The sequence below is a fragment of the Hermetia illucens genome, chromosome 1 (assembly GCF_905115235.1).
Source record: "Hermetia illucens chromosome 1, iHerIll2.2.curated.20191125, whole genome shotgun sequence".
Classification (NCBI taxonomy): Eukaryota; Metazoa; Arthropoda; class Insecta; order Diptera; family Stratiomyidae; genus Hermetia; species Hermetia illucens.
In genome coordinates this window covers 105,115,939-105,224,113 of record NC_051849.1, presented here as the reverse complement: position 1 = coordinate 105,224,113, position 108,175 = coordinate 105,115,939, and the positions used below count along the sequence as shown (strand labels likewise).

General features: G+C 40.8%; 2 protein-coding genes across 6 annotated transcripts; one reads left to right on the top strand and one right to left on the bottom strand.

The window, feature by feature from the left end:
• The first annotated feature begins 45,129 nt into the window (after window positions 1–45,129).
• Window positions 45,130–67,787, top strand: LOC119647225 (constitutive coactivator of PPAR-gamma-like protein 1 homolog). Of its 5 annotated transcripts, XM_038048059.1 has the most exons (10): window positions 45,130–46,044; window positions 52,497–52,592; window positions 52,654–52,820; window positions 52,873–52,986; window positions 53,047–54,414; window positions 54,479–54,770; window positions 54,830–55,114; window positions 55,360–55,777; window positions 61,958–62,391; window positions 62,759–67,787. In XM_038048059.1, exons 1-9 carry the CDS (start codon window positions 45,936–45,938, stop codon window positions 62,379–62,381), a joined length of 3,273 nt encoding a protein of 1,090 aa, XP_037903987.1. In that variant the 5' UTR covers window positions 45,130–45,935; the 3' UTR covers window positions 62,382–62,391; window positions 62,759–67,787. The 5 variants fall into 5 exon arrangements, with proteins under 5 accessions (XP_037903987.1, XP_037903990.1, XP_037903989.1 ...); XM_038048062.1 differs by having other exon boundaries at window positions 54,848–55,114; window positions 61,958–67,787; XM_038048061.1 differs by having other exon boundaries at window positions 55,372–55,777; window positions 61,958–67,787.
• Window positions 67,788–75,242: 7,455 nt separating this feature from the next.
• Window positions 75,243–107,636, bottom strand: LOC119661220. The gene is made up of 3 exons (XM_038070445.1): window positions 106,114–107,636; window positions 78,055–78,138; window positions 75,243–78,000 (listed from the first exon to the last, which is right to left on the bottom strand). Exons 1-3 carry the CDS (start codon window positions 107,275–107,277, stop codon window positions 76,036–76,038), a joined length of 3,213 nt encoding a protein of 1,070 aa, XP_037926373.1. The 5' UTR covers window positions 107,278–107,636; the 3' UTR covers window positions 75,243–76,035.
• Between the last annotated feature and the right edge of the window lie 539 nt (window positions 107,637–108,175).

Below are 108,175 nucleotides of genomic sequence, written 5' to 3'. Positions count from 1 at the left end.
TCATCCTACACTTCCGTTAGCATTGCCGACATTTGGAACGATTGCACCTGTCAGCGCAACTGAAGTCGAGAAAGCAATAAAACGATTAAAATCGGCGATAATACAAGGCCTGACAAAATCGCATTTAAGCTATGGAAAGTGAAGAGCTGAGACTCAACACTGTGGCTTAGTGAATTCTTCAATCGGGTTATCGAGGAAGGTGGAACACCATCTGATTGGCAAGAAGATACCACATTTCCAATATGGAAAAAGAAAAATAGTCCAGCAGAATGTTTAAATTACCGCCCGAATCGGTTACTTTCCCATACCAACGCATTTTTACGTATCGGCAAAATTGTTGAAATAACCGTGAATCAAACCGGATTTGTCAAGAACTGCGCAACTACCGACGCAATACACGCTGCACGGTTGTTCATGCACACACCTAAAACACACAGTACATCTAAAATTTACCACAATGTCGTCCATCCTGTTGCTCTTTATAGTTCTGAGGATTAACCGACTATAAAAGACAATGAACGACGTCTTGCAGTAATGATGACGAAGATGTTGCATTGGACTAGTGGTGTGACATGCTGTGGTCATATCCCAAGTGAGGATATCCGAGATCGATATGGGGTTACACCGATCATGGGAAAATTGCAAGTGAGGCGTTTTCAATGGTATGCTCACGTAATACGCGCTAACGAGAATTCACTCACCAAGAGTGGTCCGAACATTTAAGTCGATGGTAAGCGACCAAAAGACGGACCCAAACAACGGTCGCTTGAAACGCAAAATGGGGATTTGAAATACTCGCGACTGTATGCAGTCAGACCTTTGATAGAACAAAGCAGCCCAACAGCTCACGATGAGCCGATCCCACTTCTGAGCGGGACAAAGACTAAAGAAAAAGAAGAATATTCCCTCCTGTCTGACAAAAACTCTCTTTCTAACAATAATTAATGATGCAGTTTTGTAGGCACCAACGCTACGTTATGATACGCTCTCATGGGATAATATTCTGTGCCCTACGCTACATTGCGCTATGCTTTTAGACTGGGGTCGACCTAAGATTCAAATTCCAATACATACCAACAACAAGGCTACATATGTAAGCCAAAGCGTGTTGAACGAATCCAAAAAGGCAAATTTTTAAAGACAATAAATAAAGATTGTCTGTATAAAAACTACAAATTTTTGCATGGAAATAGGTATTTCAGCCTGTTGAAAGCTAAATGGATATAATTAATGAAGTGCTCTAAAACACTTCAAGACCTTCACTCAATTGATTTGTCGCCCCAACGATTATTATTATTATTAAGTAGTGTTTTACTATTCAAAATATTTGCGTAGTTCATCCCCTAATAACGATAACATACATACATATTTGAAAGCCTCACTCAAACTTAGCTCATGCACACATCAAACAAATTTATATATGGAAGTATACAAATTCTGGGCAGGCATCATACCTTCTGGTTTTTACTGAACAAACAGAAACTTCGCTTGATTTATTGCTTCGAATCTTTCACTGGGAAACTCCTTGAATTTCTAACAAAACTTCAAGTGATTACGTGATAAAAAGCACCAGGGAACATGCTCTGATATGTATCCTAACAAATTATATTTCATTTTGAATACAATGTATACCGACCCTGCTCATACAATAACCCATTCTGCCAGAACCTGACGCCCTCGTAAATTTTCCATCCTCAGAACCCACCTCCGACGTAGTCCTTTTTCTCACACATGATGTGTAAATTTCCAATTGTGTTAGGTATTTGATACTGCGCCTAATTGCTTTATCCTCTCGATTCCTCAATATTCCGAAAGCGGTTTGGCCTGTAGTAAACAAAATGATTTAAATTTCTTGAATTTTGCCCAGTACCTTCCACGCATGAGAGACGAATCAATAGCCCAAACAAAGTGCTTGATAAAGTCCTTGGGTACTTTTTATTAACCCGTGAGGTGAGTTGTATGCTTACATACTTATTTACCACTAAGCTGCCAGGAAAGAGAACAGCCAGAATTCCCTGAGGACTTATTCACCAACAAACATCACTTTCACAGCACCACCCAATTGTGTAGACAGCATCCCAGCGAATATCTGAATAAGGTAGAACAGAAATTTACAAGCGTACACTCTTCCATTTTAAGGAGTCAGTGTTCCGCTAACGTGTTTTATGAAAGTACAGCGAAAATTGGCGGGTAGGTTGAGCGTCAGGCTCCTGATCTCGTTGTTCCCGGTTATAATTCCGATTCTATAGGATATGTTTGAACGCAAACACAATCGAACGTTATAAAATCGGTATCTCTACTACTCTATTGCACACGAAAGACTCTTTAAAGTTCATTTATCGCGGTAATGCATAGATTCGCAATATTCAATTTAAGACTTATGCAATTCGATGTCAACAATTATGATTCGGATTACACATGTAAGAGATATTAGGTTGGGGAAAAAGTAGTGTCGTATTTTGGTATTTTGCCAATAGATGGCGACACTTAAACGTGTGTTTTACTTATCGCATCGGGTCATACTATACGACGATTTGAAAACGACAATCTGGGCTACAGGTGTCTCTTTGACAGTTTTATGACCATACGTTTCATTCTCAAGTTATACCGCGTCAAAGATGGAGTCCACCAAGCAAGAAATTCGTCATATTTTACATTTTTACTACCTGAGAGGTAAAACTGCAATGTAGGCGGCGAAAAAAATTTGTGAAATTTATGGGTCTGATACTGTAACGATTCGCATAGCACAGCGTTGCTTCGATCGATTTCGTTCTGGTGTAGTGGATGTCGAAGATACACCCCGTACTGGTAGGCCAATCGTCGTCAAAACCGATAAAATCCTCGAAATCATCCAAGTAGACTGGCATGTGAGCATTCGCTCGATTGGCCAGGAACTGGGTATAGCCGTTTAGAACCATTTGCAGAAGATTGAATTGTAAAAAAACTGGATGTTTGGGTGCCATACAAGTTGACGCAAAAAGATCTCTTGGACCGAATCAACGCCTGCGATGCACTGCTGAAACGGAACGAATTCGACCCATTTTTGACGCGGATGGTGACTGATGATGAAAAATGGATCACGTACGACAACCTCAAACGAAAAAGATGGTGGTCGAAGCGCGGCGAGCCGGCTCAAAATATCGCCAAGCCCGGATTGACGGCCAGGAAGGTTTTGCTGTGTGTTTGATGGGATTGGAAGGGAATCATCCACTATGAGCTGCTCAACTATGGCCAGACCTCCTTTTTGGTCCTCTACTGTGAGCAACTCGACCATTTAAAGCAGGCGATTGACCAGAAGCGACCAGGATTGGTCAATAGGAATGGTGTTCTGTTCCACCAAGACAACGCTCGGCCTCACACATCTTTGATGATCCGCCAAAAGCTACAGGAGCTCGGATGGAATGTCCTACCGCACCCACCGTAGAATCCGGACCTGGCACCAAATGATTATCATCTCTCTCGATCCATGCAAAACGCTCTTGGCGCTACTAAGTTCGCTTCAAAAGAAGCTTGCGAAAACTGGCTGTCTGAGTTTTTTGCAAATAAGGAGGGGGGGGGGGGGGGGGGGGGGGTTTTACAAGAGGGGGATAATGGAATTGCCTTCTAAATGGCGAACAAAACGGCGCATATTTGACTTAAATCGGATAATTCCAAGTATGTTAAATAAAGCGTTAAAATTCGATCACAAATCCGACATTACTTTTTCCCCAACCCAATATATTGCTATCAACCGATCAATAACCTATTTTATAAAAAAGTACACTTTGTACGCAAACACAACTCCGGCGCGGAAAAATTCTTAGTCAATGTACAATACAATTAGCGAGTATGCATTACCTCGGTTTACTTAAATATTAACAAATTTTATTTTTATTTTAGACTGGTTTGTTTTTTTTAAAAGAAAGGGTGATCGAGTAGTGGGTAACTACATGACTAAAACAAAATGTCAAAATTTTCAATCTATACTCTGGTAGCAGCTCGAGTGGAGCTCCAATTTCCTTCGGTTACTCGAGTTCGTTTCGTGAAGGTACATCGGATTGTATCATAACTACCGTTATTATGAGGACGACTATACTCGTACATCCGATGATCAGGATGATGTAGCTCGATGTCCACCAAACTTCTTTGATGGTCGATAGAATGCTCTTGTTTAAGCGATTTCGCCGGATTTTCTCCAGCAGCCGCATCTTTGGAGCTAGCCCCATGAAACCCAGTCTGCTTGCGCATTTAACTTCTTCCGTCGTTACGTCACATGCTATGCAAATGGCCTGTTTGGACATCACGAGATTCTTTTCCGCCATTGCATCAGCATGTTACTTACCAAATGGTATATTTGGCCTCGACATGACTTTCTTCCGTATCAGCAATTCGCAGCGCAACAGCAGGTGTCGATTTGCCGCCAACAACCAAATTTATAATAATAAACAAGTGTTATTGTGTTGTGTACAAGAACACTTTCAAAGCAATGTGTAAACACGAAAGGGTCAAACATAGGTGACTTAAAGAATAGCATTACTTTTAATTTTGAGTAGTCAAAAAGCCTCTGAACAGAGCTAAAGTGTTCTAACCGAGAACACTTTATTTCTTGCGGTAACTTCTTTAACTCGCTTATGAAATTAATTAGTAAAAATTGTTAAAAAGAAAAAAATAGAATATTGTGCTTAGAAATAAAAGGTTTGTTGAAGTGGAGTCGCGAGTGTTTTCTTTAACTTAATCCAAGCCAAGCAAGTAAGTATTATTCCTAACCTTTTAGCCTTTTCTGTTTCAGTAGTGTTTGATTACCCCATCGTTCCGAAGTTAAGTTTCGGCAACCCGGAACGAGAGCAACCACGGTCCTCTAATTAAACATCCAGGAGCTAGTGCGCGAGCTTGGCCAACGCCCAAGCAGGGTAGTCCACTGGAAGAGGCCGTTTAGGAGAACGCTGAAACAGCTTCAACAATTTCCGATGAATCGAGCTCACAAGTAGCCTGATGAAGTAAATATGTGTCTTGCAGTAACAGCAACGAATGAATACGGAGTTCTCGATTCCCGTGTAAATAATATTTCTGCTGACGCGTAAGGAGAAAAGGAACATTTTAGAAAATGTCTTTGTTGTGTGACACCATTGTTCAGAAGAGTCCTTCCTCGTTGCAAACTCGGAACTGTAGGTCGGATTTCGTCTCGTAGTGATGACTTCGTATGCATCTGGGAGGATCTGCATCGCCTCTTCTGGGTAAAAGTATCTATATTCGGTATTACTCATTATCACGCGACGGATAGGTTTGACATTATCGAAAACTAATGTAGTGCTATTGTTATCAGGCGGTGAAATCACAACCTTTTCTACGAATGGTTGCTTATGCATTAATGGAATCATATAGTGAAGCACGAGTGCACCATTTGCAATTTCCTTTTCTACAGGACTGCTTCAAAAGATCTGCTGGGATTCATCAGTTATTGGAAGAGCTAGGATATTGATATGGAGTTCCGCTATTGGGGTTAGTTGATTTAATTCATTATACTTAGCAGAGATTTGGCAAGTGGACGCATAATCAAGAATTCGTTGGTTCACCATTAGTTCTTGCTGTTGTTCATTCTCAATATCTATTCGTTTATCTATTTGATCGTATTCCAATTTTGTAATATTAAGTGTTAGTGCTGCTATCCGCGTTGTTCTTTCCCTCAATTGCTCTGCTGCTCTTGTCAGATAGTAATCTTTGCAGCCAAGGTAGGTGACGACTCCTGACGATATCATTTCGGATGTGATCAAAACGTGTCACGCCACTAGTCCAACGCAACATCTTCGTCTTCATTACCGAAAGACGCCGTTCATTGTCTTTTATAGAAGGCCAACACTCAGAAACATAGAGAGGACAGTATGGTGGAGATTACGGCAAATTTTAGATTTCGTTCGTTGATACGTCGATCACAAAAAACACTAGTTGTGAAACGCCACTTCATCTAAGTTGCGTTAATGCGTGAAGCAATTTCATAATGCAGTTCTCCTTTGGCTGATAGCGTTGACCCGAGATATTTAAATCGTTCAGTTCTGGGCAGATCAATGCCGCTTACAGTGATTGTGACTGTTCCATGGAGATCGGTCGTTAAAAATTCACTTTTATTCAGATTCAATCTGAGACCGTGTTGCATGAGGCGATCATTCCATTTTTGGACAAGTTGTTCGAGATCATTTTTGCTATTAGATGCTGGACGTTGGATGTCCCGTGTGACGGTGTCCATAACCAGAACAAAGAGCAGTGGTGCGAGGGCGCTTCCTTGAGGTATACCAAGTGTAAAACAAAACGTTATTAAAATCGGTTTACTGTCTGTCTGTCTCTCTGTCCGTCACACGCATTTTTATCGGAGAACTGAAGCAGCCATTGACATCAAATTTGGTTGAGAGGTGGGAACTGTGAACCCTCGCGCATGCAGTGAGTTACATCCTTTTACCTCGAATTCAAGAGGAGGTCCCCATACATGTAAAAGGGCATACCTTCCATGACGATATCCCGTCAAATAAAGTCAATAATAGTATATTACTATAATTTTCAATAATGTGCTGCAGAACCCCCCCTAAGTTCGTCCTAGTACCAGCAGCAATGTAAGCTATAATATAAGGCTTAATTCTACTAAATTTGGTGGAAAGCGCAATATTACTAACAAAGTTATAATAGGTCAAAATTGTCGATTCTGTACAAATTCAAGACTTTGAATGTCAGTATCACATGAAACTGGATATTCTCACATAATATATGCGTATATTACGTGTTACGTACTAATGGGACAAAATCACACCCAAATGTCTTTATAAAAGAAATACGCAAAGCCTTTCATACCTGAAGCGTTAAGATTGCAGTTTCCCGACTTGTTTGTATCTGCGATCGAGTCTTCATCCGTCTCGAGTTTATATTCATGTGGGCGCCTCTTGCTTCAGAAGTTGATTCAGCTTTATTCCTCGAATCTACATCTGCCATTGGAGTTTCATCATTATTTATTGCTTCGAGTGATAATGTCTTTTTTTCTTCTAGCAACAATGGTACAAGTTGATGAACCGCTCTTCGGACGTTATCTCTTGAAGAAGTTTTTAAAGTTACTTGTCGCACCACCCTTTTGGCATCCGCTTACACTAGCCGTTTTCCATTCTAGCGGTGGAGAGTTGCTATCTTTGATTATAACCAAATCATCTACTTTGATGGGTTAACCGGGACGTTCTCATTTGTATCTAGTTTGTAAGTACTGCAAATAATCTGTTTGTAAAATTTTCCAAAATTTGTTTTAAACTCTTGTGTGTATAACCAGCGCTTGACGGCCGGAACATTTTCGTCGAGACCTTGTCCCATCGGAAGAGAAATGGCACTCCTTTGCAAAACAAAGTGAACAGGCGTAAGAATGTCGGTGTTATCTGCACAATTTGATATTGGATAAAATGGACGACTATTAAGAATCGCGTCCCAGCCGCAAACTGCAGTGTGGAACTTCTCGTAGTTTAAATTTGGAGTTGTCGGTAAACGTTTTAAGAACTGTTTTAGACTCTTCACATTTTTTTTAGCTGATGGAAGGTGGAAAGCTTTAAAAGCTACCGCAGGCTCCTGCCACACGGTTATGTAGGACCCTTACCCACAAAACCACCTCCTTCTCCTTCCACTCCCCGCGGAACTCCCATTTGGTATTACGTCGCGGGGCTGGATCAGAATTTATTCTGCGCTCAAGTTAATATTCGTGTTTCTCTCGCGTTCATTCTTTCGGATGACTTCTTCCTGCCTAAGCTTCTTTCCGATGGCTGCAATCACTTTTTCGACTTCGGTCCATATCCCCTTTGCTTTTACATTGAGTTCCATTATATTTTCGGGTGTAAAGTGCTCCCCGGTTATAGCTTCTAATGTAGCCTTTTGGGCTTCGAATCTGGGGCAATGAAAAAAGACGTGTTCTGCGGTCTCTGCAGTATTTGGGCCCTTTGGGCAATATGGCAAATCATCACGTCCAAATCGATACAGATATGCTCGATAGCCTCCGAGTCCGCTCAAAAATTGAGTTAGGTTGAAACCTACGTCGCCGTGGGGTCGCTCGATCCATTTCCGGATATCCCATATGATTTTGTGAGTCCAGCGGCCTTTTTCTGACTCGTCCCATTTCTCTTGCCATTCCGCGATGGTTTCATCAGCTCGTGTGAACTGTTGCCGACGGGCAGAAGATTCTCCGGTGAGATGCGTTCGATCGTAAAGTCCTTGTATTTCTTTCGCCAGAATTTCAATCGGGACCATTCCTGCTATCACACAAGCTGCTTCATTGGATATTGTTCTGTAAGCGCAACATATTCGGAGTACACTTATGTGATACGCAGCTAAAAACTTTCTCTTATTTGCTATATTTTTCAGTGCATCTGCCCATACTGGGGCTGCATAGAGTAGGATCGAACTGACCACCTTCGAAATAAGCAGTCGCCGGCTCGGCCTTGGGCCACCTATATTTGGTAGCATTCTCGCAACCAGCGCTCCGATGTTATATGTCTTGGTTGCTGCACCCTCCACATGCAATCTGAAATTTAACCTCTGGTCAATCATCACACAAAAGTACTTAAGTGCAGGCTTGGAATGAATTATTTGCGTTCCAACTTTGATCTTCATGGAAGTGCACTTTCTCCGCTTGGTAATAAGTACTATTTCCGTCTTATGCTCTGCGTGCTGTAGACCAGCATTCTCTAACCAGGATTTAATCTCAAAGACTGCTTCAGTTGCATAAAGATCGACTTCTTCGAGAAGGCGTGCAACAACCGTCACACCAATATCGTTCGCGCAACCAATGGAGGCCACACCAGTAGCAAGGTCTAGAGTTAGTACTCCCTTGTGGAACTCCACATATCGTTTAGTATGACTTCATTCCTTCATCTGATGCGCAGCACAGAATCCTATCGATTAGGAAGTCGGCAACGATACGCACCAGGTACTTCGCCACACCTAAGTTGATTAGGGACTCAAGTATCTTACTCCATCTAGCGGAACTGAAGGCATTCTTCACATCAAGTGTAATCACTGCACAACATTTGCCCCCGTCAAGTGCGGTCTTAGCTGTGTTAACTACTAGGACAAGTACATCCGTTGTAGACCACCTCTTTCGAAAAACGAACTGATTTTCGGAGAGACCACCATCCTTTTTGGCAATTCGAATTAATCTGTTATAGATTACCCGTTCGAATAGTTTGCCAGTATTGTTTAGAAGGCATATCGTATGTAGGACGAAACTTCACCCAACGGTTTGTTTGGCTTGGGGACTGCTTTATTTCCAACAATTTTATCCCCAGTTTCGAGGACCTCCTTCTCACTTACCATGGGAAATTCGTCGGTGTCTATCTCGACAGTGGGAAGGTTAGCGGTACTCACATTCTATGGGAAAAGATCCATTACTATTTCATTAAGCAGAGTAGGGCAAGAAATCGGTGGGGAGGGTTTGACTTTAACTTTTGATATTATTGTTTTATAGGCGCCACCCCCGGGGTTCGTGTCAGTTTCATTACACAGTCGCATAAAGTGTTCGCTTTTACTTTTTATGATGGCCACATGTAATTTCTTCCGAGCGTTTTTGTATTCTTCATGTAATTGCTCGTATCCAGATCGGTTTCTATTTCGTTGACTGCGCCTTCTGGCCTTGAGGCAGGCCTTGCGGCATTCTCCGATTTCAGAATTCCACCAAAAGTTCGGAACTCGCTTCTACAGCATACCTTGGCATGGATGCATTACATGCTCGTCGCAATTTTTCGCCAATCATTAAAGCTTTATTTTCTGCGCTTCCTTCAAGCGCTGTATTTTGCTGCAGAACTTCTTCGAAAATCTCCTCATCAAACTTATTAACTACCCACCTTTCAGCTCTCGTCCGAGATCATTCCATTCGTTTACCATGCCTGATTTCAAAAATGATGGCCTGGTGGTCGCTATGTGTATATTCTTCACTGACATACCACTGCAGATCCTTAGCTAAAACATCGCTAACAAAAGTGACATCTATCACGGACCCCATTACGGAAAATGTTCACGCATCCAGTGTTAGCAACTACAAGATTCCGACCAGAAAGAGCTTTGAGCAATATACGTCCTCTTGCGTTCGTTTCTCGGCTACCCCATTCTTCAGCCCATGCGTTGAAATCGCCAGCCACTATCTTAGGGCTATGGTTGTTTGCATCCATTGCTAGCTTCTCCACCAAAGAATGGAACTCCTCTCTCGTAAGTCTTGGATCCGCATTACAGGTGTAAATAGATATTCCGTTTATTTTTGCGCTAGTGAAGCCACTCTCGAGAATCTTCGTGGTTCCTTCTATGGCCCGATTTCCGCATGTCCATATCGCTGCTTTTCCGCTCTTATCTGAGACCCAAACTCCACTGTCTAGATTTTTATACCACTCGCAGATAATAGCAACGTCGATTTTGTTTTCAAATATCGTCTGGGAGAGCAGGTCCTGAGCCGCTTGGCAATGGTTCAGGTTTAGCTATAGGAACTTCATTTGCGCATAGCGTCGATCGCCTTCCTATACACCGGACATGTGCTGCTGCCTGTAATATAGGCGCTGTTGGTGTCGTTTATTTGCCTGCAGAACAGACTATTGGGATTTTCTTTGCAGACTTTTACAATGTGCCCTTTTTTCTCGCATTTACGACACAGGTCAGACCTATCGTAAACACAAGTACATTTGGTCGCCACGTGCCCTAATTCTAAACTGGCCGCTTCAAGTGTTAGACTTATGGACGCAGTTTGTGTTCCGCCATATGCCTTCCTTAGTCGTAGAATATCTCGCTCCTGGACCGACTGTATTCCCAGCTGGGATCGTAGGGCTTGACACTTAATAATCACACGATTTTGACTGAGCTTCATTTTTGCTGCCTCACCCAGTAACTATTTGGTGTTTTTCTGAAAGTCTTCTGACTTGTTTTCGCCTGGTTTAAATTTCAGCAATAGGTCGCCCTTCTGCGTTCGCCTTATTCGGTTTACACTTTCACCTAGCTCTATTAGCGAGGTGTCTGTTGACCTTGCGCAGAATATCAGCGTACGTTAGTCCACTTTTTTTGTTATTATTAGCACATCGGGCCAGCTTCTCTTCTGTAGCTTTTTTTCTTTTCCACCTTAGTCCAAGTGGAACCTTGATTGCAGCTACCGTCTTTCGCCGTGGGGTCTGGTAATCTTTCGCGAATTTGCCGTGGAGACGTTTTCTCCATTTTGCGTTTTTGCCTGCATTGTCTGTCTGTCCGCCTCTTTGTCACACCCGATTTATTCGGAAAGGGCTAGACCGATTGTCCCGAAAATTCATAAGAGTGTGTGATCTGCTGTTCCCTACATACAGCAAGTGGCCCCATTTTGTGTTAAGTTTAAGGGGGGCTCCCCATACATGTGAATAGAGAGTGAAAATTTTTTTTCATAAAATGTGGTCATGTGGAGTTTCAAACGAAAGGGCTCAGTTAGTACTTCTTAAAGCTGGTTCCATATTTGATATCGGATGTAACGAAGAGAAGTGGGGGCCCAAAATATGACCCCCAAAAAGTGTAAGCGTAAAGGTCTCGTCCTCAGAACCTATCCAACAGAAAAATCTGAAAAAAATCACAGTGGTGCATCTCGACGAAATCTAGACCTCAAAATACATCCGGTTCCGATATTTGCACAAATAAAGTTAATAATAGTATATTTCCACATTTTCTAAATTTACCTGACAACCCCCCTTATGTCCATCCCAGAAGTACATGGACATAGGTGTAACGAAGAACATAATGCACAATTTGGTCAAGTTTGATAATAATCCAACTATTATTAGCAAAATTATAGGGGGTGAAACTTTACCATTTTTTGTGAAATTCGTGCATTCTCAGCCTGTATGACGTCGTCATCACATATCAATTCATCAATTCCATAACGAAATGAGTTCTTATGAATGGGATCGCAAAGAATTATTTTGTTTTAGTTTTTTATTCATTTTGATATGAATATGAATTACTCCAACCAGACATGTGTGTATATAGGTATATAGTATATGCGTGCTAATGAAGTTTGCCGATAGTGTCTAATTCAGATAGATATATTTGTGTATTAAACAAGTCGTATTTAATGTGCGTACTATATATGTACATATGTATGCTTTTGTGCACGAAGTAAATCGGAAACATGGTTACGAGCTTATATACGTGCAAATAAATGTACAGCATTCGGAAATAGGCAGTTTGTTTGTTTAGGGTAAGTATAACATCTATGGCTGTAATATGTACGTATGTTTTGTAGTTTGGAAAAATATGAAGGGATAGGTTGGATTTGTAGCTATATACTGATAGAGCAAGTCGGAATACCGGAAGCTCGCGCTTCGGGTATAAAGGTTTTGTGTTCATCTTATATGAGAAACTTCAAGGCACATTTTTCTGTCCGTATATAGCTACAAATCCAACATAATCCTTCATATTTTTCCAAACTACGAGACATACGTACATATTACAGCCATAGATATCACGCTCAACCTAAACAAACAAACTGCCTATTACCGAATACTGTACACATATATACACGTATATAAATTGACTGTACCCATATTTCCGATTTACTTCTTATATCTATTTGAATTAGGCATTACCCGCAAAATTCATTAGCACCCATATACTATATCCCTACATACACACATGTCTGGCTGACAAATAACTAAAAAACTAAAACAAAATAATTCTCTGCGACCCAATTCATAAGAACTCATTCCTTTGTGGTATTGACGAATTGATATGTGATGATGACGTCAGGCAGGTTGTAGAGTGCACGAAATTCACAAAAAATTGTAAAGTTTCACCCCCTATAACTTTGTTAATAATAGTTGGATTTTCTTCAAACTTGACCAAACTGTGCATTATGTTCTTGATTACACACATGCCAAATTTTGTACTTCTGGGATGAACATAAGGGGGGTTGCCGGGTAAATTTCTAAAATGTGGAAATATACTATTATTAACTTTATTTGTGCAGATATCGGAACCGGATATATTTTGAGGCCTAGATTTCATAGAGATGCATCACTATGATTTTTTTCAGATTTTTCGGTTGGATAGGTTCTGAGAACGAGACCTGTTACACTTTTTGGGGGTCATATTTTGAACCCTCACTCCCCTATGTTTCATCTAATATCAAATATTGAACCAGTTTCGAAAAGTACTAATTGAGACCTTTCATTTGATATCCTACATGGCTACATTCTGTGAAAAAAAAATTTGCACCCTCCATTCACATGTATGGAGAGCCCCCCCTTAAACTTAACACAAGATGGCGCCACTTACTGCATGTAAAGGGATCACCAGATTACATACTCTCACCAATTTTCGTGACAATCGGTCTAGTCGTTTCCGAATAAATCGGGTGTGACAGACAGACAGACAGACAGACAGACGGACAGACAGACACCGTCTCGATTCTAATAAGGTTTTGTTTCACACAAAACCTTAAAAATGTGCGTTGAAGTTTCTTATATAAGATGAAGACAAAATATTTATACCCGAAGCACGAGCTTCCGGTATTCCGACTTGTTTATTATTGCATTGCGCTGCAATAAGCCAAGCTTCCTTCAAAACTTTTGATGCTCCTACTAAATTTGTGCCGTTGTCAAATATTAGGGTTGACTTCTGCGGGTTATAAACCAACTAAATGCAAGTAGGTAAGTATTGGCGCTGAGATCGCAACACAATTCGAGGTGAACCATTTTCGTTCCCATGCAGACAAAAATTACAATGTGAACTTTCGTAACTTTGGCGAACTTCAACGAGCTGGATTTAATCTGGAATGGACCAAATATGTAAATCAATTCCGACGTTGTCGAAAACACAAAAACGCAGCTACACCTTCACCTAGCAAATCGGCCATTATTGGTTGGAAGGGTTTCGCACGAAATCTCGGCAAGCGATACAATTTCTGATTAATTTTTTAACCAGTCGTGATAATGCAGGAACGTGAAATCTCTCCCTTTTAGCTGCGATTGTCGCCTCGTTTCCACAACGCTGGTATCTTTGATGTATATCCCTAATGATAAGATCGACTTAGTGAGATTTGCCAAGTGCTATCGGACATTTTTTGTCGTATGGTAAGTCCGAATTTATTAGTTTTCCTCCAATACGAAGAATGCCGATTTCTTCCTATAGAAAAGGACTTAAAGGGTCGGTTGCTAACTGGATTACTTCTAGGAATATTCTCTATTTCTTTAAAGTAGAGCTCTTTTTGTTGACATCTGATGACTGCTAGTTCTACTTGTTTAAATTCTCGAATGGACAATGGACCTCTAAGTTTATTTCTCCATTGCAATGGTATTAATCAATCTTCTAAATGCTAAAAATCGTTTTATAAAAGCGGCTGAATTTGAGTCATCTTCCGCTGCAGTTGCCCCGGCCGCATGAGAAATTTCTATTTCTAATGATTCCGATTTTTTGGCATATCTTCTTCACGAAGAAACGATGGTCCATTAAACAACAAGTGATAATCTAACAATGCTTCCGGCAACATTCCTCTGGATGCTCAGTCCGCAGGGTTATCTTCTAATCTAATGCGATGTAGATTTCCTGGTGCGAGAATTTTTCGAATTTTCATTACTCTTCGCTCCACCGATTTATTTTCGATGCCTTTTCGACCCCGAACACAGCGAAGTGCTATTTCTGGATCAGTGTATGCTGTGAAGGTTGCCGGAATATCTCCCATGCTTTTCTTTACCATTTCTTTAATCCATCGTTGACTTCCTCGTCCGTCATATCTGTAAGCCCAGAGGTCTTAGATTGCCATTCGTAATTTCATTACTATGGGAAGGATCCAACCGATGGGATCATATATCCCAGCGGTCAGGCTGGGATATATGATCATCAGGAACCTATTAGTTCTTGGGCTTGGGATAGAATGAGTACCGTACAAAAGGTCATCCATAAAAAAGCACTTTAAAATTATCCATTGCATTTTCGCATCTGGTACGTCGTCGTAAGGGTACTGCTGCAGTGTGCATACAGCTAGCCATTTAGCACAGCCCATTCCGTAAGTAACAGTTGTTAAATAATCCTCCTGTATTGGATCCTCGGGATCTAAGCGCCACAAAATGCCGAATTTAATTTGACCTTCATGTTGCAGTTGAATTTGACGAAACATTTTGGAAATATCACCTCCAAAAACATATTTGAACTGACGAATTCGGGTTATAATATTAATTATACGAGCTTGCAGTTTTGTGCTTGGGGGAATACAATCATTTCTGCTAACTAATTGCTTGTAGGGCTTGAGGCATTGAAGACGTTTTTGTGCGACCTGGGGCGAATTATCTCACAACCGTTTCCTGGATTGCTAGAACCGTCAGCTAATACTTCCTGGCCTGCTGGCCTGCCTCGGCAGCACCAAATTTGTTAAGTGATCCGAAATTCCAGGATTCAAGGACGTGTCATTCATTCGTTTGCGTAGTTGTTTCTATGGCACCAATCCGAGGCTGTTCATCCTGTATTTGCTCAGTTTTTGGATGAATGATGGGTTGTAAGCCTATCGGTCCGAATTCCCAACCTGGACGACCAGATCAATTGTTACTGTATTTGTGGAAGAGACGTCTGTATCAGACGCCTCCAATATACAGATGCAAACCTATAGTAAACAGTTGCTTCTTACCAGTGAGATTTTGTGAATGCCGTGAAATAATGTAGTAAGACTGCTCAGTGCAAGAACAACAGCATGTGTTGTTGAGATTGAAAAAGAATGGTAGCGGCTTTAATTTGTGTAGTATTACTACAACCTGAGACAGCAAAATCTTTCTCCAATTCGAACCTGCACAAATTTTAAATATTAAAACAAGTCGGGAAACCGGAAGCTAGACGCTCCAGGTATAAAAGGTTTTGTGTTCGCCTATGTGAAGAACGATGGGTGCAGGACAGTTAGGTGTGTCTATAGTTAACAATTCAATTACCCTCTATTTCTAAAAAAAATTTACACATATGAGGCTGACTATTTTCAATACAATGCTTCACAATTGAAATTCAATATTATGAGCAAATGTTGAGAAGTTAACCCACAACATATACAACCGGCAGCTAGACGCTTCGGGTACAAAACTTTTGTGTTCATCTTGTGTGAGAAACTTCCTTTTTACGTTTTCCCATTCGTATATAGCTTCAATTCAAAATATTCCTTGAGATATGACATTTCCAAACTCCAACCATTTGACAATGACATATGTATTCCCAAACTCTAACTCCGCCGTTTATATGAGTTTTTAGGAGCTTGTATTCTTTTCCAAGTTGAACCGATGTTTATTCCTTCACTTTAATGAAAACTTAATAATATCTAGACAATTCGTCCGGAATTTCAGGTAAAATTAACAAACCAGATACGTTTGAAATAGTTTTCTGGCATGTTTTTTGTATTTTACAAAGTTCTCGATTAAAACGGGTCGCGTCCGCTGTGATCCCGGACATCTGGAACTGTGCTTCCAAATGCACGAACCACAGTTCGGGGTTCCGCCGCCAAAACGGAGGGACGCGCACGGCGAGGGCGGTCACTTGCGGGTCCGATGGGCCTGCCGCTTCTCAGGTCATAGGGAAACATGTTTTATATAGTTTCCCTGTGTTAAAGATAAGAACCATGGGTCACAAGGAAATATGTGTTGTATATTTCCCTGTCGACTCATTAGTAAATAAGACGTAGTATTTAAGGAGGTGTAGAAACGGAAATCAGCAGTTCCTCGAGTACTACCAGAGCGTAAGCACTCTGGCCCTCGTGAATGAATAAAAAAAGTATAAAACAAATATCGTTTCATTTGTTAACCCATTTGTTAACCGTTATTTGTTAACTCACGCACGAGCGAAAAATAAAGCGACACCAACGACGCACCCCAAAGCAAAAAACTCGCTAAAAGAGCGGAGAGCAAGCGAAAAGATGCCGATGCAAACGCCTCGACGCCGTCTCTTGCGGCGATTTTGTTTTTATTCTTACTCCTTTTTTTAAAAACAACAAAATTTTAATAATATTGTAAATAATAATAACGCGGCGGTGTCTGTTTTGTTGATGGTTGTGGCGGCGGCTACGGCGTTCACGCTGGTCTTGACGGCGGGGGCTGCAGTGACGGCGGCGGCTTCGAACCCTGCGGCAATGACGCTGGTCTTGATGGCGGGGGCTGCAGTGACGGCGGCGAAAGTGGCTGCGGCAATGATGGTGTCTGGTGCTTCGGTGATGGCGTCTGGGGCTGCGGTGTCTGTGACGACAGCGGTGGCAGCTGCTGCGTCCGTAACAACAGACATGGCGGCGACGGCGACAGCGGGGCTGCCGTGACGACGGCGACGAGTCTATTTTAAAACGGCAGCGATAAAATGCACATCACACACTCAGGATTTGCATCACGGAATCTTGCTGGCACCACGAAAGGCTTCTCAAGATATCCTCAATTTTCCCGATTATTCTGTGGTACGGTGGGTGAGCTGGTGATTTGACTCCTGCGGCGATGTTCGCTCCGGGGTCACCAATTTAGGAGCTTGTATTCTTTTCCAAGTTGAACCGATGTTTATCCCTTCACTTTAATGAAAACTTAATAATATCTAGACAATTCGTCCGGAATTCCAGGTAAAATTAACAAACCAGATACGTTTGAAATAGTTTTCTGTCATGTTTTTTGTATTTTACAAAGTTCTCGTATTTAACAAAGTTCAATACACAATTTCAAAAAAGTACTCCTATTATAAATCCGGGATATTAGAAATTATACTGATTTCCGTCCGTAATTATTTTTTTACTCTACAAAACTCGTTCTTTTCACAATGACTGCCAACAACTGTCTTTTTAAGGTTTTGTGTGAAACAAAACCTTATTAGAATCGAGACGGTGTCTGTCTGTCCGTCTGTCTGTCTGTCTGTCTTTTTTTTTTTTTTTTTTTTTTTTTTTGAGGAGGTGGAAATCTTCAAAAGACACTGGTCTGGACACACCAGCGTGTGGGATTTTTACCCACTAAAACCACCCCCGACTTCCTCCCTGCCCCGCGGAACCACCATAAGGTATTACATCACGGGGCGGAGTCAGCTCACTCTAGCTTAATCCCATTTCTTCTATACGCGGCGCACATGACCGCGTTTTTCTCCTTTCCTCTGCCTTTCGCAATTTATCTTGAATTGATGCGATCATGGAGTTGACCGCATCCCAATTCTCTTGATGTGCTAGCATTTTCGGCACCAGATTTTCTGGTACCAGCACCTCTCTTAGAGTCTCCTCTAGGTTCCTCCTTTCTTCCACAAATCTCGGACAGTGGAAGAATACATGCTCTGGGTCCTCTGGGACTCCATCGCAATTTGGACAGTCGGGTGAGGTCTCCAATTTAAACCTGTGAAGGTATTGGAGATATCCTCCATGTCCCGTGAGAAACTGGGTGAGATTATAATTAACCTCACCGTGTCGTCTCTCCAACCACTCCTTGATGGCAGGAATGAGCCTGTGAGTCCACCGACCCTTTCCCGAGCGTTCCCACCGCTCTTGCCATCTATTTATGGATCTCTCCCTCTCAGCCTTCTTCGTCTGCAATAAGGGAGAGATTGGCTTCGCATGGTATATATTCGCCATCTCATCTGCTAAGATGTCAATGGGCATCATTCCAGAGATGACGAATGCTGCATCATCTGAGACAGTCCCGAAGGCAGAGCATACCCTCAGAGCTGTCCTCCTGTAGACTGCATTCAGTTTGCTAGTATTAACTGACATCCGCAACGCCTCGCTCCAAACTGGGGTCGCATAGAGCATGATTGAGGTCACCACCCTGGCTATAAGCAGCCTAGAGGTATGCCGTGGCCCTCCCACGTTCGGCATCATCCTGGCCAGGGCCATACTGGCAGTGGATGATTTATCACAAACATACTGTACGTGTTGCTTATAGCTGAGCTTCCTGTCTATCACCACCCCCAAGTATTTGATGGCCGGCTTGGAAGTGATGATATGATTCCCGACTCTAACACAGGCGTAATTTCTCTTCCGGCGCTTCGTGATGAGGACCGCTTCCGTTTTTTCCTCCGCAAGCGTCAGACCAGAGCTCTCCAACCAGCATTTGACAGCACCGATTGCCTCGCTTGAGTATAACTCAGCATCTTCGAGATGCTTTGCGACAACAACCAGTGCAATGTCGTCAGCGTAACCCACCACTGTGGCTTCCTCCGGAAGGGGAAGATTAAGTACATCGTTGTACATGATGTTCCACAGTAGTGGGCCCAATACGGAGCCCTGCGGGACACCCGCGGAAACGACGTACTCCTGCGGTCCGTCATCAGTGTCGTACCAGAGCCTCCTTTCAGTTAAATAACTATCGACAATTGCGGCGAGGTAGGCGGGAATACCAACCTTCGCTAGGGATTTCCGGATTAGATTCCAATTGGCCGAATTGAATGCATTTTTCACGTCCAGGGTTACTACCACGCAATATTTGCTGGTACTACCCTTTCCGTGGATTGCATCTTCGGCCAAGCCAGTAACCAATTTGATGGCATCAATGGTTGATCTGGCTTTACGGAATCCATACTGCCGATCTGAAAGGCCGCCTTGGCTCTTAACTACTGGGAGTAATCTATTATAGATTACCCGCTCTAACATTTTCCCCACCGTGTCCAAAAGACATATGGGTCGGTATGAGGATGGTTCACCTGGTGCTTTACCAGGCTTGGGCAGAAGCACCAACTTCTGCCGCTTCCATACCGCTGGAAATATTCCCTCGGACATGCACGCTTCGAACAACCCAGCAAACATGTCCGGCCTGGATTTGACGGCAAGCTTAAGGGCCTTATTCGGTATTCCGTCCAGACCCGGTGCTTTGTTGTCTCCTATTCTGCGGCAGATCTCCAGGAGCTCGTCTCTGGTGACTGGCGGGATTGCCGTCACATTCAGAGGTGGTTGGAATGTGTCGGTGTTCTCCTCTTGCTGGGAGAATAACCCCTGGATGATTTTCAACAAGAGGGCGGGGCACGTGATCTGCGGAGACGAACGGCCTCTAAATCGTCCCATCACGATTCCATAAGCTCTCCCCCACGGATTTACGTCCGCTTCTGAGCAGAGCTCCCTAAAGCATTTCCTCTTGCTTCGCTGGATGGCCAGCTTGAGGGTTTTGCGGGCTGCTTTGTAGGCGCACTCTTTCTGCCCTTGATCGACTCTACCTACCGCCCTCTGAGCCGCTCTTCTCGCTCGGTGGCAGGCCGATCGAAGGCCGGTCAGTTCATCATTCCACCAGTAGTTTGGTCTTCTACGGGGGAATGCGCACCTCCTAGGCATGGACGCGTCACATGCTTTGGCGATGCATTGAGCCAGATGGACAGCTCTTTCCGTAGAGGCGCCTGCTATATCAGGTTGATCCAAGCACACCTCTAAGAAGCTCTGCTCATCCAAAGATTTTGCAGACCAGCCTGAAATCTTTTTCGGTTTCGGGCATGATAGCTCTTTGCCCTGAGGTTCGATACATGTCTCAAAGAAAACTGCCTGGTGATCGCTGTGGGTGTAGCGTTCGCTGACGCACCAGGACATACCACGCGCCAGCGAAGGGCTGACAAAGGTCAGGTCTACAACCGAGCCTGATCCCCCTTTCTGGAAGGTGTTTACAGCACCTTCGTTAGCCAAAACTATGTCCATCTGCGCAAAAGCTTCTAATAAACTGCGCCCCCTAGCATTTGATTCCCTACTACCCCACTCTAGGGCCCAAGCATTGAAATCACCAGCAATCACCTTTGGACTTCGTCCCTTCGCGTCGAGAACAAGATTATCAAGCATTTGCTCGAATTCAGACAGTGTCAAACTTGGCGGGGCGTAGCAGCTGTATACATATACACCACTTATTTTCGCCCACACGAAGCCACTGCCTGCCTGACTTGCAGTACATTGTATGGCTTGTCGACCGCAAGCCCATATCGCCGCTCCACCAGTCGAATCTTTGACCCATATGCCACCGTGACGGTGTCTATACGGTTCGCTTATGATGGCGATTTCCATCTCAGATTCGAACGTGGTCTGCTCAAGTAAATCCTGAGCGACCCTGCAATGATTCAGGTTTATTTGAATAAACCTCATTTTCTCATTGCAGTGAGCGCCTTCCTAAATTCTGGACATTTACCACTCCCGGCAATATGCCGGTTATCCTGTCCCTCTTTTACTTCGCACAATAGGCACTTGGGGTCCCTATTGCACTCTCTGGCAATATGGCCTTTCTCCCCACACCTTCTGCATCGATCGGATCGATCAATGCTGCTGGTGCATGCCTTCGCGAAGTGTCCAAACATGAGGCATTTAAAGCACCTCTTCAGCGAAATCTGTTCCCTTAAACGGCAGACAACCCATCCAATCCGAACCCTTCCGGCAGCCAATAACATCTGTGCTGCCTCCGCTGGTACTCGTATTGTGGCGGTTTGAGTACCACCATAGGCTTTTCGTAAGCCCACAATAGACTCCTCGGTGAGTTCTTTCAACTTGAATTGCTCCTTCAGAGCAATACAAATTTCTTCTTTCGATGTTACTTCATCGAGATCCTTACATTGAAGGTAGATCTCATGTTTTTGGGCACGCACTGCGGCATTCTCCCCAAGTGAGTTTTTCACTTGAGTGCGAAAGTCATCAGTTTTGGCCACGCTGGATCTTTTCAGCTCGAACATGAGATCCCCTTTCTGGGTTCTTCGGATTCGGTTTACATTTCCGCTCAGATCTTTTAGGTCGGGATCCGCTTTGACCTTTTTGAGTATCTCCGCGTAGGACAGATTGCCCTTACTGGAGATAACAATTACATCTGGACGAGTTCGCACTTTTGCCTTTCGTTCCGCTTTTTTGTTGGTAACTTTAGTCCATCCATCGTTTTCGCTGGTCTTTGGCTTCGCAACGCTGGTCGAGTTTCCTAGATTCTCTGTACGGTTTCCTCCTTCTGACCTGTTGGTGTTGGTTTTCCGGATGTCCTGTCCGCCTTTTTTTCTCTTAGGCGCCTGCTGATTACTTAAAGGATCCCCCTCTTTTTCACGTACTCGCTTATTTCGCTGGGATTCGATGGTAGTACGGTTAGGCGTCACTTGGGTCGCTTGTGATACTGTTGGCACAGCGGGGTTCGGCGTGTTCTTATTATTCTTTTCCTCCATCTGTGATCTATTATAGAGAACTCTAATAGCCCTCACCATATTCTTTATGGCTTGGTGCACGTTGTGCTTGTCCTTGATAAACTCGGACAGCTCAACTATTTTTGCCCCAAGCTGGGTGAAGGGTAATTCCTCCGGATCGGGACTCTGCTCCCTATAAGTCCCGGCAGGGTTACTCCTTTTACATGGTCCTTCACTTTTGGCCTGTACTTTATCCTTCATCGTCTTTGGCGTTGGTGGAGATCTCAAAGTTGATGAGCTTCTTTTGAATGGATCTCTTCCTTGTTCCTGGAGCACCTCCTGCTGTCGAGCATCTTGAACATGTGCGGTGGGTGTTGTCACGGTTTTTGTTGTCCAAAAAGCTGCTTTTAGTTCATCTTTGTTTGGTCTTGTTATTGGTGTTCTCGGTAAAGTCGTACTTCGCTTGAATACTTCCTTCTCCAGATCCAAATCACTTGTAGCATTATATGCCAAGGTGGCCAAGTTGTCCACCACCGAGGCACTGCGGTCGAGGGATATCGACGACCGGGAGCCCGCTTGCTCACTCCCAAAAGCCGCCGGTACTGGGGTTCCGAGCCCCTGCACCGTAAGTTTCCTCCTTCTCTCGTCTTCCATGGTGGTTTTATGTTCTGGGTATCCTTCCCATAGCCATTTTGGTCCGCGCACCAGAAATGAGCAAACACTAGCCCATGCACAATCAAAAAAGAAAAGTGCATGAACACATATTTACACATCAATAGGTATGCCCCTATCCGCCAGCTGGGGTCGCGCCTGATGGGAGATCTGGCCACTCCTCACAGGTCTGTCTGTCTGTCTGTCTGTCTGTCTTTTTTTTTTTTTTTTTTTTTTTTTTTTTTGAGGAGGTGGAAATCTTCAAAAGACACTGGTCTGGACACACCAGCGTGTGGGATTTTTACCCACTAAAACCACCCCCGACTCCCTCCCTGCCCCGCGGAACCACCATAAGGTATTACATCACGGGGCGGAGTCAGCTCACTCTAGCTTAATCCCATTTCTTCTATACGCGGCGCACGTGACCGCGTTTTTCTCCTTTCCTCTGCCTTTCGCAATTTATCTTGAATTGATGCGATCATGGAGTTGACCGCATCCCAATTCTCTTGATGTGCTAGCATTTTCGGCACCAGATTTTCTGGTACCAGCACCTCTCCTAGAGTCTCCTCTAGGTTCCTCCTTTCTTCCACAAATCTCGGACAGTGGAAGAATACATGCTCTGGGTCCTCTGGGACTCCATCGCAATTTGGACAGTCGGGTGAGGTCTCCAATTTAAACCTGTGAAGGTATTGGAGATATCCTCCATGTCCCGTGAGAAACTGGGTGAGATTATAATTAACCTCACCGTGTCGTCTCTCCAACCACTCCTTGATGGCAGGAATGAGCCTGTGAGTCCACCGACCCTTTCCCGAGCGTTCCCACCGCTCTTGCCATCTATTTATGGATCTCTCCCTCTCAGCCTTCTTCGTCTGCAATAAGGGAGAGATTGGCTTCGCATGGTATATATTCGCCATCTCATCTGCCAAGATGTCAATGGGCATCATTCCAGAGATGACGAATGCTGCATCATCTGAGACAGTCCTGAAGGCAGAGCATACCCTCAGAGCTGTCCTCCTGTAGACTGCATTCAGTTTGCTAGTATTAACTGACATCCGCAACGCCTCGCTCCAAACTGGGGTCGCATAGAGCATGATTGAGGTCACCACCCTGGCTATAAGCAACCTAGAGGTATGCCGTGGCCCTCCCACGTTCGGCATCATCCTGGCCAGGGCCATACTTGCAGTGGATGATTTATCACAAACATACTGTACGTGTTGCTTATAGCTGAGCTTCCTGTCTATCACCACCCCCAAGTATTTGATGGCCGGCTTGGAAGTGATGATATGATTCCCGACTCTAACACAGGCGTAATTTCTCTTCCGGCGCTTCGTGATGAGGACCGCTTCCGTTTTTTCCTCCGCAAGCGTCAGACCAGAGCTCTCCAACCAGCATTTGACAGCACCGATTGCCTCGCTTGAGTATAACTCAGCATCTTCGAGATGCTTTGCGACAACAACCAGTGCAATGTCGTCAGCGTAACCCACCACTGTGGCTTCCTCCGGAAGGGGAAGATTAAGTACATCGTTGTACATGATGTTCCACAGTAGTGGGCCCAATACGGAGCCCTGCGGGACACCCGCGGAAACGACATACTCCTGCGGTCCGTCATCAGTGTCGTACCAGAGCCTCCTTTCAGTTAAATAACTATCGACAATTGCGGCGAGGTAGGCGGGAATACCAACCTTCGCTAGGGATTTCCGGATTAGATTCCAATTGGCCGAATTGAATGCATTTTTCACGTCCAGGGTTACTACCACGCAATATTTGCTGGTACTACCCTTTCCGTGGATTGCATCTTCGGCCAAGCCAGTAACCAATTTGATGGCATCAATGGTTGATCTGGCTTTACGGAATCCATACTGCCGATCTGAAAGGCCGCCTTGGCTCTCAACTACTGGGAGTAATCTATTATAGATTACCCGCTCTAACATTTTCCCCACCGTGTCCAAAAGACATATGGGTCGGTATGAGGATGGTTCACCTGGTGCTTTACCAGGCTTGGGCAGAAGCACCAACTTCTGCCGCTTCCATACCGCTGGAAATATTCCCTCGGACATGCACGCTTCGAACAACCCAGCAAACATGTCCGGCCTGGATTTGACGGCAAGCTTAAGGGCCTTATTCGGTATTCCGTCCAGACCCGGTGCTTTGTTGTCTCCTATTCTGCCGCAGATCTCCAGGAGCTCGTCTCTGGTGACTGGCGGGATTGCCGCCACATTCAGAGGTGGTTGGAATGTGTCGGTGTTCTCCTCTTGCTGGGGGAATAACCCCTGGATGATTTTCAACAAGAGGGCGGGGCACGTGATCTGCGGAGACGAACGGCCTCTAAATCGTCCCATCACGATTCCATAAGCTCTCCCCCACGGATTTACGTCCGCTTCTGAGCAGAGCTCCCTAAAGCATTTCCTCTTGCTTCGCTGGATGGCCAGCTTGAGGGTTTTGCGGGCTGCTTTGTAGGCGCACTCTTTCTGCCCTTGATCGACTCTACCTACCGCCCTCTGAGCCGCTCTTCTCGCTCGGTGGCAGGCCGATCGAAGGCCGGTCAGTTCATCATTCCACCAGTAGTTTGGTCTTCTACGGGGGAATGCGCACCTCCTAGGCATGGACGCGTCACATGCTTTGGCGATACATTGAGCCAGATGGACAGCTCTTTCCGTAGAGGCGCCTGCTATATCAGGTTGATCCAACCACACCTCTAAGAAGCTCTGCTCATCCAAAGATTTTGCAGACCAGCCTGAAATCTTTTTCGGTTTCGGGCATGATAGCTCTTTGCCCTGAGGTTCGATACATGTCTCAAAGAAAACTGCCTGGTGATCGCTGTGGGTGTAGCGTTCGCTGACGCACCAGGACATACCACGCGCCAGCGAAGGGCTGACAAAGGTCAGGTCTACAACCGAGCCTGATCCCCCTTTCTGGAAGGTGTTTACAGCACCTTCGTTAGCCAAAACTATGTCCATCTGCGCAAAAGCTTCTAATAAACTGCGCCCCCTAGCATTTGATTCCCTACTACCCCACTCTAGGGCCCAAGCATTGAAATCACCAGCAATCACCTTTGGACTTCGTCCCTTCGCGTCGAGAACAAGATTATCAAGCATTTGCTCGAATTCAGACAGTGTCAAACTTGGCGGGGCGTAGCAGCTGTATACATATACACCACTTATTTTCGCCCACACGAAGCCACTGCTTGCCTGACTTGCAGTACATTGTATGGCTTGTCGACCGCAAGCCCATATCGCCGCTCCACCAATCGAATCTTTGACCCATATGCCACCGTGACGGTGTCTGTCTGTCTGTCTGTCTGTCTGTCTGTCTGTCTGTCACACCCGATTTATTCGGAAACGGCTGGACCGATTGTCACGAAAATTGGTGAGAGTATGTAATCTGGTGATCCCTTTACATGCAGCAAGTGGCGCCATCTTGTGTTAAATTTAAGGGGGGGCTCCCCGTACATGTAAATGGAGGGCGCAAATTTTTTTTTCACAGAATGTAGCCATGTAGGGTATCAAATGAAAGGTCTCAATTAGTTCTTTTCGAATCTGGTTCAATATTTGATATTAGATGAAACATAGGGGAGTGAGGGTTCAAAATATGACCCCCAAAAAGTGTAACAGGTCTCGTTCTCAGAACCTATTCAACCGAAAAATCTCAAAAAAATCACAGTGGTGCATCTCTACGAAATCTAGGCCTCAAAATATATCCGGTTCCGATATCTACACAAATAAAGTTAATAATAGTATATTTCCACATTTTAGAAATTTACCCGGCACCCCCCCTTATGTTCATCCCAGAAGTACAAAATTTGGCATGCCTGTAACGAAGAATATAGTGCACAGTTTGGTCAAGCTTGAAGAAAATCCAACTATTATTAACAAAGTTATAGGGGGTGAAACTTTACAATTTTTCGTGAATTTCGTGCACTCTACAACCTGCATGACGTCATCATGACACATCAATTCGTCAGTACCACAACGAAATGAGTTCTTATGAATTGGGTCGCAGAGAATTATTTTGTTTTAGTTTTTTAGTTATTTGTCAGCCAGACATGTGTGTATGTAGGTATATAATATATGCGTGCTAATGAACTTTGCGGGTAGTGCCTAATTCAAATAGATATAAGAAGTAAATCGGAAATATAGGTACGATCAATTTATATACGTGCATATATGTGTACAGTATTCGGAAATAGGCAGTTTTTTTGTTTAGGCTGAGCATCCATAGATATTAGGCTGTAATATGTACGTATGTCTCGTAGTTTGGAAAAATATGAAGGATTATGTTGGATTTGTAGCTATATACGGACAGAAAAATGTGCGTTGAAGTTTCTTCCATAAGATGAACACAAAACCTTTATACCCGAAGCGCGAGCTTCCGGTATTCCGACTTGTTTTTACTTATTATTATTATTTTTTTCATCTGACGTTTCTCGTCACCTACTCTGTTCTTCACTCGAGGTCTGAACTGAGTGGAGCGCCGGTGACGTCATCTGTCCGCTGGTATTCGCGACATTCGAATGCCGCGAATCCTGCCGCGCCACAAGTTCACTTAATATGTTAATGACGTCATGCACATCTTAGAGTGCAATATTCACGCGGAATACACAATTTTAACCTTATAAACTTTGTTAATAATAGTTAAATTTTTGTCAAACTTTCCGAAATTATGCATTATATTATTACTTACAACCGTACCAAATTTGTATTCCTAGGATGAACTTGAGGGGGTTTTCGGATAAATTTTCTATAATATGGTAATCTACTATTATTAACTTTATTTTACCAGGTATAGAAATGTGATATATTGTGAGGCCTAAATTTCGTATGAATGCTCCATTGTGATTTTTTTCCAGATTTTTCGGCTGAATAGGTTCTGAGAACAAGATCTGTTACACCTTTTATTTCGTACCCCACACGACCATATTCTATGAAAAAAAAGGTACACCTGCCTTTTGCATGTATGGGGAGCCACCCTTAAACCCAATGCAAAATGATGTCACCCGTTGCATGTAAAGGGATTCGCTAACTACACGTTTTCAGCGAATATCGTGACAATTGATTTAGCTGTTTCCGAGTAAATGGGGTCTAGCAGACTGACCAACAGACAAACAGACAGATATTGAATCGATTCTAATAAGGTTTTGGTTCACACAAAACCGTAAAAAGGGCTGGGGAGAAGTAAATTCTTGATTAGTGGAATTTTAATATTTCATTGGAATATAAATAATTCTGATTAATTATGACGTCAGCATTTTGTTTGTACGGCTTAACATGCAGTAATTCGCGCGAAATTGATAAGTTTCAACTGCTATAACTTTGCGACTAATAGCTAGATTTCCATGAAACTTGACATGAGTATGCGTGATGCCGTTCCCTATACCGGTGCAAATAGTACTCCTCGGTTTTCCGGTCAAAATCTGAAACTTGGTAATATAATATAATAATTAGCAGATATCGGTATGGGAGGCCTACATTTCATATAAGCACACCATTCTGATTTTTTTCATATTTTTGGGTTGGGTAGTTTCCAAAAATGATCCTTGTCTCACATTAAGTGCGCACGTTTTAACTTCTTTAGCATATGTATAAGAAGCCTCTCTTCAAGCTTAACACATTTTCGTGATAATCTGTTCAGTCGTTTCCGAGTAAATCGGGTACGACAGATAGACAGACGGACAGACAGACATTGAATCGATTTCAATAAGATTTTGTTTCACACAAAACCTCATAAACTTTAAGGTAGCTTTGATTTTATTGAAAATCCTACATTTCGTGCGAATTTACTGTACTCCCAGGACATCATAGTATATAAGTATCACATTATAATAACTAGCCTCACAACACAAGCAAATCAGAAAACCTTTCATACTGGAAGGACGCAACCTCTCATTTCCTAACAACTTTTAGAAAAAATTTGACTATATATGGTAAAAGAAGATTTATTGTTCTTTTACACTCGAAACGCACCAAGGGAAGGTATTGTCCCTCCCTCGATTTGTCACTCCCAAAGTATTTAATGACTCCGAATTCCTATTGATGTGTAGTGATTCGTCTCGTCTTAAACTACCTCCTGGCCGGTAAAATTCGACTCGAAAGTATCTTCAGCAATTGTCTTGTCAATGTCGTTTTCTTCGTCATCTGCACATTCATTGAGGCGAGGTCGCTTCACGAGGGGCAAATACCGATTCTCCTCTTCCGGAGAAAATGGAGGCGGATCTATCTCATTCAATTTGAGGCCATCCTGCAAATTTCCGTCTACCATTACTCGATGAACTTGCTTTATATGATGCAGGGACTGCATGATCTAAGAACCAAGATCATCTCTATACTTATCTAGGCACACCTTTCCCTAAAAGAATAGCGCCATATATGTAATAAGCGAAATAACCTCGGAGATTTGATGGAAAGAAGAGTAACGTGGAAAAATTCAAAAAATCGAAGCTAACTTCAACTTTTTTAATTAAGTTGTTTGTTTAATTAACAACAAAATACAATAAAATGGCAGTGAACGAACTGAAATTCAATTTTAAGCTTCGATATTTCTGAAAGGGTTGGGGATATCGAAAATTTTTACTTTTTATTTTAATCTTATATTAGGCCATTGTGCCCGAATCCATCAAATCGAGGGCACACCTAAAACGTAACGAAATACAAACTTCGAATATGGGCCAATCCGAAAATTTCAACCTTAGATATTTCAAAAACGAGACGAGATTAGTGGTCAAAGGGTAGTATAGGTCCCAGCGCGAAACATGGATTGGTACCCACGCTGGAGCATAAAACCTGGGAAACGACGGCTGAATCAACACAACAGCTCTACTACCAAACCTTATCTCCACCTCCACGTAACAGCGTCACAGGAAATGCGTTGGACACCTGCTGTTATCGGCTTTGAAAACATAAGAGAACGGCCGTGCACTCTGCGCTCGCGAGAAAAATTGAGAAATATAGGCCTCATTAATGTTCACGCCCCTACAGAGGAAATTGCAGAATCCGAGAAGGATACCTTATACGAGGCAGTAGAACGAACCCTCGAAGCCCGTCCCAGATATGAGATTCTCAGCCTTGATGAATGTCAGAACATATAGGGGGGACTATATAGACTCGGATCACTATCTCGTTGGCATGGTGCTCCGAACTCCAATAACAACACCACCCAGAATCCCCTCTGACAATCAGGTGAGAGCTAACACTGAAGCCATTCACAACACAGCTGTACGCAACACCTATAAGAGGGAAATGGATGCCGCAATAACCGCAGTCAACAGAGATCCTGGAGGGTATGAACAAATGATCTTCACAACCACGTGAAGGAAGTTATCAAAAATACGGCCTCAAACATATTTGGCCCCAGCCGCAAAAAGAGTCAGAACGGGTGGTTTGACGATGAATGTAAGCTAGCAACGCAACGGAAGAATGCTGCATACCAAGTAAAAACGCGGGCCGCTCAGAGACTTACACGAACTCCGTCGAGGGGAGAAACGACTTCACAGACGAAAAAAGGAAGCCTGGGAGTAGCAATGACTCTGCGAACTCGAAAAATATAGGGACCAACCGAACCACGCGCGGAAATTTTACCAACAAATCAGCAGGGTAAAGCCTCACACACCTCGATGCTCATCCCGCCGAGACAAAGAGAAAAATCTGATTTCCGACAGAATGGGCATATTAGAGCGATAGGTTGAGTACTCTGATGAACAGAACCTCGGCGAGTTGGAGGTCCCGCTAACTGAAGACGACGGACAAATACTGCCACCACCAAGTATAGAAGAAACAGTCCGTGCAATTCATCGGCTTAAACATTATAAGTCGCCAGGAGCCGATGGAATTACAGCCGAATTGATTAAACATGGAGGCGACCAATTACATCAAGTGGATCATCAACTTGTGCTCAAAGTGTAGGACAGTGAATCAATGCCTGACGGCTGGGAAAGAGACATTACCTGTCTCATACATAAAAAGGGAGATATCACAGAGTGCAGCAATTATAAAGCTATCACGTTGCTGAATAAAATCTATAATATAATCTCAGCTATCTTGCTAGGCCGGATAGCCCCATACGCCCATGGCAAATATAAAAGAGGGTTCACTCCAGGCAAATCAGCAACAAATCAGATTTTCTCTCTGCAGCAAGCGATGGAAAAACTGTCAGAATATTGACATCAATTGCACCATCTTTTCATCGACTTTAAAGCCACCTATGATAGCATAGTCAGGGTAAAACTGTACACCGCCATGAAAGAATTCGGTATTCTAACGAAATTGATAAGATTGACTAGGCTGGCCCTGACCAATGTGCGAGGCCAGATAAAAGCAGTGGGATCACTCTCAAGACTATTCGACATCAACAACAGTCTACGACAAGGGGATGCTCTATCATGTGTTTTCTTTAACCTGGCCCTCAAGAAAGTGATCCGTGATGCTGAGGTAAATTCAAGAGGTAAGATCCTCTTTAAGTCCACCCAGCTACTGGCCTATGCTGACGATATCAACATCATGGGAAGAACGAACCGAGACGTACAAACTGAGTTCATCCAGATCGAGCAGGCTGCAATCAGCGCGAGATCTTGGGCTGCACATCAATGAAGGCAAGTCAAAGTACATGGTGGCAACGTCAGCACAAAAAACCAACCAACCAACAACATCAAACCGCACTGGTCAAACGGGAAGAATAAAGATCGGAGACTAGAACTTTCAGATCTTTGATAATTTCTCCTCTCTAGGGTCGAAAATCACAACCGATATCAGCTACGCTGATGAAATCCGCGCACGGTTCTTGGCAGCCAACGGAGTCAATTTCAGCTTACAAAAACTGCTTTTGCTCGAAACGTCTCACCATAGGATCAAATCTCTTACTGTAGAACACAATGATCTTGCCAGTCCTCATGGATTCCTCGGAAACTTGGGTTATTAACAAGAAAAAATGCGGCCAAGAGGCGTTCGAGAGAAAAATCCTCCGAACAATTTTTGGTCCCCTACATGAGAATGGACGATTCCGTAGCCTACATAACGACGAAATCTATGAGTGATACCATGACCGTCAGGTTGTGGATAAAATCCGGCTCAATAGGTTATGGTGGGCGGGTCACTTAATCCGTATGGATGAGGATGATCCAGCCCCTGAAAGTCTATAAGGACAATATCTATGGTAGAAAAAGAAGACGAGGGAGACCCTGCCTGAGATGGAGCGATGGCATAGGTCGCGACGCCAGACAGCTTTTAGGGATAGCGAATTGGTGGACCTCGGCGCAAAACCGGGATGTCTGGAATTCCTTATTAAGGCAAGCCTAGACCGGATACCGGTTGTTGCGCCGTTGATAATGATGATGATGAGTCGAGATTTCGATTTTTTTTTTCTTAGTCTTATTTTGGGCCATTGTATCAGAATCATTCATCAAATCGCTGGGCCACGGATACCGTAACCGTCTCGGGTTCTGTATGAACCTACAGAGCAAAATATGGCGGTTCGAATGTAAATTTGTAGTAACAGAAAAGATCCCCTCCTGCACAGAACAGTGACATGTGGAATTATCGAAAAGTGGATATTATACGACAATCGTTGCAGAGGCTCCAAAACGGAGCCTCCATTCGAAGAAAGTAATGGTGACTGTTTTGTGGTCTACAGCCGGAGTTATCCACTATTCTTTTCTTCTTTGGCACCCAACGCGATGGAATGCATCGGAAATTGCGGATTGAACGCCTACATTGCTCAGCAGAAATTCAGTGACACTGCTTCATGATAACGCACGACCTCATGCATTCAGAATAACAGCCCAAAAATTGAACAAATTGCAGTATAAGACCCTGCCTCATCCACCATATTCAAACGACCTCTGGCCAACTGACTACCACTTTTCCAAGCATTTGGATCACTTTTTGGCGGACAAACAATTTAACAATGAATCAACTATCAAAATTGCCTTCTAAGGATTTCTTCCCAGAAGAAGAAAGTCGGACTTGTAACACCCCTCTTGTAACCCGCTGGCAGAAATGCGTCGAATCGGTTGGTGCTTATTTTAATTAATAAAATCTGTTCTCATAAGAATTACAGTTGTTTGAAATTTTACTACCAAATCCGATAATTCGTCTGCAACAATTTATTAAGTTAAATGAATCGCAGCTGCTGGTTTATGGAACCCTGACCCAGAATAGAACCCCTGCAAATGTATATAAATCCACCAAAATCGCATATTACCATCAGTAGCCGGCTCTTCTCGCTTTTCAGCTTGGTATTGTAAATTACTCTTATCGGAAGTATTTCGTGTATATTTTCGTTGCTTATAACCGTGCCAACAGAAATATGAAGCATACCCTTCCTCCCCCAGCAAGGCCATGTACACGAGAAGAGTTACGAGCGGATGCCTAAATAAGTAATTCTTTCATCTTAAAATTTTCGAGATGTTGATTAATTAAAGTGGATACGAACAAGCCGGGGTCTATATATGTACGTCCAATTACTAAATTCCCATCCCTCCCTATATCGCCCTCCTATTTCCAATAAAATGTCCTTATTTCATTTCGTTTCCAGTGAGAGATGGCAGTGAAAATATCTTTGGAAGATTATCCCGAACGATTTTGCACCCATCCGATTTTTTTTTTTTGTTTGTGAGGAAACATGGAAGCATTGGGTCAAGGAATTCGTCGGGAACATGAGGAAGTGATTTTTTATATCCCTCGCCTTATCTTCACCATGTATTGTTGGTTTTGTTATCGGGCATTCGGATTGCCGTTGTTATGACGTACTTTCTATCGATTTTCATTTTTTCTTTATCGCCAATAACGTTTTATTGGAATAAGTGGAAGCAGGATAAGTTAATATCGTGCTACTGGTCGGATTTCAGGAAGTGATTCTGAGAACTAGGCACGATGAATAAAGGACTTCTGGCCCATATCGTACTCCAAGACTTTTTGCTACGTAGTGAGGCAGCAAACCGTAATATATTTCTGAATCCTATCAACAAAAGGAGGCAGAAATAAAGTGAAAGGGAGAGATTTTATTCGAAACTGCAGCCGACTTCAACTTACGTGTAACTTTTTTATGTACATATATGTGGGGAGGATACATACCTATATCTTACCCTACCAACAAAATTACGAACAAAACGGCAGGCAACAAGCAGATCCAGCTGTGAAGCGGAAGATATGATGGTTAAAACGTGGCACAATTAATTTAATTGTTTTTGTTCCATGAACATCGCATGGAAATCCTTAAAATTTGAAGCTTCTGTAACAAAAGCAAACCGGCAGCGAAAGGGAAGAGAAGGTGCCGCAAGCGAGCTTCCCAATCGAAAGACGCAAAGTCGTCTTCTTAACATGAAGCATGTTGGAATATAAGAGTACATAGCATATAAGGCTTCATTCATAATACCGAACCTCCATAGCTCATCATGATATCACCTTTAAAGGAACAGAGGATTTCGTTGCCATAAGTTAAGGTTTTCGACAATCTAGAGAAACGCAGAAAATTTCTCCCATAAACGGGGTCTAAAGTAAAAGTTGGCTCAAATAATTATAAGTCAAATCAGCCCAAATTGGCGATTAGCGAGGCCTCAGTTGACCTGGTGGACGAAGGACGAAGCTGGAGACCAAGAACGGATCTTTTTTAGACAAGGATTGAAAAAGATGAAGGGCGAATACACACTTCGTTACTTCGAGAATCAGTCATAAAAATTAGTCTGACTGCAGTCACGATGACGATATATTAATATCAGGAAAAGTAGCCAGGCTCATCATAATTGCAACAAGACCCATAAAGCATAAATTTATAGTGGCGGAAATTTTTGACGATATGATGCATTAGCTTTATGGCATGGATTGTATTTACCTTGAATCTGGGGCAGCACGTTCACTTTCGTCCTTGGATCTACGAATGAGAAAATTATAAATAACGCTGTATTTAATATTGACAATGACTTATAACAAATTTCAGTAATGCCGCTTGGATTATTCAACAACCCCATAACCTTCAAAAGATTGACGAAACATATTGTAGTATACTCGACTTTGCGACATGGACAATCTGACAAGAAAATACAGTCAATAATATGTAATATTTCCTCTTTTTCTCCCATTTTTAGATCTCTTAGCTTTCCCAATTACTCCTCTCAATTTCATAATTTTCATCCAGACATTCGTTATATCCAGCATTTAAAATAATTTTACCTATTTTAAAGAAAAACTTAACAATTGGTCGTTCTCCCCTAAACCTAAGAATCCATTTTCCTGTGAACAATGGCAACATGTATTCATTAATAATTTTCTATTGAAGCAAGCGAAAATTAACCGGGGAAAATGTTCGTTAACCCCTCAGATAAACTTGCCTAGATTACCTATTACTGAATTTGAATTTTGAAATTCAAGGTTGGGGTCAGCAAAAGTAAGGGTTAGCGGAACAGAGACCGGTTGATGACGTTGGAGTGTAATTAGCTCGATTCGGTGAGATTAAGTTTTGCATTCAAAATTGTCGCAATTATAGGAAAATTTTCATGATTTAAAGTCGAGATAATTTTCATTTTTACAATATTTCCTTAAAATATTGCGCGATAAATTTACGTGTATTAGTTGAACCTATTCAGTGCTGGGTACGGATAGCAGAGTGAGTAGCCGTGACTCAGCCGTGAATGAGTACTTAAGTCAATTCACGGTAATAATCTCGGGCGGGTATAATGCTGACCACATTGCCTCCTACAATTTACTGTAATGTACCGTAAAGTGCTCTAACACAGCTCAAGGCCCTGATCCAATATGGATTGTTGCGCTAACGATTATTATTACTATTCAGTGCTACCTATTGTATCAGCCATTCTCAAAAGATTTTTGACGAACAATTCCTGAAGGTGTTATACAGAAGAGCGCATAAACAGTGAACTAATGCGCGATCATTGGGTCCATTGGTGATATTGAGCAAGGTCCACAGGGACGTGATTAACTTTCTTTTCGAAATTTAACTACTACTAACAGTGAATGTAGAAATTTTTGAACAAAGCCTTTAGCGTTCGCATAACAAGCGATGGCGTGTACTTAATTCAACTTCAATAGAGTTTTTAAGGTTCTCAGAACATATCGAACCAAAAAATCCGAAAAAAAAATCACAATGGTGCACCTACACAAAACGTAAGGTTCAAGATACAGAATGTAAAGGGGCGCTGCTGGTGGTGAACCCGTCGAGAACTCCCCGCAACATAGAGCACGTATGCAGAACGGTATGTTACTCCATGGTGTGAACCAGGCTGCTTAAGAGTCCCAGGACATCAAGGGAAACCCTGAGGGATTTTGGTACAATACCTATAGATGACAATATTATGGGAGCTACAACCACTTTCTTGAGATGCCAAATTTCTCTGATTTCCCGGGCCAGTGACTGACATGCTGTAAGCAAAACTATAAAGTACTGCTTGCGGCTCATACCGGCACACGAGACATGTTCCCGGGATCAGCCCATGCTTGTATGCAAGGTTCTGGTGAATCATCTTACTTGCAGCATTATGCATGTTTGTGTATTGCACCGGTGCCATTACTATGCAGCCAGAAATGAGATGACCCAACGGTTTTACTGGAGATGGCATAGTTCCTGTAAACCCTCTATACTTTCTTTCTCATTCGTCTGCTAGCATTGCCAGTGCTGATTTGAATCAGTCAAATGTTCTGCCTTAGTGAGTCCCGCCGATGTTCCAGACGAGTTTTCCATGGTGAATCTCTTCGGTCACTCAAACCAATAACGGGAAAGTGAATCTTCTGACCATGCAATCTGACTGCCGTAACTGCACCACAATACACACACTAATTCGATAACCCTAAAAGCTGTCTGGCGTCCTGACCTACGCCATCGTTCTATCTCAGGCAGGGTCTCCCTCGTTTTCTTTTTCCACCATAGATATTGCCCTTATAGACTTTCCGGGCTGGAACATCCTCATCCATACGGATTAAGTGACCCACTCACTGTAACATATTGAGCCCGATTTTATCCACAACCTGACGGTCATGGTATCGCTCATAAATTTCGTCGTTATGTAGTGGGCCAGAAATTCTTCGGAAAGTTCTTCTCTCGAACGCAGCCAAGAGTTCGCAATTCTTCTGCGTTCTTCTAAGAACTCAAGTTTACGAGGAATACATGAGGACTGGCAAGATCATTGCCTTGCAGTAAGAGATTTGACCCTATGGTGACACGTTTCGAGCGAAACAGTTTTTGTTGGCTAACAACAACCGTCCGCGGACTTCATTATCGGCTGTGATTTTCGACCCTAGATAGGAGAAATTATCAACGGTCTCAAAGTTGTATTCTCCTATCTTTATTCTTCCCGTTTCCCGTGCGATTTGATGTTGTTGGTTGGTTGGTGTTCGGTGCTGACGTTGCCACCATATACTTTGTCTTGCCTTCATTAATGTGCAGGCCAAGATCTCGCGCCGCCTACTCGATCTGGATGAAGGCAGTTTGTACCTCTCGGGTGGTTCTTCCCAGGATGTCGATATCGTCAGCATAGGCCAGTAGTTGGGTGGACTTAAAGAGGATAGCACCTCTTGCATTTACCTCAGCATCACGTATCACTTTCTCGAGGGCCAGGTTAAAGAGGACGCATGATAGGGCATCCCCTTGTCGTAGTCCGCTATTGATGTTGAATGGTCTTGAGATTGATCCCGCTGCTTTTATCTGGCCTCGCACATTGGTCACGGTTAGCCTAGTCAATCTTATCAATTTCGTCGGAGTGAGTGAAAATAGACCTTCTAAAGTGATTTCCACCCTTAACAGGTACCTGGCCTAGATAATACTATAGCGCAGTGGCCCCAAAAAGCGTAAAAGGTCTCGTTTTCAGCCCTATTAGCTGAAAAATACATCCCATTCTAATATCTGCTCAAATAAATTTGTGAACAGCTTGTGACTATGTATATTTCAGAAATTTGCCCGAAACCCCCCCCCCCCCCCCCCCCTCCCTTACGTTCATCCGACTTGTTTTTGTTTTCATTTACCAATTTGGCTCGCGTGTTGATCTTTTGGCACACTCGCGCGAATTCCCTTGTTTTTCAGGCGCGTAGCACGTAATATATGCATATATTATGTGAGAATATCCACTTCCGGATGATTTGATATTCATAGTCTTGGATTTTCAAAGAACCAACAACTTCGACGTATTATGACTTTGTTAATAATAGCGCGATTTCTACCAAATTTGGTAAGAGCATGCTCCATATTTTAGCCAACATCACTGCAAGAATGAATAAATGTGGTGCAAGAATGAACTTAAAGGGGGTTTTGCAGCCAATTACTAAAAATTATAGTAATATGCTATTATTAACTTTATTTGAACAGATATCGGTATGGAAGGTACTTTGGAGCCGAGGCACCATATAGTGGCAGCCTCATGATCTTTTTGAGATTTTTCGGTTGAATAGTTTCTGAGAATGGCCCCCTTAAAGAAATGATCAGTTCCAGCCCCCCGCACTCCCCACCTTTCCAACGACAGTAAAAACTAAGACCGGCTAACCGTGACCTTTAATTTGATACCCCACATGACTATATTTGATGAAAAAAATGTACACCCCCTTTTTGCATGTATGGGGACCATGCTCCCGAAATATATGTCTACATAGAAACATAAAAATTGTAGTTCGGAGGAAGCTACTGGTCTATCAATATTAAATTGTGTTATTTCAATATTACGCACAAATTGCAGGACTTGCATTGTGCAATATTTCTCATACATATATGAGTGTCGCGTGAATAGTAGCTTTTCATCATACACAGAAATTTACTTTCCCAAACATTCTGCATTATACTATCAGGATATTATGACATTGATACATATTTCAACTAAGAGATTACATTTTGATCGCTAGGATTTTTACTTAACTTTTTAATGGTTTTTTCCCCCTCATAAGGAATAACTTTATTGCTATTGCTATGGCCATGAAACCGTTTCCGATTCCACAAAACAGTTCTGGTCCTTCTACCAGCGTTCCTGCCCATTCCCTGGCTAGTCCATCCACCCAGATCCTATTGTTCCGTTCAGAAAGAGGGTCTACTCGTCTTGCTCGGTTGAGCCAATTTGCTCGATCAAAGGTGGAAGAAGACCTTGGATGTTGTCGAGGCTTTTAAATCGCCATCCAGCGTATCAAGGCACCATTGTTTCAGCCAGCCATTTGGTCGCTTACAATCGGCTTCAATCATAAGACCAATCTTAACAGTTTTCGTCAGCGCGAATTACGTGACCATACCATCGAAGACGGCTTTTTCGTAATTTTTCCACGATCGGTGTAACCCCATATCGATCGTCAAAACACAGAACAGTCAGACCCATAAAGAGCGGCAGAGCGGACGACATTGTGGTAAATTTTGGATTTGAAGCGTCCGCTGATAAGTCGAGCACAAAGGACGGCAATTGTCCTCATCCAGGTGGTGCTAATGCGTGACAATAGCTTTAGCTGTTTTCAAGTAAATCGGGTGTGACAGACAGATAGATAGGTGGCTAGAGAGAAATTGAATCTTGAAACCATTTTTCGGAGACGGGATATTGGATCGGTGATAGACCTTATGTTTGTTAGCGTCACATTATCTAAGGATCTTCAATAGCAGGTGAGCGAAGAATATACGCACATGTCATCATCTTCCATATCAGATAAAGAGCATAGGAAAGAAGCAAAACATATTAATAAAACTGCGGCAGCGGTTTAGACATCCAAAAAACATAATAAGCAATACTATCGCAGGAGAAGATGCGGATGGGGAACTCAGAAGGATCTTTCTTTCTTTCTTTCTTTCTTTCTTTCCTGTCACAGGTTGTTGAAAGAATGCAGAAATGCTACCATTCAGTCTTCCACCTCACAGCACTTTCTTTTGTTCTCAATTCCTCAATGGTCTGAATAGAAGTATTCTTTTATGTGGAGCGGTTTAATAAGTTCACTTAATTTTAGCCACTAACTAAATTCGATGCGGCGTTTTATTGAAACGAAAGAAAAAAAAATTATGTTGGGATTCACAGGAGCACCACGTCCACACTTGCCGGCGGCCAGCACAAGAAGGAAGAGGAAGTGCGCGCCGGCTTCGTGCCGGGCCGCCAGCCGTGTCAGCCGCAGTTCAGCGTGTCGGCTGAAGTGATTTCACCACCGGCAATGCAATCGTGATTCTTGCCTCCGATGTGCCTCAATACTCAGGAAAGGCATGGCCAACTTCTGATGGAATGCCAAAACTGAACAATTTCGCAAAGTTTGCTTAAAGCCAGGAGGCGCAGACAACGTAGCGAAACCAACCTGAGTCTGAAGAATTGAACAACCGATACAAAAAAAGTAAGAAAAGAACTACAAACAGCCATCTCTTGAAGTAAAACTGACCCCTTCAAGAGGTTATGCAAGGACTCCGACCCACAGGGGGATCCACACAAGACAGTCATAACAGCAATCAATAGTCACCACCGATCGGCAACCCTAATTTCCTGTAGGATATCATTAGTACCCTTTTCCCAAAAGTTTCAAATGAATGGAACGTAACCAGTGTTTAAATATCTACCAATGAAATTCCCGAGGTCCTGAAAGCCGCATAGATGAAAATAAAGCCCGAGTCTTAGACGGCATTCCGAATAAAGCTCTAGTAGTGGCCGACAAAACAGTTCCAATGTGGTTCGCTGAAACATCTAGGGTGTGCTTCTAAGAAAGGATTTTCCCGGAAAAGTGGAAACAACAGAAACTCGAGCTAATTCCGAAGCCAAATAAACCTTTCTGCGATTCTTCGTCTTATAGGCGTATGTGCCTGTTAAACGCCCCCTTATCTCAAGGGTTGTCAGCTTGCTTTATACAGCTTAAGTCTGGCCGCCGGCATTGCAGCTAGAAGCTAATAGGAGCCTCATACCGCTTAAGTGCATTGCGAACGTCATGCGCTTACCGTACGATATCAGACGAAGCAACATGTGTGATAGCCGATGTGGTCCCCGTCGACATCTTGACAAACGAGGGTCGACGACTCTATGATCAATCAATCAACGCGTTCTGCACCTATCGTCGTCAATTAGCACGAAGTGAAGCTATTTTGGAGTAGCAAAAAAGATGGCATGATTGACTTAAAAGCTGCTGGACTTACGTTATTTTTCCAGATGCCTCAAAGTGGTTTAAACAATGCCATGGAGAGCTAACTGCAATCTAACCCAATTCCTAAGCAGACACGACGGGTATCGTGCATATTTTTACCGCTTTGGGCGTGACAACTCATATTGTCCGACAAATGATAATATTCGGAAGGATATGCAACACACCATTTTTAATTGTCCTAGATTCCCCTCACACAGGGCGGGGGTGGAAATTATCGCCGGGGAGCAGTTGTCACCCGAGAGTACCGTGGACCACATGCTAGCTTCTGAAACATTTTGAAGGGCGGTGGAAACCTTAATGAAAGCGTTCCATAATCTGCGAAGGAAAGTGGAAAATAACGACAAGATCGAAATAGCTGTCCCGCGGGGTATGTGAAGAAGAAGGAGCTGGTTTTAGTGAGTAAAAGTCTCACATGACAAAAAAATTGAATTGATTTTCACACAAAACTTTAAACAAGTCGGAATACCGGGAGCTGGTACTTCGGGTATAAAGGTTTTGTGTTCATCTTATATGATAAACTTTCTACGCACATTTTTGCATTCATATATGGCTAAAAGCCCAAAATATTGTTTCATATTTTTTCAAACTACAAGATATAAGTGCATATTACAGACATCGATATTGTGCTCACCCTAAACAAACAAACATTGCCTATTACCGAATACTGTTCATATACATACATGCAGCTATATAAATTGATCATACGCATATTTCCAATTTACTTTCTGCACAAAAGCATACATATGTACATATACAGTACGTATATTGAATACCGCTAGTGTAATGCACAAATCTATCTATCTGAATTATGCACTACCCCAAAGCTCTACGTCTGTGTCGAGTAATTGATATATAAATGATTAGAAAACTAAAACGAAATGTTTCCCTGCAACCCCCCATTCATATGAGCTCACTTTTTTGTGGTGTTGATCAATTGATATGTTATGATGACACGATATACACGTTTGAAAATGCCTGAAATTCACATAAAGTGTAAAAGTTTCACCTTCTATAACTTTTTTAATAATAGTTAGGGTTTCTTCAAACTTCCCAAAGTTATGCCTTATGCAAATTTTGTACTTACCCCTTTCGCATGTACGGGGAGCCCCCCTTAAACTCAACATTCACAGACCACATGTTCTCACCAAATTTCGTGACAATCAGTTCAGCCATTTCCGAATAAATCGGATATGGCAGACACCACGAGAGGTCAATTGACGGAGATTTGAAACTTTGGCTGCCACTTCACTTTCTGAATAATTTGAAAGTATCTTAAAAACTGGTGACTTCATCTCCACCGACTATTCTCAGCAAAAAAAAAAACAAAACCTTCTTAAAATCGTTTCAATCTCTGCCTGTGTGTTCGTCGGTCTGTGTGCGCAATTCCCCCAGTAACTGAGTAGGGAGAGGTAAAAACAAGGCCTGGGGTTTGGATAGTATCCCTAACAGAAATGCTGGAAAGAGCATCTACAACAGACTTCTACCCATCATCGAAAACAACAATAGCTTTTTGGAGCGCCAGCATGATTTTCGGCGGGCCACTTTACGATGGATGCAATATGTAAGGTCGTGAACTGCTGTGCTGTGTTGGCAGCTGAATGGAAACCAAATTAAAGGGGCGTTGGCTGACAGAGGTGCTCCTGGATGTTAAGCTAGCCCGGCCAAAATGTACTTCGTCACATTGGGGGTACACAGGACCCGATACTCGGGCTGACTGCTCTTCTCATCCCAAAAGGTTGTAATTGCTACACCCAGAAGATGTAGAGGTCTACACGACAGAAACAGTGAGAGCAGTAAAGTCGTGGCTAGAAAGAATCGAGCTGTCCTGGCGGATGAGACAACGGAAGTAGTCTTAATAATCAACCATAGAAAGAAAACGCTCTAAAGGTAGATGTCGGTGGACATACATTCATCTCAAAGCCGGCTGTCAAATACCTGGGGCTGATGATTGAGGTCAAACTAAGCTTTAAGGAATACCTAGATTATGCAGTTCAAATCCCACTAATAATGTGGGATACCATTCGACACAACTGTGAATGAATACCTGATTTAAATCAGGGTAATAATCGCGAACGAGCGCAATATTGATCACATCGCCTCCTACAGAGTACCGTAGTGTACCGATACGCTCTTGAATGAAGTACTCGAATGCGCTTGAAGGCCCAGATACAACCGCGACATTTGCAAACCTGTCGCCGTAATACGGTCGGAGGTTGCTTCTAGCCAGAGTGTTGCGACCCATTCCGTTTTTATTGGGTGCGAATGCCATATGCGCCAACTGTAACTCCATTACGGTCTTGAATGAAGTGCTCTAACACACTTAAAGGCCCTAATCCAATTGAATTCTCGCGCCATCGATTATTATTGTTATTATATTTTCACCAAATTTCATTACAATTAGAGCATTAGGTCCTAAGTTATAGCTATTTATAGGGCATCGCCTCGCTGCTCCAGCGAGTTTATGCACAAACTTTCGAACCTTCATCGCCATATATACCGTTTTGCACCGGGAAGAGAAGCTACAATGGCTTAGATCATCAAATGCATGTTTTGATAGTCTTGAGTCCACCGGGCCAATTGGAATGAAAGTTTCTTCCTCTATGTCTGCCCCCGGGTCCGGGGTAAGACCCCAAGTTTTTATAAAAATATGCGATCATTTCGCCCTGGACTACTCTGCCCTGGACGAAACCGTCGTCTATTGTTGTGAACTTTTAGTCATTTCAACCTGAAAGTATAAATTTTGTTAGACATTACGAATTTATCTGGGAATCCCCACGGACTATGTCACACGCAAGCTGAACTTCACGAGAAACTTTGCTGTGGACCTTCCAACTAGGGCAAAGTGGAAGACCGGCGGCGTGTTTCAAGACTATGACAGAGTATTTTTTACGGACGGATCAAAGATGGCCTATGGAGTCGGCGCGGGGGTTTTCTCGAATACACACGGTGTATCCAAGTCATATGGTCTCCCAGGTTTCGCCAGTGTATTCCAGGCGGAAGTACTGGCGATATTGGAAGTCTGTCGATGGCTGAAGCGTGATTCGAGCCCCAAGTGTAACATAGTCATTCTGTCCGACAGCCAAGCGGCCATCAGGGTCTTGTACTCAACGACGACATCTTCCCGGCTGGTGGAGCAGTGCAGAGACGCGCTTAACCGTCTGGGCGGCACGCTCAAGGTAACTCTCCTCTGGGTTCCCGAGCATAGGAACATAGAGGGTAATGAGTGGGCTGACGGATTGGCCAGACAAGGTGTTCCGCTGGCGGCTGTCGGGGGCCGAGTCTACTCGCACTAGCTAGCAACCGCGGGTCTGAGATGGCGAAGGCTTACAAGCTGTGCCAAGTCAAGGAGAATTTGGCCTGCTTATAACATAGCCCGATCACGAGAGCTCCTGTGCCAGACGTGTGCAAATGCATTCAAGATTACGGCGGCCTGCACGGGGCACTGGCCCATAGGGGACCATGCCGCTAGGCTCGGCATAACCTACAACTCGCATTGCCAAAGCTGCGGAGAAAGAAAGGAAGCCCTCATGCACTTTCTCTGCGACTGCCCACCTATGGCTAGAGTCATGCTGCGGACACTGGGTAAACCATTCTTTGGGGACCCCAGGGAGATTTCTAGCTGCAGGGTGGGAGAGCTGCTTTCCTTCGTGAATGCTACGGGCTGGCTCTGAATATCCGAGCCGACTAGACTCTACCTCCCTGCTCCCATAACAACAGTCACGGTCTTAGGAGTTTGTGGCATCAAAACAGCGCACCAAAGCGCTAATTGGGCTCCTCGGGGCGCCCACTGATACCTACCTACCTACCTACGAATTTACGTTTTACGAGCAATAACTCTGTCCATATTGTACCTACAAAAAATAACTTAATGCATTTCATGGTTTTCGAGTTATTTGCGAAAAACAATTGAAAAACATCCAATTTTTTCGAAGTAAAAATTACATGTTTGAATATGAATAACTCGAAAACTATCTTTTGCTTAAAATCGACCATTTAGTATTATTGCGCGGGAGGAGGGCGCCACACCCCTCCGGGAAAGGCGAACATTGGCACTATGCAACTTTTGTTTCTTATACCACCTTCTACCCCTAACCAAAATTTCATGTCAATCCCAAAATTCGGAGGACGCACCCGATTTTCAGCTTTAATGACTAGACTAAGATTGCATAAAATAAATGAATGATTGCAGGGTTGTACAACGAAAGATGCCGGTTTGTGTTTATGATAAAAAATTATTTCTTACGGCAAGGTTTGAGCCTAATATTAGTTTCTGCTTGCACCATTACTATTTCCGTTTATAATTCTTGACGCCAACTAATTGCAGCTCACAACCTGATTAATACTTGAATCCTCCTCCATCGCTTCCCAAACCTTTGTCATTGTGCCTAGATCTCGTTCATCAGTAGCAGTTCGGCAGGACCTACGGACCTACCCTCGGACGTGTCAGTCTATTAGCGCCGATAACCAGCTAAACTCGCGTTGTTGCCGCAGGTCGCAGAAATATCTATCGAAAGGTGGTTCAGAAGCGAATCGGGACCTTCAATTCACGCTGAAAATGAGAGTTTTATAGACGCAGAAAAAGTGCCGGCTCCAGCTCATCACGCAAAGTGCATTGCAGTTTTCTGCTTCGCTCGCTCGTCTCTTGGCAGCCGGTGGATTCGCTCCGCGACCGGGACACCCGGTTTGGTTGGAAAGCGGCATTTTCGTGTCGCGCGAATTAGTTACTTTTCACGGAATTGCGATTCGTTCGAAGAAAGTGCAAAAATTTTCTGTGTTGAATTTGTGGGGATTCGGTGCATTTCGCTATGATCTGTATTCCAAGTGAGGAGTGAGCGAGACGGGCTAGTTTTCAGTCATAGTGCGTTCCGTCTCGCAGTGTTTCGCCGCTCGTTTTGCACGGAATCCGAGTGAAACGCTGAAAAGCCCGAGACGAGACACGGGAGTGTGCCGCTGACATTTTCACGTTGAAACTTGTAAAAATCGAAGTCGTTTTCCGCCCGGGAAAAAGATCTGAAGTCGTTTAAATGTGTAAAGTGGATTCCAAGTTCTACGAGTGCTAGAAAAGACACCCGCTTGCAATTGGCGAAAAATTTTCGCGAAGTGAAAACGCGAGTCTATCGTCTGACAGGCGGCCGGACATTTTGTAGTAACGAGGAGACACCAGAACGCGGAAAAGTCGCCGAACAATTCGGGGAAATGATCGATACCGCCGACTTGCAGGCGTTCCTCGCCACCAAAGTCGAAGGAGGCGCGGTCGCCGTCGACTTATGCAAAATTGGCCAAAGCCACCATCAACAACACGCCGGTAAGTCCGCACGCAATGCAAAACAAAGTTCTGCTCGCCAGACATGCAGAGAGACAGATGCCAGTTTCAGTTCCCAGTTGTAGCTGGAAACGCCGATGCCAAGTGTTGGGCGCTATTGATTATTGGCGATAAAAAGTGTTGCGGCGCTGGCCACTTGGGCCGCGGACAGGCAACAGATCTGTCGGGTCCCCATCCGCCGGCCCGTTAAGGCGTAGCTACACTGCTCAGTGGACCAAGTTTTCCGTGCGTTCCTTACACTCGGGGGTGAATGCCAGCGCATGGAGGATGTAATTCAATTTGCAACTTGTGTCGATGACCTACATCAAGGAATTTACTTCATGTGAGACTTGATATGCTGTAGGTCAATGAGAACTCAGGACGTGTGCACTCGGCGTTGATTGCCCTGCGTCGTCCGCGGAAACGTTCTTCGTTATTTAAATAGACCCCGTCCATCCTCCCTACAGATGTGTCTTTCCCGAACAGAGCAGAATTCCTTCTAAAAGTTGGCAAATTGCTCCAATATATGGCTAGCTTTGCAATTTCTCATCGCTCTGGCATTATTTCAAATAGTTATTTACCCACAGTTATGGAAGGCCCGCCAGGATTAGGCTCTCCATACATGCAAAGGAGGATGTAACTTTTTTTCACCTAATGTATCCGCAAAAGGCCCAATTAGTACTTCCACAAGCAGGACTTGGTGTTGACATAGAGCGGATGAGTGGGCGGTTAAAATGTACAAACTTAAATTATTCAAATAATTAAAACTGGCTTTTTTCATTCGCTGGTGTTATTTATTGGTCTTGCATCACTGTCAACAAGACCAATAAATGACACTAGCGAATAAAAAAAAAACAATTTAGTCGCTAGAAATACTGCGTACACTCAGATAAACTTAACCGACCAAACGCGACCCTTTTGGCATGTCCAGTCTTAGGAGAATATCGTAAGATGCATCTCAGAGGCCGGCGCTAGGATTGATCCCTGTAACGAGGTAAGCTACATCTTCTAACCCTCCAACGTCTCATAGAGCAAGAAGCGGCCTCTGAGGAAATTCCTCAATATCCGCAATTTACGGAATCGAAGATATTTCTTGTCATGAAAACGTTGCGAGGAGTACTACCGGTCGAGATCAACGCTGGGTGCCTCAGCTCCATGTGGATCTCCCTCCTCTAAAAGCGAACTGTCTTGGAAATATGCTCGCGACAGGAGGTGTCGACTAGTCTACTCCTCATGGATTTTTCAAATATTTTCACGCATTGGCACGAGCTTTGCCACTTTCAAAGGGCAAGTAAAAATACCCCCTGCAGGTAAGAATTGAATTCGCCGAGCATTAGGTCTCGCCGATGGAGAAACACATTACTTTGGTATACCATCGGGTGAAAGTGCCTCCTTTTTATTTTTTATAGAGAGGACTACCTCTTCCAGCTCTTTGATAATGAGAAATCCCCGGCGCCTTCACGCTTTTGTCATCAACGCGGAGACTCTCCAAGGTGTGAGCAGCTTGGCGTAGATTGTCCCGAGCTCCACACCGAAATAATCGCAGCACACTTCACCACGCCTGAGCAAATGGGTGTAAACATTTTTTCACTGAATATAGCCATGTGGGGTATCAAATGAAATGGTTGGATTAGTACTTTTCGAAGTAGATATTAGTTTTGATACTCCGTTACGATAGCTGCTCAAAGTTAATACAATAGAATCTCGATAATTCGTATGGTCGAGGGACGGACGAGTTGGTATCAAATATTAGTAGTGCAAAATAAAGAAAATTAATTCTGGGGACCGGCAAATTGGTATGAATTACGTACAGAAAATACGATTTAATATCATCATCATCAATGGCACAACAACCGGTATCCAGTCTAGCCCTGCCTTAATAAGGAATTCCAGACATCCCGGTTTTGCGCCGATATCCACCAATTCGTATCCCTAAAAGCTGTTGTCTGGCGTCCTGACCTACACCATCGCTCCATCTCAGACAGGGTCTGCCTCGTCTTCTTTTTCTATCATAGATATTGCCCTTTAGGCTTTCCGGGCTGGATCATCCTCATCCATACGGATTAAGTGACCCGCCCACCGTACCCTATTGAGCCGAATTTTATCCACAACTTGAGGGTCATGGTATCGCTCATAGATTTCGTCGTTATGTAGGCTACGGAATCGTCCATCCTCATGTAGGGGACCAAAAATTCTTCGGAGAATTCTTCTCTCAAACGCGGCCAAGAGTTCGCAATTTTTCTTACTAACAACAAGTTTTCGAGGAATACATGAAGACTGGCAAGATAATTGTCTTGTACAGTAAGAGTTTTGACCCTATAGTGAGACGTTTCGAGCGGAACAGTTGTAAGCTGAAATAGGCTCTGTTGGTTGCCAACAACCGTGCGCGGATTTCATCAGATGGTACTATACTTGGTGGTGGCAGTATTTGTCAGTCGTCTTCAGTTGACGCGACCTCCAACTCGCCGATGTTCTGGTTGTTCAGTAGTAAAGTACTCAACTCATCGCTCCAATATGCCCATTCTGTCGGAAATCAGATTTCTCCCTCTTTGTTTCGGTAGGATGAGCATCGGTGTGTGTAAGACTTCATCCTGACTTGTTGGTAAAACTTGCACCTGGTGCGGTTGCTGCCTGCACTTTTCGAGTTCATAGAACTTTTGGTTCTCCCAGGCTTCCTTTTTCCGTTTGTGAAGTCGCGTGTGTATGTTTGTGGCCGTATTTATGATAACGTTCTTCGGGTGATTGTGAAGATCATTTGTTCATGCTTCATCTCCAGGATCTCTGTTGACTGCGGTTACTGCGGCATCCATTTCCCTCTTATAGGTGTTGCGGAGGGCTGTGTTGTGGATGGCTTCAGTGTTAACTCTCACCTGAGAGGGGATTCTGGGTGGTGTTGTCATTCGAACTCGGAGCACCATGCCAACGAGATAGTGATCCGAGTCTATATTGGCCCCCCTATGTGTTCTGACATTCATCAAGAATGAGAGGTGAGAGCGTTCGATTAGCACGGGGTCAATTTGGTTGAAAGTGGTCCCGTCTGGAGAGGCCCATGTATGTTTGTGGACCGCTTTCCGCGCAAACCAGGTATTTCCAACAACCATTTCGTGTGACACTGCTAATTGAACGATCCGCAGTCCGTTATCATTTGTATTTTGGTGTAAGCTATGAGAGCCAACGTATCGCCTGAATACGGGCTCCGCCCCTACTTTGGTGTTAAAAGCCCCAAGTATGATTTGGATATCATATCTGAGACAGGCTTCGAGGGTTCGTTCTACTGCCTCATAGAAGGTATCCTTCTCTGACTCTACAGTCTCCTCTGTAGGGGTGTGAACGTTAATGGGGTTTATATTTCTAAATTTTCCTCGCAAGCGCAAAGTGCATAGCCGTTCGCTTATGTTTTCAAAGCCGATAGCAGCAGGTTTAATTTTTTGGCTGACTAAGAAACCTACTCCGAGCACATGGTTTACTGGATGGCCACTATAATATATGGTGCAGCAACTCGTCTCCAGGAAATCGGTCCCTGCCCAACGCATCTCCTGTAACGCTGTTATATTGGGACAGGGTATCGGCTAGCCGCTCAGCAGCTTCATCTCTGTACAGGGAGCGCACGTTTTATCGGAAAATGCGCAAATCGTTATTCCTTTGTCGTTGCCGGGTTCGTCGTTGTGTTTTCTGTCCAGTCCGAGGCTCCTGTTGTGGCTTCGTAACAAGTTGTTTTCCGTGTAGGGTTGTCAGTCCGAGGACCAGTTAGTATAATTTGTCGCGTTTTTAGGCGCGGGAGACTCGCCTTTATCCTTCTCCGTCTGCAGCTTTTCGTTAAGAAAGCTCCCAGCGGTCACCACGTGGAGGTGGAGATAGGGTTTGGTAGTAGAGCTGTTGGTGTTGGTTGACCTTATTTTTAGCATTATTAAAAACGGTTGGAAATTAGAAATTATCATATAAGAGGTTAGAATTAGTACTGTTTTAGTATTAGTTCAAACTTGCCATTCTCGCCCGAATTTAGAAAGTCCTCAGCCGTGCAGATAAAATGCTGATCTCATAATTTACGGGAATAATTGATATACGAGTAAAATTCTAAAGAAGCTACTTTTCTCTGTTCCTTATCAAGGTTTTTTGTAAAACAAAACAAAAAACAATTTCTGTCACATCGAATTTACTCGAAAACGCCTGCACCAATTGTCAATTATATAAGAATATAGTATGTGTGTTCCTTTCCATGCAGCATGTTTAATCTAATAATCATATTTGTGTAAAGGGGGGGGGGGGGGGGCACATGCAACAGAGAGTGTAAAACTTTTTTTCACAGAATAATGTCAATGAAAGGACTCGATTAGTACTTTCATATTGGGTGAAACGCAGAAGAGTGAGGACTCATCATTTGTGTCCAAAAAATAAAACCGGTCTCTTTCTTAGAAACTATTCATCCAAAAAATCTGAAAAAAATCACAATGATGCATCTATATGAAATCTAGGCCTACATCCCGCTCCGATATCTGCACAAATTAAGTTAATAACAGTATCTTACCGTGTTTTGGAAATTATTTGTAAGTACTAAATTTGACATCAGAATAGGCGATAATATAGCACATAATTCTAAAGGCAATTGGATTATTATTAACAAAGTTATAGAAGGTTAAAGTTCCGCATTTCACGTAAATTTATTGCACCCTAAGGCGTGTATGACGTCATCATCACTAAAATTATATGACTGGCGGGGTCCATGGAGACGTTTTAATTTTCCTTTTTTGCCTTTTTTAAGGTTTTGTGTAAATATAATTATAATTTTTAGTAATTGACAGGAAAACCCCCCTTAAGTTCACCCTAGAGTCACAAATTTTGCAGCAATGTAGGCTGCAGCATAGGCCATGATCCTGCCAAATTTGGTGAAAATCGCACTATTACTAACGAAGTTATACTAGGTCAAAACTGTCGCTCCTCTGCAAATTCAAGACTATGAATGTCAATATCACTTGAAAGTGGATATTTTCGCATAATATATACATATTTTACGTGCTACATGCTAATAGGACAAATGCACACTCAAATCTCTTTATAAATGAAATACACAAAACCTTTCATACCTGAAGCGTGTAGCTTCCGGTGTCCCGACTTGTTTAGTTATTTGCATATCAGTGTCAATTGCTCGAGGTAGATATGTGTATGTATACGTATGTACTAATAAAGCCTGGGGGGGAGTAACTAATATATTAGACATGTGTGTACAAAGTTACTAGCAGTTTCTAATTACGTACATAAATTATATATGTATGCTTTGAATTACCCGAAAACCCCGAAGTAAGCAGTTTGACAAAATATGCACAAAAGTGACGGCTTTGACCTATTATAATTCTGTAAGTAATAGTACGTTTTCCACTAAACTTATTCTTTAACTTACTGCAAAAGTAAATTATTCTGGAATAAACTTGTGGGAGAGGGGGGTTCCCAGGGAATTTCTAAAAAATATACTTATAAATAATAAGGCAATATATTAACTTTATTTAAACAGGTATTGAAATGGAGACTATTTTGAGGCCCGGATAAAATGTACATGGACCACCATATTTCTCTTCCGATATTTGGATTGGGTGCTTTCTGAGAACGGGTCCTTGAAGCAACAAGCCCTTTTCAGACCCCTGCACTTCTCCTCTTCGCACACAATGTCAAAACCAATATCGGTTGATTTGAATGTGCATTAGCATTAGTACGTAACATATATATTATGTGAGAATATCCACTTTTAAGTGATATTAACATTCAAAGTCTTGAATTTGCACAGAAGCGACAGCTTAGACCTATTATAACTTTATCCTGTAGCTGCAAAATTTCGTCATTCTAGGGGGAACTGAGGGGGGTTTTCCTGCCAATTACTAAAATTATATGATAGTAATGTACTATTTATTTGAACAGGTGTCAGTATGGAGGGTATTTTGAGGTCTAGGCACCACATAGCGACAGCCTCTTGACTTTTTTCAGATTTTTCGGTTAAGTAGTTTCTGAGAATGGGTCCGTTAAAAAATTGATCACTTTCAATCCCCGCACTCCCCACCTTTCCAACAAATGTCAAAACCAAGACCGGCTTCGAAAAGTTCTAACCAAGACCTTTAATTTGATACCCCACGTGACTATATTTGATGAAAAAAATTTGCACCTCCCTTTTGCATGTGTGGGACCCATTCCTTAAATTCGACGTAAAAGGATGTAACTCGCTATATGCGTGAGCGTTCACAGTTCTCACCCTATCCCTGCATACACCGAATGATCGCGTATTACCAATCTTTCCTTGCTTTCTGAGAAACCTTAGCAAATGTGAAGCATATGTCCAAAAGCGGATAACGTCCTCAGCCCCAAGCATTAAAAAATAATGTTAAATATTTAATCAATTGCCAAACCCTTCTGATTAACTAATGATTGTGATGATGTAATTTTTTATTGTATAACTCCGATGTCAATTGCAGGTGGTAGCAAAAACGCCAAAAGCAACAATGGGAATTTTCGAGTCGCGCTCGACATGGAAGATTGTTTGGATCGATTTTATGGCGGATATTACTCTGGTAAAAATGTTTTTCGAATCCTTACTAATTGGACGATAATTATAATTCTAATCAACTGTAGACTGGGCCTGTGGCGGTCAGTGGAGTCGTGCCTACCAATTTGTACAACTACTTCATACAGCTTTCAAAAATGCTCATGTGGAAATCCATGCCTTCTTCGACGGGTCTTTGAAGAAAAATAAAAAGACTGCATCGGAACGAAATGATTTCCGACAAAAAACTCTTTCGGTATTGTAATTTGCTGTACAGTTTGTGAGTTTTCTAAATTTCTTTTCTGCAGGTTCTTAAACACATTCGAATGATTGCAACGCCTCCGCCAAAAATTTGGTGGTTGCCACCTTCGGGAATTCGTACTACATTAAGAAATGCCTTACGAAGCGTTAATATTCAAGTTGTAAGTAGTTCCATAAGAAACAGTTTGGGTAAATATTGATATTCTTGGCTTCATCTGCAGGCGCAAACTGTAAATGATCACACAATGGAAATCATAGAATATTTCCATGAACAGAAATTAGATGCTATCATAGGTCTCCATCCGGATTACATCATTGCAAACAGTTCTAGGTATTTCAGTTCGCACGATTTGCGATTATCTTACAAAGGAGCCTTAGAAACCAAAGAGTTTATGGTTTCCAAACTACTCTCCACATTGAGTTTAACCGCTGATCACCTGCCCTTCGTCGCTGTTCTTCTTGGAGGATATATTGTTTTAGATGAGGCGAAACTAAAAAGTATTTACGAGAAGTGTAAAATCGATTACAGTCTCGACTTCGAAGCTAGAATTCGACGGATCGCTGAAATCGTCAGGAATTCACCAACCAACGACATAGATGAATTCATCAAACATCTGAATCTTGGCGATTATGAGAAAGATATCAAAGAATCGGTTGAGTACTACCAAAGAAAGGGACAGTTTTCTGGTAAAAAATACCAAGGAGCCAAGAAGCGTGGTAACGATAATCAAAAGCAGGCTTTACCTGAACCTGCGCCGATTGCATCAGAAACAAGTGAAACAGATGAGCTAACTCGCAAGATATTGACCGACGTCAATAATTTGGTTGATGAAGAAGCAGCAGCCGCAGAGCAGAAAGAGGAAGCCGAGAAAGTGGCAAAAAGCAAGACTGAAACTAAAGAAAATTCATCGAAAACAAAATCAACTTTCGTCTACACTCTTCCCGGGGAAGTCATAAAAACTTCCCTTAGTCGTCATCAACGTGGCATCATGGACGCTCGCATTTACCATTTACTAACAAAAAAAGAAATCATACTTCCTCAGATTTTGGAAGACGAGAACTATCGTGAAATACCATCGATTCACTTGTTCTACCGACCAGCAAGGCAAATGATTTATGCTGTTCTTTTCAACCTCTACCACCAAAAATATCTGTGTTCAAAACAAAACATGGGCGACAAAGATAAGAAAAATGAGCGCAAGGAGGCATCGGGTCAGTCCCATAAACTACCCGAAATCCAAATAAGCGAGTGGATTTGGTCGCCACAAAATGAGTATAAACGACCGGATGTCGTCACGGCCCAAGCTCTTCCATGGGCGGTTCCCACTGTTCAACGATTGTGGTTCGGAATGGCGTTTGATGATAAACAACGCAGAATGAGGGCGTTTCTGAGCATAATGAGATCTGACACTCCCTTAATGTTAAATAGGGGTTATGTCCCGCAGCATATGTTAGTGATGGCTTGCGTTTTGCGATACATCGTCACATGCCCAGACAGAACCATATTGACCAGGCAAGAACTAGACGCCTTCCTTGCCACCGCCTTTTCGCCTCAACTACCCATTGTTGAATACACTCAGGAACTAGTGGTGAGTTTGCTTTTGTATTGGTCGAGAGATAACTCTTAGTACATTAACTATTTCCCTGTCAAAGTTACCAGGCGTGCATCTTCGAGGTGTGTATCTGGCGACACTATTTATGCAGGGTGTTGAGACAGCCTCGCTGGCAAACGATTCGTGTGGAGTGCCTCTTCCCTGGACCATGACGAACCCATGGTTATTCTTCGACGGAAAGCTTTTCCATCTTAAACTGAAAATGTCCACATATGTAACAACATTGCGTGAACTCTGTGATGACCATATCGAAATCGTCCTGAAAATTGAACGATTCCGCAAGGCGATTTTAGAAGACGTTGAACATTATCTTTTACCAGCTGCTCATATGGGTAAGTAGGACAAAGTGTTATTCATTTTATGTTTTCATTCCCAACTGGCTCAAATGCAGACCCCATGTATCGACCAGGATTTCTACCACCTCCAGCGATTCCAATTCCTGCTTACAACAACAAAAACGCACTTCATTCCCTTGCAACAGCAGCCAGCTCAAATGGAACAATATTCTACAATGCCCAAGCTCCATACTTTTCCATTTCATCAACTCTTCTTGGCCGCGATGCTATCACTGGAGTTAATACCACTGGAATGAATGCGCGCACCAATATGCGTGGAGCTGCTGGTCAGCAGCGTAACGGTGCAGGGAAACGTAAAGACTATCAGCTCAAAGTAGGCGGTAAGTCGAAACATCAAAAAACTTTCATAATATCCGTAAAACATCCATTTTCCTGCTGTTGTGGATTGAATCGAGCGTATGACCGACTGCCAATCCACCCTAAAAATTGTTTTTGAAAACCGTTGTTTAAAAAATCCGTAGTCCTTTAAATTGATCACACATTTTTCTCATCACTTTGGCAAAGATCACACATTTCCACTAACCATTCATCATCTCTTGTTTATGATTAATTTTGCAAATTATAGGAATAGTTACAGGTTCATGGGCGGCCGGCGGAATTCAAAACCGCTCATTGTTTGGTTCGCCTGCTAATCGTCTAAACACTCGCCTAACCGTCGCTGCTAATCGATTCAATGTAAACAATCGTGGGAAAATGTCAGTCAATGCTCGTTTGCAGAGGAATCAAAATACGAGCACATCAAACATTGCCAATCGAGCAATCGCACGAGTTTATGGAAACAAATTAAACACTCGCAATCGAAATAAGCAGAAACGGAAGGAGAATCGCAAAGGCAAACAACAGGGAAAAAAACAAAACACAAAGGCTGATCAGAAGACTTCACAGAGTGGTGAAAAGTCAGAAATCAAGACTGAAATCGATACAATCGTAGAGAAAGTAAAAAATACTTCGTTAAGGGAGTGCACCGTTGAGCTTCGAAACGGGTAAGCTATAAAAAATCCCATTTATTGATAAAATTTATCCTTCCCAAGTATTTTATTTTAACCAGCAAAAGATGTCTCAACTATTATGTAAATATAGGTATAAATTGGCGAAACCTTTTTTAAAGCTAGCTAACTCTAAGCGTAATTTTCGTTATTCTTCTTTCTAATGTACACAATTCGTTCCGGGTCCTTTGTATTTAATCCCATCAATGACAACAATGACAACGGAGGATTCAATAGCGCATTAAGCCAACTTACACTTACAGTTTACACCAAACTGCCTCCTTTCTGGTTCTCGTTATCGTATTTTTAATCCAGGGTTATTAGCCATGACCAAGAAATCTGCGTGGAAACTAAATGATCTCAGAATCTCCATATAAAATAAACCAGTTCACCGTCGAATACGATAAAAATTTAGAATATTTGTTGCGATCACCATCGCTCCCCTAAACAATGCGTAGTTTGCATCCAGCCGATGACACTTACAGATTGCATTTTTTTTGTAATTTAAGATTATTTTGAAAACTGTCGACTGCTGGCCGCATACACCACCTGTCTTCGGTTTGTCATCATTATAGTCTAACCCGATACCAACTCGAACCAACAGCTACTTCGGCGGACAAATACCCGTGAATGTGGTAATTAGCAGACTTTAAGAAAGGGCGATAGCTCCATTGCTGGCTGCACCATTCATATTATTCGAAAGATCTGTCGCTGTGCAGGCACAGTCATTTTGTTGAATTTAGGGGAATTTGCTTTCTTCACGTTCATATGTACTGAACTTCAATTGGTTGTTTGCCTCAATAATTCTGTTCCATTGGTTCTGCAAAGTAGGTTATTTATGAAAGAATATATTAAATTGGATGTGCTGAATGTAGTGTCGCGTAGAGTAGATGCGGTCGTACTTATATTGCACTAGCGTGGCAGTCAATTGCAAATAACTACATATTTTGACATTTTAACTGGTGAATACAAACCAAAATTAAAAAATCGTAGCATTCTGAGTCCATTATATAGAAATGACTAGCGACACTGCAAAATATGCTCTGCTAGGCAGGGCCGTCGCGTCGCTTTGCTGAATGCTGTATCGCAAAGTGTCACTCAAGTGTGTATTGCTGCCTACACAACCATATAAAGATACTAGCTGACCCGACAGACTTCGTAAAATTTTTCGCTCACTTAGCAGTAAAGTGTCACAATCACAAAATATCAAAAAAAAGAGCGCATTACCTGGAATGTCACTATCGCAAACGATCGCCAAAGTAAAGAAAGTTCTCGCGCACTCATAGATATCGTAACGCAATATCATAATACTTCTTTCCGTGTTCTAAACTGCAACAAGATGGATTGACATATTGGTTGGTTGTCAAATATTATCGTTGCGTTCAGAAATTCAATTTGTAACAAAACTTAATATCTAGTCTAGGTCTAGGTAGTCTAGTTTGGTCTTGAAATATTTATGGAAATTCAGAGTAGGTTTAAACGGTGAGAAGCAAAAATACTAAAAACAGAAATTCTATTTTCCAATACAACATGTTCTGAGCTGTGGAACATTTGATGTCTTTTGTCTTTTTAGAAATAAAAGATTGTCACATGGTTGTCAAATATTTCTAGTAGCGTTAAAAAATTTGTCCGTTTCATAGCTGTAATATGAGGTCCGATGAACACAGTGAGTGATTGAACTTTATTGAATATCTATAAAGTTCAAATTAACTCTAAATTTTATTTAGAAAAAAATGTTTATATGGCAAGAAGAAAAGTGCTGTTTTTATTATTATTTGTTTTTATTTTATTCGAATTTTTATCACCTTTTAAACCTTTCCTAGAGCTCCACGGATATTTCAAAACCAAGATAAGATAAATCCGTTCAGCCGTTCTCGAGTTTTATCGAGACTAACGAAAAGCAAATGATTTTTATATATAAGATTTTGACATCATTTGTTTTCAATTGTAGTCTCCTTTTTATTTATTTATAACTTACTCTTGACAAATGTAAGTTTATCAACGTCCTCCTAGTTGCATTCGCCGGTTGTGATATTTTGTCCATCTCGTATCTGTTTTCTAGTTTGTTCATTACCCCATAATCTTACCTTCTTCGCTGCATCGCCGACATTCACCAAGATTTCTTTGGCGCAGGGGAAGGAGCACGATAAAATATTGATATCATCAACAGACGTTGACTTAAGGAGCAGCGTACGTTTGGATATTTTTATGACTGTGCGCTTGTGAGCTAAATTGAATACCACCCCGCTCCTTGATTTGGACTTGTCATGATTACTGGATTACTGGAGCATAACTTATGTACAACATGTCGGACGTTCGTTTGACGTTGGCGTTAAACTCCCAGCACTTGTTTGACAATGAATACCTAATCTATTATTGAGCAACTTTTTCCCCGTAGGGCTTTATCACTGCATCAATCCGCTCCGCCGGTTCTAACGCCGTCTTACGTTTGTTGATATGTCATTAACCATTTTACTTTCCAGCCCATTGATTATAGGTATTATCTGTTTCCAGTATAGAAACAAGAGGCTGCGCTACTGATTAACCCTGAGTCTATCGAAGTTAAGCCTTTTAATGGGTTTCGCTTTATTTTCCAACAGTGTTGATACGTACCCGATAAGTGGCTATTACTAAATAATAATTAGAGGCCGCTTCTGGGTATTTACGAATATCGAGGATGCTAAAGCACTAACTTATTAAATAAGCACATGGTCGATCTGATTGCAATTTCGGCCATCTGGAGCTACCTATGTTCTTTTGTATATGCACCTATACGAGAACCAACAGATCCCTGCAAGAACGAAGTCAGCGACGAGATCCCTGAAGACTGAATCGTACAAAGCTTCAAGACAATTATGAAAGTCATCTTTATTCATCTTATCCTTTTCTTCAGTAGGAGCATTCACGACTGGCTGCGATTTAAAAACTTTGTTCGTATTCGAAACGCACATAATGCTTCGTTGATTGGTTCGTAACCTATAGTTATTGGATTGATTGGATCGATAACTAATAGCACTCCAAACGATTTTAGGTCCATAGTCTTGCTGCCTAATAACGTCATCTTCTGGATTACTGCAATATTCTGCGGAATCTGTTCGAAGAGGGGGGTATTTAGTGCTCGAAATTTGTATAAGGATCGTACTTTCCTGATCCAAAAAATAGCTCAGTACCCGTTTGCGTATTGGTTCCCGTTGATCCAATCCATTCTGAGACGTGTCTCTGGCTTCGCGGCAATATATCAGGATGATTCTGTAAATTTTCTTATTTCTCCTTTGTCAGGAATTATCAAACTACTGTTGTGTTTGATGGCTAAAAAACATTATGCATTGTTAATTGTCAATACCAGGATGAGAGTGGTATTGTATTGAAGATGTTTGAACGACTCTAGCCTTCGCGACCACTGGCTAAACATTTTAAACCAGTCATTGAAGTTCTGAGAGCGAGAACTGTTTCACTTTTCTGAGCATATATTTTGAGACTTCATTCCCCTAGATTCCACCGTATCAGAACTATCAGTTTCAAGAAGTAATAATTAAACCCTTTCATTTGATAACGCACCTGATCACACTCTCTTTAAAAAATCCATCTTTGGCATGGATTGAATTGGTGATTGTGTTCCTATATGTGTATATTCAGTAAATTGTGAGCCTTAACTAATATAAATATTATTATTAAGAAAAATCACTGAAAACCTTTCGTACCTGAAATTCTGACTTCCGATTCTGAACACATGATATTCAACGAACATCGTGTTGGGATATATAAGAGATCCATTAAATGTAGCGAATCTGTGGTTGATAGAACCGTGAGTGAATGTTTTTCTTTCTCGGCTGTTTGCTGTTTGTACTTTTGCCAAGATTTTCTCCCGTATTTCGAGGCCACTAAATTGGGTTGGGACGGGTTAGTCTTTGAACGCATAAAAAAAAATTAAAGGCATAGTCGATGTAAAAAAACCGGGTTTCATAAGGGTGAAATCACTTTTTTTAATTCTGCTAGAGCTGTAAGTGAGTTTATTGAGAATACAAAAGTCAAAGCAGTCAAGAATCTCCTATCCTCATACCAAAAACTCCGTAAATATTTTGATAGAATCAATGTTACGAATGTTGAAATTATAAAATCGGAGAATAATTAAAACTGAATAACACAAATTACTTTGATATTCAGGAAGTCTTTCAAGTCAACCACGAATCATTCGCTAAGTATCCCTCAGGATACAACCTAATCTGCAAAAACAGGGACGGTGACTTCTCACTAAAGGCATTGGGATTCCACAATCAAATGGAAAAAACCAAACTTTCCGTTTACCTCAGACAGCACATTCGAATAAGCACATCCATCCATCAGTATATCTAGCGCCGTTTACCTCAAACAAGCACAGCCAGCTGTCGCAAACAAAGATACCCTGCCCCAACTTAACAACGACTGAGCAAACCTGGATTTCATTTCTCGTATCCCTCTTTTCTCACGTGCTTTTCCAATGAAGGACTTGTCCGAAGATTTACAGAGACACAAGTCATAGTCGGCGTGGTGTATGGATAGAATAACATATCTCCATATAAAGTAGTTAAATGAACAAACGCAGCGTTATCTAACCTCTCAGTACAATTTGGCGTTTGACATAAAAACCCCAGCAGAGTAAAATAGTCCCCCCACTTTCAATGTCTCCTAAAGGCAGGCCCGGACATTTGTCTATAGTTTTTTTTTAATATGCGTATCCTGTCAATACCTGTCGTTAACATCAAATGTACCGAATTAGATCACCCTAAAGATTTGAATAACATACCAAAAGCGACCTCTAAAATAATGCTCCAAACCAATCGCAAAACTGCAAATTTTTCATCAGTAGAAACTCGAACACCCTACAAAAAAAACCAATTCCCCCTTCAACTAAACTCAAAATCGACCCAATAACTGAATTTATCTTAATTACTTTCACTTCTACTATTGCGAATAATGAAGTTGCAATCAGAATTGTAAGTTACACGAACATTATGCAGAACGCTGCCCACGCCCTTTAAAAAACCAAAACGTGATGAAATCCAAAAATTTAAGACCTCTTACGTGATATGTGAATATTCTGTTCCATCTAGAGCGGCCCCCTTATAACTGATGAGAAATATCGTTTACTCCACACTACTTGAGAAAAGCATCCTTAAGGGAACGTAACGGGTTCAAATTTTGAAGTTTTCATTTTTTTTTTTTTTTTTTTTTTTTTTTTTCAAACAATTTTTTTTTTTTTTTTTTTTTCAAACAATTTTTTTTTTTTTAAAGAAAAAAGACAGATATTTAGATGAAATTTTGCATAAATATTGTCATAATGTTAAAATTTAAAAAAAGAAGGATTTATGAAACTTTCCAGGGCGGATAATCCGAATCATAACCGGTAAAACCAGTTTCCAAAATGTCACACATGCTAACAAAACGAGAATGTGTAACATATCCATATAAAGCAGACGTTCTGAAGAGAAAGGCACGATATAAGAAGTAAGAGTCAAAATGCGACTTTGACCTCGCGCACTATATGCACTGGCGACTCGTTTTTAAAATCGAATATGACTTTCATATTCTTCAAATATACACTTCATTAAACGAGATAAGGCAATCGCATCTGAAAATGTAGGATGACGATTATATGATTACGTAATTACAATCATAATCGCAAGAGCTTGATTATGATTATAATCAAGTAATTATGATTATTATCCGGATGGCCCAAATGATTAGAGCGCTGGGCTGTGGTAGCGGAAGATCACGGGTAAAATCTCACTGGCAGCAGAGGGATTTGATATCGTGATTGAATGTCGGATACCAGTCGACTCAGCTGTGAACGAGTACCTGAGTCAAGTCAGGGTAATAATCTCGAGCGAGCGCAATGCCGACCACATTGCCTCCTACAGTGTACTGTAGTGTACCATTAGGGTCTTGAATGAAGTGCTCTAACACACTTCAAGGCCCTGATCCAATATGGATTGTTGCGCCAACGATTATTATTATTAATTATGATTTTGCCCATGTCTGTTCTCTGTCTGCTTAACAACGATAATAACCAGTTTCTTTCTATCTGCAATGAATTTTGAGAAATTGATTTTTGATCAGCTAGATCGGTAAAATCCCCTATTGTGTTTTTATATCTAATAAAATTGCAATGAAATTTTTATTTCATTTCTTCGCAAACAGGAAAACAATCCTTGCGTCGGATCTAGCCAATTCCATATGTGATGAACTATTGAAGGATGAAGAAGAATCTCCAAAAACTTTGAAAACAGAACAAGTTTCCCCGCCGTCAGTCTCATCGCCGTCAAAACCCAAAGCAGAAACTGTACCGAACGATACAGGAGCCTCAGGTGATTCTACGAAAAATGACGAGTTAAAGCAAGCACCGACGGCGACAAAATCAGCGACATCGGCCGCTAAAAGTGCTACAAACGCTACAGCTCTGACAAAGAAAACGAAAGCGAAGAAGAATGGAACCGCCAATGCTGCCTTAAATAAGACTGTATCTAGTGAAAGCGGAGGCGAAAATGATAATTCCGCTATGAATGCATCCAATAATTCTGAGGTTGAGGAGTTAGGGCAAGGAGACGTAGCCGTTCAAGGTTAAGTATCACTAGGTAATCCTCTTTTTTGGCAGTTTTATTTCTTTTTTTCCACCCCTTGAGAGAGAATGCGTACATGCTATATTGGTAGCGATTGATAATTTACTGAAGTTATGAACTTTTTGATTAGTCGATACGGACTCGTTTTTGCTCTTTTTTTCTTACACGAATACGATTATGAACTATAAAGTAATATCAAAACATATTAGAAAAAGGAAAAATATTAATAATGTTTGTCGTCGCTGATATATCCTTACTCGGAGACAATATTTTTGTTTTTCCCAGATTACATTGAAATATAAAGTTTTTTGATTTAATACACTTTCAACATGATCAGCTGCAACAGCAATTATTGGTTGAATTAATATTAACATTTTGTTAGATACCTTCGCATCATTATTAGGTTTCGCTTCCATTGAATATGCGAATTGGCGAGTAACTGACTTACTTTGAATAAAAACGGAATGTACCTCTGAGTCCCCGTGTGGTCCTTAGCTAATTCTGTTATCGAATATTAACAGCTGCTATTGGGACCGGATCGGGCTTCATTTCTCAAAAATGTAAAATTTCCGAAAAGAAACCAATGCGATGCGAAGGATTGATAACAGAAAATTGAAAACAATTTGTTATAATTACACATTAAAAATTACTATTGAATATTGATTTATATTAACCGTTTATTTTCATAGACATTTAAGATCGTTAAGAGTAAATAACTGAAAGTGTAAGAGTATTATATAATGTACTTGTTACAATTACTAATTCTTTAATCATTTTTACTTTGCACCTTCTATTTTCCTATTCTCTAAATGCTTACTTCTGTTCGTGACCAATGTGTCATCAGATTAACTAAAACAATAAAACCTGATTCAATTCAATATATTGAAATAAAAAAGCCAGACGAAATTCATAGTGCGATAATTCGAATTGCAACAGGAACTATTACATATGTAAACATAGAACAGTTCGCGATCGAATTTAGTTGACACGCTAAAGAGTCATAACTTGAAATAATTCAAAATCACATTACCAGAATGGACAAACCTTGATTGAGTCGACGAAGAAACGAGCAATGATTATTTTTTTGATGGAATTTGCAAAGTGATATTCGTCGTGATCAGTGCGGGACCTGCGAGTAGTCTTGATCACAATTATGCATTTAATGAGGCTAAATATTTTCTCAGCATACTGAATGAGACCAAGTGATTTCGTCATAAAAGTGGCGGGACTGTCGCGGGTTTACCTCCTAGATATGAAGCAAAACCAATTGAAACAAACCATGGACGTGACATTATTAAAACATCAACAAGTGAAAACATCAACAGTAAAGGAATAACGTGCCCTAAGGAAACAAAAGAGTTATACAAATAAATTAACAAAGAAATCTAAAAATAAAACAAAATAATGAAACATTTTTTTATTTTTATAAAAATAAGAAAGTGTTTATGGTCTGTGATGTTATAAATATATTTTTATATATATTTGTTATTATATTGTTAAACGTATTTAAAATGCAAAAGAAAAATATATAACTGACAAATATTTAAGATAATATAAAAGATGAGATAATTCGAACACGAAACGCTTAACTGTGCTATTGAGTGAAATGAAATTTTAAATTTCTCGGACGCGCGAATCAAAAGCTAATTTATGCTCCAATGAGTGTATTGTTGTCCCTATCATAGACTTAACATCATTCGACATGCATATTTACATAAGATATTTAGAGTTGGAATTTAAAATTCCGTTTTACATTTATATGTATCTATTTACATCAAGAGACTTAGTTAAGCGTTTATATAAGATATAATGTTGGTTAATATATTTATTATTGCTAAGAAGAAATAAAAGCGTGATAACACAGCACGTTGAGGTCAAGTAGTTGTAATAAAACGCGATAAATTGCCTCAGCGGGCGATGAAAAGATGAATGTAAGATGACTATTGTTAGGAGCTTTAAGACCGAATCTTAACAAAATGACTGCATCTGCCCAATGAATGAAAAGAAAGAATGATACACAGAATCCACAGCAAAAGTACTAAGTGATAAACTAAAATATTTTCTGTCAAAGTTATACCCGAAGAAAATGAAATCGATCACATGTAAAACATACGAAGAGTATTTTTGGAAGGAAGTAATCTGGTTAGGAAGGACAGGTCTTACCTACATTTTTCTTGAGACGACAAAGTAATTTGATGCGCATGCGTGCCGCGGAGCATGCCATGTAAGCACAAGCAAAGGAGCAAGTAATGTTAACAATTATTCCACATTTTGAAACTGAAGTAACTTGCAAGTAAATGAAACAAGATGTTACTCAAAACGTATATTGAATTGACACAATTTAACGATCCGTTCGAAAAGGTATTTGAGTTAGCCTATGTGCAGCAGACACAGAAATATCTTCTTTTGTTTTCTCAAAGATAACGTTTAATCCAATCACCAGTTTTCATCTAATCAAATATCATACTAATTAATACGCTATGCAGCGTGCATAGCTCTAAATGAACAAGTTTGTGAAGACTAGAGAGCATTTTAACTTGCTGTTTTTAATATGAACACTTTGTGTTGATTTCCACAAAGACAGTAATAGAATGCAACTTGTATTCCCCCGGAGCCGACGTCAAATGAAATCCATGAACATTACAACTAGAAGTGGAGTTTCAATGACTTCAACTCACATATGAAAATTAAAATCCCACGATTAGCCGATTCCCTTGCAAAATGGAGTGCAAACTTTTAAAAAGTAATCTCGCAATTATAAATCTGCAACACATTTACCCACAAGAATTTTCAAAGCCGTTTTAGAACTATTTCTAGTAACTTTATCTGTTTATAATAGTCGCATTGATATATTCATTTCATCGAATTGCTATAAGTGAAGGCGTAATCGGAACAATTTCCCAGAGTTTCTACCTAACGGACAATTTTCGCGCCGCACGGTATATCAGTGTCCGATTTTTTCACATCATTAAACCAAACAAACTCTCCCCAAACGTGAACTTATTGATTCATTAAAAATTAAATCATGTTAGATATGTTTGTCCACATATTCATATTCAACCCGTTTAGGGGTAGGACGCAACTAGACGAGTCTTTTTGTCCGCCTTCAAAAAAAAATTTTTACCACAAAATACAGTGTTTATTCGAAGTTATTGGAAGTTGTGTTGGGCAAACTGCACAACTTCCTGCTTCTTACCACTGAATATTCAATGTCAAAGTTAAGCTATAAATATAAAGGAGGAAGCAAACAGGATATTTTGCTAGCGTTATTTTGTAGGTCCAAGCTTTTTATATTATTTGCCAATCCACTTCGATATTGTTTCAACGACACATGTCTTATTGATTTAAGCACACAGTTTAACTAAATGTTACTATGCATATTGTAATTAACTCGAAAATATATAAACAAAAAGAAAATGTTTTTTATCAAGTAATTTGCATGTAATACATTTATACGTGATTGAAAAAGAGAAAAAGTACATTAAAACGAATAAACATATATTTATATATATATGATTAATATGTAACGGTAATTATGGCGGAAAATTTGGGAGTTTTCTACTTGAAATCTTAGATAAGTGTTGCTACATGAAAAGTTGTTAATTTTACATTGGTTAAGGGAAAAATACAAGGATTCATTGGAAGCGTTCCCTGAAATAGAACGAAGGATTCAACAGTTTATCTGAGTATAGGCAAACCTATTCTGGGCACCGTAAATTTCTTTTGGAATTTCAATTGGATTTTCTCCCTTATCAACGCATAATTTATCACTTTTCGTGGGTATCGAAAATCTACATTTTTTATTTAAACTTTTATGGAGCAAGATCCAAGGGAAGCTGAAGACCGTGAACTTAAAATATCTTATAATTTCAATGAACTCTAATAACAAGAACTTTTCTCTTTTCACACAATGAAAATGCTTATTCAATCGTAAATAAATATTATTCAAACAAGCAATATATATGAAACGATAGTTTGTTGCTTCACGACACTTAGAACGAGTGAACAGTTGATGCGAATAAATCAGTTTGGAAAGTCGCTCTGCGGAGCCAATATGATATGAATATAGAAGGCAAAAGCGAACTTTTGGACACAACATGCATTCATGCAAAATAGAGAGCATTCATTGAAATAGTTTAGCACGAAATTTGCATTTGCTAGAAACTTACGCTATGAAACACTTAAACAAGAAAAACATATAAAAGTAATTATGATAAATAGCTCCGATGTTTAACGTTAATCTTATATATTTAATATTATTTACACGTTTCTATATATAAACTAATAAATAAAGTTTAGAGTTTAATTTCAATGGTGAAAAAAGAATTGCTTGAAATATATAGTCGAAACTATTGAAATTGTTAGAAGGAAATAAAAACTGTTTGGAGCCGCGATGAAAGGGATATGTTGGAAGAAGAAGGTATGGGAGAAATTTCACAGCACATTTTCTGCATAGAAAAACAATTTTTAATGTCCTGATATCATACTCACCCTCTCCCCGTTAAAGAATACCAACCACGAACGGTTTGAATTGGAAAGAAGTAATCAATAATGTACGAAGCTTATGTTTAAAAATAATAAATATATGTATGAAAAATATTATTAAGTAGCTACATATTTTACATTTTTTCTCTTTTTCAAAGTGTAAAGAACACTACAATTAAGGAGCGCGCCCGGTGACGACGACACGACAGATTTGCCTGAGCCACACTGACCCTACCAACCAACAACGACAAAGTATTGCATAATGTGTTTGCAAGATACACGTGTTGAAATCACTGTTATTAAGTCCTATCTGGCTGATGCGAATGCTTGCATCTCCTTTTTCTATCTCAGACAACCCTCTATGGCTGGTTTGACAAATGTCTGTGTCTGCATCAGCAATCAAACAGTCGAATGTGTTTTTGATAAGTATATCTTGAAAATACACCAATCAATATTTTGTTGGTGTTGTTGCCAGTGTGGCTTAAATAAATATGCGTTTTCGTGCCTTTGCCAATGGACGCGCTTCCTAACATTTCAAATTTCCGAATCTTCCGTTTTTGATTTACCCCAATACTACGGTAAACTAGTTTTGGTTTCAGTTTCAAAATTAATCTTAAGAATTTTTCAAACATTGTAATCCTCGAAAATTTCATTTTATTATCTATCGGAGGAAATACACTTCTATGATAAAAATATGTTGAATATTTTGGTGAAAACAGAAACAGGAAAAATATAAATGGAAACATTTCACTTCTATAGAAAAAAAACAAAATTGCGAATTATATAAAACACATTAAAATAAAACCTTAAAACCATTAAAATACATAAATCTAAATGAATATTTACTATCGTATATTAAACATATATGGGCAGTCAGAAATTGTAAAAGATTTGTCATAAAATAAATACAAATGAGAATGTTAAAATTGAAGTTTGTATTTGAAAACATCAATTATATATGGCATACGTGAACGTGTATGTGTGTGTATAGGGGCTCAAGCAAGGACGAGGTAATGGAAGTTACGGAAATGCACAATATCTTCAGCATTATAGTTACGTCGCCAAGTCAGTGTTCCCCCATCCCATGCCCAAGGAAAGTGTTGTCCGAGCCCATCTTGGTATCCAAATTGCCATCACAATCAAAAAGTCATCTTTAGGAAACCTTTCCTGAATTGCATTCAATTGCTCATCGAAAGTCTCTGTTGATGTATAGCACTGCACTATTTAAATGTTCCTCATTCTGGACGAGAATATCCCAGACGGTTACTTGTCCGAAAGTGGTTCCCAACTAATGCAAGGCCCTAGACGTGTGTTAGTGTGTGTGTGTTGGGATGGGGGCATATCCCTTGAGCCCTGACCAAAAAATTATAAACACGAAATTTAAAAAAGTTTATTGAAATAAATTTTTCTTATATTGGTGCATAATTTCCGGCCATTTTTCTAGTTTATAAAATATAATTAATCAATAATGTATTTTCCGGAATTCTTTATGACTTTTTCCCAAAACTCCCACAACTTTTCGATTCGCAAATTGGTGAATACGCTGGATGTGGAAGAGCCTCAAACCGAGCTCTTGAATGAACAGTATTGTCATATTTATGCTGGAAAATCACTTAGTGCTCTCAGTTTGGTCTTTTTTCTCGAATAAGTGCTCTATATCGACGAAATTGTTGATAATAAAGTGCGGCTCTAATTGTCTGATTTCTCGAAAGTGGAATAACACCCGATTGATCCCACTATACGAATAACACCTTCTTTGGATGAGGATCTTTTTTGGCACAAGCGTTCCCTGCTTGTATTCACTCAGCTATTCTTTTCTTCGCTGAAATTCACACCTAAACACCATTTCTCATCGTCGGTGGCTATGTGAGACAAAAACGACTGGTGCTATTATCGTGCCGAATGATGGCGAGCAAGCAAGGAAGCAACTCGCTGATTTTTGTTATTCTTGTTCAAAATATATGGCGTCCCATCCCCATCCCCATCATTGCCCATGGATGTCAGATGTCGAGCGATGGGTCGAGGAGTGATCGCAACTCATATTGGCGAGTTTCTTATTGTTTGACCACGTTTATCATGGATTATTGCATGCAATGGCCTTCATTCAAGTGTGGTTATAGTCCGGTGTATGATACATCGTTTAAGCCAGAACTTTTCTCTACGAAAAGTGAAAACCATCTGTTGTTGTTCTTTCGGCGATAGCAGCTTCACCATAAACGGCATTCATGTTCTTGGCAGCCTCAGCTACTTCTGCGCCATGATTAAACTCGAATAAAAGAAGATGACGTAAATGTTCCTTCTTATGAACTTAACGCTCCATAGTTTTGAATCCAGAAATGAAAATGCTTATCTTTTATTCCAAAACTTTGTGAAGCTTCACGAATAAAATGCATGAAAACAATATATTTATTCACTGTTATTTCTTCGGTTGTGTGTGTCGTTTTTTCGGCTTATTTTATAATGAACAAAATTCAAATTTTATTTTTTAATGCCGAATAGTGAGTTTTTTTTTCTCATATACCGATATTTCGAGGACCAGTTGTCCTCTACCTCAGTGTTTCTTCAATTAAACTCCCTTTCACAAAAAAAATGGCCGGAAATTCAGCACGACCTAACAAAAAATGTATATGCAATACATATAGTAAGTATGGCCAGTAAATCTTAAAAACAGATATGTGTATATAACAATAATAATAGAAATCGATATTTAATGTCACTACTCTTTGCCTTTGCCGCGACGGTCCCCAAAACTCTTTTATAGTAGTTCTATACATGGTCAGCGAAATAAAGGGGGCCGTTCATGGTGACTGTTCTTCATACCATTACAGATAGCGGATGCTTGAAGGTTTTCTTAATGCAGGAATCATCAAACTTCTCTCCTGTATACACTGGCTATTGAATTGATTATTGAGTAAAAAGTTACAATTAATGCTTTTAAATTGAAGGATTCTGGAGGAATATCGATATTTACTATTTTCCAATATTCTATGCCGGATTTTCTATATTCAATTAACCGAGTTTTTTACCAGGGGCTTGCATTAAAATAGTTAAGTTCAAAATTTCCACTCAAGCATCACGGACCAATTTATTGAGCTGCTGCAAAGGGGCCCTGCAGTTCCTAGGCGTGGTCACCGATGAATTGTCCTCTATTTTTTGGAGATCTGGACCACTACAGAAAGTGCAATTACCTGAAGCACAACAAAGACTGACATTTCCCACATTTCTGATGTAGCAGGATTCACGTTAATGGATCTAATGCTAGTTGCTGTAAGTGGAGTACGTCAACACCCAAAACTCTGATGTCTGATGTCCTGTGAGAAATTGTTCTAGGAGAGAGGAAGTTGACCTTGACGCATATAAACACATAAACAATGAGAATATGATGAACTTTATGACATGGTTTTTGGAAATTTTCACCATTTTACAAAAGGGCCACAGGGAGCGTAACATTACCAGTTAAAATTTGTCACTCAGCGGAACGTGATATTACCAATCGATTTATGTTGAAAAGTACCGAAAAGTGAGAAAAAGTGCTGAGGTACTGACCAATTTCAGAAGGTACTAAATTTGATACATTTCGTGACAGAGGTATTCTTGCTTTTGACAAAATAAACTTTACAGTGTTTGTCTAGTTCCTGTCTTGTCCAGCATGATTTGCCACCTGTCTTTATGGGAATCTTGTACCCAGTTTTTGATTACAGGATTAGCCAGTGCTAATGACATTGTCACTGCTGGATCCGGTCCCGGCAGAGAAGAAACTTAACTCTCTTTTAATATGGGATTCGAAATTTAATTGCCTACTATACCATAGTGACCGGGTATCCAGAGTAGTCTCACCGTATTGAATCTAGAAATGCAGTTCAAACGGTTCATACATTCCCGAACGATTTTTGAAGTGATGATTAAAAGGTTGCCCAACGCCGCCAGTGCAGCTTGACTACCGGTAGATTCTAGCTCTAGAACCCTTTTATTTTTCTGAGGCATTAGTATAGATAACATCGTTCGTCGCAGTTTTCTCTACGTTTGAGGATAACTTCAAATCTTTTGTCAAACATATATAGAGATCCGATGATCAGAAGGCAATGAAAAGACCTAGTTATTTCCGCTTTCTTTATTCGCCTTCATAATACCTTCGATACCAGAGTCTTCATCGGTACTATCACTTGTTCATTGTTTGTAACAGAAATTGTGTCACCAATAGGTCACCCACCATCACTTACTGTAATATTTAGTGATAACAAATTCTTAGTTCGGCTGATTTGTTTCCTGACAAACAAATTAGTCAAAAATTCCGACAAATGATAACAGTCAACTCTCAACGAGCGTGCACCAAGGAAAATCGAATGAGCGGCGGCGTCCGAGGCATTACCAACCAATTCATTCGACAAGTCGGCCTAATTTTTGATCGGGCCAACTGCACAGTTAGCTGTGCTGTACCACTAGATGGCTTGGCCCTGTTTGGCAAGTAAAAAAACCAGAAAGGAAATTCAGACCGGGACAGCGACATGGCGCTCACGATACTCGTTCTTCTTCTTTCTAAAACCCAATTCCCCAGCCCTGTAACGCGGCAAAGAAGAGCCACAATGACAAATTTCTCTTACGTGGCCGAAGCTTGGAGACTCAAATTTGAAATTGGAATGTCAAAACCTCGAAAGCAGTCCAGAAAATTGTATCAACGTAACAGCTTGTCTAGAAAAATTCCCAGATATTTCACTTTTCGGAGAGTTGGAGGATTCTACCGCCTCTGGAAGGCAAAGATGATTCAATTCCTCCTTTTTGTAAATAATAAACATCAAATTAACGTCGTGTCGTATACCACATCGTTCCGTTTAACACTCGCCTTCCGATAGTACCAAATATTCGTTGGCCCAACAATCCAATTGGATCAGGGGCTTGAAGTGTGTTAGAGCACTTCATTCAAGACCGTAACGGCACACTACAGGATTACAGTTACCCTATAGGAGACAATGTGATCAGCATTGCGCTCGCCCGAGGTTATTACCCTGATTTGAAGCAGGTATTCATTCATAGCTGATTCGACTGGTATCCAACGTCAAATCACGATACAAAACCCACTGCTACCAATGAGACCTGAACCGCGACCTCCCGTATGACAGCCTTGTGCTCTAATCCGTCGACACTATAGAATAGATAAAATGATTTGCTCTGCATTTATTACATTCATAGTGGAAAGTGTATGGCAGCGTCAGCTATCAGTGAAGAATATATGAACTCTTAATGCAAGATAAAAAAATTAACAAAAGATCACCGAAGGATATAAGATAATAGATGGTACAATATTTTCACATGTAAAAAACGAACAGTTATCTTTGCTTGGCAATAATTAAAAGTTTATTTCTCACACACAAAATCGAAATCATCTTTTCGCCACCGATAGCGACATCAGCATTCGTTAGTCGTCGCGGCTGCTTGTACGGGATAATATTACGTAGACCAACAGCATACGCATATCAAGCAGCAGACATTCAGTCCAATCTATAACATTACAAATCAACTACATAAAGCCAAGATTTTGCACCCCCGTATTCACATGCATCCGAAATCAGTTTCTAGCCCACAGTCAATCCAAAGCCAGGCCGAATCATGTAACGATCACTTGCAAAAATATATAGAGCCAATGTTACATTTGGTTACATACAAACAGTATCAAGACGCGTTGGAATGGTCTTCTTAACAAAGTCAGATCCAAACCAGGAGTGGTTGTGGTTGAGGATCACATGAATATTAGGCTGATAGCTTACCGCCTGCATCTTAGACACTAGTGAACCGAGGAAATCCTAGGAGACAGCTCTGCATCAATTCATAACATGCTTTCGATAACACCTCCTTTAAATCGACAATATTAGCCGCCAGGAAACACGGCGTGGAAAGTACTATTGGCTACTACAATCGTCTCGAAAAAGTAGACTGGTTCAAGCAAACCTCTATGGTGAGACCATGTACGCTGTCACAGAGAACTACTAAACTTACACAACAGAGATAAACTAATAACTGTATACTCATCATGAGAAAATTCCTGCACTCTCTATAAGCTCTGAACTAAGTGGAAGGGCGAAAGGATTAAATCCTACGATATACCACAATAAAACCAGCGTTTTCGCCTACACCAGAAAAATAAGCTGGTCGAATTCTAACTTCTTCCTACTTTTGAAAAACGGTTTAGTTATCAAACAAGTCGGAAGCTGGATGCTTCAGGTGTGAAAAGTTTTGTGTATTTCTTTTATAAAACCATTTGAGTGTGCATTTCTCCTATTAGTACCTAGCACGTAATATATGCATATATTATGTTAGAATATCCACTTTCGCGTGTAGTTGACATTCAAAGTTTTGAATTTGCACAGAGGCGACAACTTTTACCTATTATTACTTGTGGTTCTAGGATAAACTTAAGGTGGGTTTTGCAGTCAATTACTAAAAATTATAGTAATATATTGTTATTGACTTTATTTGAACATATATCGGCTTAGAGGGTATTTCGGAGCCTAAGCACCATATAGGGGCAGCATTTTCTGTTTTTCTCCCGATTTTTTGGGTGGATATTTTCTGAAAACGGGTCCCACCTTTACACCAAATTGGTGTCAATCGCTATAACCGTCTCAGAGAAAAATGTGTGTGACAGACAGACAGTGAAGATTTTATTTTACACATAGTTTTGCCGGGACGCGTGTTATGGGTGCTTGTTTGTAGCATATAAATTCCAACTAAATTAATATGCGGGTACCTGCGGCATAAAGACAAAGAAAAGTTATCCACGAAACTACAAAACCAACTCTATAAATGGACAGGAGTTTCAAAGATTTTGATAGCACGTTCTTTCACAAAGGTAAACTGTCTTTCGGTTATTTTCGGAGATGAACGGTTTTATTCTGGTTAAGCGACTGCGAAACTTTGCTACCCACAATGTTCTGCTTATGCTCTAAAAGTGAACCTGCCTGCATATCACGACTTCTTCCGTGCTCGTGACGTTTTTGAACCGACTTATGTCCAAATTAGTTGAACCGTTACCAATTCAAATTTTCAGTCATTTTTTCCTTCAGCAAAACATGCTATTAGCAAATGTTAAATTCGTTTCGGTTTCTATTGAAAGATGCGAAAAAAGTGCTGAGATATTGATAAATTTCAAGAGGTTAAATTTCGTGCTTTTGGTACTAAAAAGACAACACTGATCCTCACCCGTACATTAGGTAACCCATATACCACAGCTTATTGAGCCAGATTTTATCCACAACCCGATAGTGGTGATCTCGCTTTATATAGGCTACGGAATCGTCCATACTCCTATAGGAGGCCAAAAATTCTTCGGTTCTTCCCTCGAAAACGGCTAAGAATTCGAATTTTTCTTGCTAAGAACCCAAGTCTCCCAAGAATACGTGAAGAATGACAAGATCATCTTGCTTAGTTAGAGCTTAGTTGGCTGCCAACCATTGTGCGTGGAGTTCTTTGTCGTGCTTATTATCGGTTGTGATTCTCGACCCTAGATAGAAGAAACTAAATTTTGTGTTTAGAAATCAAAAGGGTCATAGGTCCGTCATCTTCAATCAGGAAGCAACTTACTTCCACAGTTGTGGTCCACGGACCCTTCATTCTTGGGCAAGCCCCCCAAGTTGCAAAGGAGAGCAAATACCATCTCGTAGAAACTTCGATCACGCTCCTCCCATGGCAGAGGTTAGGCAGCATCTGATAAGATGCCTCTGTCCTGAACCAGACCGTAAGTCTAGTAGAAGTTATCAACGATTTCAAGATTGCATTCTTCGATCTTTATTGATGATTATATAGAACGTCGAAATATGTAATCGCGGAGAATATAACGGAATAAAATTTTGAAATCTCAGTGTTCAATTAGAAACCGTTACAAATTATTCCTTTTTACCACTTACAAAACGAAAAAAATAATAAGTTTTCAAGAGGAAACAGAACTCGAGTATCATTCAAATACTCGCGTTACGGAAATGCAAGTTGCCTAGATAAAAATCTTCTTTCAACAATTACAAAATAATTTGAACTTTTCATCCAACCAGATGTAACTCTTACTTCCGCAACTAGCAAAAAAAAGTGTGAATATGCTACATACTCAAGCAAATTTTCTGTTTGTCGAATTTTCGCTCCTTCCATGTGAAATCAACGGAGAACTGCTTGCAGAGTAAATGAAAAAATATTAAAACTTACAATTTTATTACCACATTTGTTCTTTTCGATCTTTGCTGTTTTTCAACACAGTTGCCAGGACACGCGTCGTTCTTGCAGTAGTATTACTTTGTAACAGCAGCCAATTGCGAGGCAGATGATATGCAGCAATATGTCAAAATATATGAATGACCAATAATAAAGTTTGCTTCGTTTGCTTTGCTCTAAAAACAATGTTTATTTCTTCAAACAAAACTTTATTTTTGTAAAGGTTTGTATACAATGTCCATAAATATTTAAAAGAAAAAGTTTGTATTATTGCTTTGTACCTTATATTACTACAAAAGCAAGATGTGATTCGTCAGTAGAAAGAAATGCAATCAATTGCCTAAGAAAGTTAATAGTAGTTCTTTAAATAGATTTGCAAACCATTATCTTGTCCTCTATTGCCCGAGCTGCGAAGGGTACAAATAGCTTCAATAAATCACTGGATTAGAGACGGGATTTAACAATAAAACAGGTATGACTGGTGAAACTAATTAAATTGCTTATGATACATATATTACTAATAAGAATTAAAATCGAACCAAATGCATTGTAAAGCGCACTGGAAGACTACCGATTTTAACAAAAAACAAGTTCTATGGCGAGTGATCATCTACTAGAGACAATTTAGTATATGAGCGGCATAAATAAGGCACTACTGATTCTTTAGTATAAAATATGCAAACACGTTTGTCAAAAAGAGAGCTTAACCGATCACGAGTTGTAACCATCCATCTGCAATACACCAATCATGCAATGTACATAAGTGACTAAAACTTGTCAGACTCAGTATTCTCGAGACGTTCAGTAGTTTTTTATAAATGCAGCAGCTTTGCCAATCACCGAATACATCCCAACTAATTCCTAATATCATATATTACGTTTACATAAATAAACTTTTTCCCACAATCATTCACTTCATCTAGCTCGTGTAATGCAAATCAATGATCGGCTACGTCTTAATATCTAAAATATTATATGTATTCAGCTCAAAAAATGTTTGAATCTATCCCTAAACGTTTTTCCTTTCTTATTGATGATTTTTGAATTCTTCACGATGGTTTCAATATTTTGTGATGTTTTCACTGAATTCTCACTCTTTTCCATTACTCGTGCGTCAAAAAGAATATAAAAATTATCACATTCAACGTCCTCGGAGGTCCTATCTTCATATCGAGCATTGTAAAAGTGACGAAACATTGAAGTCTCTAAAAACCATTCGAGAAAAAATTTTATAGTTTGTTCGTGATGCGATTGAATAAAGTCATCTTTGTGAAATCGTTTTAGATTAATATTCGCGAATAGTTCCACAAAAAATCTCAGAAAAGATTCACTTATCAGAACGCTCGAAAGCATTTTACCCTGATCGATGAGATCAACCATTTCCAAAGATAATTGTAGAGACTTTCGCAGCGATTCCGGAATAATCATTTGTTCGTCGCCACAGCACTGCACAATCTGCTTTGAATCCATATCAATAAGAATACCGTCTTCAATTTCGAAAGAGATTTTCTCAAGAACGCCAGCTAGAACAGGAAACGGAGCCTGACATATTTCGACTAAGCTCTGTGGTAATATTGTAACGATCGTATACTGCCATTGAAATGGATATAAAATCGTGTCGAGGGCCAATATCGCTTTAGAAATCAAACTCATATTTTTCCCTTGTAAAATAACCTTTCGTTCGTGCAATAAACTCGCAAAAACATTTATTAACAGCTCCGGCCCAAGACATTCTAATATATCGCTAAGCTCGGTGTTCTCCAACCGGATGTCGTTGGGGCGACGAATCAGAATTTCATCGAATCTGGGATCACGAGCAATAAGACTTCTGTTTATAAGGCTCAAATCGAAAGGAGCCTGTTGATGTTTTTTGTCTTCGAATTCTTCCATTAACGATTTCACTCCAGAGTGTCGTTTTGTCGACTTCGGTGAATCGAAATCTGAGTCGGCGAAAGCAGCTTGTGTCGCAGACTCTGTCAACCACTTTGGATTAGCTTCTAAACTTAGTCGCTTTGGCGATATTTTATGATTAGACGAAAAGAGGGTTTTTGGTCGGATGGATAGTGGTAGCTTTACGTGTAAATATTTGCCAGCACTTGGAATTTTGGTTGCTTGAATGTTGTGTAACATTATCATTAACTGAGCTTCACTTTGTCCGTGTCGAGATTCTATTTCTTTTAATATTTTTTGGTAAAATCCTAAAGCTTTCGTTGCACTCACTATACAATACGCCATTGGAAGACACATCTCCGAGTTTTCGGGCAAAACTCGTCTGCAAAAGCCGTAGAATTTCACCCCGTTGTCATCGGTTAATATCAAACAATATTCTTGGTTCTCTTTTCCAGATTTAATAAGCTCGCTACTTGGGAAAACCAATTGCTCGATATTTTCCGGAGTTGGTTCATTTGGCGGGAATTTCAGCTTAACATATGCACTGCCTGTACTAGTATTATAACCCACCAGTATGCAAACTTGAAACAATTTTGGAGTATTGTCATTTTCACTCATGCCAATTTCGTATATATCCTCTTCTTCAGCTGACTGAACTTGCCTATCCTCGTGTTTCTTTGCTAGTAAGGGCGAACTTTTGCTGCTCTTCTCAACCAACTGGTTGTATTTGTTAATTCTATCACTGGTTTTAATGATGTTTTCGTAAAAAAGTTCGGTGGCCGGTTCGTTATTATTTTTACTATCATTAATATTAGTGGAAGCCTTACTATTTGTTGGTTTGAACGTTCGGTGGACTGTTCCATAGTTGTTAATTTGGCGGTTAGGTACACACGAGACTCGTCTCACATAATCCTTTCGCTTTTCAGTCATCGAACGCGATAACCTAGTCGAACTACGAATTTCATTATCATCACTATTGTTATCTTTACTATTCATAGTACTGCAATCGTTTCCGGGGATTTTTTGTTGAAAAGCTGCATTCAATAAAATGCTAATCTGAAAGTATTTTTTGGTTATTATTTCACACATCTATAAAAAGCACAAACTTACCTCATCGTACGTTTTCTCTAGTGAGAAACTTGCTTCTTTTTCTGCGCTATCCGCATCGCCGCTGTTTTCTTTGATTGCCGTACACTAGAAAGGAATTTCAAAAGGTCAATCAGATACTGTTGGAGGGTTTGAGTTGAGAGATAGAAAGAAATCGATATCGATGTCATGATTTCATGCAATATGTTTCCTTAAGGCAAATTATAAACAGGAAGTGCCATGACTAACTGCTATTCTCGAAACTAGATAAAATCAGAGCTACTTTGAATCAATATGAAGATGTCAATGCTTTATATATTAAAATATCCAGCGGGTGCTGATATGTCATGGGATATTTCAACAGAAGGACTCATTCAGCCAAAATGTCTATTTTCAAAGCAACTTGTTAAAACTTCATAATAATGAGTTGCAACTATTATAAGGTCAGTTAGTTCTCGTTAGATTTGGTCCCGTTGGTCTAAATTTTTGGATTTTCAAAAGCTATGTAGATACATCTCCAAATTCAATTTTATATAACCTTTTCATGAAAAAAAGCCATTAATTCTGTGAACAGTAAAGGTTTGTATATTGTATTGTTTAAACACCTAATAAATGCATGATAACGGCATGCAACCATTAATCCAAAAAAAATGACAGTGCATATTTCTCCTCGGCTCCTCCGTCCAACGTTTATATATCATAGGATTTGGATTTGATGCAACTCACAGCAACTAGAGAATATCAGCACCAAATACCTCATGTCTGATGCGCCCGTAGGCGGGGCATTCACATAGCAAATGATCCATGCATTCCACTTCCTCATTGCAGGAGGGACATATATATTATACCTCCTATTCTGAATATATGTCTAGCTAGTGAATTCTGTTATCCCTAGTCAGAATGACCACAATACTTTTGCAAGTCTTCCTGCTTTTCGGCAAGATAAACTTTGCAGTATGCTTATTAAGTTCTGACAGTGTTTGGCGTTTCAAGCAGCATTTAGACTGTGCCACCTATCATCATGGCAACTTTGACCCCAGTTTTTGAAGAGAACCTTAGCCTATGCTACTGATACTCCAATAGTTGGTTTCGGTCCCGAGATGATGGAAATTGAACCCTCTTTTGTTAAAGCATCCGAGCTTTCATTTCCCTCTACATCACAATGACTATGCCTGATTTGTATGCAATCTCGAGGCTTTTAAATCCCCATCCAGCGTTTCAAGCCACCGTTGTTCAGAACAATCTTGGCAAGTGAACTCTCTTTAGCGCGAATTACGTAACCACACCATCGAAGACGCCTCTCTCGCAGTTTTTTCACGATTGTAGCAACTCTATATCGATCGCGGATATCCTCATTTCGGATTTGATCAAAACGTGTCACGCCACTAGTCAACGCAACATCTTCGTCCCCATTACCGCAAGACGCCGTTTATTGTCTTTTATAGTCGGCCAACACTCAGAACCATAGAGAGCGACAGGACGGACGACATTGTGGTAAATTTTAGATTTGAGACTTCCATTGATACGTCCATTACAAAGAGAACACCAGTGGAACGCCACTTCATCCAAGTTGCGTTAATGCTTGAAGAAATTTCATATCGTAATTGTCCATTGGCTGATAGAGTTGCCTCGAGGTATTTAAATCGCTCAGTTCTGGGCAGGTCACTGCCGCTGACAGTGATTGTGCCTGTTTCATGGGAATCGGTGGTCAAAAATTCAACTTCTTATCCTCTACCAAAAGGTTACCCGAGAATTAGAAGACATTGTAAGAACTGGATTCATTTTTCCCAATAACTCATCCAATGCTCTCTGACCCTCACATCCGTTATTTCTCCATAGTTCTAAGCGAATTAGTCTATAAGCTGCTCTCATTGCAAATACATGTATAAGAAAGGTTATAATAGATCTGACTTGAATCTAGGTTCAAGATGAAGTAAATTTCAAAATTTCATTACATAATTCTACATAGCACAATTTTGTGGGTTATCGTTTCCTAGTCACAGCCCCCTGTATGAGTTGAGGGTGGTAGTATTCCTTGCTTATCGTAAAAGACCACTAAAAGGAATAGAGATTTCTGGGCAGGCAATCTGCTTGCTTGCTTGCTCCAAGCGATACAGATTGGCCATTCTGGGGTTAAGCGAGTTAAGATGAGGAACAGTCCTCTTGCGGGACTGTGTTGTTTTATTGGGGAAGCAATTGTGAATCAATTGACGGATTAATGCCACTTCTGTCAGGTGTCTTCTTGTTTTGAGAGCCGGTATAATGCACAATACTAACTGCGAGACTCCCGTCCAGGATTAGGAACATCCAAATAATGCAACGGTGGCTTCTGATATAGAGGAGAAGTAAGTTTTCTATGACCAACTCAAAATAATCCCAGAGAGGTTTCCTCAATGCGACATTGCGATTGTGGTGGATGATCTGAATGCCAAACTGGGCTGTGATAATGCCTTGCCCGGACCTGTGATGGGGCAACACGGCCTTGGGAGTCATAACGGTAAAATGAGAGGTTTACGGGCTTCTAAAGCTCTCCCGCCTTGTCATTGACGGCATATAGCCCAGTCCGCCATAAGATCATTTGGGTCTCAACAAATTATTACATCTAATCAGGCCAACCCCGTGAATTTGCGTCGAGTTGCCTTCTGGATGTGAGAAACAAGCGAGTTGTTGACATCGGCACCGTACAAGACTATCGTTTGGATGAAGTGACCCCCGAAGCTCAGCCCGGTTCGATTACGGTACCCGGTTCTCATCCGACGGTGGGAAAACTATTTTATTGGCTGAGCGGCAGGCACCTTGAACAAGCACTGGGTGGCCACCAAAAGTACTCTCCGATGCAAATGAGGTTGCTAACCACATTCTTAACGTGCGCCATAAGATCTGGCTGACTGACGGAACATGGAAGCGGATGGAGGAGGAACTGAAGGTTCTTATTGCTTCTGCGAGTGGGTGCGAACGCATTGCGCTTGAATTGCGGGACCGAGGAAAATCTCCCTTTCGCGTCAATATTCCCAAATGTAAGAACATAACATGGGTGGTCACTTTCCATTCAAAAACTCCAAGTCTTCGCTAACACCGCCTGACAAAACCTCCAACAATGAGCTGAGTTAGCGTACGGATCAGGTATCGGTAGGTAGATAATAATAAGATAAAAGCATGAAAATGACAATGGATATGTCACCGACGAAAGAGTGGCACAGAATAGTAGAGGAGGAGTAAAGGCAGGGAGACCTGGAGAAATCTAAAATGAATTTCGACAATCCGGGAACGATTACCAATTGTTGTAGTGGATGTGGTATGTTTCATCTAGGAATAGACTTTCATGATTCCAATTCCTATTTCCTACACCACGTTCTGTATTTCCAATATTAACCTACTTTTACCATTTTGTTTAAAAATATCATATTGGCTTTATTTCCTTTCAAAAACATTTAATCCTATCTTCCTAATCTTCCTAAACACTAAATACTCTTTAATAAATCGCTCCAATACCAAAATAGCCGCTGCCTGCATTTTGTATATAGGTAATGTTTTGGGCCTACTTGGTACAGTTTATTGCGTTTTTTTAATTGGTTACAACTCGATCATATGATGAATTTGAACTTTGAGATCAGCGATCGGTTGAACGGTCTCGTTTCTTTGCGGCTTGTGGCGGACAATTTCAGACCTCGAAAGGACGGATGACCATGCAGAAAGAGTGACAAGAAAAGATTTTATGAATCGCGTTTTGCGATTGCGGACTAGTAAAGAAAGAAGACCGCATGAACGCAGGTAGATTTACGCGAAAGAAAGTGCGGTTTAAAACCAATATGAGTGGCATGAAGAGGGATTTCGAGGTCGTGTATGACCAGCATTTGTTTAGTTATTAGCTCAGCGATGGACAAATTATTGTTCCATTGTTGCGACTTTTCTTGAAACTTAGGAGTGGCGAGAGCCAAACATGTACAAATTTATAGTGACACTGGACTCATTTTCGGAAACAACCCAACCCAAATGACTGAAAAAATTTAGGGCCATGCACTTACATCAAATCTAGGCCTCAAAATATGTCCCATTCCGATAATAATAATCATAATATATTATATAATAATATATTACCAACTTTTAGAAGTTGACCTTAAATTCATCCTGTCGTGTGAAAGGTCGAGGTCAAATTTCACTGGTGGCAGTGTATCGTGATCTGATGTCGGATACGAATCGACTCAGCTGTTAATGAGTACTTGAGTCAATTCGGGGTAATCAGGGCGAGCGCAATGCTGACTACATTGCCTCCTGTAGGATACTGTAATCCTGTAGTGTACCGTTACGATCTTGAATGAAGTTCTCTTATGCCCTTCAAGGCCCTGATCCAATTGAATTGTTGCAATTATTACTGTATTATTCTTTTTTGCGTACTGTAAGGATAGGTTTCGAGGAAAAATACTTTTGTATTGGTACTGGAATCAGTGCTTTTTTAGATACAAATGAAATAGGCAAGTGGCCAAGACCGAAGACATTCCATCAAAAGACGTACAAGAATTGACTTATTGGAACTTTTATCTTGAAGGGAAAAAATGTATTCTTTTCAATTTGAGGATGGCAACTAATAATCCCAACGTACACGTGTCACCTCAAAAACAAGAAAGAGCTTTTCAAGTTCTATCTGATGTTTATGCTTGATTCAACCTGGGTTCAATTCCCTACAACCGAATGATATATTGAATAAACTTCACATCCTCTGGTGTGAATACTAAAACTTCACTAGGGAGAGACAGTCATTCACATTTCCAAGTGAAGGGTCCAAATAAAACAAATGGAAAAGAAAAAAAATTATAAATTTTAAAATTGCAAGCCAATGAAATGAATTAAAGGTTAAGGAATAAAAACATCGCAAGGAAATTGAAATGCATCCCACGTTACTTCTTTAGAAAAAAATCCATTCGAATTTGACAACAGAATAAACAAGTCGGGAAACCGGAAGCTGGACGCTTCAGGCATGGAAGGTTTTGTGTATTTCTTGTATAAAAATATTTGAGTGGATATTATTTGTCGCATTAGAACCTAGCACGTAATATATGCATATATTATGTGAGAATAACCACTTTTGCGTGGTACTGACACTTAAAGTCTTGAATTTGCACAGAAGCGACAGGTTTGGCGAAAATCATTTCTTTCTCGAACCCATTTTCGGAAACTAACCAACCGAAAAATCAGGAAAAAAAATCAAGAGGGTGCTACTATATGCTGCCTAGACTCCGAAATACCCTCATACCGATATTTGTTCAAATAATGTTAGCAATAGTATGTTATTACAATCTTTAGTAATCGACTGCAAAACCCCCACTAAGTTCATCCTAGAATCACCAAATTTTTCAGCAATGTATACTATAGGAAAGAGCATGATCCTACCACCGGCTAGAAATCGCGCTATTACTAACAAAGTAATAATAGGTCAAAGTTGTTGCTTCTGCGCAAATTCAAGACTTTAGATGTCAGTATCACTCGAAAGTGGATATTTTCACGTAATATATGCATATATTACGTGCTAGGTATTAATGGGGCAAATGTTTACTAAAATATTTTTATAAAAGAAATACACAAAACCTCTACCTGAAGGGTCCAACTTCCGGTTTCCCGGCTTGTTTTAACTTTAACTTGAATTCCATTCATCGGCATGCAATTTCAAAACCGCTTCGGGCTAGAGCAAATTGCATATCTTTGAAAATTGGTCCTTAGTAGTTCTTTATATTTGAAAAGCATACAATTCACAATCAGAGAAAAACGCGAAAATTTTCACAAATGGAAATGAAATTTCCACTACCTATTGTTGTTTTATATTTGCGTCAATAATCAACCCTCAAAAGGCATGCTGTATAAAATGGGGAAAGATTCTGTCACCGTCTCCCGGGTTTAAAAATACTTGGAATGATATACCATCTTTGAATTATCAATGTCAACCTTACGCGGTCCACTTTGCGTTGTATACAATATTGCACCAAGTCGACCCAACATGTTAGCTTAATTATGGTTTTTTAAATACACAAAGTATCAGAAAGAGTTTCAAACCAATCTCGGCTAGAATTTAAAGAAATGAACCGATAGCCAACCGGAAGAAACACTGACCGAAAAAATGCAGGAACAGCGCATAGGGGTTTCCCAGTGCGTTTTCTCTTATAAATCTCAGCCATCATACAAACACAATCAAGAAGTTGCTCTGAAAGTTGGATAACACGAATTAGAAAGAAAATAGGAAGATAAGTTGAAGTTCCCCAAAAGAGCAAAACCACAACCGAAAAGAAACTAATTGAGCAGAATTCGATAGTACACTGCTCACATGGGAGTCAGAAAGGAGGAAGTCCTCTTTAACGCTCTGTATAATACCACTGAAGACAGAACTAGGTAAGGAATTTATCACTGCAGGTGAACAAACACTTATTTTTAAATTTAACCAATCACAAACAAATACACAAGAACCTTTGACAACAGCTTCTATCTAGTACCTTACAAAATATGCTGCGTACATCTTCTGAAGCTATCAAACTGAGTGAATATTTGTTTTAAATGAGGGAATTTAGTATTAGATAACGAAAGCTTAGGTTTTTATTATCCCTTAGAATAAACGAAAACCACTGAATTGCTTCAACCGTCTATGGAACGCTAGCAAGAAAGTTCAAATTTTTATCAACAAATGAAAGCAGCCACTGCAAGATACATATGTATACAGTGCGTTCATAAATGATAGAACCACTGCTTTTTTCCAACACTTTTAATAACCACTGTTATGTAAAATTGTCCACTTTTCAACCGTTTATAAATGATAGAGGCAATTATCTTTTTAAGGTTTTGTGTAAAACAATACCTTATTAAAATCGGTTTACTGTCTGTCTGTCTGTCTCCTTTTTTTCAGGAGGTGAAAATCTTTAAAAGACACTGGTCTGGACACACCAGCATGTGGGATTTTTACCTACTAAAACCACCCCCGACTCCCTCCCTGCCCCGCGGAACCATCATAAGATATTACATCACGGGCGGAGTCAGTTCATTCTGGCTTAGTTACCTTTCTTCTATACACGGCGTACGTGACCGCGCTTTTCTCCTCTCCTCTGCCTTTCGCAGGTTATTTTGGATAGATGCGATCATGGAGTTGACCGCATCCCAATTTTCTTGGTGTGCTACCATTTTCGGCACTAGATTTTTTGGTACCAGCACCTCTCCTCTAAATTCCTCCTTCCTTTCACAAATCTCTGGGCCCTCTGGGACTCCATCGCAATTTGGACAGTCGGGTGAGGTATCGGATTTAAGCCTGTGCAGGTATTGGCGATATCTTCCATGCCCCGTAAGAAACTGGGTTAGATTAAAATTAATCTCACCGTGTCGTCTCTCCATCATTCCTTGATGGCAGGAATGAGCCTGTGAGTCCACGGACCCTTTCCCGACCGTTCCCACCGCTCTTGCCATGTATTTATGGATCTTTCCCTCTCAGCGTTCTTCGTCTGCGATAAGGGAGAGATTGGCTCCGCATTATATATATATTCGCCATCTCATCTGCCAAGATGTCAATCGGCATCATTCCAGAGATGAAGAACGCTGCATCATCTGAAACAGTCGTGAAGGCAGAACATACCCTCAGGGCTGTCCTCCTGTAGACTGTGCTCAATTTGTTAATGTTAACTGACATCTGCAATGCCTCCCTCCAAACTGGGGTCGCATATAGCATGATTGAGGTCACCACCCTGGGTATAAGCAATTTAGAGATATGCCGTGGCCCTCCCACGTTCGGCATCATCCTCGCCAGGGCCATGCGTGTTGCTTATAGCTGAGCTTCCTGTCTATCACCACCCCTCAAGTATTTGATGGACGGCTTGGAAGTGATGATATGATTCCCGATTCTAATACAGGCGTAATTTCTCTTCCGGCGCTTAGTGATGAGGACCGCTTCTATTTTTTCTTCTGCAAGTATCAGACCAGAGCTCTCTGGCCAACTTTTAACGACACTGATTGCTTCGCTTGAGTATAACTCAGCATCTTCGAGATGCTTTGCGACAACAACCAGCGCTATGTCGTCAGCGTAACCCACAACTGTGGCTTCCTCCGGAAGGGGAAGATTAAGTACATCGTTGTATATGATGTTCCACAGTAGTGGGCCCAATACGGAGCCCTGATGGACACCCACAGAAACAACGTACTCTTTGGGTCCGTCATCGGTGTCATACCAGAGCCTCGTTCCAGTTAAATAACTATCAACGATAGCAGCGAGATAATCAGGAATACCAACCTTCGCTAGGGATCTGCGTATTAGATTCCAATTGGCCGAATTGAATGCATTTTTCACGTCCAGGCTGACTACCACGCAATATTTGCTAGTACTACCCTTTCCGTGGATTGCATTTCCAGCCAAGCCAGTAACCAATTTGATGGCATCAATGGTTGATCTGGCTTTACAGAACCCATACTGCCGATCTGAAAGGCCGTCTAGACTCTCAACACCCGGGAGTAATCTATTATAGATAATCTGCTCTAACATTTTCCCCACAGTGTCCAAAACACATATCCTCCGGATCGAGACTCTGCTCCCTATAAGCCCCGGCAGGGTTATTCCTTTTATACGCTCCTTCACTTTTGGCGTTTGTTGACCATGCCTGTACTTTATCCTTCATCGTCTTTGGCAATGGTGGAGATCTCAAAGTTGAGCTTCTTTTGAATGGATCCCTTCCTTGTTCTTGGAGCACCTCCGGCCGTCGCGCATCTTGGTGGGTGTTATCACGGTTTTTGTCGTCCAACGATCTGCCTTCAGTTCATCCTTGTTTGGTGTCACTGGTGTTCTCGGTAAGGTCGCACTTCACTTGAACACCTCTTTCTCCAGATCCAAATCTTAGTTTTTACATTTGTTAGAAAGGTGGGGAGTTGGGGGGGTTGAAAGTGATCATTTCTTTAAGGGGCCATTCTCAGAAACTACCCAACCGAAAAATCTGAAAAAATCAGGAGACTACCACTATATGGTGCCTCGGCTCCGAAATACCTTTCATACTAATATCTGTTCAAATAAAGTTAAGAATAGAATATTACTATAATTATTAGTAATTGGATGCAAAACCCCCCTTAAGTTCATCCTAGCACCACGAAATTTGCACTATTACTAACAAAGTTATCTTTTTTCTTCTTTCTTTTTCTTCAGCCTTTGTCCCGTTCACAAGCGGGGTCGGCTAACAAAGTTATAATACGTCAAAATTGTTGCTTCTTTGCAAATTCAAGACTATGAATGTCAATATCATCCGAAAGTAGATACTCTTGTGGCGCGGCAGGATCTGCAGCATTCGAAATTTATTTCGAATGTTGCGGATGCGGACGAGTAGATGGCGCGGAACTCTCCACTCACTCATTTTTAGAACGCACCAAGGGAGTGGAGAATTAGCGGTGGAAAAATGCCGTTGGTTGGGACAGTAAGGACCGCATGGAAATAAGCCGGTCTCTTCTGTTCCAACCGCGGCGGTGTAGACACCAAAATTATAAAAAAGAAAAGTGCATCTGTTAGTGACTAAGTTGGGTTGCAATTGTTCTTCGGAAATTCCATTAATTTGACCTTTGGAATAAATTGTTCTTAAAATTTGTATTTTTATATCAAATTTTTAATTCCTGCATGTACCAGGACAAAGACTAAAATTGTGGAATAAGACTAAACTCTTATTTAATATATGCATATATTACGTGCTACGTACTAAGAAATACACAAAACCTTTCGTACCTGAAGCGTCCAGCTTCCGATTTTCTGACTTGTTTAACTTTGTCATCAATGTTATTAAATGGAATCCCATTGGATTTCTGTTGAATTTAAAAGGGAAAAACCACATCCGAAGGCTTATTTTCACGTACTTTTTAGGATCTTTTAGTGGAAAAAGGAATTGGAATTGAATCAATATATAATGGACATTAGTCATATTTCGAACAACTTTTGTAAAGTCAAATGAGCTTCATATAAATCAACCTCAACCATTGCGAGGCAGCTCAAGACTTGCTCTCGCAAACCATTCGAGGGTAGAATGTGGACGTGGCGGTGATATGTGAACTGTACCGAAATTACGTTGGTGAAAGACTCATCGGGAAACGCGGCGATATGGGCATGTGGACAGCAAGTCATCCAAGAAACAATGGCATTCCCAGAACCCAGCTTTGTAAGGGCAAAACTCAACAGCGTCCATATCTACAGCTATTATCCTCCTCGTAGTGCGACATTAGCGCAATATGAGGAGATGCTAGACAGCTTGATGTTGGGCGCTAAGGACCACAGCCACAAAATCATTGCTAGCCATTTCAACGCGTGGGCCTTAGACTTAGAGTAATAAACATCTTGCTTGAAACCTTCGCGGAGCTGGACATCGTACTAGCCAACATTAGATGCGTGCCCACCTTCCGAGGTAAAGGGTTAGGTTAGGTGAACACTGAACCCAGTGACCACCAGGCCATCTTTCTCGATATCAGGAAGTCAGTCAAGTGAGCAACAAAAGGGGAAAAACCAGGATAGCTGGGTTCATTCATTATAACTTTCCAGGAAGAGACATTCATAGCGGCTTTTGAAGGAGGTTACGACCCGAAAGGAACGGCACTGGAAAAAGTGAGACAGTTATGTAAACAGATAATTAAGGCATGCGACTCTACAATGCCGCGGCGGAAGTTTCACCACAGTAGGAAACCAAAATACTGATGAAACCAGGAAATCGCGCTATTGACAGCACCGTATCGGCGAGCGAGGAGGCTTTGCCAAAGGACCAGAGGGAAGCCAGAACATCGGCAGTCGAAGAAGGAATACCGCGATCTTCGAAGTAGCCTTAAGAAGGTTATGCGGGCAAGGAAGCGGAATTGCTACAAGCAGTTGCGCCTTGATGCAAATACGAACCCATAGGGCGCTACTTACAAGCTTGTAAGGAGCAAGATTCGTGGACAAAAATCACCCCAAGTGATGTGCCCGAGACTCTTGTTCAAAATAATCGCAATTCTTTTCATGGTAAGTACGTTTGAATCGTGCATGGTGGAAGGAGTGTTCCCGCGCAGTGGAAAAAGCAAAGTAAGTTTATTCTGCTACCGAAGCACCAAAAACCACCTGGCGCACCCTCTTTATATCGCCCTGTCTTTTAGACACTATGGGAAAGATGTCGGAGAGGGTGATATACACCAGGATGCTTCCGTTAGCCGAGCTAGCGAATGGTCTATCGGAGCGGCAGTACGCAATAACGTCTCGGCCAACTGAGGTTGGATTAAGAGAACCCTGGCTAAATTGAGTGTCCCTGGTTACTTAGCTCGAATAATCGAAAGTTACCTTTCGGAAGGACTTTTTTGATACGAGACGGACGACGGGCCGAAGGAATATGTTGTGACTGCAGCTTCCCCAAAGTTCTGTACTGCGGCCCCTGCTATGGAGGATCATGTACGAAGCAGTGTTTGGCCTTCGCGTGCCAAAGGAGGCAACATTGGTTTTGCTGACGATTTGGCAGTGGTAGTAGTTGCGAAACACCACCAGGACGTGGAACTGTATACAAGCGAAACCATTCACGCCATCACAGCATGGCTCTAAATGGTGAAATTGGACCTGGAGGAAGATAAGACGAAGGAGGTCCTTATTACCAATTGCACGAAAAACAACGCTGTTGGTAATCACGAGATCATTTCAAAATCAATCATTAAATACCTAGGGGTAATGACCGATGGCAAGTTGAGCTTCAGGGGCACCTGGAGTATGCGCGCGAAAAGACAGCAAAGGCTCATATCTAGCAAAGACGATGTCTATTATTGGTGGGCCAAAGTCTAGTCGCCGGCTGCTGATTGCAGGAGTGCAACGCAGTTCCTTACAGGACACGCTTCGGACTGGATGAGTCCTCAGACTGTCCCGAATGCTCGGGACCTGGAGCATGTTATGTTCCATTGTCCGAGATTCGCGAATGAAAGAGAAAGGTTAAACGACGCCCTTAACGCAGTTATCGGACCCTATAATTTCGTGGAGGAGATGCTGGGGTCTGCAGCAAATTGGAGTGCGATAAATGCACAGGAAAAGCTGCAGGAACTGGAGCCCGAAAAGCGCGACACACGTGTGACTTACTTGTGCTTGTGTAAACTAGAGTCCTCGCCGTGTAATACTTCACAATGGTCCCGCGAGGATATAGGCGGAAAAGTAAGGGTGGTTGTAGTAGGGGAGAATCCCATACACTGCTGACACCTAGCGCAGAAGCGTCTTTTTAAGATTTCCACCTCCACCCATATGAAAAAAACTATAAAGTTTTTAAATTTTATGTTTCTTTTGTATTTATATTTATACTTTTAGAATAAATTATGTTTTGTTCTTGGTAGAACACATTAAAACCATAATAATTCTACAAAACAAGATTAAATTAAAATAAGGGTTTTTTTTAGAGAAGAATTTTTATATTGCACAAATAATTATATAACAGGGTGAAGCTCAAAATTAAAAATAGCCCTTGATATATGTATGTGGAGCCCCCCTTAAACCCGATGTAAAAGAATGCCACTAGCTGTATGTAAAAGGATTCACGGTTTCGGAATAAATCAAGTATGACCAGCAAAAGGACAGATATTGAATCAATTCTATTAAGCTTTGTTTCACACAAGTGTAAATAATAAGTTGGGAAACCAGAAGCTTGGCGCTTTAGGTATGAAAGGTTTTGTTTACTTCATCTGTGAGTATATTTGAGTGCAGAACTATCGCGCTTTCACGTAGCCCGTTATGTATATATGCATTTAACATGTCAGATTGCGTGTGACTAGTGTGATATTCATATTGAGTACTTTGGGTTGCAGTAAATTTAAACGGTACAGACAACTTTGAGCTGCTGCAACTTTGTTAGTAATACTATAATTTTGATTGATGGGCATAACATGCTTCATACTGTAATCTATATTACTACAAATTTTTATAACTCCAAGATGAACTTAAAGGGTGCTTCTACTCAATTTCCCCGAAAATATAGTAATATACTATTTTAAACTTAATTTGAGCAGCTATCGATATGGAGAGTATTTCAAGACCCTGGACACCGTATAGAGGCAGCTTCGTGACTTTTTTTAGATTTTTCGGTTGGGTAGTTTCTGAGAACCGAACCGTTCTTCATGATCTTTTTTTTAGATTTTTCGGTTGGGTAGTTTCTGAGAATGGAGATCATCATTTTCAATTCCTCCCACTCCCCGCCTATCCAACAAATGTCAAAACTAAGGCCGGCATCGAAAAGAACTAACCAAGACCTTCCATTTGATACCTAACATGACTATACTCGATAAGAAAAAATACACCCCCCTTTTGCATATATGAGGACCCTCCGTAACCACAACGTAGAAGTATGTTACTCACTGCATGTCTGGTCGTTCACAGTTTTTACCTTTTTACCAAATTTCGTTTCAGAAAAGTGTGTGTGACAGACAGACAGACATTGAACCGATTTTAATGAGGTTTTATTTTGCAAACAAAACCTTAAAAATGATGCACATTGGAACGATTTATACATAGACATCTGATGATAATTCGCAAAATATGGTCTCATTTCTTTATGTTTCGGGTTTAACATCGATACTTTAAGCTTTCACATACGACAGAGGCTTGGCAACTCTTGTAGACTCTTCCAAACTGTCACTGGTTCGCCGTGGGGCCGATATCGCTACGGAATCTGCGACAACCCTTTGTTTACCCTTATTTTGATTTTTCATTATAACTTCGGACTTGAGAGCGTAAGAAAATTGTCGAGTAACATGAACACAAGTGATGAGCAATTTCACGGTTGGACATGTGACATTTAACGCATTTTCTCTTTCCATTGTTTCATAAAGTCTACTGATATTTTTCATTGATTACAGGGTAAACAAATTGACCTTTCGAAGCAAATGAATGTTGTAGGTAACATAATTAACGCATTAAACAGTGTTTCCAAATAAATTAATTACAACAAATATTCCAGAAAAATACAGTGGCTTTATCATTTATGAACGCACTGTATATTATATTTAATCTGAATTTTTATGTCAGCACTTCCGTCATTGTATAGGGTTTCAAAACTTCACACAGATAAATTGAGAGTTGTAGAACTGATTTTGTTTTTCTTTTGTGAATCAAAGTAGCTGCTAATGGGGTATATTATATGCTATCAGCTTATGTGAAAATGGACTGAATAAATACAGAAAACGATATGATTACTAAAGAAGAGACGAAGCGCCATATAAACTTCTATGTATGAGGTATTAACATATATAAGACAAGCTTAGCGTGATGGATATTTAGAAACATCATTTTTGAACAAGATACAACTTCAAAAGCATTAAGGGGGGAAAGGGGGCCGAAATCGATTTTTTTTAATTTTATTCTGATATCGCAACGTGTAAGAAATATTGCCAGAAAATTTGATGCCATTAGGAGCAAACTTTTTCGAGTTATAGATAATGGAATCTCCTTCGTCGTCATTAATAATAATAATAACATAATAATCGTTGACGCAACAATCCATATTGGATCAGGGCCTTGAAGTGTGTTAGAGCACTTGATCCAAGACCGTAACGGTACACTGCAGTACACTGTAGGAGGCAATGTGGTCAGCATTGCGCTCGTCTGAGATTATCACCCTGATTTGACTCAGGTACTCATTTACAGCTGAGTCGACTGAAATCCGACATCCAGTCACGATAATAAATCCCTCTGCCACCAGTGCGATTTGAACCGTAACTCTAACCACTTGAGCTATCCGGATCGTCATTAAGAAGACGAAAATCGCATATGGAAAGCAGAACGCAAAACCCAGGTTGCTACTCAAGAATGGGAGAATTCGTCCTGCAATGCAGTAAAAGCATGCTTTGGAATCAACTGTTCTATGTAATTTGAAAAAAAAATTGTTTTTTCATTTTATTCCATTTACTCATGGAGAAGAACCGTGAGAAACATTGCTCTCTTTACATTGCATTTCTCTAGAGAAAGCGTTTGACCGTATGCCACACGAACTCATCTGATATGCTTTACGACAGCACTTAGTACCAGAAGAACTCATGCACTGGGTTCAATTGCTCTACCACGATCCGAAAAATAAAGTTCGAAGTATGGCAGGTGTATTAAAACCGCCTCCTGTCTCTGTTGGCGTTCATCAAGGAAGCGCCCTCTCACCACTCCTCTTTGTTTTTGTTATGGAGATCGTCACACGGGTAAACTACCAAAAGGCAGGCCGAAACAACGATGGCTTGATAGCTCAATGGCGAAAGCGATCACGACGAGCCGACCCCGTTTGTGAACTGGACAAAGGCTGAAGAAAAAGAAGATTCATGAATCAAACTTTAATCGCGTTTTCCTCAAAATCTTTCTTTTAAGCCCGAAGTAAACATTTCTCAAAAACTTCTGGACTGATTTCGCTTAAACTTTGCACACTTTGTAACATACTAAATACTTGATTTTGAACAAAGGATTTCTCTATTTCCAATTACAATTTAGTTTTTAATCAAAACAATAAGCATTTTTTTAGCAAAAGTTACAAGTTTTCTATTTACACCTTCATCAAAAATTCACAAATGAATATTTTGTCAATTCCTTAGTACAAATCCAAGATAAACTTATGTACTAAAGAAATCTTTTTGGTTTTGTAATTTCGGATGAAGCAATAATTGTTACTTTGACTACCGGAGGGAGACTTTTTTGAGGTGATTTAATTCTCACCATTACCATTGGCTTAATTTTCTATTTTTTTTTGCGAAAATTTTGCATAATATTCTAAAAATAATGCTTAATAATGTACACTAGTTAGAAAAACATTAATATATAAGATACTCGAAAGAAAATTTTCTAAAAAAAATATGCCCTTTTCTTGTATCTCACACCTTTTTCCCCTTATTGTAAAAATTATCGAACTCCAGAAACACATAATTATGATCGAAATTTAAAGTTATTTTAAAAATTCATAGCAACCTTCTATTGCTTCTATTAGCTCGCAAAGTAAATGTCTCAAACTTCCACCGTCCTCTGTAACTTCGGCAATGCGAATTACAGGGTTGCCGAGTCTGGTGGTATGATCCTTTGTAGGGTAAGTACGAATTTGCACGCATCTGGTCTTTTAAAAAGATGTCCTTCACATCTATGGTCAGGGGCTGTTAAATTCCAGCCTTCACATTTGCCAGCAGGACGCTGACTGTAACTAGCAAGAGCAGATTCCCACCTGGCCAATCCGCACCGTCCCGCTCTATCCCCACTAAGCGTGCCGCCCAGTCGGTTCGGCCCGTCCGTGCATTGTCACCAGTCTGAAGGACATACGCCACTGAGTCTAAAGTGTTCATGAATGCTTGGCTATTAACCAGAATAACTATGTTACGCTTGGGGCTTGGATCATTCCCTACCAATCAACAGAGTTTCAATACCGCCCGTCCCATCGGAAGACTGTACAACTCAGCTACACTATGCCTACTTGAGATAACCCCGAGCGGCTCCAAGGGCCATCTTTCATTTGTCGATGAAGAATACTGTGTTATAACCTTGCAACATGTCGGGGTGTTCCACTCTGTCCTGGTTACCTTGCGTGAGGCGTTATCGGTTAGAAACCAGAAACCAAGCTTCTTGCCTACCAAGACCGCTATTGGGTGGTGATACCCACGCCCTGTACAAATCGAAAAACACATCCCCCAATCCAAAATGTTGCGAACCGTGCCCATTGGATAGTTTGCAGTCAGGGGTAACTGACTGTATTCGAACAGAACCTGAATGATACCTAGTCGCCTCAGTGCGCAAACCGGGCCTTACCGTGCTACGGGAGCTATGGCAAAGAGAGCCCCCTAAAGCGCATACTCGTGGGATTTTCATTTGGAAACACCTATAATGAAGAAAAATATTAAAAATCGAACAACAAACAAATGGGACCCCGCATCGCACACAAACAGGCCCATCAGGCGGAGGCACATCCCCGTAACACAGAATCATTTAACTACGTCCAAAAAGGGAGAAGTTTGAAAGTCAAGCAGTGGTGCCAAGGTTAACATTGGCCTACTACGAAGTCCGCAACCAACAAAGGTCCCTGCTCAAAAAGCAGGAATGAGCAAGGGTACGTCTGAGGTCCGCATATCAGGAAGGAGACAGGTCTCAGTGGCGAAACCAGAAGAGGGCCTCAAGAAGGCTCAAGACAGACCTAAGCCTTCAGCATCAAAGCCAAAAAAGCGAAGAGCAGCGGAAAAGAGTCCACAAGAGGGGAATGCTCCCAAGAAAGTTAAACTGGAGCCCAAGAAATTCCGGGACGATCAATAGTGAAAGCAGGAGGGTAAAGTGGTAAAGAGCATTCGGTCGGAACAGGAAACAATTGTGGACTTCATCCTAATGGAAATGTATGAGGGATGAAATAAGAAGCTTGCGTTTACCGGCATATTTTTAGGTATTATACTGGTAGACTGCGTGACGGAGGACACGGTCCCCTAATTGCTAGGATGCAAGGGAACGGAACTGGCGACATGTGCTGGGAATGATACACCAAGGACATACATGGTGACGTTCCACCTTCCCGAAACAGTAGCTATTGAAAAGGAGAGCCTCTACGCTTCCTCATAACTCAAAACATAAATCTCCACACACGGTTATGGATAGTTGTTAAGGAGTAAGTTTGTAAGGAGGGCAAACTCCCCACGATCGGGGTAGACGACCTGGAGGGAATTAAATGTTGTAGCTGCCTCACCAATTACTGATTTAGTAGCAAACCTGTGTACATGCACAGAGAGAAACCAAGGAAGGATACTTCGGAGGCCACATCGGATGGAAAACCTACCAAGGTTCTCGAAGGAATCGCGGAGGCCGTAATCTGATACCCCAACAATAGATAGAAGAGAGAAAGACGCAAATTGGAAACTAGCGAAAAAGGTATGCTGGAAAGCTAGAATAAGATTGGCAGGGGGAACTTTGAAAACAGTGAAATCGCCCGGAGTAGATACCATTTTCCCAGCATTATTCCACAGATGCCGGGAAATCATCTTAGGATCTCTTTTGAGTGGTAAGAGGCAGCACAGTATTAGAATATATACCAAGGGCATGAAGACGGGCAAGAGTGGTCTTTACTCCGAGAAGCAGGGTCAAAAGGATCCTTTTCACCCTAAATCTTTCAAACTAATATGCCTGACATAGTTCGTACTTAAAACAATGGAAAGGCCATAGACAACTATGTATATTAGAGCTAATGTTCTAATGCGCAATCCCCTACATCCACGTCAGGGCGCTTGACTAGTAGGCCGAAATTTCCCTGTATCTGTAGCATAGGATACCATAGAAATAAGGGTAGAATAGATCCCAGGGCGAAGCGTGGATTGGTAAACACGATGGAGCATAAAACCTGGCAAACACTTGCTGAATCAACACCAACAGCTCTACTACCAAACTTTATCTCCACCTCCACGTGGTGATCGCTAGGAGTTCTTTCGTAATGAAAAACTACAGACGGAGAAGGATGAAGGCGAGTCTCCCGCACCTGAAATAGGGAAAAATGGTACCAACTGGTCCACTAGGCTGGGGGTTGCGTAGACCTGACAACCCTACACGGAAAACAACGAAACCAGAAAAGGACCTTCGGACAGCATTGACAACACAACGGCGAACCTGGCAACGAAAATTGAATAATAATTTGCGCATTTTCTCTGGAACGTGCACTCCTTGTACGGATCGAATGCTGTCCAGCAGCTAGCCGATACTCTGTCCCAATATAAGGGTGATGTAACAGCGTTACAAGAGATGCGCTGGACAGAATTTCCTAGAGAAGAGCCACTACATCATATATTATAGCGGCCATCCAGTAAACCATGTAATCGGAGTAGATTCCCTAGTCAGTCAAAAAATGAAACCTGCTTATCGGCTTTGAAAACATAAGCGAAATGCTACGCACTCTGTGATTGCGAGGCAAATTCCAAAATATAAGCCTTATTAATGTTCACGCCCCTACAGAAGAGGCTGCATAGTCGAAGAAGAATGCCTTCTACGAGGCAGTAGAGCGGACCCTCGAAGCTTGTCCTAAGTATGATATCAAAATCATACTTGGGGATTTTAACAGTCAAGTAGAGACGGAACCCGTATTAAGGCGATACGTTGACTCCCGTAGCTCACATAAGAACACTAATGACAACGGACTGTGTAATATTCAGTTGTGCGGAAAGGGGTTTACAAACACACATGGGCTTTTCCAGGCAGGACTACAAACATATTTGGCTCGAATGGAGTCGAATAAACAATTTTTAATTAGATTTTTTTTTATTTTCATATGACATTGACTTATTTTTACACCATATACCAATATACCAATTTGCATGGCGATCGATTGAATGGTTTCGGAGTCAAGAGGTCAAAATGTGCATACGTAAAGTGAGACTGGACTTCTTTTCGGAAATTACCCACCCCAAATATCTGAAAAATGAAGTGCGATACGGTTATATGAAATTTGGATCAAAATATGTCCCTTTCCGATATCTGCTCAAATAAACTTAATAATAGGATATTGCCAACTTTTTAAAATGACTGGAAAACGCCCCTCAAGTTCATCTTAGGGGTATCAAAGCAGCGGCATAGCGAAAGTATCCTGCATAATACTGCAACGTTTCGTGGAAATCCGGCTATTAGAATTAAAGTTATAGCAGTTCAAACTTAACAATTTCACGCGGATTTACTGCATCTTAAGCCGTGGAAAGAGTCGTACAACCAAATTGAAAGCACGATCCAAAAAGCGGCTTATGCAACTCTCGGGGTCACCAAGGTTTGAAATGACGATATCCAAAGGAAGGTCCGTGAAAAAAACACATCTAACATAAGTTTCTCGACGAAATGCTGGCTAATTGGTAATTTTACAAGAATGCCAAGCGGGAAGCAAAGAAAGCGATCGCTGTTACCTGGACAGTCCATTACCAAAACGAACAGATAAATGACGAGAATATTTTGAGCAGATGTCAATTTGTTCATCCTCCAATTCCATAAGCTCAGCCGACATTTGCAGCAATTTCAACGAAGGAAATCGGGGAAATCAACAGCACCTGATGACATCGCATCTGAGCTCTGGAAAACGAAGAGCGGGGGCCCAACATTGTGGCACAATGAGTTCTTCAACAAGAGTGTAGAACACAATTGGGCAAAAACTATCTAACTAATGGCGGAATGCAACAAGCGCGGCTACTCATAGAGAAACAATGTGATAAACATCGCTCTTTTTACATTGCATTTCTGGATCTGGAGTCACATGAACTAATCTTTTATGCTACCACGATCCGAAAAGTAAAGTTCGAAGTGTGGCGGGTGTATCAAAATCGCTTCGTGACTCCGGCGGTGTTCATCAAGAAAGCGCCCTCTCACCACTCTTTGTTTTGTTTTTGTTGTGTTCTTGCTATGATCTCGGATGAAATGTAGGGGAGTGAGGGTTCAAAATATGGCCCCAAAAAGTGTAGATCTCGTCCTCAGAACCTATTCACCCCTTAAGTTCCAGCTAGAAGTACAAAGCAATGGTATAACGGATAACATAAGGCGTAACTGTGGAAAGTTTGAAGGAAATCCAACTATTATTAACAAAGTTATAAAAGGGGAAACTTCTGCATTTTATGTGAACTTCATGAATTCTAAAACGTGTATGAGGTCATCATAACATATCAATTCGTGTTAGTTCATGTGAATGGGAGGTCACAAGGAAACAGTTCGTTTTAGTTTGTTAATCATTTACATATCAACATCAATTACTCGGGACGCACATATGTAGTTCTTCATATGTATATGTAAATGAAGCTTTGGGGTAGTGCCTGATTCAGATAGATATATTTGTACATTGAACAAGCGGTATTCAACATACGTACTTCCTATGTACATATGTATACTTTCATGAACGAAGTAAATCGAAAATAGTTTTACGATCAATTTATATACATGCATATAGAATACAGTATTCAGTACTAGGCAATGTTTACCTGTTTAGGGTGAGCATAATACTATATACGTCTGTAAAATGTACGTATATCTTATAGTTTGAAAAAAATATGAAGGGACTTTTGGGTTTTTAGCAATATACTAATGGAAGAATGTCAATGTGTAAGACACAAAACCTTTGTACCCGAAACTTCCAGTATTCCGACTTGTTATATATTAGATAAGATGTTTTTCTTCTTTCATGGAATGAGAAGAATTGAACAATTGAACAAAAAAAAAAATAATTGATTATCCCGTTATTCTTGTAATTGGCTACGATCATCTTTAGATCACAGATTCATCTTAATAGTATTTTCTATCTACTATGCATTCACATATCTGGTCATCAAACGTCTATATAACGAAGTATCGACAGGTAAGCGAATAATTTGTAGCTTCTAGTTTACTTCAGGCCTACATATAATCAAGAATCATAATAACAACTTCCTCCACATTAAACACAATTTATCTATGTCGACAAAACAAGTTTTACTAGCAAGCAAATATTTATTAAATAACAGAAAATAGAACTGCATTCTAATGTGCCGATACAATAGCGATATATTGCTGCGGTTTGATTAAATATCTATTATACAATCTCTGCATATATTGAACTTTCCTAAAAACTTCTATGGTAGAAAATACTAGTGTATGTATTTCAGATAACGTCGATTCGACCATCGCATAAGAACGTCTGCAATATTCACGCCAAATAATTTAAAAAAAAAATTGTTTAACAATTTTTTTTAATTTCCATTCCTTTATAGTAAAATGATTGTCAATTCATTATTATCGCCATAAGGTTTGCAAAACATATCAAACATCGTAATACATATATGTAATAATATTCGAAATTTAGACTTCACCATTTGCAAAGGAGAATATTTAATACTTACTATTCAAGTATGAAGATGCAAAAGGAATTTACAAGCAACTTTGAAGGAAAGCTTTGAGAGTACACGTAATTTAAAATGTACATTATTATTTACTTACAAGAAGGTGAAATTGGAGTTTGCCAATATCATCAAATAAGTAATGCCAATCTAACGTTTTATGTTTTTATTGGTAAAATTTACTTTAAACTTCCCTTTTCATCTATTTAATCAAATAGTAATAATTTCCACTCAGCGACTTCGATTTGGTATTCAATGATCTTGTCTTTTTAAATCATCCAAGATAGTTTAGAGGAGCAATACGTGTCACACTCTGGAACTTTCAACTTTTTTGGGAGTTGATTCGAAAAAAATGCCAATTTTTCTTAGAGTACAGAGTGGCATACAAAGCAAAAAAAAAACAAATGACATACAATGTCGGTCATAGAAATGTTAACAGGTACTCTAACTACACTTGGAGGGCTAACATTTTTTCGTCTAAATTTATTATTTGAATTAAATTTGAATTAAATCAGTTCAGCTTAAGTTTTGCAACTAATTTGACTATAGTACTGTGTTAAGTGAAAATAATTCGGGAAACCGGAAGCGAGATGCTTCAATAAAAGATTTTATGTTTCCCTATGTGAGGAATGATGAGTACATAGTTAACCATTAAATTGCTTAAAAAGCCATTTACACAAATAATTTGATCTACAAAGCACTGTATTGATAGCAGTCAACTTCATACGCTTTACACTAGGAGTTCAATATTATTATTATAACAAATGTGAAGAAGACAACTTACAACAGATACAAGCAAGTCGAAATATTGGAAGAAAGCGCATCCCTTATAAAGGTTTTGTGTTCATCTTATTTGAAAAACTGTCTACACACATTTTTAGATTCATATGTATATATGTATAATAGTTAAACACGCAAATTATTCCTTAAGATTTTTTTCAAACTACAAGATATTTAAATCAAACAAACATTGCCTATTACCGAATACTGTGTGTAAACATGCACGTATATAAATTAATCGTACACATATGTATTTCCGAATTACTTCATGCGTAAAAGCATACATATGTTCATATACAGTACGTATATTGAATACCGCTGGTTTAATGTACAAATATATCTATCTAAATTAAGCACTACCCACAAGCTTCATTAGTATAAGCATACAAATACAAACATATGTCTTACGTAATTGATATTAATATATAAATGACTAAAAATCTGCCTGCGGGCCCTCATTCATATGAGATCCCTTCGGTGTCTTATTGACGAATTTATATGTTATGATGATGTCATACACGTTTTAGAATGCACGAAATTCACATAAAATGGAAAAGTTTCACCTTCTATATCTTGTTAATAATAGTTGGATTTCCTTCAAACTTCTCAAACTTATGCCCTATGTTATCCTTTATACCACTGTCAATGTTGTAGTTATAGCATGAACTTAAGGGGGTTTGCGAATAAATTTTTAAAATATGCTAATATACAATTAATCACTTTATATGTGTAGATTTCGAAACAGGATGTACTTTGAGGCCTTGATTTCGTTTAGATACATTTTTCGGTTGGATAGGTTCCGAGAACAGGACCTGTTACACTTTTCGATGCCTACATTTTGAGCCCTCACTCCCCTATGTTTCCCCAGAATTAGAAATAAGATCAGTTTAGAAAAGTACTAATTGAACCTTTTCATTGTTGGGTATCACATGGTCATATTTTCTGAAAAAAATTTGCACACCTCTTCGCATGTATGGGGAGCTTCCCCTTAGACTCAACAAAAAGTGGCGCCCCTTACTATCTGTAAAGGGATTCACAGACTACACGTTATCACCAAGTTTCATGACAATCGGTTTAGCCGCTTCCGAATGAATCAGGTGTGACAGACCAACACTGAATCAGTTTTAATAAGGTTTTGTTTCGCACATTCATGAAACTTGGCAAGCGTGCGAGAAAATTTCCTCTATGGTGGTGCATTTGGTACTCGTAGGATGAAAAGTATTAGTACGTTTATTTGAGCAGATATCGGATGGGTCATATTATAAGACCTCGAGTTCATATAACCGCACTTTCCAGATTTTTTTTCATATTTTTGGGTTGAGTAGTTTCCGACTATGAGTCCTGTCTCACTTCAAGTGTGTACATTTCGACTTCTTACTTCCGCACTTTAAATTGCAGGGGAAAATTAATATCAGGTTTTATTTGACACAAACCTTAAAAATCAAGAAAAGTAAAAAAGGGTAAACATCGCTTATCTCGGAATTCACATCTTGCCAGTTTAAAGTTCAACCATTGCGATCTCATGAAATCCACCCACCCACCATCCACTAAGCTGATCCTCAGTGGTTTGAGTATTTGATAATTTTATTAGTATTAGCTCATAATTGGTAATTAATATATTTAGTAAACGGATTCAGTTGAAAGAGTTTTAAAGAAATTTTCCAATAGCTTACAGGTAGAAAGAACACGTTCGGCTTATATACGTATAGGACCCTGACAACTATTGACTTCAATGTGGTACTGATATGTCCTGATGCTTTACAATGCACTAAATTAAAACGAAGAAGACGAATTGAACGCTATAACTTTGCCAATAATAATAGAATTCATATCAAACTTGATGGTACTATATTTTTTCTTTTGAATTGAATTCACAGTTGAGTTAAAAGCAAAAAAAAAATGTAAATAAAAATCACATATGGCTCCTATCAAATCCCGTATGGTCCCCATCAAAATACTAGAACTCACACAAAGTTGTTAAACGAATCGCACATCTTACACATCAAGCCAATTTGCACATACTGATACCGCTACCAAACGTGGCCAACCTGCTTAACGTCCGAGAAAAGAGTATCAAAGTGGTTAATCTAATTGCACGTTGAAACCCAACTGACGCTATGGCAAGGCCTGTGCAGCAATCTACAAACCTCCAAGATTATCTCTACCGTCTCCAAAATCGTGTTTTTCCACCACTTGCCCGAACGAGATGATGTTAGAGCCCACCTTAACATTCAGTTTCACCTTTAAGAAGTCCTTCTTGAGATGCGTGTAATTTCTCGTAGAAACCGTCCTTCTCCATTATATCAGAAGTCTCCCTTGGTGTATAACACTGTACAATTATGACGTTCCTCCAGTCAGAAACCAGTTCCCAGATCAAGAGAGCCCGCCTTGCCGTAGCTGTCACAGACAACCGGACATCAGAATTGCGGCTGCTACCACTCGGCTTTCCAGATTTCAAAAGCACACTGCCACAAGAGAGAGAATAGTACTTTCCAGTGTCCCGCCATCTTACTTCGCTTAGACCCAGAATGTTCAGCTTATATTGTTGGAATTCTCACTCAAGTTGGAGAAAGTGAGCATTCCTGGGGCACCCGCTACCGTTGGCGTTATCAGCTCCTATCCGAAGCGTTGTTGACGTTCCTGTAGCAGCAAATTTTCTAAATCTTCTTGAGTGAGAATATTTTACTTATACATCCCACAGTGACCACATTGTCGTCTATTTCTTCACTTCACGTATATATATCCATATATGTTGCGATATGAAATCTGCTCTAAAGAGTATTAACTCTATCTTATTAGATAATGCGAAACCAATTCCCCAAACAAATTTATAGTTCCTAACAAATATAATCGGGAACTCAAAACCGAACCACCCCATATTTCAAATGAATCCCTTTTATCTCAAAGTTTTCCCTACTTGTCGTAAATTACGAATATTCTGCTAACAAAACGTCGACAGCGTCTCCGATAGGGTCTGAATTAACGACTAGGACCTTTAGCTAATGATTTTCAATTGGTTTGTGGATTGCGCACATACCCCTCCTCAACGGTGTCAAATTGTTCGAACACAAGATAACGATCTAATCAGATCGACAATAGGTTTTGTATTCTGAATGGGTGCTGATTTCAGCCTCAAAAGGGACAGCCTTTTGATGGCCTACATTCGCTTGCACTGTGTAACTGCGTCTGCTTGTAAATTCAATATAGGCCATTTCCCTGGTTGAGGTGTCGCCCAGCAGTAAGATAAAATTCTTGCTGCGCAAAGGACACAAGCTTTGAACAAGCAGTCCGAGAATATTGATAAGCGTTGCACCGTATCAAAAATGCCTTTATTTCTGGCGCGAATGAAGTTTTCGACCCCGCCCGAAAAGACCGTTACCAAACTTATCTGACGGAAACATGGAGGCGTACGGGAGCAGAATGATTCCGATTTTACTTCATCAACCCTATTAACAACCTTCAGATTATTGTGAAACCATGTGCGAAGTTTAAATCTCTAATCCACTTACTGTTCATCGATTTTGAAAAGGCTTTCAACAGAGAGTATACCCATTGTGTTGAACCCAGGAACGTAAAACTTCGTAGGAATTTGAAGTTCAAAGCTCGGGGTCGCATTTTGACACGGATACTTTTTTTCTCGCGATCGACGACGCCCTTCATACTACTTTGTCCAAAGAACGTGAAGAGCTTCAATGGACTATAGCATATTTCCTTAAACACCTCGAGTACGCCGACAGCATCTGCATCTGCTCTCTCATCGAGTCATCAACCTATAGTCAAATGTCTTTGCAGACAGAGTCGGACAGAAAAAAAAAATTCCGACGAAACCAAGGTTCTTTGCCTGTGCGATCACCGCACTCTTCCTCCTATTATTTCACATGAATGGCTCTGGTATAAACCAATATATTTGTCACGCATCCGATATGCTTTCCAGGCTTTTTCTAGTTCCTAAAGTTTTTTTGGGTAACTGCTATTGTGAAGTTTACTGCAATACAATTCGCCTTTTGGCCTCAACATCTTCTCAACGATATTGTGGGATCCAATGACTACGTGGTAGGCATCGTTCCACACCAGGCTCTTTTCCATGAACCTAAGAAAACGACAAACACTCGTCCAATCCAAAGTGATGCAAATATTTCCCATATATCCCGTTATGCCTTTCCCAGACTTAGATTCAGTTTTCAGTGGCTTCAACTTCCATGTTCACACGAATTTCGTCAGCACGAATTACATCAATCGCTTGATTCGTTATTTCAGATGGGATCATAGCATATTAGAGCACTGACACAACACAACACTCGAGTCAGCCATTATCCCAAAGCGCTGTGCATTGTCCCAGAGAACACCTCGAGAGAGTGGTTCTTCGCTGTTTCCGTAAATGTTCTGGGACTCTGACACACTGTCGATCAAACTATACAGAAGTACATCATTGTACAAACATGCTCGATATAGCGAGGTTCTCGCCGGATTTTCCCATTGCCCTTCCACGGGGCACCACCATCAAAGCGCCTCTACTTCTTTTTAAGTAGGTAGAATCGTCCTAGCCTAACTGCTTGGCATTTAGTGCTAGTATTAGGTAAAATGTGTATTCGTAGTGGTAGAAATTACATTTATGTTTTGATCCTTTATTTAATTTTTATCTTTTTGAATTTCCTGTCAAATATTAGACCAAAAATCGAGTTAAGGGCGGATATCGAGGAAAAGTTCAGTATTATAGTTATAGCGCTAACAAAACTATGCGCCAAGATTTCATTGCACGCTTTTCCTTTTGATAGGCAAATCGACAGGGAAAAAAGTGCTATTAGTCCGCATATAGAAGGCATTTTTGTAAGCACTTTTATGAGACTAGGGTGTATCTTTGAGTTAAAAAGGAAAAAAAGCCAAAAAACAAGCACGGAGGATCTCTTAAGTTCTTTCATCAGAAATGTAAGAATCGGAACAAGGAAAGACAGATGACGGAAAACAGAAAAAACGGGCAGTTTCTCATCATTAAAAACTACCAAAAAGTATCTTCTTTCATTTAGTGATAGTTCCACAAAGTAAAGACAAGCGTAAATACCGAAGGCCAACTCTGATGGAAACACTTCGGTCAGGTAAACCGGTAACAGATACGGCCTAAACGATCCGCTTCTTAATGTAAAGTAACGGCGGAACTATTCCTTCAAAAAAGAAATCGCATCATTTCTCAACAGCAATTGAGATTTGGTTGCCTCTCCGCACTACCAAAATCAAACAAAGATTAGTCAAACTAGAAAAACGCTCTGACCCGCATTTTTCAAGCAGAAACGAAAACTGTAACAAAATTTCACTCTTATCTTTTGCTCAACTACCATGACTGTTGATAACTTATCAAAACATTATCTGCAGAATCCCCAGGCATTCCTCTCATCTTTTGTTGAATTAACATACCTAGCTTCTTGCAAACATGAAGTCATTAATGAGTTTGTCGGGCGGAACGCCATGACTAATTGATCTTAATTTTGCGATAGTAAGAACACAAACACTCACCAAATAATGTGAATCGGTTGACTTGTGATTTTCCGGGCAACTGCAAGAAGCTACCGAGTTTCCGTTCGAGATCTTTTTATCGTTAGTGTTCGTATTGACATTTTCAGTCTCCTTAGTAAAGTTTGAGCATCTGGAAATCTGTCGATTATTCGATTTGAGATGACCGAAAGGTTCCATGTAAATAGGTTCATGTGGTTTTCCTGTCAAACATGTCGTTCTGGATTTTTGCAGTATTAAAGGCTTCGATTCGTTCTCGTACGCGCCCACTGAATCGTACACTGGCGTCGAATCCCGAAGACACGAAATACAATTCAGGAACTTTGTGCCCTGCAACACTAATTCAGTCTTCGATTTCTGAAGTGGAGTTCGAAACTTAACCGCCGGAAGATGAGTTTTCGGTCCGCTCTTCATGGCTAGATTTGTTTCAAGAAAATTTATCCTTTCCTGGATATGAACGCCGCTTGTTGCTGAGTCACTTGGATCGTGCCCATCCCCGGAATCGAAAAGGGCTTTCTCCTCAGGAACAGAAGTTGGTGAGCCACAAAATGTCCGGGGTGGCTTTTTGGGCGGGGGTCCAACCGGTAGCGGTTGACGAAGCGCTGCCTTCAGCGAATCGGACAATCCAGCCTGCTGGAAACGTTCCATATTCGTTTTACTGTAATTTCGCGCGAGAAACTTTTCGAACTTTGTATCTTCTACCGTCTTATCTTCAGTGAGTGACGTCTGCTTGATGAGTATCGCTTTATTTTGTTTCTCGCCGACACGAAATGCCGGACTTCTCTTGATGCTGCTCCGCTTCACTGGATCGCTGGTATGTCTTGAGAGCTTCACTTCAGTCGTTTCCTTGGAGCAGCGTTTCAACGCCGGTCGATTAGAATTTACCGGTTGCTTAGATACGCGCCGGTGTTGTTCTAACAAGGCAGAATCACTGTGTTGTTTGGGAACTTCATTTTTCGGCTGCGACGACCAGGTTTTCACAACATCCTTTATTTTGTCATGTCGATTTGTGAGATCAAAGGAAGTAGCTGCACGCTGAAACTGAAACCGGACCGACGGTTTTTTTGATCGAATTCCACTTATGTCAAGTGATTCCACGCTACTCAGGCTCTCGAACTGCGATTTGATTGCACTCACACGACCGCTAACAGGTGGTTCGCAGGACATTTTTCCAATACCAAATCTGTTTGGAAACGCCTTTGTTTCTACATGATTTCGCTGTTGATACAGCCCGAGCTGCCGTGTGCCGTTCGCGAATTCAATTTATGTGCTAGATTATAATGATTGATGATAATTTTAGATTAGCTCGCGACTTGTTGACATTCTTCTACACCCTGACCTTCCCACCCGACCAGCTACCAATATCGGATAGTTTAATCACTCTCCATAGAAACTCCCCGGCACAATCGATCGACATAAAGCACTTTTAATTTCGTTCTCACTAGAGAATTGTTAGTAAATTACATTAGTAAACTTAAAAAAAAAGTAATTGTGAGTTCTGACAGTGTCTTGCTCTGTCAGTTACGTTCGCGTAACTTTTGATTAGGGTGTTACCAGGTAAAGTAAATAGATAAGTGGATCAAGAAGTTTTGTCTCTGCTTTGTGGATCTTATCAACTTATTAGATTCTAAGATAATGGACGCTGATGCGGTCTTATTGAAAAACATTGCTAATCCAAGAATGAAGGAGGATGCCAAAGTTTTATGCGGAACTTCTTCTTATAAAATTTGCTGCTAAAGCGTTTCCTGAAGGTAAGCAATTTTCATTAAGGAGAAATACTTAAAAGCATAAAGACATCAGAGGCCATGAATGTTAACTGAATAGATCGAATTTTGTCGCAATTAACTTACACGGCCCAGTTGAACCAACAATGAGATGACTATTTGAGATATCGCCCAACTTATCACAACTCACTTTTCTTCACACATCTCCTTCATGAATAACTGGGGATACCTCTAAGACTGATATGTCCAAAAATAATAATAATAGTATCCCAGAACTAACCATACACAATGAATTAATCATTGTTGCCTATCAGAATTTTGGGTATTCTCTGGTTGTTGGT

Coding starts and splice junctions, on each gene's coding strand:
- LOC119661220 (XM_038070445.1), bottom strand. CDS start 107,277: ATGTCCTGCGAACCACCTGTTAGCGGTCGTGTGAGTGCAATCAAATCG. Junction 78,139..106,113: donor CAACCGATTCACATTATTTG/GTGAGTGTTTGT, acceptor ATTCCTTTCTAG/TGTACGGCAATCAAAGAAAA. Junction 78,001..78,054: donor TAGAGAAAACGTACGATGAG/GTAAGTTTGTGC, acceptor AAATACTTTCAG/ATTAGCATTTTATTGAATGC.
- LOC119647225 (XM_038048059.1), top strand. CDS start 45,936: ATGATCGATACCGCCGACTTGCAGGCGTTCCTCGCCACCAAAGTCGAA. Junction 55,115..55,359: donor CTATCAGCTCAAAGTAGGCG/GTAAGTCGAAAC, acceptor TGCAAATTATAG/GAATAGTTACAGGTTCATGG. Junction 55,778..61,957: donor ACCGTTGAGCTTCGAAACGG/GTAAGCTATAAA, acceptor CTTCGCAAACAG/GAAAACAATCCTTGCGTCGG.